The sequence below is a fragment of the Nothoprocta perdicaria genome, unplaced genomic scaffold (assembly GCF_003342845.1).
Source record: "Nothoprocta perdicaria isolate Ctin4 unplaced genomic scaffold, notPer1 scaffold_80, whole genome shotgun sequence".
Classification (NCBI taxonomy): Eukaryota; Metazoa; Chordata; class Aves; order Tinamiformes; family Tinamidae; genus Nothoprocta; species Nothoprocta perdicaria.
The window spans coordinates 2,292,125-2,425,218 of record NW_020456088.1 but is presented as its reverse complement, the minus strand read 5'-3'; the positions used below and the strand labels follow the sequence as shown (position 1 = coordinate 2,425,218).

Here is a 133,094-nt window from a genome sequence, read left to right as displayed (position 1 = left end):
CCGCGGGAGCCCCGCGCGCTGCCCCTGCCGGGCCCGGGGGGCTCGCAGCGGGGAGGCACCGGGGGGGGAGCCCCTCATCAGCGCCGAGGATCCCCATCCCGCAGCCCGGTTCGGACCGAGCCCGGACAGGACATGGGGAACCCCCCATCCCGCAGCCCGGATCGGACCGAGGGGTTCTCACAGGCGGGGGGTCCCGCAGCGCCTCCATCCCACCGCCTGCATCGGACCTGAGCGGTCCTGCTGCCCGAAGCCGAGCCAGGAGGTCCCGCAGTCCCCATGGGACCCGGGCAGCCCCCCGTGCTGCAGCCTGGAGCCAGAGGGATCCCCCATCCTGCATCCCAGACTGAGGGAGGATCCCACAGTCGGAATCAGCCCTGTGACAACTGTCCCCATCCTGGCTCCTGATGGCGATCGCTCCAACCGCCCCGTTTGTTTCTCCGTTTTTTTACGGGATGCTGAACCCACACCAAGACACTATTAAAACACAAGGATGGCAGGAGGCTGCCGGCTGCTCCCAGGCTCCGACTCGTTGCCAAGATCTGCTCAGGGCTTGGTGGAAAGCTCCTGGGAGGGTAAAGCATGGACTAAATGTGCTGTGGAGAGGAGCAGGGACAAAATTACTTGGAGATTTGGGGGCGGAAAGGAAAAAAATAGCAGGATCCTAAACACAGAGCCGCTCCCCTCCGGCTTTTACGGACTTGCTGCTGCGGGAAAGTTGGAGCTGTTGCCTGTGCAGGCAGCAGATACCCCAACCAGGGACCCCTCCGTCGAGATTCGCATCTCACATCTCCGTATATGATCGCGTGACCTATTAATAAAATCCATAGAAACCGATTCTGTGTACCAAATAACAGCAGATGGCTGCAGCCCAAACCACTCCGGGTTCCCTCACTCCATAAATGATTTTACTAGGCCAGCCGCGAGCTCGGTGTAATTGAATAGGTTTCGCTCTTCCCTCCCCCTTCCCAGAATATTTGTGCAGCTTTTGGAGAGGCATCCGGGGGGACTGAGCTGTTGCTGGAAGGAACCGCTGACTCCAGCTTGCCTCATCAGTTTGGGAAGCAGCGTAAGTCTATCCTAAGCCACCTGGCTTTGGGAAGGAGGTTGCCTTGCTCTGCACCTTCCCCTCCAGCTCTTGCAGCTTTTAATAACATTCGGGTAACTTGGCACGTTGGAAACGTGTTGGCTCCTGCCCATCGGGGATGGATGTAATGAATTCTTGTGCTGCAGATGCATAGAGGAAATAAATCACACGTGTTTACCTTGGGAACCAGGCACAGAGCCCCAGGACTTCAGGTTCAAGTTCTGAAGCCACGAAGCAGCAAGCAGCTCCTTTAAAACCTCCTGCTTTTAATGGTGATCACGTAGACAAGTACCAGTTTGCTTCGGAAAACACCTGAGCCTCTTTGCTGCTCCAGAAATACTACAAGGGAGATTTCATTCCCGGCGGGTACCCAAACAACATATGATCAACGTAACCGCGTTCCCGCTGATGTCTCACCTTGCTCATGCACATGTTGAGGGTCTGGCCCTATGTTCTGCCTGCCCAAGCAGCTCCCAAAGGCATTTGTAGAGCTTGGGAGAAGGGTGAACAGAGACGTGTGGCTCTGGGTGTAGCTTCACATTGTTGTGGTGCACACATGTTGTAGCAACCCTCGCCACGCTGCTGGGGAGAAGGGAAAAACTAGCATGGAGCCACAGTAAAACCGACGTGATGCAGACGGCGGTGGTTGTGGGTACCCATGAACCGGGGAATAAACAGCCCCGGGGTTATTCTCCACCCCTGAAAACGCCAGGCATGGCATGCCCTTCATCCTTACAGCCCAAATCCCTTTTTTTCCAGGTCAGCATGCCCAAATCATCAGTGGAAAACCTTGGTGTGTGCCATCTCACACTCCTGGGCCCATGCTTGGGATCTCCCCAGTTCATCGGTTGATGTATGGGACTATATCATGCAGAGCTTATCATCAGTGAAAAGCTTAATGACACAAGTGGGTAACAGTGATCTCTGGAAGATATCGATGGCTCATCCACAGGTTGAAAACGGCACTCATAGCCCTAGGCCACTCTGCTTATGCTTCTCTTTCTCTGATGTAAGCGTTAGTGTTTGCTGTGGGGTGAGAAAGAGGAAGGCACTTGGCTTTTACCTAGTTGCTGCTAATTTGGGCTATGTTAGGGCTCCTGCAGGAAGCGAACACAGGTCCCAGGGAGCCGACCCAATTCTTAAGTGACTAAGTTCTCTCTGTCTAACCTGCAATTCTCCCATGCCTTCTGTTTGATATAATATCCTCTCCTGCTTCCTGTCCAAGCGGCGGCATAAAGCTGCCATGTGCTCCCATGTTTCTCCCATAGAGATGTTTCTCCCACAGAGATGGTGGTTTATCAGCACCTATGCTTAGTCTGCAACCTGTGAAGCACTGATGCCATCTCAATGTCAAGAACAATTCAGGGTGGAAAAAGTAATAAGTATATTAAAAAGGGGCTTCAGCCATCGTATGTCTGTCTTAGTGATTCCATCATGCTTATTCTCCTTAAATATTTCCCCATTTCCTGCCTGCTTTGGACTGCTGCTGCAAAACTAACAGATGTGCTTGGGCAGCACCTATAGACTGCCCGTGACTGTGTCGGCATTCCCAGGGCTTCCCAGACTCGGCAAGAAGGGTGTTTGTAGCATCCACTCTGGCATAAAAGGTGGGGAAGGTGGCAGCAGTATCATCCATCCTTTCGTTGTTTGGAGTCCAGCACTTGGAAGGGAACAGCACAGGCTTTGTGCTGGAGGAGAGATGGACCATATGGGTATATGTGGTCCATCTGGGAAGGTTGGGAAGTCACTGTATGATGGAGTCAGAGTCACAGCCCTCTCCGTGGCTGGGAGCTTGAGTGCAGGATTTATCTGTGTCCATCCACCTCACTGTATCTGACTGACACAGGAGATTTCGCACATCTTAAGCAACACGCACTGAAGGCTGAGTGTGACACACAGTGGAAATCAGCTGCATGCAGCAGCCAGCAGCCTCGGTCAAATGAAAGGCTCAGATTTTAACTCGTAATCCATCCAAATTGGGCGTGACTGCAGGGAGATTAGTTGCATGGATGATTTTTTTTCCTAGTAGTTGCTGCAGTCGTTTTAATGGCTGAATGTAACTTTCCACGCTGTCTTTGTTCCATGACTCACCTTCTCAGCCCAAACAAGGGGAAAAACAACTCCAAAAGCTGCAAAGTGGAAGTGAAGAGTGCAGGTTGTTAAGCAAACATCACTGGAGAGCACTTGTCTGTGATGCATTTGCATGTATGCAAGGAGCTTAGACCTGGTGTCCTCCAAACAATATTTCCAAGGTGATGATACCTATCCCACTAGTGAGAGGTGTGGAGCTCAGATCCCTGGGGAATTATCATGTCTGTCTGCAAATGGACTCAGTTTAAGACTCTCTCAGGTAAGATCAGAACTAGCCCAGAATATTTATGGACTCACCTGCTGTCTGAAACAAGGTGGGAAATAACACAAGAAATACTGTCCTTGGGGTGTTTGCAGCTAAAACTGTAAGAAAACCAAAAATCACATGGGAATCCTGAGTTCCCATCCCAAGTTCCCCAAAAGTCCAGAGAAAACCTTGATAGTTTCCTGGACAGAACCAAGACTCTCCACCCTGCACTTGGCCCCTTCTTAGTAAAGTCTAGAGAATAAGAGGACTGAAAGAGCACGGTTCAGACTGGGGTTTAGCTGTGTGTATCCAGCCTGACCTGTTCTTTGACTCCGCTGATTTTATTAGGATTTTGCTCCCTGGGAATATGACCTAAAATTCACTAATCCCTCTCCTGATTTGAGAGGTAATCAGTCTCCTGAGGTGTTGTCAAAGGCACTCATTGCAATCACAGCTGCCATTGCAATCAGCATTTTTACTCCTTGCTGTGTTTGTGGTGAAGAAGCTCCCACCAGAAGCCTCCAGGAATAGTTGTGCTCCTACAACTGAGAGTGAATCACTGAATTTCTTTGTATTTCTTTAAACACACACATGCACATGGAGCTGGATTTTGGCTGACAGAAGTCCGGGGAAGTAGAGACTGATTTACCACAAGTGGGATCTGTCCCATTAACTTATCTGCACGCATCAAGTGGAAACCTACAGTTTTTCCTTTACATCTGTCACGAGGGGGAAGAAATCGCAGAAACAATCAAAACCCGACTGTTTACACATGTTTTGTTTTATAAATGGACTTGTATAGAAAGTTGCAGCACTGCTGCACAGACAGCTCACATAAATCTCTTATCACTAAAGCCATATGTCCTCATTTCCTCATCTGTGGTAAAATACAAGCAGCAGCACTTCAATAATTAGGAAGCTGGAGGTAAACCGCTCGGCATCCAGCGCGGGGAAGGCATATTTGGGTGAAGGTTACAACAAACAAAACAGTCGGTTTTGAGCAGTGTCACTTGTCTGGAGAACTTTCCGTTGCGCCATCGTAGCCGGTGCGTTGACAACCTGGTTCCTCCTGGAGGGCATTCTGGAGAAGCTGGGAATATCTGAGATGCACTGGGTGTTCCACCATGAGGTTGGTTTGAACTGGTGGCCTGAACATTCAGCTGTAATAAGCACTAATCCTTCCCTTGAAAATGGCTTAAAATCTGGTCTCAGTATGTGCTGTAGTGACCTGCTCCTGTTTAGCTCCCTTTGATAATCTCCTGGCATGTGGAGGTGGAGAAAGCTGGAGAAAACTTTCCTATCGGAAAAGGAGCTGCTGCTCCCTGCATAGAGCTCATAGGACCCCTTGGCCACTTGGGGCCTCTCCTTTACCCAAAACTAGGGCAGTTGTCACCTGTGGCCCTTGTTCAGCACTGGTAGGCAAAAAAGCCAGTCTCACTCACTAACTTCACTTCATCCGTGTGTTTCCATAAAGCTGCTCTGAAATGGCTAAAACTTAATGGGATTCATCCAATTAGCTCATTGTCACAGCACAGCTGCCGTTATGGCATATCTGAGTCCTTCCAATCTTTATTTTTTTTTTCCAAAAGGGAGACATTTCCTAAATTTCAGATCAGCCAGTGATCGTGAAGTGCCCTTTCGCCCAGCTTGGTGTGCTTTGTGTAAGAGGTATTTATTTAATCCATCTGAAACTACAAGAGAAAGGAGAGAAATATCCTGGCAGTGAGATAAGATGATTATCTTCCTGGCAAACAATAGGAACACGGTCAAAATTAAAAATAATTTGATTGCAAATAGGAAGCCTAGTAAAGCGGCAGGAATAGAGGAAACATGACTAATTTTTTTTAGCTTGTCTGAACTCACACAGCACAGTTTTGCAAGAGCCGTAACTTTGAAATATAGATCTATAGAAAACCCAAGGGGGCAGGATGGCAGCAATCCAACTGCAATAGTACAATAGGGGTAAGCTAATGCAGCTGGTAGATCCAACTTAAATAACTAAATAGCAACAGACATAAGTTATTTTAGGTATAATTTAGTGGGGACCGTAATAACTCTGATTTGGGGAGGAGTGACGAAAGTGAAGGCTTTCTTCTTGACTTTTTTTTTTTTTTTTTTTTTTTTTTTTTTTTTTGGTTTCCATTCATTTGTCATTCGCATTAACATGTGGCCAAATCACAATGTCAGTGGGGCCAGGCCTTGACGTCCTTGCTCAGCGCTGGTTCTTCCTGTCTCCAGCAAAGAATCCTATTTTCCGCAAGGGAAGGAGGACGTGGCTGCAAGACTACGATGACCTTGGGATCTGTCTCCAAGAAAAAATCCTATTAGGTGTGAAAATTATACAGGGGTCCTAATAAAGGCATTTCCTCCAGATAATGTTTACCTTGAAAAGTCATATAATTTCCAGAAATACTGAGCACAGAACTCTTGCTGCCTCAAAACGAAATCCAACATGCACCAACTTTTACCTAGTGGGATGAGAAGATGAAAATGTTTTATTGGTTGACTTGTCCTCAGGAACAGGCCCTATTGTCTTCTTCTGGCCTACAAAGTGCTCACTTAGCGAGCCAAAAATGCTGGTGTAGAAGCACTGGTGAGCTGGATGGACCTCATACTTCATTTGGCCTGCAATCCTTGTTGTCCTGTCATCACAACCTGTATGTCAGAAATGCTGTGGTGTCTACTGGTTAAACCCAGCTGACAGTGACGTATGGACTCATGTTTTTAAATATCTAAGATGATTTGACTGTATTTTTCTGTAAATGTTATTGCCCAAAATATTCTGCACTTCTGTTAGTGAGGGATGGGTCTCTAATACAAAGACAATCCATAATCAGAATATCCTGCGTAATAGCAGAGTGACACTACACAGCTTGTACAGCAGAAGCAATTGAGATAGAGAGTTGAAATGACCTGTCCCAAGAACATAGGAAGCACAGATCAAAATACAACAAAGACATGACATTCAAGTGCCTACTTGTGACTGCAAAACTGTGATTCTCCTTTTTTGCTTTGAAAGTCTTTTGAACTGAGCTTTCTAATCAGCTGTGAGTTGAAGCAAATCTTTGGAAAGCTCTATTGCAGCCACGTTGAATTACATCAGCCAAGCATTCAATTACACTTCCCTGATACTATGCTACTTCAGTTGCAGTTATGTTTGACTGATACTTTACCAAGTTAGATTTTTTTTTTCTAGAATGCTGAGGGCACCACATGTGTCAGATGAGTGTGTTCTGAGCCCATATGACAGCCATAAGCAGTAGCTAATATTGAATGTTAAACAATATTTAGAGCCATTTGGCAAACCTCATATAGGTCCAGTCATTGTAGGTGGATGAGAGCTTGCAGAAGGTCATTAGGTTCCCGATGGAGGAAATGCCGCTGAAAGGCAGAAGAGGAAATGACAGATTTAGTGAACTGTGGTCAAAAACCGAGCTACAAAGAGCAACCAGTCTGTACATTTTGCTGTAAGAATGATCATGGCAGAACCAGGGTCAGACAACCTCCACACAATACCTAGTGGCAAGACCTCTCCAAACCAAAAAGCAAGAGTCTCAGATCAATAAGAAGAGTGGCTGCATTTATGCAAGCAGTGATACTCCTTGAGAGGTGCTGTATGCTTCCGCTTCCACTGTGGGAAAGAATGCCAAGATTTCTCCAGTCAAAACACCAGACACCATTGCATTGCCCATGGGACTGGAGGCTGCAATATCAAGGGCAGGTTGCCACTTCAAAAACTTAGATGGATCTAGGTGGAATCTCAGATAGGTGTGAGAAGAAAGGGTATTTCTTGTAAGTGGACAGGATTCACCATGCTGCTTAGATCCAAGGAAATGAAATGGCACTTGATGTGCCCAAGGAGGCAATAAAGCACAGCAGGACTAGTAACGGGGTGATTACAATGTGGTCTTGAGTACTGCTGCTCTACCTGTTGTTTATAGAGGGTTTATACTTTCACGGGAAGAGCCAATGATGACATGATTCAAGAGTGCTATAAAGGGCTCAGAGAGACACTCAGTAAATCATCATGTCAGTCTGGTCATGGATGACAAACTAATGCAAAAGCACAACCCTTATGGAGAATTAAAAGGAGCTAGAGTTGGAGCTTGCCTCAAAAATGAGATTATTAAGGCCAATTTTGTACTTTAATCAGTTGAAAGACCATCTGAATGGAGGTAGTGCTAGATCACAGATGCTTATAAAAATGGACATTAATGGATGACATGACAAAGATGCTGATCAGGGAGGCAATAGACAGCAATGCTGGAGGCAAACTGCTCAGTGGACAAAAGCTTTCTTTTCTTGGAGGAAGAGCCTTTAACACAATCAAAAATGCACGAAGGTTTACACAGCCCATGCACAACTGCTTTCAACCTTACTGTTGCAGTGCTATTCAGTATATAAGTGGATCTTTGTCTATATCCAGTCTTACATATTGTTCATATTCATGTTCAACAGGATGCTATTACTAGTGAAGAAGACTTCTGCCTTCTCTTGCTTTGGTGCTTCACTGAAGCCTCTTTCTGGAGAGGAAAGCAAAAAGGTTGGTGTTTGAGAGTGTGCTTTGATCTTCCATCACAACAAGATAGCATCAAAAAGGCAGGGTGTGCATGAATTGATGAGGAGAGCTGAGAAGAGCAAAGAGGTTTGGCCCACCTCCAGTTCTTCCTTCCCAAGACGGGCTGTTCTTCTGAGAAATTTGTTCCGGATTGGCCATAAATGAAGAGCCTGTTGCAGGAATGATGAGGTGTAAATATATGTCTGTGTTACTCAAGATGGGTGCTCCAAGAACAAACAACTGGCTTTAATGAATGATTTTTTTTTTTTTTAAGACACCAAAGCAGTTACAGGAACAGTACAGCTTACTGGTGCTGCACTCATCTGTACATATTGTGTTGGTTCATCAACACCAACAGGTTGTTGGTTCATCTTGATACAACCTCACAGGTTCATCTTGATGCATCCTGGAACACACTTGTACTGGTCCAGGATGCTTTCCAGGCGTGTTGCAGAATTTGCCTGTGCTTGTGAGCCCATGGCAGGGTTGTTGGAAAGCCCTGGAGCTGGAAATGCCCCTTTTCTGTCCTCTCTACAAAGAGGGCAAGTCAGTGGGCCAGCTGAAGTGGAAAGTTGGATCTGGACTCTGATCCCAATCAGATTAATTAGTGTTAGACTGAATATGAGGAGATAGAGCAAGGCAGAAGCATAGGCTGATGCCACACTGATGTCTACACTATGGCTTAATGTGAGGTTGCAGTCCTTTCCATAACTTTCAAATCAGTGTAATAGAGGGCAAATTTGAAAATCAGAGAGAATTTCTCCAGTCTTGTCTCCTTGGGTAGCATGGGACGAGTCTAATTAATTCCTTCTCCATATTATTTGTTTTGTTGCTCGTCTAGAGCATGTTTCTTTGTCTGCTATGGGAAAAGAATCACTCCTACAAAGTGGTCCTTGCTGCAGAACAGGATTCATGCTGCAAGGTCATCACAATGTAACCTCATGTCACCGGCCCTGTTGGCAAAGATGGTCTCCTTTTTACAGGAAGAATGGAAAACTGGAACACCTTCTTGGAGTAGAGGCAGGTGCCAGTGGAAAAAAACACACACAAGCTTTTGTTTTCATTGACTGTGCCTGTCTGAATGGAAAATCCAGGCAAGGAGAGTCTAGAGTCCACAGGTCACAATGCCAGTTCTCCTGATTTCTAATTTTGGAACAAAGTAATCATCAACCACTGCTTTTCCTAAACACTCCCGACACACAAGTTTTCAGAGTGTGATTTCATAAGGGCTCACAAAGGCAGGGCTTGAGAACATTTGCATGCAGAATCTAAGAAAGAGAAACAATTGTTTAAGTAAGTAGGCCAAATAACAAGCCTTTATTATCCAGGTGAGCTACACAGTGGTGGCAATCAGCACTGTATTAGAAAGCACTAGTTCAAGCATGCAGAGGGATTAGTATTTTCTTGCAGAAAGTCAAAGAAAATAAAACTAACTCCAATTGATGTAACAGGAAGGTGCTGGGAGTAAAGAGGTCCAGCATTCTGGATCTATACAAACTATTTATCCTGCCACTCACATAGTAAGAATTACAGCAGTATTGTACACATTGCACCCTTTATATTTACACAGCCCAGAAAGCAGGCCTAGGCTCATTTGATTTTTTTTCCCCTGCTTTCGTTTCACCCTTGGTGTATCAAGAGTTTCAAATCTTCCCTCTTCTGTTTATTGATGGTGTTTCTGTTTGGTGGAAACCAACCTCCGTTGCCAATGGGAAATAGAGCCGCAGCCCTTTTTCAGCCAGTAGGACTTGTATGTACATTAAATAAGACTCTTTAGGTAGCAATGCAAGTGGGTGGCTGTCTGACAGCTATGAGTAAGCTACAAGAGGGTGTCGTTGCCCAGCTTAACGGTGAGCAAGATATCGCGGTGGGAGAAATTTGCTGCAAACAAAAAAAGAAACCAAATGCATGGTCTGTCCTTCTCCAAATGAGGGCAAAGGTAAACAGGGAAGGTTTGTAAACTGGATTCATAAAACCTCTTCTTTTTTTTTTTTTTTTTTGATATAATAAAAGGAGATGTTTGTTTCTATAGCACGTGCATTGTAAGCTAACAGTGTTTTCCCTGGGTGCTGGCCAAAGTTTTGGCTTTGCTTTTCTTTCACCAAACATGAGCCCTCTGAGATGAGTCACTGGCTCTTCTAGAGGGTTGCAGTCTGGTGAGCCAGGAAAAGGAGCCCTTGTAACACGGACAGGGAATCAGGAGATTATGTGTCATGTGAGTCACATGGGAAATCAGCATCATTTCCCTTAGCCAGCAAATGCAGATTGCATGCAAAAAAACCTGCTGGCCTGGAAGAGTTGGAAATAAAACCAGGACTCCCGCTTAGTGGGGCTTGTGTACTACAACCTCTGATGAGCATCTAACAGAGCGTGGCAGAGATTCCAGTAATTCAGATGCTTAAGGGAGCTGCAGCAATGCACTTTAATAAACTTCAATTCCCAAATCACCACCAGGTCTTTGGCCCCTGCTCCATCCTCAGACACACCAGGAGAGTCAGTGGAATTACACAGGGAGAGGATATGGCTAGAGACCTTCAAGAGGGCACCGAGCGGGAAATGCAGTTATTTGCATTTCCTCTTGTTATGAGAGCAGTTAAACGAAAAAAAAAAAAAAAAAAAAAAAAAAAAAAAAAAAAAAAAAAAACACATAAATATATGCCCATTAAAAAAATACATAAATACATACACATTAAAAAAAAAAACCCGTCCTCAGGGACAATTTAGTGAGTAATCCAGACTGAGTAAGGGTGATTGTGGGTGTCCTCAATTATGGAAGCTATAGGCTGAGGCGAGTCTTTTCACTTCAAACACACTGTTTTGGGGAATGGAAAGGCATCTGCCTCTCTGAATTACCAGCTCAGCTGCTCTTAGTTAAATAACTCTTGACTAAGCTCCCTGGAAGGCAGCCTCGCACACGGCTCGGCAAGGGTGCCGCTATGCTGCATACTTGGCATTTGCAGGATTAATAACGCTCGGAGCCAGGCCCGCAGGGCTCAGCACACCCTGGATGATAGAAAAAAAAAACAGAGATTATGGGGATTAAAAAGGGGAGGGGGAAAAAAAAAGCAGTAGAACGTGTTAGCGGCTTGGGCAGGGCTATGGTGAGAGAGACTGCAATGGAGGCAGCCTGGAGCCAAAAAAGGCCTGAGCTTTGGGGCACAAATGGGGGAATTGGAAGCCCCTTTGGATTCCGCAGGCTCCCCAGCTGCTGAGGGAGCTGGGAATGCGGGATCCAAGACTGGAGCATGTGTCGGGACAGGGATGTGGGGATGCAGAGCGGGATGGAGGAAGCAGGGCGGGCTGAGGGAAGCCGGGCGGGATGGAGGCGGGAAGGGGCTGGGCTGCGGGAGGGCCTGGGCAGGATGGAGGAAGCCGTGCTGGGTGAGGCGGCAGCAGCGTGACCTGAGGGCCTGCTGCAGAGGCTCCATGACGGCGCTGTGCCTGCTGCGCAGCGACCTGCGCCTGCACGACAATGAGGTAGGGCCCGTCCACCACGCCGGGCCTCCCTCGCTGCCCGCCATGCCTCACAGAAACACCCCAGGCCCGGCTTTGCCCCCCCGTAGCAAAACCGACATGGCAGCCCGGGCCTCTCCGTGCTTCCAGGTGCTGCACTGGGCGCAGGGCAACGCCGACCACGTCGTGCCCCTCTACTGCTTCGACCCGCGGCACCGCCTGGGCACCCACTGCTACGGCTTCCCCAAGACGGGCCCGCAGCGGCTGCGGTTCCTCCTGCAGAGCGTGAGAGACCTGAGGGACACGCTGCGGGCGAGGGGAAGGTAGTGGAGCCCCCCGCGCACAGCGAGTCCCGCTTTGTTTTCCTTCTGCTTTTCCAAGCACTTCTGCACTCCAGTCAATTCTGGTGGATGCTCCCGGCTCTGATGATGGGCCGTTGCAGACAGCAACAACCCTTCCCGTGTCAGTCTCTCCCTGGATCGCTCTTCAGGCTGCTGGTGACATCTGCTTGCCCTTTAGGGTTTGCTTTCTTGGACACCACAGATGGTTTCCACCTTGCATGTTTTGCCTGCAAAATTTGATCATTTGTCCCCCAAACTGGTAACAACCGCTGTAGTATCCTCCCTTATATATCCCCAGAAGGGTTTCTCTAGGAGTTCATTGAAACCCAAGGCAAGCCAGCATGGACCCAGGATTGCAAAACTAGAGTTTGGGTTGTTCAACCTGTCCCACTAAAGGCATCCTCTTTGGGCTATGCTATGGGATGAGGATCTCCAAGAATTTCAAGGATTCCCCTTTTACTATGCCCTGGAAAAACTCCAGGAGTCATAACTGGGTAGACCAAGACCTGGAACTCTCTGCTGGCAGAAACCCTTTATTACCCTCTCCAGCAGCTTCTTCAGGACAGACCTCTGTTGTATTACACTATGGTTTGTGTATGTGGCAGATGGAGGCTATACGAATAAATAAAAATAGTATCAGACTTAATTCAGACTAATCCTTTGTATTTGCAGTACGCTGGTTGTGAGGAAAGGGAAGCCGGAAGATGTGGTCAATGATCTAATTACTCAGCTGGGCTCCGTGAGTGTTGTGGTTTTCCACGAAGAGGTAAAGGAAAGATTTGATTGACATTGCTTAAGGAGAAAATTGGTGAGGTTTCTTCCACAGGCAACATGCTGATTTTGTGCATTGTGCAGAGCCTTCCTTGTGTGTGGCATTGGTAAATAGGGGAACCAGACAGTGCCCAGAATGAGGGTCATGTGGCTGACTGTCCTTGCTGGATGACAGCAGCTATTTGTCAATGATCACTTGCAAGTGCTGTGCTTCGAGGAAGGAGGAAGAGCAGTTTCTGGCAACAGGCATTTTGGATCAGGAGAGCAGAGCCCATTTCTCCTCCGTTTGCCACAAGCTGCTTTTTCCTGGCTTCTTCTCTGAAGTGGGAGACCTTTGGCTGGAGTCGAATTGTATCATGAGTAGAAAAGGCCATCATCTGTATTTAAGCAGCTGTCTACCAGGACATGGAGGAGAGAAACAGGACGCCAGTCCCTGGCTGCAGGGCTTTGGGCCTGACCTGTCTTCACTGAGCTGGGGTAGTGGTTTGCCTGATCCAGCGCCTGTTGAATCAGATCCCTGATCCAGACTCCTGGGCTTATAAGGCTATGAGCATACACACAACAGCACACACACAACCACACACATACACACAAGTGTAGTATAGAAAGAATACCCTCAATGCTATCAGAGTCTGGACCTGAGAGCAATGTGAGGCAGGAAGCACTCTGTGACCTGCACTCCAAGCATCCCTCTTGTCACAGCTAAGACCTTTATAACTGAACAACCTCTACATCCTATAGTGCCTTGTTACATGCAACATGGGATGTTGGTGTAAGAACCCCATATGGGGTCAGAAAAAAAGCCCTTCTAACTCCTTAGACTTTTTCCTGACAGTGGCCAATAACAGGTACTCAAGGAAGACTATAACAGCAAGGTAAGATTGTAAAGATACTTCCTCTGAATACTCTCCCACTTTCTAAGAATTTGGAGCTCAGAGATTGCTTGAGGAAGAGATGGTGTCTTAATAGTCAATAAGCCTCAAATTACTTCTTTTCCATATATTTGTTTGGTCACTTTCCAATTCATGTAAACTTTTAACATCTGAAGTGTCACATAGCAAGGATTTCCAAAGCTTTCACTGCACACTAGATAGTGAAACAGCTTCTGTCATAATTTTGAATATCCTTTTGGTAGCATTGATTTTTTTTTTCATTTATGTCTTTATAGAGAGTGTAGCCTCACTTATCTGCTTTACATTGGGACCAGTGGTTCGTGGAAAGCATTCCAAGACATCCAGCTCCCTTTGCATGTCTCCCTCCGATTCTAGTGTCAGGACTAGCAGTAGAGAGTTCAAGCACTAGTTGGATTTGGCAGAAAAAGAGTACCCGGAGATTGTTTTTATACGAATGTCTCTGATGGGTGAAGGTAAATGTGGAGATGAGGGAGTATAGGACCAGGGATTGTGAGTTTGGATCAGGAGTGATGTGTTTGGAAGAGGGAGCTGAGGCCATGCAGCCAGGACTCGCTGCATCTTGTTCTTCTTAGGCCACGAAGGAGGAGCTGGATGTGGAGAAGGGGCTGCTCCAGGTGTGTGGTCAGCATGGAGTGAAAATCCAGACGTTCTGGGGATCCACATTGTATCACCGGGATGACCTCCCCTTCAAGCCTATCACCAGGTGGGATGCTCCATGATACCCCTCACTCCTGCCTCATTTGTTGCTTACTGCACTAGATATAGCCGTCCAATTCGACTGGGAAAGGACTGAGTGATGTTGTGCTGTTTTTAACATCAAGTGGAAGGGACATGTTCATTCTTCTCTACCAAGAGCATTTGCTCATCAATTTTTGCTAAGTCACTTGTTTGGTCATTGACTGAGGGAATGATTTCTCTTCCTCCTTCTACCAACACTGTTTGAACACTTGGTCTGCAGTGTCCTGAGACCCTGTGGCTTTAGACTGGATTGCTCTGTTATCTCCTCTGGCTACATGTAAGTGTCTATGGGAGTAGACTCCTGCTTGAGGACTCTTCAGCCTTGGCTCCTGCAGTAGTCATTGGAGATCTAGTTGGTGGAGTTGAGTGATTCATGTTATCTTACAGAAAATCCACAAAATAGAGCGGAAGGATCAGGGTATAAAAATGCCTATTTTTCTGTATTAGCTGTAAAGAAATTGGTGCTGTGTGGAGGGCCAAAAGAGCCTTCCCCTCCGAGGTCTGATTGCCCTGTTAACTCTGCAGATTGCCTGATGTCTACACTCAGTTTCGAAAAGTCGTGGAAACCGAGGCAAAGGTTCGGCCAACACTCCACATGGCAACTCAGCTCAAGCCTCTGCCTCCAGGGGTAGAAGAAGGATGTATCCCTACCATGGAGGATTTGGGACAGAAGGGTAATAAAGCCTAATTTGGCAGTTGCCCCATGAGATTTCTACTGAGAGATGTCTCTTATCGTGCATCAGAGGCCATTCAAGACAGTGAGAGCCCTTCAAACTGTAACTCAGTGTCTGTCTGCTCCTACATTAGATCAAAATGTTGGCAGGTTGAAGGTAAAATCGCTGCGTGGAGAAGCTGAGGTGGCAAGCCCTGTAGCAGAATCCTTTTAATTAGTAATTTTGAATGTATTTGAGGTGGCCCTTTTTGTTTCCAGGCATCACTGGGCACAATCATTTGTTTCCCCAAAGCCCTAGTGAGGAACTTGTCTAGTTTTTATGCTCCCTGCCTTAGAGCTGCTTCCAAGAGCTGGTTTTTCTTGGTAACAAGCTGATATTTCTTTTCCCTGGCAGATTTTGTAACTGATCCACGAACAGCTTTTCCCTGCAGTGGAGGAGAGACTCAGGCACTAATGAGACTACAGTATTATTTTTGGGACACGGTAACTCTTACATTTCCTTGTCTGCATCCTCTCCTATGTACATATAGCTGTGCAAGTGGGTGAGCTGCAATTTCATTTCCTACGAAAATTTCCTTAGCCTCTATATAGTACTTCACAAAGAAGAGAATTAGCATTATATTAGTTTTTCAGAAAAAGAAACAAGAAGTCATCCAAGTACTGGGATTATAATTTAAGCATCTGGGAACTTAATTTATTGGCCAACAGTCTTAGGATCTTTTTTTCCCCACCCGCTTTTGAGAATTGGGGACCATCTTTGAGCTCCTTTATCTTGATTTGCCCTTTCTACTCTCCCTCCCTAGGTCAGCAGCAGTTTAGCTCTTCTTTAGAGGGCCATTAGCAGTTGTAACCTGGGCAGCCAAGGGCATCAGGAAGAGATCAGGTGTCCCCATAATGACCTTTGCCTTGGCAGTGGGGTGTCCAGAGTGTCCAGACATCCCAGTGATGCGGATTCCTGCAGCTGAGTGCCGGGCCCGTTAGGACACGGCAGGGGACACAGGCACCAGTGTCAGCCTGGCTGCAAGCAGCACCTCTAAGTCGGTTATTCACAGAATCACAGAATGGTTGAGGTTGGAAAGGACCTCTAGAGATCATGTAGTCCAACCCCCTGCTCCAGCAGGAACACTCAGAGCATGGGGCACAGGGTGGCATCCAGGTGGGTTTGGAGACCTCCAGAGAAGGAGACTCCACAACCTCTCTGGGCAGCCTTTTCCAGGGCTCTGCACCCTCACAGTGAAGTTCTTCCTCACATGCAGATGGAACTGCCTATGTTTCATCTTACATCCATTGCCCCTTGTCCTATCACTGGTCACCACTGAGAAGATCTTGGCCCCTTTCTCCCTATTGCTCCAGAGTGAGATCTGTGCAGGTAGGGAGTAGCCTGTCCAGCTTCGTGGATCCTGTAGGAACCCATGTGCCCCGTGGCTAGTGACACACATCCCCTGGCTAAAAGGAAAACTGCTGCCTGATTAATGCAGTTAACTCCAAGGACTTAACTCCAAAGAGTTAACTCCAGGACGCTGGAGTTTGGCAGCCCTGTAATCCCTGCAGGCAGCCAGGAGAGGGATCCTCGCTCTGCCGAATTGCTCTATCTTCCACAAGAGCACGAGAGAAGGCCTGTTCTCCAGGTTCTATGTTCACTAACATCTTCCCTTCTTGCTTCTCACACAGAATCTGGTTGCCTCTTACAAGGAGACACGGAATGGACTCATCGGAACGGATTATTCAACCAAATTTGCGCCATGGTAACGATCATTTGTAGTGAAAGTTTCCTCTCTCCATGCCCTTCAAATTGATGTTACCTGTTAGCTGAACACTCATGTGAGAAGGGTGATGCTCTAGGTCCCATCCCCTGGCTTTTTGTCTAGGTAGAGCAGCCTCAGAGTTACTCTTTATTGCACTCTCCGCCAGCGGTTCCTTAGGAACTTTCTTGCAAAGAGGATTTTTTAAGCGTAGCAAAACTATACCAAGTGCCCACTGTGCTGTGAGTGGGGATGTGGACAGAGCCCTGGAGAGACATGCGACTTGTCCGTGACTTTGTGCTGGTTTTTGTGTATCAAGAACAGCTCAGAGCAGGCAGGGGCTGCCTGCCCCTGAGGGGCTGAAAGCAGCAGAACTAAATTTGGTCCTGGCCTACTGACCACTTTGAGGCAAGTCAATGTGCCTCGCTGCTATTCCATTTTTCTGTGGAAACAAAAAGCCACTTCTGATTATTATTATTGCAAAAAGACCTTTTTTTGATTAATATGATGACTTCTAATTAGGGGCTTTAGTCTTCAGCGATGGAAAGAAATAATTCCAGACTGAACCTGCTGCAGCAGAACTCACTTTACCCTAGTGCTGAGAGCGTCTGCAGCGTTTCCCTCACAGAATTAAAATGTGAGTTTTTTTTTCTTTTTTCCCTGGGTCTGGTCAGGATTTCCTCTTTTTAAGCAGCCTATGTTTCGGTGGCTGCAGTGGATGGCTCCACCTCGTGGCACTTTGGGTCCCAGGAGCACCAGCACTGAGCAGGTTCTTAGTGGTGGCCTCCACTCCCATTTTTCCAGCATGGCCATTTATTTGCCCAGAGCAGAGAGCCCTGATGTCTCCATGCCAAAGTGTTCTTCCGTGAGAGGATCAAGATCAGAGCTATTCAGGTTGCAGTCATTCACATCTCATATTGACCATTTCTAAATGTCAGAGCTTGTTAGCAGTTATGGAACGGCTTTTCAGACTCCTTCCTGGTTTACAAAATCCATCAGAATCCATCACAGAAATTAAATGTTTCTGTGAGCTGTTTTGAGAAGTTACATTAAAATATATTTCTAGGAAAATCAAGGTTATTCCTTGACTCTTCCCTTTCCTGCCTTTCCTGACCCACATGAGATTTCCAGCAAGTCCTTTGCCTACTGTCAGCCGTGGTTGCTCTGATGAGATGCTCGGGTGCTGCAGCAATAGGAACTGTAGACGTGATAAAGAGACTTGCAGTATAAGGGAAGCTGTTGAACAGATAAAGCAGAAAATGGAGGGGTTGAAATCTGGGATCCATTTGTGTTTTTTCGTACAGTGACTAATATGAGAAAGTCTTTCAGGCCAAAGTTGTCACACTTCTGTAAAAGTTTGCTACTCTTGGTAGCCTGGCGACTACCGTAACATTCATCTAAAACAGGAAGGACGGACTAGGATTTTTGCTTTCGCTTGGAGTTGCACAAACATCATGTGACTTTATCGTGAGGAGTCTGTGGCAGAACTGGAGACTTTCCTGTAGCAACTCTAAGCACAAAACTGCCTCTGTGCTGCCTCCCTGCAGGTGTCCAGCTGTGAGTCCCTTATTGCATTTTAACCATCTCCCTTCTGCTTCCAGGTTGGCCTTAGGCTGCATTTCACCACGATACATCTATGAGCAGATCCGGAAGTATGAAAAGGACCGAACAGCAAATCAGAGCACGTACTGGTATGAGCCTGCACCATCACCATAGCTTGTCTCCTCTGAAAAACAAACTGGCAGCTCATGCACAGGACAGAGTGATTTATTAATTTTCTCCATAATTAATGGAGGTTTTTCTATGCCTGCTGTCTGATTTCTCTGGGCTGCATTGCACTTCTGCTTCAGTATGGGTTTATTAGCCTGCTTTTGGCATCCAGAGCTTCTGGCAATTTATAAGTCAAGATTATTAGTGTTATCATTACTATTGCTGGGAAATTGTCGTTCATAGTATTTAATATTGATCTGTTAACACCCTCCCTCTCTGAATTGCTATAAGATAGATGAGAAGCAGAGTAAATGACTTTTGAATAAAATCCAAAGGATTTGCCATCACTGTGATGTGAGCAGAATTTCACCCAATATTTAGCATCTCAGCGACTGTGCAACTTGGGCAAATCGCAATGTGTCTGAAGCACCATGGGACGACTGGACATGGTCCTGCAAGCAGCCCTGCACCTGCTCAGCTGGTCACAACTCTGCTGTGGAGGGAAAAGCAGGCTTAGAAGCAGGCTTAATACATCCAGCTTTCCCATGCTATTTCATAAAGGTGACAGAGCACTGGAATAGGCTGTCAAGGGAGGTGATGAAGTCTCCTTTTCTGGAGATCTTCAAGACCTGCTTGGATGCCACCCTGTGCCACATGCTCTAGGTGACTCTATGTGTGCAGGGAGGTTGGACTAGATGACCTCTAGAGGTGCCTTCCAAAATTAAGGATTCTATGATTCTATGCCCTTGCTTACCCCAGTGCTGCCTGTAAAAAAGAGGTCAAGATCCCAGGTACTTCAGTCACTGTAGAGGCAACGCAGTGACGTGCAGGTCTTTGGTGGCTGCTTGTAAGGGGCTGGTTCAATCTTTGCCTTGGGACTGTGCTTTTCAGTGTTTGGGATAGTTTGTTTTGTAGTCAGGACTTCCAGAGAAATCTCGTGAGCCGAAACATCAGCTGAGCGGCATATTCCCAATATCCCAGATTGCTGAAGCAGCTCTCAGAGTCTGGGGTGCCACTAATCTTTTTAATCAAAATTATATGTGCAAATCTGCCAGTTCTTTGCAGGCCTAGCAGCTGATCTCAAGGGCAAGGGCACTGTATGACCAGCTGTGAAAAATGCCTTTAAGTGCCTTGCAGAGGGCAAGTCCACGTGTTGCTCCAGGAATGTGCTGACACGCTGGCTGGGGCGGAAGTGCAAAGCTGAGTCGGGTCCCCACCCTGCTCTTCACAGAATTATATCCCAGTGGGGATGGATAGAAACAGCTTTCCTGAAATTCTGCTCTCACACTAGAGCTGAGGAAGTGATGGGCGTGAAGTTTGCTTTTCACCACCACCACTCAAAGTACAAACTAGATTAGGAGGTCTGAATAACCCACCTCTGTGTTTTAGGATCCTTTTCGAACTGCTCTGGCGGGATTACTTCCGCTTTGTGGCCCTGAAGTATGGCAGAAGGATTTTTTCACCGAGAGGTGCGTATGGATCGCTGTTTTTGCAGGGAAAAGGGGCAGTCACACAACAGGGGAAGGAAGAGAAGAGCCTGTGAGCATCGCATCGCGTTGTACCAACATTCTCCTCATTGCACTTGAGTTACTGCCTTATGATGGTTGCATTTTGGAGCAGGAGGGAAATGTGCATTGTGTTATTAAGTGTCCTGATGGTGAGTTTATATGGATAATATATATCCATATATCAGCAGAGAGCAACAAAGATGATTAAGGGAGTGGAGCATCTGTCTTATAAGGAAAGGCTGAGTTGAGCCTGTTTAGCTGGAGAAGAGAAGACTGAGAGGGGATCTGATCAATATGTACCTGAAGGGAGGGAGGATGTAGGGAGGATGTAGAGAGGATGTAGGGAGGAAGGGGCCAAACTCTTCTCAGTGGTGGCCAGTACAAGGGACAGTGGATACCTGTTGAAACATAGGAGGTTCCACCAAAACCTGCCTGGATGCTGCCCTGTGCCCCATGCTCTGGGTGTCCCTGCTGGAGCAGGGGGTTGGACTAGATGATCTCTAGAGGTCCCTTCCAACCTCAACCATTCTGTGATTCTGTGATATCCAGTCAGGGAGCCTTACAGCCTTGTTGGGTCAGATGCTCTCCATGTGATTTAGCTGCCTAAACATACAGCATTCTTCCTGACATCCAGCTGTTTCTCCTAAGAGACACAAGTGTCTCTCAGGGCCTCTCAGCCCTATGTGCCTGTCTTGGATGCCTTGGGCATCTTACAGGACACTGGATACCTACAGACAACTGAAACTCCAGTCCTGGGATCCAGAGCTGAGTCATCCCTGCACTTTCCCAGTAGCTGTAATTGCCCTTAAGCCCCTGCAAACAATAAGTCTGCCCCTGACCTGTTCCTACCCAACCACATGAGCAAGTTTCCTTTCTTTCTACCAGGGACTTCTGCCAGGTAATTCTGGGCTCAGGATCTCATACAGATAGGAATTTCATATCAGTATTGTCTTGAATAAAATAGAAGGAGGCAACCCTTTGCAGTGCTTGGAAGGAGAAACAGGTCTCTAAAGCTCTGAAGAAGGAACATGGCTTGTTTCTAATGTCACCAAGATCACTAACCCCTTCCCAAAGCATTATGCCAAGGTGCCTCTTGTTGTCACTGTTTTATTTATAACTGCTTGTGTCAGCACTTATCTTAATCGGCAGTTCATTTCTTTCTTCAACAGGGCTGCAAGGCAAAGAGGTCCCCTGGAAGAAGGACCTTCAGCTCTTTGACTGTTGGAAAGGTCAGTAGAGATCACAGTTTTGCTCAGGTTTGCGTGTTGCCTGTATGCTCCCATATACCCAAAGCTAACTGGGATTGACACAGGGGGAATTGCCAGCCTGAAGAGTTGCTGTCACTTAAACTGTTGTCACCAAACAGGAATCCACGCCCTCTGTTCAGTGTGAACATAATTCATTCAGCCAAGAGGTTTTGTTTGGGAAGTTGAACCTTCTCTCGAATAAAACTCAACTTCCATTACACCCCACAGGTCTTTCATATCCTTGCTTTTCTTCAGCTTTTCTAACTTTGTTTTCACATTAATAGCAAAGATAATATCTCAAAACGAGAGGCACTAACAGATTATTGTATCATGATCTGAATTATGCAGCTATGTATCTTTCTTCACATTAAAGTCCTATGTGCCCATTTGCACAGAGGTACAGTAAATCTTTTTCTTAACTATAGAAAAGATTCCCTGCTTCTCATGTATTAATCCTTGAGGACTTGTCCATTATTTCCTTCTTTATCACCTGGCCACCTTTCAAGACTCTTTCTCAGCCCGTTTCCCTGTGGTGTGTTTATTTTGCTCAGTTTCCATCTATAGCATTGTTTTTCCATTCTGATGATTTTTCCACGCTGTGTTTTTTCTTCCCTTGCCAAAAAATCTCCTCGTTTAATTTCCTATGTAATATCTAGTGGATCTTAGTGGCTATATCCCAGCTAAACTTCATTGAACTCTCTCCTGGAGAATGTCTTCTCTCTCCTGCTGCCTGTTGGAGCTGCCTTTCCCTCTTGGATGGCTACAAACACGGGAGCACAGGTTGGCCATGAGCCCCTGCCCAGTAGGGTCACTGCATCCCAGCACTGTGTCTTTTGTCTCCACAGAGGGCAAGACGGGGGTTCCTTTCGTGGATGCCAACATGCGGGAGCTGAGGGCGACGGGCTTCATGTCTAACCGAGGGCGGCAGAACGTCGCCAGCTTCCTCACCAAGGACCTGCGTCTCGACTGGAGACTGGGAGCAGAGTGGTTCGAATACCTGCTGGTAAGAGCAGACCCACTGCAAGTCTGGAGGTGTTTGGGTGACTGACAGGAAGGTAACTCTGCCTCATAAGGATACAGAAGGTCAGAGCTTTTCAGGATGATATAACCGCATGTACACAGTGCTTGTGTTTTGCGTGAGCTCCCAAAGCTCATGCGAAAACATCAAGGAGTTTGACTGCCCTGAAGTTGCTGTTAACCAAGATGTAGACACAGCTAGGAAACTTGCAATGATGTTTTTGTTCTTTCCTGTGTAGATTTTTAAAAACCTGTCACATTTGAGAAAGCTACAAAGCATAAATTATCTTAACAATGCTCTGATTTGTTCACCCCAGAGGACAGCCCAGAAATAGAACATGAAAATAAGTGCATTTTGGCCAGCGAAGGCAATGTTGGCACAGCATCTTTGCATTGATCTCTCTGGACAGGGAAGTCTTCTAGCCAAGAACAGGCAAGTATTGACAATGGCTGGATTAGCTTCCAGAGGCCTCCGCCCTGGCTGGAGGAACCTTCTTCACCGCGGTGAGTCAGGGGCCTCCTTGCCAACTGGAACACCAGCTCAACTAGTTTCTGTCATGTCAATCAGCAGTCACTGGAGCTGCTCCTTCGTCTCTGGCCTCCGTGGATCTGTCACCACAGAGTCTGAACAGTCCCCAGGTCACAGGCCTGGGCAGGAGTACAGCTCTGTGTGTCTTTGCTTCTCTGTCCTTTACTGTTATTAGCTGAGTTGTGAAAACTGCTGAGAAGCTGAAGTTCTTCAGCAGAATGGTAGAGATGCAATAGGACCAAATATTAGTGTCACATTGGATTTCTAATCTGTGAGGTTCAGGAGGCTGTTGATAATGAGATTTTCCAGTCACTGGTATGGTTACAAGTATGAAGCCAGTGTCTGAATTAAAAGACCCCTTTGGTTAATGTAACCGTTTGGGGCTTCCTTGGGGCAGTGCCCTGATATGGCTTTGGCTGCAGGGATTTACAGGAAGACTTGGCTGCTCTTCCCATTGCTGTGACTCACACCTGTGCCTCGAGCAGCCGCGAGCTTGCACAGCTACACAGTGTGGTCAGGGCTACTCCAGGAGCCACCAGAAAGCAGTGTAGGTAACTTCATGCTGTGGAGATAAGATGTTATCTTTTCTAGATAAGATGTAGAGCACCCAGCTCTACATCTTGTCTGGAGGGACAAGGGGAAGGATACCCCGAAGGGTATCCTTCAGAGCCGTTGCAAAGCTGGCTCCAAGTTTGATGCCCGTGAGAGCAAGTATCTTAATCAAGGCTGTCAATGATCAAGAGTTGGGCATCAGGAACTGAAGCTGTGCTCTGACCAAAGGGCAGCATTGCCTCCTCACATGGAGATCTGCTCACTTCACAGTCACACCCAGAAGGATGTAGGAGCTTCCAGGTCTTCCTCCACAAGTGAGAAAGACCTGGATGGTCTCATGCTGGGAAGATGCGCCCTGGACTGCTTGCCCTTATTCATACAGGCATCAGCAGTCTTGCTGGAAGCCTGGCTTTGATCTCACTGTCTTTGCACCTGGCTTTTCACAAAGCACCAAGCGGCAGCTCGCTGCTGCTCTGCAGGGTGTCCTGGCACTGGCTGGTCCTTGTTTCCTTCCATCCCTCCCTTTCAGCTTTTGTCACACTAGCTAAAAAGCTCTAGTTCTTTAACCCGAGTGCTCTCATGGAGAGACACCCAGAAGGCAGCCCCGCGGGCCTGACAGGGCTGGGTGTAGGAAGCACAGGCTAGCACAGGCCTGCAGCTGGCCTCCCGTGGCTCCACAAAGGGAAAAAGATGCATTTGCCATCTGTGATGCCTTCACCAAAGGCCCAGGCTGGGTTTGCATGTGCCTGGGAAGACGTTTGCCATCCACCCAAGACAGGCAGAGGGACTATGGAAGCTCTCCAAAACCTGCTAAAACTGGGGGGAAAGGCCAGATCCCTCTGCTGTCCCGAGCAGAATATCTCTCAGCTCTGGTTTCATGCACAGGGTCGGGCCCCAAAGAAAGGGAGGAAAACAAAGAGCAGAGAATGGCAGGAAGAGGCAAAGCCGAGGGGGAAATGAGCCTGGATGGCTTGGCAAAGAAAGGGGAAGGGGCCTTGGCACAGCCTGTTCCCCCATGCCCTGTGCCACGTCTCCGTGCCCAGGAGAGCCTCTGGCTTGGGAAACACCACCCCGTGCCCCGGCTCCTGCAGCGAAGGGAGCAGAGGAGAGCAGGGGACCTGCGGAGCGAGGCTTTGCAGGCTGCTGGTGCCAGGCCTCTGCAGTGAGGACACCTCTCCTGGATATCCCACACCCAGGCTGAGACCCCGGCCGCTCCCCGAGCCAGGCTTGAAGCCAGGCCCTGAGCCTGACTTTACAGTTGACTGTAAAGCTTCTGCTGTTGGATTTAAGGCTAACTGAAAAACATTGGGCTGGGCTCTTCTCTGCCTGCTACAGGAACCTTTCTCCATTTTACACAAGCATCTCTGAGAGGCTTTTGTTTATTTAGATGTCAGAATAATTTGACCATATGTGTCCAACTGAGTATGGCGCGAGAACTTTAGTGTTTCCATAGGAAAACTCTGCCAAGTTCATTAAAGTTCATGGCCTGATGAAGATCGAGTGTAGCAGGGAAGTGACTGCTGTGTTGGTGCTTTTTGCCTCTTCTTGCACTCTGTGTGATCACTCCATATAATCTGAGCAAGACTTTTCTCTTACCTGCGTACTAGGATCTGTGGAGTTGTTTTTGCCAGTCCCAGGCATCTGGGTAACAGCTCAGGAAGAATTTGTTTGCAGTATTTGAAACGCACTGGGCTACTGATTCTGGAGTAGGAGCACTCAAAAGCTAGGGGTAGTCATCAAATGTGTTTGAAGTCTGAGATTTGGTAGCAGAAAAGAAGGATTTAAAAAAAAAAAAAAGAGACAGAAATTAGTTGGACTTTACCCATCTCACTGGGTTCATGAAGTGAGATATTCTGCCCCCAGCTGTGCAAAAAGGCCGTGCAGCCTGATCCTCATCAGAGGCAGGGGCTGTGCCATGGACAGCCTGATTCCGATGCGGGCAGTTCCCCTTGGAGGGAAGGAGAGGACGGGCAGAGGGTCACCAAGGACTAGCCCAGCTCCTCACAGCCTTTCCTCTCCGCTTGCTCCAGGTGGACTACGACGTTTGCAGCAATTACGGCAACTGGCTCTACAGCGCTGGCGTCGGCAACGACCCGCGGGACAGCAGGAGGTTCAACATCATCAAGCAAGGCCTGGATTACGATGGCAGTGTAAGTCTCATCTGGCTGCCTCATAGGGAACAGCACCAAAGCACCACGTGGGTGAAACACGAGTGTTTAACCAGAGTGCCCATTGAGACGTGAGGGGTGAAGGCAGCAGTACAAAGGGAAGCGAGTACATTGCACAAAGTAGCTAAATCTCAGCTTCAGGTCCCTTTTTGCCTTGCAGTCTTGCAGGGAGCATGCAGGAGTCTTTTTCCATTCATATGTGGTAGTCCCAGAGAAGAGAGACCCGTCTGCTGTGTGGAGGGACTGAGGCCTGACTGAGTTCATGGAAGCTGTAGCTTCATCACCTAGAAATCAGCCTTTTTTTCCGTCTGTGGTGAGCGAGGCCTTTGCTGGGAAGCGTGTACAGGTCTCTGCTGAATGGATCCTGTTGCTGTGGTGCCGTTTGCAGGGGGATTACGTGCGGCTGTGGGTCCCAGAACTACAGGAGTTAAAGGGAGGAGAGATCCACGCACCTTGGGCACTGAGCAGCGCCTCTCTTTCCCGAGCGGGAATAACCCTAGGCGAGACCTACCCGCAGCCAGTTGTGACGGCCCCGGAGTGGAGCAGACACATCAGCCACAGGCCTGTGAGTAGTGGGAAGGGTTGGGGGTCCAGGGGCAGGAGTCCAAGCAACCAGTCTGTGCCTGTGAATTACGCTGTTTTTTTCAGGTATAAAGGAAAGAAATGTTTTCATCCAAAGTTATGGAAGAGGGTGGGCCTGCTCTGTACAAGGACTGTGCAATGAGGGTTGGTTTAGGGTTTATTAGAGCTGTGACCATTCTAATAAACTAAATACACCCAAGGCACAGGGCTGTGTACTGACCTGCTGTCACACAGGCTGTTAAATTGACGCTGTGTTTCCTGGCACTGCTTCACTCGGGGCTAACCAGCATCATGCCCAGGCACAGCTTGAGGGTCCCACGTGCCAAGGACTGTCACAAAAGACAGGCTCGATGAAGCCATATGGACAAAAGCTGTGCCAGACCAGTTGGCTTTACAGCTATAGAATGGGCTCATCATGCTCATTTACTATTTTGTGCATGGTTTTTATTACTCAGTTTCTTTTCCTCCTGCACTTACATAATACCAGATATATCAGCTGTGCTGAGTGATGTAAATTTTAGCTGCTTCTTTATCCCACTAGCCCTGCAGACCTACCAGGGCTTGGACAGAGAGTATATTCCCCATGGAATATTTCCCACATCCTGGCCTGCATCAGGAGGATGTTGCCAGCAGGTCAAGGGAAGGGACCCTGCCTCTCTACTCAGCTCTGGTGAGGCCGCACCTGGAGAATTGGGTGCAGTTCTGGGCTCCCCAGGACAAGAGGGATGTGGAGCTTCTAGAGAGGGTCCAGAGGAATGCAACAAAGATGATTAGGGGACTGGAGCATCTATGGTATGAGAAAAGACTAAGCGAGCTGGGCCTGTGTAGCCTGGAGAAGAAAAGACTGACAGGAGATCAGATCAATACGGATAAGTACCTGAGGGGAGAATCTAAAGAAGATGGGGCCAAACTCTTCTCTGTGGTGACTAGTGACAGGACAAGGGGCAATGGGTACTAGTTGAAACACAGACAGTTCCGTCTCCATATGAGCAAGAACATCACTGTGAAGGTGGCAGAGCCTTGGAACAGGCTGCCCAGGGAAGTTGCGGAGCCTCCTTCTCTGGAGGTCTCCAAACCTCACTGGATGTCACCCTGTGCCCCGTGCTCTGGGTGTCCCTGCTGTAGCAGGGGGTTGGACTGGATGATCTCGAGAGGTCCCTTAACCATTCTGGGATTCTGTAACTCTCTATGATCCTTCATGGAACCATTGCCTGCCATCCAGACACCACCAAGCCTGGTGGCCCCAGGACAAGCCCCAAAGGGTTGGGTATCTCTGAAGGCCTCCACTGGCCTAACCACCTCCTTGCACACACGGGCAGAAAGGAGGCCAGCCTGATGCTGTATTCCCATTCCATGTGCGTGGTGGGAAGTAAAAACAACTAACTCCCCAACTTGCATGTGTGCATCCAAACTGGAGTTATGAAGACGAGTGAATATGGGAACTGCAGGCCCCAAAACTTCATTTTTTAGGTTGTTTACAATGGGGGCAGATGGAGATGTGGATCCTATGAAGTGCCAAGCATGTGTCAGGCTTGTATCTACCAGCTGCGCTGCTTTTCTTGGTGAAGAGGGGTAAATAGGAGTGCTCTGTAGGTCTGGATAGGGAGCAGTGGTGGTAGAAGGGGAGAACTGACACTATAGTGCATTTCAAGGCATTTTCAGCATTTTGTCTTTCCCCACATATACTCGCTGTCTCCTCCCATGTGAGGAGGCTGTTGTAGAGGCTGTTGTAGAGGCTGAGATTTAGTTCCATGAAGAATGAAATGAGTTTCCACATGGGGTTTTAATTCCATGTCCCAGTTTCAAACTTCTCTGGCCAGATTCCTTTGACACAAGCAGTTTTTGCCGAAATGGGGACATCCACTTCCAGTCATGCTAGCCAAGAGCCTGGATTATCATCCTGTGTTTACGAGAGCACAGAAGAGCAGACAAACGACTTTGTGAAGTGCCACATGAACATTTTGCTTATTTAAACTGCATCTGATCTGTGATCAGATTTGCTCTTCAGCATCAGCAAATACCTCATCATCATCCATCCATCCTTCTTTTGCAGCATGGAAGAGATGCTCATCCCAAGGGCAAGAAAGGACCTGCACACCCACCGATGCAGCACAAGGACAGGGGCCTAGATTTTTACTTTTCTCACAAGAAACACCCATGAGGAAGTCCTCAGCAGAGCAAAGAATGGCAAATATCCTTGAAACCCACCCGTGCAAGAAGTAGGGCTGCAGTAAAGAGGAACCTGCCTCAGAAATGTTTCCAGGAACATCAGCTGGGCAGAGATACTGGCAAGTTCTGCATTAGCACTAGTCATGATGATCTGATACAGTTTTTTTTTCACTTTAGGGCTTAAATTGCTGCTGAGAGCTCTTAGTCAGCTAGTAGGTTATACTCCAGAAGTGGCTCCCGAGGGCCTGATTCCCATAAATAATATATCACTCTTGAGCCTGTGAAATGCTTTGGCTGAAAGGGGTTGTATAACTCTTATTAATTAACCAAAATGGTGTGGCCTGTCTGTTGTGAGGGCCTTTTCCAGGCCCCTTTTGCTTTGCAGTGCAGTTTATGGCTATTAAAGCTAAATTCCAACATCTCGTAGCAAACTGAAGAAGATGTGTTATGTGTAGAGCTTTAAGTGGAAATATCAGTAACTAATTTTCTTACACTATGTATTTTTTTCACCTTGTAAAGCTCTAAGCACGCTGGCCATTGCGCAATTAAACTCTCGCAACGGAGTATTTCATTTCCCCTATTCCCAGGGACGCCGCAGGGGTCCCGCGGGGGCAGCGCGGCACTTCAGGGGCTCTCTGTGCACGGCGTTTTGCAAGACAACAACAAAAAACAGGGAAGTTTTACTTGCGCGGAGCCGCGGGGCGGCTCCGCGGGGCCCGGCCGGGGCGGAGCGCGGCGGGAAGCGGCGGCGGCGGGCGGGGATGGGCGAGCGCGGCGCCGCCATGGCCACGCTGCCCGCGGCGCCCGAGCCGCTGCCGCTGGACAGCGTGCCCATGGTGGCCCTCAACTACGGCGTGCGGCGCCGCCTGGGGCTCTACCTCAACCCGCGCTCCGCCGCCGCCGCCGCCGACTGGACGGCGCTCGCCGAGCGCCTCGACTGCGACTACCTGGAGATCAAGCGGCTCGAGGCGCTGCCCGACCCCACGGGCGCCCTGCTCGAGGAGTGGCCGCGCCGCTGCCCGGCCGGCGCCACCGTGGGCCGCCTGCTGGGGCTGCTGCGGGAGCTGGGCCGCCACGACGCGCTGCTCGACCTGGCGCCCAGCGTGGGTGAGACCGGCCGCCCTCCTTCCTTCCTTCCCGGCCGCGCCGCCTCCATCTTGTGCCCTGTCCCGCCCGCCGCTGAGGCGGGAGCCTGCGCCCCGCTCCGAGGAGCCCATGGGTTTATTTTTATCTCATTTTTCCCCTTTTTTGAGGGGTTGGGGGTGCGATGTTGCCTACGGAAGCAGAGCGCGGGGTGGTGGCGACGCGTCCCTGCCCTCAAACGGGCAAAACGCCCCCAGCCGCGCGGTTATTTATCCCTAAATCCTCCCCAGCCGCAGGAGCTCCTGGGGGGTTCCCGATTTCTGCGTTTGTGCCGCTCTGCAGACTAACCTGCCTGCCCCCAAATCCTCGCATTAATCCTTTCAGGATGCTCTGAGCAATGTTAGCCTGGAGAAACTTCCCCAAATTCCGGATGTGTTGTGAGCTGCCGTGTTGGGATGCACGTGTGGGGCAGAAGGGGAGATGGAGGGACACGCAGGGTCTGGCTGACGGGGAGCAAAATCATTTTCTTTGCAAACAGAGGAGGTTTAGCACAGAGTCGGTGAGAAGCTGTAAATAGGAAGGTGCTGGGGCCGAGTTGCAGCCTGTGCTTCATGGGCGCCTGGCGCTGGGTTGGCTCCGTGAGGAGCAGCCGGTCGTCAGCCCTGCAGCGCGCCGGGCAGCGTCCGTGCCGGGGGTTTGCACGGGCCCGGGCGCTGCGGGCCCCGAAACGCAGCGGCCCCGCGGTGGAGAGAGAAAAACTCTCGCTTCCTGTGAGTCACTGAGGGAAGTGAAGATCTGGAAATGTCTCTGCGCGGAGCAGCCCACGGAGGGCCTTCCCGTGCGCCACATCAGGAAGACGCTTTGAAGCCTGTTCTTCTCTTGGAAGACTAAGAGTTGGGCAGTGCAATCCATGATCCACGTCTGTCTCCTTTCTCCTGAAATTCCTCAGAAGTTGCGGAAGTTTCCAGCTCTGCGGTAGAGCTGGGACCTGCACAGAGCTTCTGGAGTTCACCTAGACGTATTCCAACCCTGAGTTTAGGAGCTGACCCGTTGGACAGGCACAGGGTGGATGGTCTCTCTGAGATGCTTACGGATAACAGCAGGACGAGTGGGAGGCTGGTTGACCTCAGGGCAGTCATGAGTTTTGCGCAGCTGATAAGAGTCATGATGATAAGAGGAGCTGACGAATTCTGGGGAGATTTTCATCGGGGGCTGTTCAGTGCCAAAGTGTTGGCTCGGGAAACTTCTCAGCTGCAGATTGTTCAAAACCAGGCGGTTATTTTAGGAAAGTATTACGGTGGGTGTATTCTTATAAACTTCCCTAGGCATTTGTCCTTCTGAGGCAGAAGTCGTCCTCCCCTCAGAAGGGAGGAAACTCAGAAAAAGAAAGAAAATGCAAAATTGTGTTCACTGTTGTGCACGGTGTTTCCTGGTCCCAGAGGCAGCTTTGTGTGCCCTGCTAGGACTCCTAGAGCTGCCTTCAGCGTGGGGTTACAGCAGCAGTTTTTAGGTGTCTGCGTGTGTCACCAGTGATGCTTCCACTGTGAGAGGTGCCAGTCTGGGGCATGGTTCTGCAGCCCAGGGGCACCGTAAGGTGTCTGAGAGGCTCAAGATATCCCATATGGCTCCCAAAGGGGCCTCTACATCCAGGAGCATATCTGCCAGAGGTCTCGGATGCTCTAGGATATCTCAAATGGCAGCAGGTACCTTTCGTGCTGGCAGACAACCCAACATGCTGGGTGGGATAGGATAACTTTGTGAGACTTTCTTGCTACTTCGCTGTGTTGGCTCTGGTCCTTTCATGGGCCTTCGAGGTTGTCTTTGACTCTTGTTTGCTGGTTAGCCTGTGTACTCGGACGTAGTTTCCTGCTGAGGTCTTATTCATGTTGAGTTACTGAATGTCTTTAATGACTTTGGGTTCACTGGTTCTACTGGCAGTAGTAGATATTGTCCCAGTTTGTCCTGTAAGAAGACCTAGAGACTCTGGTATTTCATTCTGAAAACCCAACTCTGGGGCTTATCCTATAGGGATGTATAGGCTTGGGGTTTACAGCGCAGTGCCGTAGGTAACCTGGGTGTGATGGCTCAAATGGATGAACCAGGGCCGCACTTACCTGAATGACTATATGTGTCATCACGCAAACGGTGCTAATACAATTAAAATGGCTAATTCTGTGGTGAGGACTAGTAATAATATGTCTTTAAACAGCTGCCTGCTCTTGCCCACTCAGCAGGATTCTGGATTCAGCAGGAAGGATTCTGCATTGTGAGCTTGGTAACTGGAGGGAACAGCACATATTCAGGCATATTTCAGCCTGCTAGTCCTTCCTATGGAACTCCCGAATCCCTTTAGAAGCCAATTTAAAGTGTTTCTGATGATGATTTTAAAGACACTGACTTACATGCCATGAAATACTCACTCCTCATGAGGCAGCTGGCAGAGAAGAGACACGAATTTGTGCTGCACTGAGGAAGCCTTTGAAATCTGAAGCAGCTGGCCCATAAGGACCGCAGCGGATTTGTTTCTCTGCTAAATAAACCACATTGGGAAGGACGACAGGAGAGACGGGGAGTTTGTTGGCCACGGGAAGGGCTTTCATCGGACTCATTGTTTCCCAGTGCAGCAGTAGCAAAATCTGTAGCTGTAGCCTGACCCCAGAGTGATGGGCACTCAATTTATTTATATATTGAAGCTAATGCGGAAGGCAGTAAGGAGTTTCATTTCTTTGCCAACTGCCAGTTTCAAATCTACTTTTGCTTTCAGGTTCTAGTGTAGGATGGCAGAGGCTGTAGCATTTTCTCCTAGTTCTCCAAAGGCTTTACATTTAGGTTTATAATTCATTTTTAAACATGCTTCTTTTTGTAACAGACCTCTGTCCATCACTGTCTTCTCACGGGAAGTTCACAGCAGCAACCACAGCAGGTCTTCTTGCCTTAGAAGGTGTCTGTCCACTTTGGTTGATGGCTAAAAGAGGATCTCCACGTTGGCTGGACAATATAAGGGCTGTTTCAGGGGCTATAGCCCTCCTGATGGGATCAAGGCAGGCAGGACCCCACTTTTTGTCACCTCTAAAAAACACACAAAAGAGTGTGGCATCATCTAATGTGTGTGTACACTTACTGATAAGAACAGATATGAAGACCTTTAATTAAGAATCACCCCCCAAGTTGTTTGATGTTTTTTAAATACTTTAAAATGCACAGCAGTGACAATAGGAAGTAGAGGTATTAAGACCTGTTGTATATGGATTCTGGGAGCATGGACAGTAGATCCATAAACAGGTACTTGAAAGAACAGAGAAATCCCCCTCTACCATCCCTGATCCCTTATGTAGCTGTTCCCATTTTCAAAGAATTTCAGCAGTGTAAAACTGTCATCACAGGAGATTTTTGGGTTGGATCTGTGTTTCTACAGAGGCAGATTGTAAGAAATACTTGCAAAGGAGGAAGCAGGAGGCCAACCAGCCACTGCAGGTCCCGGCAGTGGACAGCAGCGTGCTGAGGACATCGGAACTGGTGGGCATCACGACCAGGGATGATCCTCATGGTGAGTGACACGGTGTTGCTTCGTGATTCCTCACCTTGGGATTGCTCTTGACTGCAGCAGATCCCTGTGAGAAAGGCTCAAACACGTTTACTACCTGTGAGTTTTTTTGGTAAAATGTTAATTTATCTGAGCAAGTTTTGCCAGTTTGGCTGTCAAAGCCCCCAGTTCCCAGTCAAGGGTTGCAGAGCTCCCTTGACTCTACAGGAGTTTTTTTTTATTTTCAGTAGAAGATGATAACTAAATTTTCTCATGTTTCAGGGAGCGGAACAGAGATGTTTGATGCCTTCATCTGTTACTGTCAGAAGGACCTTCAGTTTGTCCAGGAGATGATCAGAGAGCTGGAACAAACGGAGTTCAAACTGAAGCTTTGTGTGTTTGACCGGGATGTCTTGCCAGGAACGTGTGTGTGGTCCATCACTGGAGAACTTATAGAAAGGAGGTGGGTGAACCGAGGCTGCCCGGGACAGCTCGGGGTAATGGGACGTTGTGTCCGTTCTTGCTTCCGTGATGTCTGTAATGTGGGGCCAGCGAAGCAGGAAGAACCACGTGGTGTCTTACTGGGGTTTGTTTTATGCTCTTGGCTCAAGGAGGAGGATCCAGGCGTTCCCAAACACGTAGCTTCACAGAATTCACAAGGAGGGAGCTATTGTAGTGCGGCTGCTTACGCATGACCCCTTTTCTGCGGCCACAATATCTGCAATCACATCTTTGAAAGAGATCTGGAAACGAGTACAGCTCCAAGCTGAATTAGCTCCACCAACAATGTGGAGTTTGAACCAACAGCGCTGCTGTTGGCTCCGGCTTCAGGGATCCTTCAAATCCCTGTGGTACTCGAGCACAGATGGGAGCTTGAGTCCCACATAAGGGTGACTCCCCACATAGAGAGTTGCCTAGAGAAAGTGCTTTATGGTGTCAGGAGGGGAGGTACTGCCCTGTGGAGGTCTTTTGCTGCCCCCAAGTCCTGCTAAATTAGGATGAGTGAATAATCCGAACATGGTTTTAACATCTGCCTTTCATAAGGAGGTAGCTCGGCGTTTAACAGGCCTCGCTGTGCTGGCTTTGTACAGTGCAGCCCTCCCTAAAGAATCTAATGTGTAGTTCACAGCCAGGTGAATTCACAGTGGTATTAGTACAATAAGCCTCTGTCCAGATCACAGATCTTTTTAATATTAAAAAAGTGATGTTCAGTCAATAGGGGAGGATGTGAATGGATAATTAAAGATTTTTTTTTTTATCATGTATAGGCCAAGGATCAGCTCCAGCACAGACAAGCTGGAGTTTTTGGATAAGCTGGATATTTGTGTTAATATTGGAGCGTGCAGCTGTAATCGGGTTTCTGTGTGCAACGTAGGTGTCTGCCAGTAAACCTTTCTGTATAGTTATACCTGCTGGAAAACACAGAACAATTATGCATCTTCACTAATGAGGATGAGACACATCTCTCATTTTTTTCTCTCTTTTCTGACTGCTTTAACGTAGGTGTCGGAGGATGGTGGTCGTCATTTCAGATGATTACCTGGAAAGTGATGAGTGTGATTTCCAGACCAAATTTGCTCTTAGTCTTTCCCCAGGTAAGATCTCACAAGTACTTCATTTAAAAATTCTTACCAGTGCTGCTGTTTGTGTTACAGTAACAGCTATTGCAGTTAATGAACGTTCACCCTTTCACTCATCCTTGAGCATTGTGGATAGGCCAGTAAAATCTTGCGAGAGTTTTAAGCTTGGAAAAACCTTTTCTTTATTGTTCTGAACTGAAGAACCTTTGATTTATTTCTGCCAAGTGAGATGGCTTTGCTGTATCCAGTGGTTATCCTACACCCTTGTATATTCCTGGGGAGTAGATGCAGCTCAGCCTAACAGCGTGGAGGTTGCTCACTGTCTAGGAGTGCCTGCATGCACCGTCCTTTTTCTAGATAAGGTGCTTGACATGGTTTATAAACATGTCAGAAATGAAAACTGGAAGCCAGTGGCAGAGCTGGGGATAAACTGCATTTTCCTTGATGCTGTCATTTCATGCTGTGGCCAGTAATCCACTGACGAGTCCTAATAAATGGCATCAGCCCCTAATCGTAGGGTTTTGCAGGAAAGTCCTAGTTCTGCAGCAGTTCCTTGGTGTCACACCGTTCACCTGCAAAGAAATGTTCATCTGCGTTTAATGACTTGATCTCTACCAGTAAAACCATTGCCTAAAAGTACAAGCTGTTAGAAGTAACAGGGTGACTAAAGTGCAGAAGGGTTTGGTTCTGGGAGCCCCGTGGATTATTTAGATACCTGCTGTAGGTAGGAAATCTTGCAGTGCCGCATCTGGATTTCAGTGTTATCACTTGTGATAATCACAGCTCATTGAGATGGTAGCAAGTTCTCATATGAGAAATGATGAGGGAAGAGGCTCCTCTTCAGAATAGCTGCTCCTTCAAGCAGTAGTTCTCACAGGGAAAGCTGGGCAATCAGTATGAGCAGAGTGATAGGAGAAGGGGGAGGAACTGTAGACAACCCAGTGAAGTTGATCATCTAGAAGGTGATTTTTCTGTTCTCATGTATATCTGGAAGCATCAGAACAGTTTGTCTTCTCAAGAGTCTTTGCACTCCCACTTGGCATAGGAGTGCATCTTAGATGAAACTTGGGGTCCTGTTCTGTCCTTGGTAGTGGAGCCCTTGATTCAGGAATTTCTTTCTGGGGTTAGAGCTAGTTGCTCTGCACTGATGGGACTCAACCCCGGGCTGTGTGGTGCGTGTGCTGTGTGCAGACAGCGGGCCCAGCACTGCAGCCCTGTGTGTGTAACCAGCCCCTGCAGCCCTGTGTGTGTAACCAGCCCCTGCAGCCCTGTGTGTGTAACCAGCCCCTGCAGCCCTGTGTGTAACCTTCTCTCGGTGGCCCTTGTCTTTCAGGCGCTCGGCTCAAGCGGCTCATTCCAGTCAAGTGCAAAGCCATGAAGAACGAGTTTCCGAGTATCCTCCGGTTCATTACAATTTGTGATTACACCAATCCTTGCACCAAAAAATGGTTCTGGACAAGACTGGCAAAATCTCTTTTGCTGCCATAATGCAAAGTTAGGACAGCCTGATGTTACATTTTTTACTTTTTTTTTTAATCTGTCCTGTCTGTGCCTTTGGACCAGGGTCTTCAACCACTTCGATCCTCACAGTCTGTGTTTGGAGCCCGCAGCTGGGAGCACAGCATTTTCTTCAGCACATTTTCATAGCCTGAAAGGGGAAACGAAGCAGTTGCCTGGGAGTTCCTGGTCAGGTCAGGAAGCAGCAGCAGCTGGCACTTTGTTTAGTAAAGTCTTTCACTGAATATATACGTCAAAAGGCTGAGTCACCTACATGACAAGGCTTTGCTATAAGTGTTTAATAAGACCTGGGAATATAAAATGCTGGTCTAAGACATGAAATAAAGCCTCAAACAACAGGCTTTAAAAAAAAGTCATTTTAAATGTTAAATGTTAAATGTTTAAATGATAAAAAAAATGTTATTTGAAATGCTGTTTAATGGATATAGAAGTACCTAGGTTGGTTACAAATCAGGTTTCAATCTCAGGCTGTTTCCTCCTTGGCGAATGGCCAGTTCCACGAGAAGGACCAGGCTGGGGAGCCTTCTCAGCAGAGCTGGTGGCCTTGAGTCCCTGAGAATCTGCACTGCCAGCCCCTGGGCCCCGCTGGCTCTCGGGGCAGACACTCACCCTCAGTCTCTGTTTTCAAAAGAGCAACAAAACGTCTTCTAATTGTTGAAGCACTGAGAAAAGAATGGGTCACACTTTGTTCTTAGCAATATTTGCATGATTGTGAACTTAGAGCAATTATTCTTCTTGTTGTAACTAATGAAGCATTACTGAACTCAGTTGGTTCATGGCTGGGTATATTTTGCTACTTAGGTTATATCCCAACGTGCCTTTTCTGTGTTCATTTACGGGGCAAAACGCCTGTCACTAGCGTTGTCTGTGACAGCTCCTCAGGTTTGCCATAAGTGATTGTTTTTGCTTGCTAAAAGCAAGACTTGTGCGGAAGGATGTGTCCTTGTCCATACTCAGGTCACACTACGTGACAGTCCTACATGAGCATTTTATATTCCCAGACTTTATTAGATGTTTATAATTGAGCCTTCTTGCGTTATGACTCAGTCTAAATGTGTATTTTTGGTGAAAGTCCTTACTATCCCAAATGAGGGGTGTTGTTGCTCATGATCTGAGAAAGCAGATCTCTGCACTTAGGATCAGACCTAAGTTGTCTGATCTTCAAAAACAGCTTTAAGGATGCCTTAAATAAATAGAAATAAATAACAGATAAAAAGTGCCTTGAATTATAGATGGGGCTGCTTAGAAAATAAATGATAATGTTACTTTAAAAGCATATTTTAATTGAGTGCCACAATTAGTCATTAATGTGTTTGTGAATAGGGCTAGAAACAACAGTGATACTGCTTTACATTTTAGACATGGCCTTGAATTTGGCAGATTTCAGGGCCACTTCATGGCTCTCACCAGTTTTTGGTGCTTAGAGGGTGGAGGGTGAGGGTGCTGCCCAACGTGGTCTTTTAAAGTGCCTTGTGGGTTTATTAAACAGATTTTCAGTAAATATTTATTTTCTAAACTGGTAGGAGAGGAATTTTGCTTATGTGTCTGCACTTGCTTGAACCCTATCAGGTAGTCAGTTCCTTTAGCCACTGACTCATATTGATCCTGCAGTTTAATGATTTACAGTTTGCATTTTTAAGACTGGTTGTCAGCGTTCTGAAGATTATTTTGAAGCATTACCAGGGCTGCATTCCTCAGATAGAGACCCGGGACCTGTCCCGCACAAATGGGGACAGTTGCTTTCCTTGGGGTTTCTGCATAATCCTTAAATATTAATTAATGTTAATTATATAATAGTTTCTGGAGGCTGTTCCGTCCCCAGTAGCTCCTGGGGGCTCGGAGAATTCCCATACTACGGAGTGGCCATGAACATTAATTATGGGTCATTCCTGGCAGGACCGAAGCAGATTCCTCTCCATTTAAGAGTGGAAATGTCTTATCTAGGAGCTTATCAAAGGTGGGAACAAAAACATGAGTTTCTTTGGTGCAAACGCTAGAGGGAGGCAACGGTCCATACTTCTGAATTCCACTAGCTAAACACAGTATTCAGGGTAATTCTAAAAGATGTCAGTGCTCTGACTGGGTCATGTTATCACCAAACTTTCTGTGCCTTGGTTTTCCATCTGTTTCTCTTGGATGCAGTGCAAGCATTACTATTAATGGAATGCTGCTTTCTTAAAAGCAGTCAAAAATATGTGTTGCATGCTAAAATTATTTGGGGGAAAAGAGAATTAGTAGCCCTAAGGTTATAAAATGTTTTTAAAATATATATCCTTTTACTACAAAATCAAGTTTTTGCACTTCTGACATTGGTCATATCTGTTTTGTCATGGTGGATTTATTAAATGTGACATTTCTGAATGATATAAAATCCAGTTACTGTAAATACATCCTGGTAGGAATCATGCAGTTCTCTTTTCCCCTCTTCATGCATAGCAGAAGGTCCTAAAACTGAAAATCTTTTTAAAAAAAGGACTTACAAGTCCTGATGTTTCATTGTTTCCATGTTGTGTCTCTCCCTCCCTGAAATTGTTGTAATTGAATGTTACAACCAAATCATTTATTTTTATATCTATAGAAAAGTATATATATATATATTTATATGTCTTTCTATCCTGATACAAATATTTTGAAAATCATCCATGCTGCATGGCCATTCTGAAAATAATCAGTGTTTTTTCTTCTTCCTGCTTAAGAACCAACTATTGCTACAGTAGAATAAAGATGAAAATCCGAAAGGCTCCATCTCCTTCTTGGGCATCACAGAATGTTGAATATTAGGCTCAAAAAGGAGAGTGTTGAGTAGAAATGTTGCCTGGACGGAATTTCTGGAGGTCAAGGATGAACTTCATATCAGGAGAGGTTGTGCTTTAAGTCTCTTGCAGGGCAATATTCACCGCACAGCTTATGAAATAACATCTTTCCGACGGGGAACACAAGCTCGTGGTAGCTCTTTTCCATCTTTCTTCTCGAGAAGAAACACAGCCCGTCCTGCCCCTCTCCGCTCTTGCGATGGGGAGGCAGGGACTCCTCCGTGGGCACCGATTCCGTCCCTCCCGAAGGAAGAATCTACCCAGGGTGATTCAGAACGGGCAGAACTTGCTCTTGGCTTCAGCAGGGGGAGGTGACAGATGCAGTATGGCCCCTTGATGGACCAGGTGCTGGCTGTCATTCCCCTGACACGTGGAGCATTGCTCTGTCATGACAGGGGCACTTTTTGGTGCAGAGGGCACATTTACATGAAGGAAATTAGTACAGGCTGGAAAATGTAATTATGTATAAAAAAATTCGGGAAAATGCTTTTGATCACCTTGGAAGCATAGGAATACTAGCGGGAAACATGCTAATGGAATTGAAACTGTCAGATCTAGGGGGATTTCAATAGGTTAAAATTAAAAGAAAAAATACAACTAGGCATGCACTGTATCCAAATGTTTCCCTACAGGTGATTTTCTCTCAGTGCTACATTATAGCTATTTTTGGTTCATCCCAGCAGGATTTTGAGGTAGATTTGAACTTGACCAGTGCTATCAAGCCATGTGCAACAGCCTTGTTCATTCTCGAGCAAAATATGCAGGCAAGTGGGATGAAAACTGTGGTACAGGAATCCACACACAGGCCACTGGTACCATCAGGCTCCATGACGGAGCATCCAAATTCCCCCTGGGACAGGGAGATTTCGTTCTGCTGTCAGCCAGGGCACTGTTTGGGATGCAAAAGTAGGGATTTTCAGCAAAAGCACGTGGGCTAATGTGTGTGGGTGCTCTAAAATGGACCTTCTCAAGCTTTTTGCAGCATTTTTCTGGCTCTGGCCTTCAGATACGTTTGCCTTCTGCTTGTGTCAGCAGAACTAATTTAAGGGCAACAAGCCCTGAGCTGCTTAACTGGCTGCATGCCGGCTGCAGATCTGTACGGAAAACTGCCCAAACGAATCCCAAGATCCAGGGTCTATTCCCTGTTCTGCCAGAGCAATCGTAGACTATTTAGTGTGGTCCCATCTTTTTAGAGCATCTGTGCACTCTTGGAGGACTTTCCCAAGAAACATTTCCTGAAAGCTCTGTATATAAAGTCACTGGTCTCCACCCACCGTCTCTCTCCGGTTCTTGTTTCTCCTTGACTTCAGATACACAAAAATGACCCTATTTTTAGCAGCCAGTAGTCAATGGCATCGGAATTCCTGAGTACGGAGGAAAGGATGTGAACTATCCAAATAGATTTTTTTTTTAAACTGAGATCTCTTTACATTCCTGTCTCCATAGTAATAAGCTATGAGTCAGTTACACAGAACTATTAGACTGTTGTTGTAGTCCCGTGTCATTAGGACCTGTTAACGTGAACCACTCACCTTGCCTGGCTTTGGCTCAGTGCAAAGAGATACTGGCCAAGAATAAAAACTGTATTCCTTCACACATCTTATTTCCAGATGCCCCAAAGTAAATGAATTTGAATATGTTTATCTACTTACTTCTAACTTTTTTTTGTTTGTTTTGGCAGTTTTGGTATGTCATAATCAAATTCTTGTTCTAACCAACTATTTCTTACTTAACATCAATTTTATATCAGAATTCAAGGTGGCAGCAAAGCTCTGATTTGTTACTGCCTTTCAGTTTAGCTACTCAAGAGTATAAACTTAGAATAAAAGGGAAAGAAATAAGACCTTGTCTTGGTCATGGGCTCTGAACTTGTTTCCTAATGCTGAAAATCTGGGTGACAAGAGAATAATAATGTCCTATTTCTGCCAATGTAGAGATAGGGTTGGTAGGGGAAGAAGAGTGTTTGCCGAGCGAAAGCTGCTTTTCAGTAAACAGACCGTGAGAACCAGAACTCACCTGTTCCAACCGGGTCTTCGGCTGCTTGACTTCAAAGTGACCTCAAAGGGGAATTTAAAATCACTTAGTTCACTTAGTAGGGAAGGGCGGCCTGGAGAGACAGGGCAGAACACGGGATCATTAAAGGAAACCTGCCCGTGTGGTTTAGACCAACATGACCCCCAAACCCATTAATCAAAACTTGCTCCAATACGAGCATTTTCAACCACTGCTCCTTACCTCCCCGCGTGGTACCTGCCTTATTCCTCCAAACCAAGAATATCAGGGGAAAACCCCGGGGATAAATGGCGTGCTGGTATTTCCTTGCTGCAGAGCAAAGTACCTTGCACTGTTAAATAACCAGCTGCCGTTTGATAGGCAAAGTTCCCTCCCGAAAGTGTTTCCACCGGGGAAAATTTGCAGGGAAACAAGGTCACGCATTCCGCCTGCCAGCGTGCACTGGCGCTATTATGGGTGTAATAAGACGGACATTGTTGGGCTGCCTCTCGCTTTGCTAACCCTGCCCGTACCACGCAGCTCAATAAGCCCATTAACCGCCACGGAGGGTGAGAACCGCCACGGCGAATGCGCCGTTGCTTGCAAAGGGCAGTTTAGGGTGCTTTAAAAAAGCTCTCGACTAGCGACGCGGCAGCAAACGCCACGGTACTGATCATGGATGGACTGTGACACCAAGTGACTCTGCATAACCGTGCGGGACAGTCGCAGCAAGGAGAAAACTGCATTTAAGGCTGCTGGAGGAGTCCTGGGGACCCCTGCAAAACGGCGGTGTCAGGGCAGAGCCCTCCAACAGCAGCAGGAGCAATGGGAGCAACGGGATCCTCTGCTCTAACCACTGCAGTGATCAATTGTAATTCGGAAAGTGCCTGCAGCCCAGATCCGAGGCTTCTCTCCAGACTGCAGCTCTCCCACCACAAAGAAACATGGAGTTTTTCCTCTCCTCCATCCTCCCTAATGCCCGGTAGCGAGTGGAGGTGCATACACAGCAAACTGCTTTCCCACTTGGGATTTCTACCAGAATTCCTTGTTCTGACCACAACCCGCTTGATAGGGCAGCTCCACTTCACAGGCTGTTTTGTTAAGTAGGAGACGTTTCCTCTGCTCTGAGAAGCTCGCGACCTGCACGAGACAGACAGAGCAGATCGGGAAAAGCGGGATAAGCAGAACATTAACGATGAAAGGGAAGGTGCTGCTCCAAGATCTGGAGTGGGCGGAAGGTTAAGGCCTTCACCGAGGCCAGTCCCCTTTCTTCATGCCTCTCCGGGCTCCCGTTGGCATAATTTGCTGGGTGAATGTGACAGCAACGTCCGAGTTTTGAGGGATTGAAATACAGTGTTCATTCAAAAAATAAAAAATAAAGAAGTGTTTATAGGATCTGAATTCTACATGAAAAAAAAAATGAGTTCTTTGGGTTTAGAGTGTGGACATGGAGACGTAACCGTGAAAAGAACAAACCACATCCTTTGTTTCCGTGTGCTTGGTGGCCACGGGTGGTCCCCTCAACGCACACCTGAGACTTTCCTTTTGCTCAAAGTCCACGCTATTTCTTAAAAATATGTTTAGCATGGACATAATTCTGCCTCACTATCTAAAGCAAAAGGAGTTTCAGTATGGTTTTATACCCCAAATAAGGGTACTTTCTACCCCAAAATAAGAGAATTTAGAACAATCCAGACTTCTAAACACGCTGTGGTAAAATTACACACATGCCTCAGGGGGACTAGAGAGGTAAACGCTAGAACGCTGTTCCTGGACGCACGGGGGCGTCAAGCTATGGGAATGGCGGCGCCTGAGGGAGGGAATCTGACTCAGAAACCGCAGATTTTGCCAGATTCTCCCCCCGATCCTCGGCTGGAGCCCCGCGCGCTCCCGCCGCTCCCCGCGGCGCCTGTCGCCAGCCCGGCCCGGCCGCGCCTTCCCGCGCCCGCCGCCTCCCAGAGCAGGGCAGCGTGCGACTGACAGCCTCTCCTCCAATAGCAGCCGCGGATTCCGCCGCCGGCAGCCAATCAGCGCCGGGCGTGCGTCTTAAGCGAGCGGACCCTCCCCCCTTTCCCCTGAAGGGAGGGGAAGATTTGCGGTGTCGCCATCTTGTGAGTGGCATTCCCGCCCTTCCCTTTCTCCCTGTGGCCCGCCCTCATCCCTCCGTAGCGCTCCGTGCCGCGACGGCGGCAGAGAACCGGACCAGACGGCGTCGAGCCGCGCACGGCGGCGTCGGCTGCTGCCGTTTCGCCGGAGCAAGGGGAGTGAGAGCGGGCGGAGTGCCGCCGCGCTCAAGATGGCGCCGGGCGTCGCCCCGCTGTGGCGCGCGCGCGCGCGGTGACGTCACGGGGCCTGGGCATGGGCAGGTGGAGGCAGCGGGCGAAGCCGGGGCGGTAGCGGCGGAGGCGGCCGGGGCGGCGGAGGAGGAGGCGGCGGCCGGGGCTGCGGGCGCCGCTGCCGCCAGCGCTCGCGCGGCCTCGCCTCGCCCCTCAGCGCCATGGCCGAGGAGCCCAGCGCGCTGCCCTGGTCCATCAACAAGGATGACTACGAGCTGCAGGAGGTCATCGGTGAGCGCGGCCCCGCCGCGGGCCGGGGCTGAGCCCCGCGGCGCGAGGGGCTCGGGGGGCGCCCCTGCCCTCCTCAGGGCGGGGGGAGAGGGGCAGTAACCGCCCCCCCGAGTGGGGCAAGGGGAGGTTTTGTGCCTCCCACCAAGGCGGGTTTCCCCCTTCCAAGGGGTGTCTGTGAGGGGGGCTCCCCTTTCCAAAGGGGGGGCAGTGGAGGGGGTGTCCCCCCTAAGGCCTGGGTGTGTTTGGGGTGCGCAGCCCTCTGAGGCAGAGCGGTGGAGAAGGGGGGATCCCCCCGTTGAAGGGAGATGGGGGTGTCTGTGACCCCCTCTTCCTCGGGAGGAGCAGGCCCGCCCTGCGCTGGGGGGGTTTGGGGCTCCGTCCTGCGGGTCTTGTTGCCTCTCCGGGTGCTCGTGGGTCTGTGCCCCCCACTGAGGGTCTGCGGTGCCCCCACGTGCCGGGGAGCAGCCTGGGGCCTGCGGGCCGAGACCTCCCCGAGCGCGGCACCGGGAGCTCTGTAATTCACCCCGTCCCGCTCCGTCACCGCAGTGCCACCAAGAACCCCTTTTCCTCCCCATTTTTCCCTCTCCCTGCCTTTTCCTCCCTTCTTTATTTTATTTTTTATTGTGGTGGCCTCGCTCTTCATTCATTGTCCTCCCAGCCCGGCCCTTGCTCTGCCTGGGACCTGTGTCTTTATTTATTTAACCCTCTCCCCGCTCCGCTGTGGCCTTCAGCCGCTGGGACAGGGTTTATTGGCCGGCCGGCCCAGCGTGTGACACATCTGAGGTGGTGCCAGGGGCCACGCTCAGCTCCCGGCCTCTCTTGTCACCCTCGGGAGGCAGGAAATAAAGGGGGAGGTGGCAGGGCAGGCTCCTGGCCAAGGCCTTTTAGGAAGGAGGTTAATTTTTAGTTTTATCTTTTGCAAAGACTTTTTTTTTCTTTTTTTTTTAACTGGAAATTTTATAAATGTCATTGTGCTCAGGCTTGCATCCCAGCTGAATAGGGGGACTTGGCTTCTCTTGGCAGGGGTGGGAAGAGTTTGGGGAAAATGCTGTTTGAAAAGATTAAATTCTTGGCATTGTTTTAGAAGTAGGAAGGAACTGCGGGGGTTTTTTGTTTTGCTTTTTGAGGGGGAGATTTTTCCTTCTGGGAATCCCTGTTGCTCCCTTGGATCGGGCTTTATCCTGTGCGTTTGCCCAGTGGGAGCAGCAGTGCTTTAGAAAGGAGGCAAATGGGCGGTGAAGACGGGATCCTGAGGATCCTTGGGGATTCCTTTGGGAATGGCACCCTGGGGCAGGGGGGTCAGCATCCACAACCTCCTTATGGAGCAGTGGGACATGGGCTCCAAGTTCTTTCGGGAAAGGGAGCTGCTCTGGGCTCGCCGTAAGCACCTTCCTCGTGGGAGCCTTGGAAGGGGAGCTTCCTCCCGGTACAAAGCTGGGATTTGTGCTGGGATTCGAGCTTCCCCAGGAGGAGCAAAAGGACCAGCCGGCTCTTTGTAGCCGGGAATGGGAGTGTGGTGGGAACAAAAGGGAATGTAAATCCGCTCCAGCTCGGGAATGTGCTGCTATGGATGCATGTCCTACAGCAGGCTGTGCTGGAAGGCGTGGGGACCTTGTAACAGCAAGGCACAACCTGGGGGAAAACTCGGGAAAAGGGGATTTCAGTCCTGCCATGTCTCTCCCTGGCTCCTCTATAAACTTGGAGGTTTCTGGTTGTCATCTGCTCGTTGGAAGCCGGGCTGGCATTCCGGCACGCCGTGCAGCGTGTGCCCGAGCGTGTCTATTACAAACATATGGGTTTTTTAAAGCATTTTCCCATCCCCCTCCAGCCTTACTCATTTTAAACATTGGTGTGTCTGCCAGCACCCGGGATGTGGACGTTTCCAGCACGTTTATCATTTGAGGGGCAAAATGTCACGGTGCTAACCGAGCTGGTCTCTTTTACCTCCTGCTTGGTGTCTCTTGCACAGCTCAAGGCTTTTCCGAGCTCTGCAGCTTCTGCAGAGCGTGGAAGTTCTTTAGGATTGAACAAAGGAGGATCTGGCGCCAAAGGGGTGAACCTCACAACAGTGATTTGTGAAAGATTTAACTTGTTTTCTAACAAAATTCTTCACCTTTTGAGCCTGGCACTCAGTATTTTACTTTATTATTATTTGTTATTCCTACATCAGATTAAGATAAATCAATGTGTGACTGTATGGCCTAATTACCTATTTGTGCTCTCTTTTTCTTTCCTGAAAATACCCACGTTTGGCTTCCATAAGACTTGGATGGCTCTATACCATTTCCATGCAAGAATTGAAAGAAACTCTGGCTGCTTAAAAAGAAAGAGGGAAAAAAAATAACCTCCTGTAAAATGTAAAACCCTCCAGGGTCTGACCAATACTAAAAAAAACACTTGGTGCTAGAGGTGACTCAAGCTGTTATAAAGGTATAGATTAATGCTGGCATTTATTATGCTTAGTTTGTGGCTAACTGCTGAGTAGCCTTTTGGGGCTTAAATAACTTGTATTACACTGAATTAAGGGGTTTTGCGTTTCTGGGAGTGTATGGAGGGGTGTTTACTGTTGTGTGTGGATAACCTCTCTGGAGACACCCAAATTGTCCTTTAAAAAGACAATGTAGCCTGTCCTCGTGCTGGTGAAAGTGGCATCTCAGGTGAGAATTATGTATAAATCATTGCAATCCTCTTTTTGACGCCTGAGAAAACCTGAGACCTTCTGCTGCTCAGATACTTACGGACACAAGGTCCTCTGGATCTCACCATTCCCGCTGGAAATGCCAATAGCAGAAGTGAAGCTGATTGGAAGTGGATCCTTCTCTTTTTCTGCTCATTCGCTGCTACTTCTGTTTGAAAGACAAGAGCTGCCGTGGCCGTTTGCTTTGGGAACATCCTCTTTGCTATTAACAATCCGTGCCAGAAACAGCAGATAAATTAGCAGTGGGAATTCTCCCTTGCTCTGCTCCTGTGCTTTTTCCCTCCAACAGATTCCTTCATAGCAATGAAGAGAGCACCGGCTGGAGAGAACAGATGTGTTGGGAGTTTCTTCTCCCCTCAGAAATCAAGCTGAAATTGAAAATTGCAGCGCAGATTTACTGAATAGTTAGGGTTTTTTATGGCTGTGGCTCTCGTAGCTCTGGAGTTGGTCGTTGTCCATGGACAACACGTTCCCTTGGGCTTTGGGGCTTAGGTTTCCTGTTGTGTTTCTTTCTCCAAAAGCGAATGTGTTCACGTATATGCATTAATGGGTATGAGAATTTCTTGGAGATGTGCAGGAAATTCTTGGGAATTAACTTTTGCACTTCCCCAAATTTTATCAAAATCCCTGTGGTTGTCCATGTTGTGCTCGGGTAGATTCCTCACGTGCTGGAGATGTGCAGCCATCTAACAGAGTGGCCTATAAATACTCATCGGGTGCAACTCAAGTCTTTACTTCTAGAGACTGGGGTGGAATGGGAGGCCCTTGTGATAATTTTTCAGATTTATATTCTGAAGTGTGTGTGTGGCTTCTAGGTTTGTGGGTTTTTCCTCCTTTTCTTTTTTTCTTGTTTCAGCCCAAGAGTATACACTACCTGCAGCCAGTTTCATATGCCTATTTTAAACCCACTGAAGAAAAATGCTGCACTTCATAAAATGCAGCAACTTGAAAACTAAATTGAGTGTTCAGGCTTCAGGCCGTAGGTTTTGGTTTAGCATTTTCTCATTGAGTTTTTTTCTCTTTCCCTTCTCCCTTCCACAACTAGTTAAACTTGTTTCCTACTCCACATTCCCAGTGTTTAACCTGGTTAATTCATTTAAAGATCCTGTGCTGTGCACAAACATTTTCCACATGAATCTAAAAGAACAACTTCCTATTGATCGTGTTATAGCTTTTGTAAAACTGTCTTTAGGCAAATGTAGCTCTGTTCAAAATGTTGGCAGTTGTTCTTTGCTCCTGGTCTGTCTGGGCACTGCAACGGATGGTTCTCCTTACTGTGATTTCTCAGTTATTTGGATTTTCTGCTTATTCCTGAGTGAGACTCCACATGTGGAGTTTGTGGGTCCATAGACACTTTACTGTTGCATCCCGGCTGCCTTTTCTTTGAGTATCTGGCACATCTTAGTTCTTCAGGTCCTTTGATAGCATCACTCGGTGGAACAGAGCTTAATCTCCTGGGGATGGAAAGCAAAGGATGTTCAGCCAGGAGTGTCTGGTCTGCTTAGCCTGTCATTTGATGTGACACGAAGGAGGGTAAAATGCATAAAGAAGCAGATTGAGGATACAGAAGGGACAAGCAGTGCACAAAGAGGCTTACTTGGAAAGAATACATCATTATTGCAGAAGCAGCCGTGATTTCTGCTGGTTTGAGGGGACCACAGGGATGTTTCCTGCTGCTTTTGACTCTGCTGGGGTATTGCGGGGGGAAACACCTATGTGGTGTTTCATAGGGAAGCAATTCCCGCTTTCCTGTGCTTGGATGTCACAGCTGCTTCCAGAGCAGCTAGGATCCTGGGCTGGCTAAAACTTGAATTTCTCCAGAAGGCTCTTAAATGGTTTCAGTCAAATATCTTGGCTAGTGCTGAGGAGTTTGGATGTGTGGTGCTCCCTAGCACACCCCGGGGTGCAGGTCCCTGCTGACAAATGCATGGCCTGGAGGGCTGTTGCTTAAGCAGCTGATAAAATCTTGGAGAAAATGAAATCTCCCTGGAATATTCATCTATGTGAAGTTGGAAGCTTTCATTTTATTTCTGTGTATTAGTAGAAACAGCAGCTTGCCCATCAAGTCAATGTCTAGAGACTTGGTCTATTATGAAACTTAGAAGCTGGAGCTCTTTGAAGTGACAAGTGTTAACACTGCTGCTTCTTGCTAATTGTGTTGGCAAATTGTTAAAAGCTACATTTTGGTCAAATTTCCTTGGAGAAAATCTCATAAAATGCACAGTATTCATGGTAAACCTCTGTAGTGGCCGTGCTAGTGGAGCAACTGTAAACTTGGTCATTATTATTGAACTTTCTTAGCAATAAGAAGAGACAAACTTGAGCTCTGTGGGCGTAAAGAATAACTGTGGGATAGCAAAATTTGGCATTGCAGAGACTTTGGAATATCAGGAGTCAAACCTGGACTGACACAAGTAAGACCAGATCCAGGTCATTGGCTGGATGGCAGTAGGTGTCACAGGGACCTGACTAGGACTGTGATGCTGCCCAAGTACTTCTTGTGTTCTCCCGTATGTATGTGTGCAAATGGGACATTCACTTAAAAATGAGATATAAATTTGTATTTTTAATCTCATTTCTTTTACTGCTCCTTCCGTAACGTTGTTGCTCCCTGATGTGAGTCACTGCAGAAAGAATTTTGCTTATTGAAGACTTTTTTTCTTGTAATTAAGAGAACTTCCCAACCCCAGTAAAAAAGTATTTGGTTACATATGAACCCCTGCTGAATCAGGAATCTGTCTTGCTGGGATTTCTTAGAGAGCTTATGTGCTCTGCAGGAGATGATCTCTTAAAGGATTCAGAGATCCTATCAGTGAATGAAGCGCCGAGGAAATCCAGGGCACTTCCACTTGCCTTTTTGGCTGAAATAGAGCATGAGATGTCTTTCCGGCAAACAATTTTTAAAGGTTTATGCCACTTGAATTGCATACATGTGAAACAACTTTCCAAATTTCACAGCTTGGACAAATTAAAATTCATTTTCACTGGAATACAGAAAACCTCTTCTGAATGAGGTTTTAATTCCTTGCCAAATTTCATTTTTCTTTTTCTGCCCTGTTTTGTCTCAAGAGCTATTGAGGGTGGTGGTTGCAGGGGGAAGAGGAACAAAATAAGAAATTCTTGCTTCTGAAACTGGCAAAATGTTGTTTCACACCGAGTTGACTTTACAGCCTTCTACCAAATGAATTTTTTCATTTGGGCAGGAAATTAAACCTATACAACCTGATCCACGAAGCAGAAGATGTGAGCAGTTGTAAAAGAGTGGGGCAAGCTGAAATAATGACTTCATTGATCGCCTGTTAACATAGTAAACTCTGCACAGGCTTTGCTCGTAATTTTGCTGCTTCACAGTCATGAATGGTAATTTAAGCACAAACTTTACTCTTCTCGCTGCTGGCACCTTGCTATTAATAAAGCTGCGTGGGAGGAAGCTCCGTTTGCTTCCCTTTCATCCATCAACAGGGTTGTTAATTAAGCTGAAATTGTAGCATGAGGTTCTGACCTTGAGCTGGGTGTCGTGGTGGGATCTCGGCTCGCTCTGCGAGAGACCTTGGGCTGCCTGTTTGGCCAAGAACAGACCTGATCCATGGATTTTCCAAGTTAAAATGGTGAGTGGAAAGCAATGGCCCCTGGGGCGTGAGCGAATTAAGAATGAGGTACAGATGAGAGAACCTGGAGAATATTCTTTCCCTAAATTGAGCCCTGAACTAGCTGATGGGACTCGGAGCTGCCCCCGCCAGTGGGGTGGTTGAACCACTGGCCTTCATTTCAGGGCCTCTGCAGATTGGGGCAGGCAACATAATGTTAGGTTACCTCGATGGCTACAAGCTCTTGCTTAAATTAAACAAGATGCTGCTTGTTGCAACGTCCATTCCTTTCCTGCCAGATCTCCAGGAATGGGTCTCATTACGTCAATTTTCAGGACAGAAGTAATAGTAAAAGTGTCACTTATTTCCTTGAGACAGGGGCTAGGAAGGATTCCCTGGAATCACAGAATCTGGTTCCCTGCTATTGCAGATGCCAAATTGTATAAGCCATATAGCAAATTAATGGACTCTATGTTTGGAATGGTGCCTGTGGGAATTATGGACACGTGTTCTATTAAACAACCAAATCTCTGGGTGCAACCCTGTCATCCTCATGCAAAACATCTCCTTAATGGATCTCCTCGTGCAAAACATCTCCTGCCACAGCGGGAGGTAGCGGTGCCTCTTCTTTGCAACAGGCATCTATAGGATGGTGCATTTGCTGTGCCATTTGCTTCACATTCAGACTGGAGCTCCTGGCATCCCTTTCCTGGAAGATTTGGTGATGCTGGAAACCCCTCCAGGCTGATACAATTGCCAGAATGTTGCAAAGTGAAACGAGGAGAGCTGCAGCTTGGAATTTCTGTCATTCCCAAACCTCAAGTGCATTAACTCCAAGTATCTTCTCATCTGGTCCCTTAAGGTTCTCCAATGGAAACTGATTCCTTTGGAAGTTTGAGGTATAAATCATCACCTGTGAGAACTTTTTCTAGGCCACCTTGTGAAGCTGTCTATGACCCCAGGAGCTGGTGCAGCAGCCAAGCAGAAAACTTAGTAAGTTCCATCCATCCCCTAATGTAAAAATTGTTATGGAGAATACAGACTGTTGTCTACTAAGTATCTTGGGCTTAATAGCTAAGCAATACATTGGTATTGGCTTCCAGCAAACTGTATTTCACTGAAAAAAGGCATCTTGAGCATGAGCTTTTTATTGAAAGTCCCACCAATGCAAAGCTTCATATGAACAGCTGTGAGTCTAACAGGCCAGCAGCCTCAGCTTGCTTATTTCTCCCAATCATAAGATTTGGGATGTTCTCCTTAGGGAATGTCGTTTTTAACCAGTGGGCTGCCCTATTGTGCCACATACACTGCTAGGGGCAGAAGAGACCTGTTGGATCAGGCTGTACCCCCAGATGTGAAGTTAATAGCCTCTGAGAGAGGACATATCGGGTGCTTAACCATCTGAAAGCTTATTTACCCAAAATAACCGCTGTACTATCAAGCGTATGCACTGTATGCAGACAGACTGTTCTGTTTAGTGGAATCCCGGCCAAATAAAATATCCTGTACAGTTGGCAATTACAGTTGAGACAGAGTTCGGAGATAAAGGTTGGGAGGGAGGAAGGGCGACCGCTGGCACGGCGGCGGTGCCAGGGCCCTGTGCTGAGCCTGGCTTAATGCCTGATGACAGCTCGCGAGGCGTTTACATTGCTGCATATACCATAAAGGCAACTGACAGTGATTAAGAGGGAAGGCTCAACCTTCTGCAGTTGTATGGCTCTGTTTGGAGAGGGGGAGCCCGCGCCTGCCCTCCGTCCTGCACAATTAACACCACATAGCTTCAGTGCCCTTTAAATTAGCCCGAGATGCTGGCACGAAATCAAATAAATATAATTGGTTTCAAACCGAAAATCTAATTTCGGCCCGCTAATAACGTCTTAAGTAAATGTGGCAGGTCATGCAGGGCTTGTGGAACTGGCCCTTGGAGCTTTCTTTAGGTACAAACATGGGGAAAATGGTCTCAAAGGAGGTCTCAATGGTCTCAAAGCACTCGGGTGTGCTGGGGCAGTTGTGGGTGTCAGTGCTGGCCCCTGAGGTCCTGCTGTCTCCTGTGGCCGCTGCCGTTGTGTTGGTGTCTGTGCCTTGAGGTGGAGCAGCCCAAGTGCAGCTGCCTGAGGATGCGATGGGAACGTGCTCTGGTTTGATCCAGAGCTAATTCAGGGGTGTCAGGAAACCAGATGTGCTGCCTTGACTGTCTCCTGTGCCATCTCTGTCCCTTGTGATGCTCTTTGCTCCCAAACACTCTGATGGGCTGCAAATTGCTGCTCTTAACTCTCTTACAATGTGTGCCCCTGTCTGGGCTGGGTTATGCTGCCTGGCCACCCGTGTCCTCACCAAAACTTCAGTTCCTGGTGAAGGAAATGCCTTTAATCCAATGGGATTCCCAGCCTGCATGGTCGGCACAAGGTAAGAGAAGGAGGAGAGCAAATAACTGATGTTCTTATGTGCTCAGGGCCTCAGAGATATCCATAAAATTTTGAGAGAACAATGAGATGTGGGGTTGAAGGAGAGTTTCCCTGAGACTTTCCCTTTCTTTTTGGGGAAAACTTTGGCCTTAATGCAGTTTTCAGTAATCGGGTCTCTTGGCAGCTTATAGATGAAAGAGCAGGGTGATTTGTAAGGATTTTTTCCTCACGTTGTTGTGTAGGCCCAGGGGGAGAAGTACCAAGCCTTGGCCTTTACTTGTCAGTGGTAGCTGGCTCTGAGAATGGGACTTCTTACCCAGTGACTTGTGAGAGGTTGGTGTTTTTAACTTCCAGTCTGGGAACTGAATGAAAGAGCTGGTCAGCAAGTCCTGATTCAGCAGCATTGACCGTTTCCATACGGATGGACCCCTGTATGGGAAGCAGGTTTAAATAACTGCCGGCTACACTGTACAGTCTTTAAGTGGCTACTCATGCTACTCTTTGTGTAGAGAACATCAGGAGTCTTGAAAAAGACATTTGGATAGAAGTCTCCAAATCTGAACATGATGATTTTTCACTTATTTTTTTCCCCTATTGGTACTATCAACCGCAGAAGTTGCCATCAAGATGGTGAGCAGTTTACTCATCAGCAGGTTTCTGTGCTGTTCAAGTGTTTTGGCATTCATGTATTAGTTGCTTGTGAAATCGGCTTCTCCTTTTTCTTTGAAATTCTTTAAATGTGATGGATTATTGCTGGAATATTAGCTGTTGGTTGGACACCACAGGTGCTAACATGAAATGATTGAGAAATGATGGCAGGCGTTGTGGGAACACGTAGCTGGGCCTTAGCAACACGAATCCCTGTTTCGATACTGTTTGGAATAAGTGGCTTCCCAACCTGTGCAGAACTGCGAGTTCCTTGAGCTCTGGCTCCGCTGGAATAAATATCAGCAGTCACTACCACGTCAGTACCCTGCAGCTTATATGAAACAAATACAGAATTTTACTTTCTCAAGTGATATTTGTGCCTTGTCCCACTCCTGCCAGTTTCTGACTGTCATCAGAAGTGCTAGTGACCACAGTGACACTTGCCTGGGAAGTCTCCCCTCATCATCATCATCATGGGACAAGCTGCCCAGGGAGGTTGTGGAGTCTCCTTCTCTGGAGGTCTCCAAACCCACCTGTGGGTTTGGCACCCTGTGCCCCGTGCTCTGCGTGTCCCTGCTGGAGCAGAGGAGGTTGGACTAGATGATCTCTAGAGGTCCCTTCCAACCTCAACCATTCTGGGATTCTGTGATCATGGGTGAGCTCGATATATATATATTTTTATGCCATCCTGTCAATATTAAGAATATGTCTGTGCCCCATTAGTAAAATCAGAGTGAATTTGTAATGTAACTTAGTCTGTAACATAGTGTGGATTAGGTCATCCATTTGGGAATCTGATACAGGGATGGCTTGAAAAGCTGTAAGTGTCAAGGAGCATTAACCTCACAGTACTCTGCATTTCTTGAACAAGGACGTTGCTGCCAAGAAGACTTTTGATTTCCAGTGCACTCCTGCAAAGTCCTGTCTTGGGAGGAAGACGTATTGCCCCTCTGTATTGAGTTGGCTGCAGATCTAAGAATGGTTTTATTTGCTTATTTTTAAAAGAGGCTTTTTCTTCGAAAGAGGGTTGTTCCCCAGGCGCTTCAAATGAGGTGGAGCAAATACAACCAGGCAGAATTTTGCCTCCATAGAGAATGGACCCAACAATGCCAGAAGATGGGTCCAAGTATAATTTGGTGCTCAGTTTCTGGCAGATTTGTCTCTGCCCAGTACTCCTTAAGACCTTTAAAGAAATTCTCTTTCTATTTGTTTCTTGCTTTATTCCTGTGTTGTCCCTGGAAGGAGTAACCATGAAGCAGAGCTCCTACAGCTCTTTGGCTTGTAGCTGTGGAAGAGCTGAAGTATCTGAAGACTGAGACTGCCCATCGAGGCCTGTGCCTGCAGGTTCACAAATACTAAGTCTCGATGCTAAAGCAGGAAAGGTCCCAGGAATTAGGAGGCCCATCTGTGTGGTCTGGAGTGAAGACTTTGATTTGACTTCCCTACCACAGAGACATGAGTTTCTGCAAGGGATTCCACGTCTGGATCTTTTCACTGTTCTATATTCGTAACCCCATGGAAGGATGTGGGCTGAAGGAGACTGCATTTATCTCGCTGCTTATGCAGCTCATCATAACAGAGCATAAGCTGCATAACTTCTGTGGAAGGATCTAAGTTATGGTGGTTAAGCTTAATAGAAGAAAGAAATCAAAGGTTGGCTGCTTAGACTGTTTGGGATAGAAAGACTTTCTCAGGACCTCCTGCTTAGGTCTCAGACCTTCAAACAAAACAACAAAACCCTATGTGTGTAAGTGTGGATTCTTGTTCCCGTGACCCACGGATGCTGTTGACGATTTTCTTTGGGACTCCCAACAGAAATGAATATGGAAAAATGGAGAGAATCAAGAGAGGAAATGAGTGATCCAATACCCAGCGTGTCCCAAAGTCGTGACCATGAGGAAGCTGCTGTGGGCCATCCTTGCGATGCAGCCCCTTAGTGCTGGCTGCTGCTGAGGGAGCACCTTCAGCCTGATGGGTTTCTGGGTCTCCAAGCAGCAAGAATAGACCCTGTGTATGCAGGCAGCTCTGGAGTTGGCAGCACGGAGACTGGTCAACCATTTTCCCCAAGTTTTTTAGGATTTTGGCACAAAGATGAAGCATAAAGCTTCTCGATGGCTTGGGTGCCTGCCATGTAGGCTTCCTATCCCAGCTATGGGATAGGAAGTCTCCCTCAGTATTGGGAAGCCAACCAAATGTGTATGAGAAAAGGGATTTCTGTCATGCCAAGCATGGCTGCTGTCTGCAACTTCCATTTGACCCTGGAAGAGCCCGTTTCCCCCGTGGGGAGAGGATTTGGTAGCACATGAAGATAAAAAACTGAAGCTCCAAGGTTACCAGGAAAGATGTCCCTGTTGTTTGAAATGTCAGTGTGAGCAGCTCAGTTTCCTTGAAGGGAAGTTCCCACGTTTCCTGGGGTGCTTATAATTCCATGCAGTTTCCAGCAGCGAGTTGGATATGGAGCTCAGGCACCGCTCTGTTTTGTGTCTTATGGAACTAATTCAAAAGGTCCTGGTAGGAAGGGGCTGTGGGAAGGATCTATTCCACAGCCAGGACTTGATATTTGTCTTGTGATTGCTTGGGATGACTGTTCCCTGTCATCCCTGTTGTCCCTGCCAGAAGGAACCTTTGGCTGCAGTTGGCTTTGCAGGGAGGAGGCCTCGGTGCAGTTCAGCCCGGTCTCCTTGGGAGAGCTCCAGGCTTTCCTGGTGTTTAAGTCTCCTTTGGAAAGGTAGCGTGCATGGCCGTGCTGGCTCTGCAGCTCCAGCCCTCACACTCCTCCAAGGAGCCTTGAAATCCACACTGGTTTCCATGAAAGGTTAGCAGAGCTTCCTAGAAATTATGTGAAAACAGGCGAGTTGCAGAAGGGAAACCGTCCTGCTTCCCTTAAAGGAGGGAGATTGGACTCGATTGGACTGGATCTTGAAGGTGTTTTCCAGCCATAAGGGTGCTGTGATGCTGTGACTTCTGCAGGGAATCTCTGCCACCTTAAGCACCTTGATGGCAAACTGGGTCTTGCTCAGCACCCGGAGGCCACTGAAGAGCAGCCTGTTGTGACACGTCCCATTGTGGCTTCCCTTCATCCTGCCTCAAAGGGCTTTGGAGATTTCATTGTTTCTCTATAATTAACTGCCTAGAAGGAGCTGAAAGAAAAGGAATTGGTGGCAGGTGCTGATGGGACTGAAGAGCTGCCAGGGGAGCGGGAGCAGCAGGGAATTAAATGGGAGGAGTCTCGACTTCAGATGATTCCCTGCCTCGTGCCAGGAAGGGTTTAGTTGGGGATTTTACTGCTGTTCCAATAACACTGCCATGCGCCCGTGGACAGATCAGCTCCCTGTAGGCTGGGGCACTGGCCAAACGCTTTGTGGGAAGAAGCTTTTGCCCTGAAGTCCTAGCGAGCCGGGAGCGGGCCGCCCGGAGGAGTGGGAAGGGCTGGAACGTGCGTGTTTCTGCTTCTTATTACTTTGCATCTGTTGCTTCTGGGAGTGGTGTTTTCAATGCAATTTCAAGGAATGTCTCTGCTTGTGGTTGTGCTCCCCTTGGAAAAGGAGTGATGAGCAGGAGTGCTGCCCATTGTGGTCCTTGTCCCTGCCCTCCGTGTTTGCACCAGCTGGGCTTGACTGGCCCAGCAATCCTGGTGTGTTGGAGTGCTTAGGAACAGAGTGATGCTGAAGCTGCCAAGTGGGATTCCCGGCAGGAACATGGAAGTGCAGGTGCTGTCACATTGATGCGGAGCACATGGGTAGTGCCAGAGGAGAAGGTACATAATGCAGATCACAGAATCCCAGAATGGTTGAGGTTGGAAGCGACCTCTAGAGATCATCTAGTCCAACCCCCTGTTCCAGCAGGGACACCCAGAGCATGGGGCACAGGGTGACATCCAGGTGGGTTTGGAAGACCTCCGGAGAAGGAGACTCCATAACCTCCCTGGGCAGCCTATTCCAGGGCTCTGGCACCCTCACAGTGAAGTTCTTCCTTGCATGCAGATGGAGCTTCCTGTGTTTCCACTTATACCCACTGCCCCTTGTCCTGGATCTAACCAAGGAGGGCAAGGGCTTGTGGTTGGAGGCATCCTCAGAGATGCACAGCCCAGCACCCAGACGTGTCCGTGTGTCCTTGCTTGTGTGTTCAGCTGCTCCCTGTTATGCATCAAAACACCCAAAGGAAGAAATCCTGGTGTTGGCATTGGGAGCACGTGAGCGGCAGCGTCTCTGCCGGGCTGGAAGGAATGGAAAAGGCACCAATGTCTGGATTGATCCTGGCTCCCCAAAAGCTCTTGCTGCAGGGGGTCTGGCAGCACTAGGAAGCACAGATATAATTGACCATTCCTGCCTCTTGTCGACACTTTATCCCGGTGTGTTTAGTGAAACATCCACCTAGACTCCTCCATCGCCTCCGTGCTTTGCTCGGAGCCCTGCTCTGGTTGCTCAAACTTCATTTCCAAAGTCCCATGTTAGTGTTTGTGCCCGTGTTGCTATTCTTTGATTCCACCTCAGCTTCTCTTGGCAGCTTCATGGTGCCCTCTGCCAGGAATAGGCCCTGCATTAACGTGCAGCCCGAGAGCAGACGGCCTCTGTGTTGAACTTAACCCATCTGCTACCTGAAGCAGCATGGACTGACACCCCTGCATTTCCCACTCTGCTCCTTGCTGCTCTCAAAATGTAAACCCTTTGGTGCAGGCTGGCAAACCAAAGCCCTTGCAGTGCCTTATAAAGTGAAGGCTCCAGCCCAGTGGCTACTGGCCAAGGGAGGTGCCACCTCTCAGCTCGCACCAGGCTTTTTCCTGCGTCTTTCAGGGCTGGATCCCAAGCTCGTGGCTGTACCTGGCATTTTATTGAGGTCTGCTTGAGGCTTTGTGCAGCTCGCTGCACTGGGGCTGCTGGTGGCGAGCCTGGTTTTTAGGGTGGGTTTGGAAGCCTTTGCTTTCACTTAATCTAAAGGTGTGCTAATGGTTTCCAAAAATGGCTGGTGTGCTGGAATGGCCTGGCAGAATTTGAGGAAGCTTTTGCAGCCCCAAGATAAGGAGAATGTGGCAAAATTGGTGCTTTGTTCCAGCAAACAAAATGACCTTTTTCATGTGTCTCAGTCCAAAAGGATTCAGGAGTTATGCTCAGGATAATAAAGAAGATGTTCTTCCCACTACCCCCTTTTTAACTACTATTAGTAGTTATAAAATAACTATTATTAACCAAAAAAAAAAAAAATATATTGGCAATAGGAAGATCAGAAGCTTTTTGTACCTCTCCTATCCCTCTCCTATGATTCCTTTCCACCAAAGTGCATAAATGTGGAGAACCAAGAACAGGAGATCAAGTAAAGCAACGAGGTGTCCTGTTGATGAAAACCAAATGTTGCAGCTATTCCTGGAAGCCCCAAACCCACAAGTTTATAATCAATTAGGAGGTAGTTTTAAGTCTTGCTTTTGCACGGTCCTATATAAAGGATGTTGTTGAGCAGGTTATACCCGGAGCACACGCGTAGTTTTAACAGTTGGAACAGATGCACCTTGAAAGACAACTATTTTCTTCCCTATACTTTACAGGTTTTCCTGTGGTGGTGTTTAACCTAGACATTAAGTTGTTGTTCACCTGGAGCCCAACAGACTTGAATGAAGCTGCCTACTGTCTTTGCATGAACTCAGGGGAGTTGGGGAGGGAGCAATTAGTGTATATAAAAATACTTAAAGATCTCATTAGCAGTGGTAGCAAAGAGCGGGGCTTGTTTCAGTCTGTGTTACCTAAATGGCCTTTCCTTTAAAAGCAAACTGAAAAAAATCATTCCTCTATTAAACGTACGATGTGTTCTGGGCTTCTTGCCTGCATAGCTGCAATGATCCTTCATAGGAGCAAGTATTTGGGTATTTTGTAAGCCCAGTGCTTGTACCCGTGTTGGCCTTACGGGTTGTACAAGGACTGTTCCTATGGGATAGACCTTCCTGGGTCTTCACTTGGCTCTACTATATCTAGCATTTAATCTCCCATGGAGGCATCTGACTTGCTTTCTGCAGAAGGCCTGTAGCTGCTGTTAACTGTTTGTCCTCTTTTCCCCGCAGGGAGCGGAGCGACTGCCGTGGTGCAGGCAGCCTTTTGTGTTCCAAAGAAGGAGAAGGTGGCCATTAAACGGATCAATCTGGAGAAATGCCAGACGAGCATGGACGAACTCCTGGTACGTCATCCAACCTGCATGGGGGATGTCCTCTGGGTCCCTGGGTGCCTCTAAACTGCCTTTATGAGGTGCTGGCAGGGTGAGGGAGCCTGGTCTCAACAGACAAGTTGTGGGATGCAGTTCTTGGGAAAAGCTTGGAGTTTCAGGCTTGCTTGGAGCTGAGTGCTCTGTGTGAGCCTTTTTTGTGGCTCTGCATTCGGAGCAGGACCCACAGTGACTTGTTTCCAGGAACTTCAAGATTTAAGAGGCTGATTTTTGCTTCCTTTCCCTCTTTTGCAGCACTTCACATTTTCCCCCAGCTTGTAAATCTTTACTCGAGAAACTGGGTAAATTGGCTGCTGTTCCTCTCATGCTTCTGGTACTGAAGCCAGCCAAGGGATCCCTCTGGCATATTGCAGACTGCCATGAGGAAACTCCCACTAATCTGGAGTGCAGGACAAGAGGTAGATTCCATAGAAACAGCAGCTCTGTAATTTTCTTAAGATCCTCTCAATAGAGAACAGCTTCTGGCAGGCAGCTTTGATAGCTTAACTCTGCATTCTCTCTTCCGGATGGTGAGGCTCTGCTTTCTCCTTTCCTGTTTTTGTATGAGCCAAATTCTGTAGTGTAGCAGCTGTCGCCTTCACCTCGGATGGGGAAGGACCCTGGAGTTACACCAGGCATTTCCTGTGAGCATGAGGTGTCCCCACTAATGATGACAAACCTTCCTTGGATGGGACTTGTGATAGTAAATGTTGATTAGCAGGGATGGGGAGGAGTCAGGGAGGTGGGATCTTTTGAGATCTTTTGCCACTTTTCCTTTAAAATCATTTTTTTGATGCTTTTTTTTTTTCCCCACTTGCATCTCAGTAGCTTGTGTTGTCTTTACCCAGGTGCTCCTTTGGTGGTTCTAGCTCTAGAAGTGTATGATCTTCCACAAATCACTTCAGCCAAGGCTCCAGTTTCCATGCAGTAATTGAGCATTATGCAGTGTCTGTCATTACAGGTATCTGCAGATCTGCTCTTGTAAAGAGAGAAGAAAAGGCCCCTTTCAAGCAGTCACATCTCAGTGCCCCTGTGAGGGGGCACGTGTGGGACTCTGCAGTGACCTGTGTTCAACTGCTACAGCTTTTGTTCTTGGGGTTTTTGATCTTTCCTTTTCACAGGCATTTTTTTTTGACTTGCTATCATCCTGTGCTACTATTTGCCAGCCTTTTATGTGGGTTGTACCTCTCTGCTTCAGTAATATTCCAAACTCCTTTGTCACGATCAAGTAACTGAGATTATTAGTGTTTGAGTAATTGCCAATTCCAGCTAAAAGGGTTAGAGTCAGAAAGCTCTGCCTCAGAGACTTGGCATGTAATTTTAGATAAGTGCTTCTAATTGTGTATCTTAAATCTCTTGCTGACCCATTCCTCACAATGCATTTTCTTATTATGGGTAGGACTGCAGTGAATTGCTGTTGTCAGCCCTCATAAATTTCCAGTTTTGTGCCCAGTTTTAGTTCGGATCCTTCTGCGGGCCTGTTTATAGGTCTGTCATGAAGGCAAAAAATTTATGACTCAACACTGTGCAAAAAATAGTCTTTGTTAATGTGTGGGGTGAAGGCAGGAATTTGAGGTCTTCCTCTACCTGCTATCAGACTTTTCCTGACTTGCTCTGTAGCTTTTTATAGTCATTAAAGCAGGCAGCAAAATGGCTCCAACAGGCAAACTTGGCAATGACCAGGAAAAACAACTGCTTCGGTAGTAAGTTGTTAGACAAGGGGACGGGGGGGGGAATAAAGAGGGTGTCACTGATAAAGCGCTTTCCAACCAAAGCCAATAAATAGCACCTCAAATATCATGTTGCACAGTAAAATCTTTGGTATTCCTTAGCCTGGCAGTGGGCAAGTCCTAGAGTCCGTTTTGGTGGGAAGTCAAGACTTCCCTTTTCAGTCTCTGATGTGGTGGCCTCGGACTAATTCTCTTCATCTCTCAAGACAGGTTCTTAGCCTTAACTTTGAAATATGGCTCTCATTGTGCTCCCAAAGTCTTTATCCACTCTTGAAGTTAAATTGCTTTAAGGAACAGTAATAAACCACTAGTACCTAATGCTTCAGAGGAAAATGCAAGATTCAAACCCCAGGCATTTTGAGGATAATCTCTCCCCACAGTCATTCCTGTTTTGACCTGTAACTTTTATTTATCCAGCTTTAAGCTGATCTCTTAATTATTTGGGAAAAAAAAATAAAACACCACAGTGAATATTCTTGACTCCAAAATCACAGAGGGAGGTGGGAGGAGGATGATTCAGAGCTCTAGTAGCTTTGTGGGACACCAATGCAGAGGAGTTGGCTGAAAAGGCATTTCCTTTGGGTTGGTTGTGGATTTGCCGGGTTATTGCTTGTCATCTCCAAGTGCAAGATCCAAGAGGATGGAAGTTCTTGATCTCCCCTTGCTCTGTACTCTTCTACTTTTTCTCTCATTTCGATATTTTTCTTTTCTCAAGCTTTTCCATCTTGTATGTTGTCCTGCTTCACTGCAGTTTCCCAGATCAATTCGGTTACATTTTTTTTGGGGGGGACAACTATTTGCTGTGCAGAATTGGCTTTCAACCAAAACCCATAAATGAAGGTCCTTGCAGATTATAATGATTTTAAGCAACTAATGCAACACAAATATGATAAATGCACCCTGCTTTCCAGTCTCCCTTCCCCCAGTAGAGTTAAAAGCAGGAACTTGTGCTTTTATTAGATCCATTATCCTTCCACTGGGCTGAGGGTATCTGAGCACAATAGTCAGCTTACAGTAAACATTGTTCTGTCCTTGGCTGGTAAATCGGGGCTGTTGTGTTACAGCCCTGCCTCGTCATCAGGGGCCGGGCTGCATAGGGGAATATGGGTCTTAAGCTCTATTTTTTGCAGCGTTTCTGACCACTGGACTGTTCTAACGAAGCAGATTTCTTTGTTCCTGGACTCTGCCCAGCACAGACAGTGTCTAGTGTCACGTTGCTCAGGGGAAGGTGGGAGGAGGCTGCAAACGAGCAGCTCTGCTGAGGATGAGGATGACTGACTTCTACCACTCTTCCAGTGTCTATGTCCTTCCTATCCAACCACCCCCTTCCTTGGGATGAAGAAGAGGAGCGTTAATCTGGAGGGGCTAAGCTCTGCTTTTGGTATTAGCCAAAGATAAGTGGCCTTGAGTTTCCCTGGAGCTCCTGTTGCAGCAGGTGTCTGGAGGCAGGGAATTCCGAGAGCCTGGGAATGTGCCTTATTCGGAGGGGGATAAATGAGGGCAGTGGAACAAACCGAGCTGGTTGAAAGCCCCATCTTGATCTTTGTGTCTTGGCACCCACTTGAGCCGTGTGGGTGGTCGGGGACAGGCCACGTGCTTCACAAACACTGCGGGGTGTTTTCGGCAAATGCACTGGATTAATTTATTGTTGCTGCACCGTATGCATGTTTAGCAGGATTAATTTTATTGCGCCAAGGGTTGGTGCAAAAGCAGGAGCAAACTGAGTCAAGGGCATTCAGCTCTTTGGCAGAAGCAGTAATAGCTGTAAAGAAACTAACCCAGCAGGTAACACACACAGAAATCTGGCTCTTCCTACTGATTTCATGGGATGTTAATCTGAAATTCCTTTTTGATGCTGTTTTTTTGTTACTGAGTCTTCATAGACCTTTTCCAAAAGGCCTGTGGTTCTTTATGCTGTGCAGCAAGGAAGTCCCATGGGTCCTGTGATGATTCTTGCTCCCCACTTTGCATTGAAGGGAGATGTCAAATGCTGCTTTGTCCTTCACTGGATCCAGACAGATTTACTATTTATGTTCTACCTCTTGTCATGTTGTAACCACAAATAATCTAGGTGTTTGTGCAGCGTGTTGCACAGCCAGACCTGGCTCTGCTGTGCTTTGCTTTTACCTTTCCCTCTTTCCTATGTGGGATGCTGGTTGCTCCGCTGCTGTTGCTCCTTTGGGGATAACATCTACCTTGAGCTCTGTATAAATGTGATGTGGTTCCTTGTTTTGAAGCATTCCTGATCCAAAAGGCCTTAAATTTCCCCTCTGTCCATCAGGTTTTGCTTCATCTCCATATAGTCAAAACATGAGTCAGGCTCCTTTCATCCAGAGGAGCTTTCTTCCTCTGTGCTTTGCAAGTAGACGTTGCCATGAGCTGTTTGTTTAGCAGTTAATGAAGACGTTGAACATCAGAGAGGAAAACAGGAGGTATTTGAGATAGGGCTTTCCTGGCTGAGGGGGAGCAGCTGCCTCTTCATTTCCCAGAGTGATTAAGAGAAGTAGGACAGGTTTGGGAAGGAGGATGGGAGCTGTGGCCTCTCCTAGGAGGAGACTCCAAAGGGTAGATTAGATAGGACAAGGCCTGACAGGTCTGCACGAGGGGATAGTGAAGGGAAGGTGCCGCTGTCTGGCATTGCTGAAGCCAGATGGGAACCGAGGGAGCTGGGCACGGAGAGCTGAACAGCACAAATCCTGCCCTTTTAAACTCCATGGAATTAACCGGGGAACTTTCTGCCAATGTTATGGAGAACAAACCTTGTGTGAGATAAAATAAATCAACCTATAGTTGAGAAGGTTACATCAGATAGGATTATTTAAAAAAAAAAAAAAAAAAAAAAGGTTATGGGCTCCCCTGGTTGAAAGCATAAGCCAACTGTTAACTGCCTAGGGCTGGTCAGAAGCCCTTCCTGTGGGCAGATAATTGTGTAGCTGCCTGTTACAGGGTTTTGCACCTTCTTTTGAAGGCTTGGGCAGCGTGTTGAACTGGCTTTGGTCTAACAGAGTAGTTCCTACAAGTGGATTAAGCCTCCCACAGGGTTGATGGGGGGAAAAAGCAATGGGCTGCTGTAGGAAGGGCCAACTCCTGGAATTGCTGTTTTAGTGGCATTTCCAGCCTTTTAAGACCATCCTGCTTGCTCGAAAAGTACCCAAGTGCCAATGCCAACAGATAATATGGGGTTTGTGTGGTTATTCCATGTCCCTTGTTGGGCATTTCTTGCACAATGGTGAGTTTATAGAAGACTTAAACCAAAGCTGGCACCTTGCATGGTTGTAGGGTCCCTCCACGTAGGAGCAGGAGTGGTGCTCGGCGGTCCTAAATATTGGTGCCCTTTCTTAGAATAGTTTGGTTGGAGAACAGCATTAAGAGCATGTGAAATCCTCAAAGAAGTATCCCACTTCCTTCACTTGGAGCAGGCCAGCAGGAGCTGATGCATAGAAGTAAATCTGAGCAGCTTGCCATTATCTGCAGGTGCTAAGGACGAGTTTAAGGTTGTGCAGCACTACAACCACGGGTGTTATTCTGAGCCCCTGCAAAGGTCAGTGATATGTCAGCTGGCAAAGTGGGTGAGCCTGCCTGCACTTGCATGCTCAGGATGGCTGCTGGAAGGGCTCTGTAGTTATAAAGCAACATGACTTGTGCTTTACAGCTTTAGGGACTATAAACAGGTAAGCAGTTGCCACGAAAAATCATACATTAATTAAAAAATGGGAGCAAAAGAATAATTATTCCATAACACTCTAGCCATCTGCCTCTTTTGGTTGGTTGTCTCCAATAGTGTGGACTTTGGAAGAAGGGACAATAGTTAAATGACACTGAGGAACAAATGACACTGAAGAATGACCATGGAATGACTTGCCACAGGGGTGTGTTTTTCCCCATCATCTCAGGTTTATTTATGTCCCGATATATGAAGGCTTTTTATCCCTTTAAAAACTCTTGTGTGTGTGATCTTTCCCACTGTTGCTCCCAATGTGCTAACCTAATTCCCTTTTAATCCTGCCAGCCTGTTTGCCACAGCCATATCTCGAGGGAAGGAGTTTCACGGGATAATCCATATGCCCAAGTTCCACTGGGGTACCTAGTGTTGAGCTCTGGGCTCTCCAGCCCCATCTCCCCTCAGATACCGGCTCGAGTTGACTGTGACAGAGGAATGTCACATTTTAAAATGAAAAAAATGTAAATATAAATGTACCTAATATAAAAATTGAACAGTTAAGGTTGCCTTGGGCTCCTTTAGAACCTCAGTTTTAAGTCTTTCCTAAAAGAACGAAGGGGCCAAGTGAGTGACAAACACTCTGCCCGTGGTATCGGTGGAAGGGGGACCTCATCTGCCCGGCTCTAACTCGCCCCTCGTCCTCTGTGCTCTTGGCCACGTTGGCTCCAAGGTGGCCACCACACGAGCAGCTTTGGGGCTTCCTCTGGTGCCGCAGGTGCCCACGTGAGCAGAGCGCTCCCTACGTCGGCTGTGATCCCGGCGACACGAGGGAGGGGAAGCCAAATAAAGCGGGACTTTCATCGTAGAGCAGGCGCCTTTCAAATGTGCCTCGGGGGCAGATAAGCAAAACAAAGAGCAAACGTGAGAACGTCCTCGGAAAATACCTGCCAGAAAGTTCAGAGAGCTTAAATACAGGCTTAAATATAGTCCGGAATAGGGTCGTGCTGGCTTTGCCTTGGTGCTGCTGTTAACTCTGTGTGGAGCTGTGTGCCAGTGGCTTCCAAAAGAGGGGTCCAGAACTGTCTGCCTCGCGGAAGACTAATAGGTTTCTTGTGCTTCTAAATTGTCCTTTGCAGCAGTTTTATTAGAGTTTCAGAAGCTTTAAAGTGCAGCTTTTATTGCCCTCCGAAGTAGTGAAAACATTTGCCAGAGCCTTTAAGGGGAAGACATGAAAGCCTTTATAAAGCTGATCCCTGTCTGTTTGCTCTTGGAATTTGACAGTGCAGATATTAAAAATATGTGGCCCAGGGTGAGTGTGTTACCACCTCCAAACCATTGTGTCTAGACGTGAGTCTAGAGCAGGGAACTGTCCAAAAAACTCATCTTAATGTTGCCCTTACCCCACGCAAAGGACTGTGGCTGCTTTATGCCTTCCTCCTCCTGCTTTCTGGGTTAAATGTGCTTTTAACTGGAGCTCCCTGGTGACGCTGGACTAGGATTCCTGGCTACAGCTCCTCAGCCCCTTGCGTTTGCCCCCCTCTGATCCACCATTGTCTATACGGTGGAATTGGTGTGGTTTCAATTAGATGGGAATGCCTGTTCGCCACCAAATCCCCAGGGATTTGGGGTCATCTGTTGAAAGGATTCCGGGCGTCGCGCCTCAGGCCATGGGCACTCTTCGGGGGGCCAAGGGGAAGGTTGGTTTGATGTAGCCGGTGTGAAATCACCCAAGGAAACCACAGAAACCAGGGCTGGGATGACAGGGGGGACGCTCTGCCCGGCTGCTGCTCTTCCTCGCTGGTAGTAACATAAAAACATTGGGAATTATGGGCTGCAATGCAGTTAATTATTCAGAGCCACGTTAAGGCTGTGTGAGGAAGGCAGTGCTTCAAACCCACTGTTTGATATAGGCTTTTTCACAAGCTCAGGCTTGTGATTATTCCCCCTATTCCTCTTTGCACACTAAAGCATATAACAGGCTGAATTTTTTTCTTAAACAATGATTCTCAGCCCTGGGAGAAGCAGATGGTAATACACAAGTGAGGAACATCTTGGAAAATACAATGACAGTGACTAACAGTGCCACAGATCCCTGCAAAAGGCCCCGCTATGGCGCTGCTCAAGTGGCAAACTGATCTGGATTGCTCAGTGAACTCGGTCCAGGGCTTTTCTTGATGGCTGTCTCCTGAATTCCTGTGGACTTAAACTGATACGGATGAAATGTGTAATATTTGTGTGTGCTTTCCCAGGGAGACAGTGCAAAAGACTTTGTGAGGCCTTTAGGTGGAAAAAAGGATAAAAAACAGCTCTTTTAGGGCATTTGTGAGAATGGTGGGTTTGGGGAAGGACTGGTTAACTGGAGACTCAACATCCTGTCTGCTTCTTTCCACCTTTTTCCCTGATGTTTCTGCTTGTGTTTGTGTGTGTAGTGTGTGTGCTTAGTCCTCTTGTGAGAGTCCAACCAGTGCTTTGAGCAGGTCCAAAATGATCCCAGGTGCTTGATCCTGGAGCAAAGGAGCTTGAAAACCAGAGCTCCCAGGGCTGAGCTGTGCAGAAAGACCTGCCCTCGCTTCGTGCAGCCCAGTGCATCCTGCTGGATGTTTGCAGGGTTTTCCACCCAGCCAGGTTTTATACAAGTGGGACAAGGCCCAAAACAGGCAGAATCTGACCAGATTTCACCCAGGAGTCTCATTCTCATCCAACCTTTGGCAGAAACTCGGAGCGGGGAAGTAGAAAGAACATTTTGTTGCCATCTTTCTGTCAAGGGTTTTTGTTCCCTGCGTCATAAAGAGGCGTCACTGGAAGCCATCAACCGGCTTGGAAGGTGCGGGGAGATTTCCTTGCTGAAAAAGAGCTTGACCCGGAGCACGTGCCTGCAAGGAAGGCAGCGGGATAGCAGGGGATATTGTTTCAGGCCGTATTTACTTTGATGGAGTGGTTCTCGGGTAGTGACATGAATAACCTCCTCCCCACCTCTTCAAATCCCTTCCTATTTAGAAAGGTTTTATTAGTTGCCTGGCAGGTTGGTGCTTCTCTTTGTGCACCTTCTGTGAAGCTTCTGTGGCACTTGGCGGGGGCGGGGGGGGGTACTTAATGTCCAAACTGTTCATTTATTCCTGTATAACAAAAAATCCGTCAGTGTTTCCTGGAATTTTATTCCCTCCACTCAGTTAAGAACTCCATAACCCCTAACTAAGACTGAAAGAACACTCATTAAACTAAAACCTATAACCAAGCATGGTCAAACCCCAAGAACTCTCCTACCAGAGCACATTTATTGAACACTGTAGGTATTGGCTATTTTCTCATCTCAAACTGTTGTCCTTCTCCTGCCAACATGACAGAACACGTGGCTGTCCCCTGTGCCCACAGCCCCGCTGAGCGCTCTGCTTTCATGCTGGGAAGAAACGTTAGTGATAAGAGGCCCTTTTCTTTCCAGCAGCAAATATTTCCCCTTCTTGTCCAAACGATAACCTTCAGCTGATTAAGGACCTGTTATGTAAGGGCACATTGACTCCATCTTTCAGCGAGAACCTCCTTGGTTGCAGCCTAATGTAACTGCTTGGGAATACCCTGTGGGAGCTGGAAGCAGGTGCTTGGGTTCAGACCAATGTGTTGCCTTTGCAGTTGGGTTCCCTTACACTTTTTTCTTTTCTTGACATATAGTTAGACTACCATAGAAGAGTTTTTTAGCCTTAAGATAGATGCCATGAATATTGCCTTTTTTTTTTTTTTTAATGGTTGCCTTCTAGGTGTCATTTTTTGCCCCATATCTATTTGGACTTTATTTCTCCGGGGATTTTTATACCCATGGAATGATAATCACTGACACCACTTGCAATGTTTTGTTTTTCTCTACAGAAAGAGATTCAAGCCATGAGTCAGTGCCATCACCCCAACATTGTATCCTACTACACGTCCTTCGTGGTGAAAGATGAGCTTTGGCTGGTCATGAAGTTGCTTAGTGGAGGTGAGTGGTCCAATTTCTTTACCCTAAAAGGCAACATAAAATGTAGGCTTTGTCATACCCTTTCCTTTGTCTTCCTTCCAACTTTCCCACTTTAAGATACGGAAAGAATAATACTTGAGTTCTCCAACACATTTAGATCAGAAATAGCTTCTCTTATATATATTGGTAGTAACTCCTAACTGCATAACTGCGTGATAAGGGTTTTTTTTAACTCCTATTTTGTATATATGATAGAATTTCTTATAGCTGGCCTTGTGTTTGCTGAGTGACTCACTTGTGTATTTGAAAACTGAAAGTTGTGATTTCAGAGATCAACAAAGTAATGTTGTAGTTGAAGCCATTTTAAACTTTCAGAAGTTGAATCTTGTTTGCATCATCTTATCACGGATCTGAAATGGTGTTTCTTGGATTGTCTTGATTAAAGTTTCGTCATCTTAACCCGGAAGCCTAGCACAAGCATTTGGGCTGGAAAAGGGTGCAAGGGGCCCCTGCAAGCCCAACCGCTCCCACCAGCTTCATCATGGGAGTTGTGATGTTGGCAACTGCTTTTGCAAGGCTGATTTGCTTGACCTTTTCTCACTTGCAGCTTGGATGCCTGCATGGTGCTGATGGCTTGTTGGTAACCAGCCAGTCTATTGATTTAGCTTATTTATGTGTTGGCTACTCTTGTGAGGAACTTAAATCACCTCTATTTTAGGCAGAGCTGCTCCTATAATGCCAGTGTTTGGTCTTAAAAAGGCAGAAGAGCAAGACTGTGGATGTGGTTTGATTAAGCATAGTTATGTCCCTCATAGCTGGATCACTTTGCCCATTTGTCCTGCATGGACATTACCTACTGTGAATACTTGGGGCAATTTCCATTTGCCACCTATTCAGTGCAGAGACAGGAAGACTTTCCCTTTGGAAAAGTCTTTTTATACTCTGAAACTTTTTGGAAGTTCTGGAAACTTCTTATCAGTAATGCTTAACTGGATGGCATCATCTTTTCCAGGATACTTGTTAAAGCTGCAGTCAAGACAAGAAACCAAACTGAGTTTGGGATGATAGGAAAGAGGAGTGTTACTAAGTCGTTGGTCTGTCTGTAGGAAGACTTGACTTTTCCTGGCACTCTAGTGAAAAGGGATTTAAAGCTGAGGGGGATAAAAGGAGTATTTTTCTTGCTTAAAAAAAAAAAATCTCTTGGCTTCCCTGCTCTTGGCTGAATTAAGGACTGTAAAATGCCAGATGATGTGGAAAAATCTGGCTAAACCTGCTGGCCTCTTCCCCAAGAGCCTGACAATGACCATAAAACATGCGTCTGTGAAGAGGTTAGAGAATTTCAGCAGGCCTCTCGTGGGGGATCAAGTTTCCTACCAACATAAAAGCCTTGTTTAAAGGGTTTCTAGTACTCCATATGTTTGTGTGTGTCATTAAGAACTACCCTGTCTTCTTGGACATTCACTGGTCAGGTCATTCACGATGTGATTGCTGTTCATGTATAGGAAAGGATTTGCTGCCAGTTTATGTAAGCGTTTGTGCTGTGTATATAAAAAGGGGACCTGGCCTATGCATATAAAAAGGGATCCTGGTTTTTACAACACGAAGAACTGATGTTCTTCACACACACAGGGTGCAGGATAGACCAGAGCTCTGTTCTTGACCCCTTTTTTAGGGGTGCATGCAACCTCTTGGAAGAAAATTGTCAACTGCCTTGACTAGTGATTGCACGGTGGTTTTCGGTCAGAACCAAGCAAGTCTTGGGCTAACGCTTGAACCTTCAAATGTTGCTTCTGCTTGTTTTGCCTTTTTTTTCCCCATGCTTTATTGCATAGAGCTTAAAAAGACTTTTTTATGGAGCACTGTTTCCTAATGAGGAACTGCAAACAAAAATTGAAAAACTTCTGAGAGAGGAAGAAAAGAAAGGTGTTTCCAAACCCATTTCTCGGTTGTGTAAAAGGACCTCTTTGTCATCATGTTCTTCACTTTGAGTAGGTTTCTGCATCTCACAGACTGGTATTTGACCCCCTTGCAGTTCTAGCAGATTCTGACTGCTCTGTGGCCTCCAGCAGTTGTCACAACTACCGCTCCTGAAGGACGCTGGTGGAGAAACTCACACCACATCTGCTGAGCATAGATGGGCTCCGTGCTTCAAGGCTGCTTCAGAAGTTAAGGTTTTGCTGTTGAGCAACCACTCAGGAATGCACCAAGTGAGACCAGATCCATGAGTGGACCAATATTAACGCCCATCTGAGTCAGAAAGAGATAAGGAAAAGATCAGCCTTTCGTGATCTGGCTTCAAGTGTTACATGGGGTTATGCAGCACTATAAATATGAATCTTTTTTTGCCATCACACATGTTGAAGAGCAAGGTCCTACAGCAAGTAACAGCAATGAAGTCCCCTCAAGCCACTTCTGTGAGTCAGGGTTGCACTTCCATCTATTTTATCAACATTTCACTATGTGGGAAGGGCTCTGAGGACCCTGTCATTGCTTTTTCTTAGTGAGAAGGCTTCCTCAGCTGATGTTTTTTTTTCTTGGCTGTACTTCAGAAACATCGTTTTGGGTCCCAGAGCCAAGTTCTCCAGGACAGTCAGTCTTGAGGATGGGGAAGAAATCTGTGTAACTTCCTGACTGAAGAGTGTTTTCATTCACTTTTAATGAGCGTATTTTCAGTTGTTTTGAGGCTGAGTGATTTATTTGTGTAACGAGAGACTTTAAAAAGTGCTCCTCATTCCTTTCAGCTTACTTCTTATCAGCAATAAACTGGCTACTTTTGTGGTCATCTGTAGTCCAGAGGGAAAATTAATGACCTGAATTTCTCAACAGGAAAAAATCTTTGAGCTTTTTTCTAATGAACTGTAAAGAAGAAAAGCAACAGGGTGCAAAATTTCTTTTATTCCCTCTAACAATTCGTAGAACATGAACAAATGTAAATCAAATCGGGTTCGATGCTCGTCCATGCTGTATCTTTCAGAGTTGCTTTTTCTTTTTCCATGCTCGAGGATTTTTTTCTGAGTAAAAGTTCAGAATCTTACTGCTTCTTTTCCATCACTGTCAATCTATACTCGACGCTTAAAACTAAGTTTAATTTTAGTCTACTTATATTACTTTAAGCAGCCTACAAGAAAGACAAGCCTTGAATGAAAGCCTTGTGATTTCTTCTGTTTTTTTTTGTTGTTTTAAGTGCAACTTAATCTATTTTCTGGTTGTACTCATCTCACTGAAATCTTAACTCAAATATTTTAGAAGTGTCCCTAGGGGAGAAAATGCCAAATCTGAGGCACTCAAATCATTTGAGTGACTCAACAGCACCCTCAGAAGTGGCTTAACTGCAGTGCGGAGACTAGGTTCAGCTGAGCTGTTAGAGTGCCATTTAAGAGCTAATAAGCTGCAGGAAGGCCAAGGCAGCCCAACTGGCTGGAGTTCCTGCTGGAAGCAGTTGGAGCTGGCTGGTTTGGCACCAAAGAGCTGAAGATCCTGGTTCTTCCCCAGGGCAGAAAGGTGGCTGTGATGTTACCAGCTGGAGGTGACAAGGGCTGCTGGAGTGTCCAGTCATCCTGACTCTTCTTCCAGGCTTGTGAAGTATCTTCCTTGTGTTGCCTTCAGTAAAAATTGCAGATCTTATCTTGTAATGATAAAATTTATTTTGGGGATCCAAGTTTAGCAGTGTCAACTCAGTGCCCTGCCCTTTTGGTCCAATATTTCTCCGGCCTAAACTAAAGCGGCTATTTCTAGCCTCGTGCTGCCCTGCTCTTTGCCTTGCTGGCATTCCCATGTCCTGAATTTTAATCGTGCCTTTTTTTAAAGCTCTCCAGTGCTCAGTCCTGCTCTGGGACGACTTTAGTAGGAAGAGAAGCAGCTGTCCTTTTGTTCCTGTGCTTTTTTTTGCCCCTGGCTGTGACCTGTTTGCTCCTCCTAAATTCTCCCGAGTTTTAAGAAAAGCTCCAGTTTAGCAGGTGACCCAGAGTCCCCAGAACAGTTGCTCGTAGAGCAGCTGTCTGCTCTGTGATAGCTGCTAACCCCACAAGACAATTTTTACTGCTCTGGTCAACAGAAAATGAGACCTCTGGTATTTTTAAATTGCACATGTCTTAAATGTTGAAAAATTAGAGGTCTCGCAGCATCTGCCTTGAAAGCACCTAATGAAACCTGCCAAGGACAATATTGCATTGAAATAGTTAGAACCTGCTCCAAAAGTTTCTAAGAGCACCTGATCAACCTCTTTCTGGATATTTTATCCCAATTATGTGGTGAAATGCTTATCCAACAGTTAAGGAAAACCAAGAGGGTAAAGCCTTATATCTCCACCACGGCAATGGGGCATCCTGTCCTACTTTTCCCATGTTAATCTCTGATCTGGCCTCTCCTAAAACCTACTCAGCAGTCAGTCGTGGCCCAAAGATAGGCCATAATTTCTTAGAAATCCTCCTGTTTACTCTGGATTATTTTGTAGTTAGGACAGAGCCAGGCTATTTCAAGTGCATCTGGAGGATTTAATTTTAAGTTGTGATTCCACAAATAGACTGCAAGCAATTAAGGAGGGGATAAGTCAGAGACGGGAGGTTTTTGGGTACTGCTTGTACGTGATTGCAGAGTGTGCAGCATGTAGAGACGTTGCCATTTCTGTTTTTAAAGAGGAAAAAAAAATCTTTTTTTAGGAGAAAATTGAAGGAAAATAAACCCAGTCCTGACTGATCTTGGTTCTAGCAGGATTACATAGTGAAACGCTGCTGATGGCCAGCTCTGTTCTCCAGCCTATTGATGCCTGGTTTCTAATTGGCAAATCAGTGCTAATGTCGATATTCTGATCTAATAATTTAATGAAATGGTAGAGGGTTTAATTACATTTTGCTTGCCTTTCCCTTGAGTTACAGTATAACTTTCGCCATGTGGTTCCCACAGTGACTAGCTCTGCTTGGTGTTGCCTCTGTGGGCACCTAAAAATCCTCCAACCCCAACCAAAATGCTCTATATTTATCAGGAATCTTGTTCTGAACAAGCTGTTCTTTCCCCTCAGGTTTTCACGCCTTCTCCGCTCTCGTACCCCAGTACCAACACGTTAAGCAACTTGGTTAACGACCATCACGTGGGTACTTTGCTCCTCTCCTGAGGAGGAGCGTTAGAAGCAGGCTCCTTAAGGGCTATTTCCCGTGCTTGGCAATAAGGGAAACGGGTCACGGAAACGCGCTCCGTGTTGGGAACAGGAAGCGCTGCTGTTGGCCGGGACTCGCTGCCGAAAGTGAGTCGGGAACAAGCAGCACTGCTTGCCCCAAGGGCATCATTAGGCACCAGGTTTCCCCAGCAGCAAAGGCGGTTTCAGGAGTTCCTGGCTGCTTGTTCTCCACCCTGCCTGGAAAACGGGATTCCAGTTATTGCCGTGATCCTTGTTTACAAGTTTGGGTGCAGGAGCAAGTGGCGCTTGCAGGTTTGGAGGTGGCAAACGGTGCTGAAACTCTCATCTTGCTGCTGAAGAAGGTACTGCAGTAGCCCAAGGTGAAAGTAGACAACTTCACAGGATAGGGCTGTATTTTCCAGGTTTCAAGAGCCATCCATTTCAGGTGGGTTCACAGAATCCCAGAATGGCTGAGGTTGGAAGGAATCTCTAGAAATCACCTAGTTCAACCCCCTGCTCCAGCAGGGACACCCAGGGCACAGGGTGGCATCCAGGTGGGTTTGGAAGGTCTCCAGAGAAGGAGACTCCACAACCTCCCTGGGCAGCCTGTGCCAGGGCTCTGGCACCCTCACAGTCAAGAAGTTCTTCCTCACATGGAGATGGAAATTCGTATGTTTCAACTTGTACCCATTACCCCTTGTCCTATCACTGACCACTACTAAGAAGACTTTGGTCCCTTTCTCTCTACATTCTCCCCCCCAGGTATTTGTACACGTTGATCAGATTCCCTCTCAACCTTCTCTTTTTCCAGGGAAAACAGGCCCAACTCAGTCTTTCCTTGTATGACAGATGCTCCACTCCCACCTTAATGAGCAAGAAGTATTGACTATCCCCTCCTCCTCCAAATTGAGGCTACTGATCTGTTCATAGATGACTTTGCAGCATCTGAGCAATGAAGATGTCACGGATAGAAATTCACCCTTTGGTTCTGCAAGGTCAGGCTCTACCTTCTACAGCTCGAGGCAGTCCCTGCGGGTCATTCTGTAGCCTCACTCCAAACTGCAGAGCTTCCTTCTCATCGCTCCTGGGGGAAAACCAGAAAGAGCTGCTGGTTGCTGGTTCCCTTGCAACTGATCAGAAGTTGGTCTGACCCCTTGGTCGGCTGCAGAGTTGATCTGAGCAGTGAGTCATGGGCTGGGTTTAATCTGGGGAGGGCAGGTCTATGTTTGACTGGTTCTCTGGTGACTTCTGCTGTCAGAGGAACTACTGCTACATTAGCAGCTTTCAAAGCAGATTATGGAGCGTGTTAGTTTTAATGGAAAACCACTTAACTCTCAATTAACTGTTCGGTTTGCACGCTGAGATGCTCTACCTTGAGCAGCCCTAGTATGGTTGGCAGTTGGCATCAGCAGATAGCGAGGCACTTTAATTAAAGATGAGTGACAAGTAATGCTAAATACTTTATCACATTGCACAATCACCTTGTAGGCTTCCTGCTGGTGAGTTGCCCAATGTATATTTGATGGGCAGGAGTTTGTTTACAGCTGCATTTCTTTCCATACCAATCTCTGAAATGAAATTTCCTCTCCTCTTTCTGTTCTCTTTTTGGACTAAAATCTGTTGCTTTTCACTAGATGTTTTAAAGCACCCTTATTGGTAAAAGCTTTATTGGATTTTAAAGATAATATAGTTGACTTTTTTTTCCTTGAAAAAGTTGTTCTTCTGATTATTGCTCTTTATTAAAGAGCATGCACCTTACTTCCAGCTTGAACCTCATCTCCTGGCCACAGGGTATAGGACACATTAGTGTTGCAGGTTGTTGAATCTCATTGTCTACGTGGAGGACAAACCCACACGGATGAAAATGTTCTTGAATCTCTGCTTAGTTAAGTTCAGATCAGCTTTAATTTCACCACTTCTGGCAACTGGTTTGGAAGCCAGTTTAGAAATGGGAAGTTGCTGGGGGTGGTGCTGGTGTTTTTGTACAGGATGATCAGCTTGTAAAGCACGTGCTCTAGGCACTGCAGCAGAATGTTCCCAGTTAATTTCCAGCAGTTAATGTCCTATCCAGCTGGGATCAGGCCGCTCCGTACAAAACAACCCTCTCCCTTAGGCTAAGGAGAGCCCTTGAGCCGCTGGTGAGAGTGCAACGGTGTTGGTGAAAGAGGAAAACACATGGGCATTCTAAGGCCATGGGCTTGTGGAGTTTATCCTGCTTGACTGGGCTTCTTGGGAATGATTTTGCCTGGAATTTTTCAGGCTATTGCTGAAATGCAGTGTCTGCTTTGGGAAGACTTTTCTTCCACGGTGAAGTTTCCATGTCTGTTGGTTTCAAAGCACCTTAGAGTTGAGTGTTTCTGTTTTGGGATCCGGATGCTGCTCCATGACTCCGTATCAAGCTTGCTTAACCAGAATGCCAGATGATTTCGAGCACTGCACGGAGCAATATGTGGAAATGCTGCCTGGTTTCAATGCCCCTAGCATGCAGGGCAGTGCTTACAGCGTTGCAGTCAGGGATCTGTGCCCAACTCCTGTTATTTTTGCAGGAGGCAAAATAAATACAGCTCCACTGTGGTGGTGCCATTTGTAAAAACACGTTTTCCCTTGAGTAAACAAGTGGGCATGAGTTGAATAACGCTTTCTTCACCAAGAAGGTGGCACTGCTGTTGCTGTTCTGCTGTACGTAGCGTTTGGCTGGGAGCCTTGTTGCTCTTCTTTTATGTTGAAGGCTGGCAGATTTCTCCAGTTCTTTAAATGTCCCAACAAGAAAGTGGATTGAGGAGAAAATGGGCTTGAAAATGCGTAGGCTGGATTGAAAGCAGCTCCTCAACACTGGTGTGAACCAAGACGTTGCTTTTCTACAAAGAAGTCTTGCCGTGTGTGTGTCCTGCTGCCTTTGCTCCCTATCCTCTTCTTCCTTTTCTGGGTTAAACACAACCTCTAGCTTAGCTAAATACAGGGGTTTGGGCCAAATAAATCAAGCGCCATCTGATCTGCCTCCTCATGTTCTCTGAGCCCTTTGCAGGCAAGGGAACCGTTTCGAACAAAGTCCTCTAACAGAGGGGTGGGTGGAAAGAGGACAAAACGAGGACGTGAGGAACCACATATTTTCCCTGGACTTCTAAACAAGTGACAGTTTGTTCTCCCAACACAGGCATATTTGAGAGGAGGAGGGGGAAAAAGCTCAAGAGTGAAACTGGAGACCTGCTAGAGTTTTTTTTTAGGTGGCACAGAGGTTCTTGGCCAAAATGAGAAGCATTAGGGTTTGTGAGCATGTACTTTCTAAATGTGAATGTCACAGCCGAGTCCCAGGTGAGTCCTCAAGATGTTCAAGGAGGGGGATGATGTTGCCCTCTCTGCGGGAAGCCCAACCTTGTTTGTAACAATCTCAGACTTGGTTGGAGGGAAATATTTGGCTACTGCCTTTAAAATCCATGCCAGAGCTAGCTAAAGGCTCGAACGTGCTGCCATGCATGGACAAGGGCAAGGAAGACCAGACACAGCTAAGAATATTGTTGAATAAATAGCTGGAGGAAATAAATAAAAAATGAAGAAATCAAATGGCTTTTTTTTCCTTTTTTTTTTCTCCATTTTGTTGGTATTTGCTGCATTGAGCTTATGTTTTTCTGCAAATAGTTTGCGCGAGCGCTCGGTCTGGTGCAGAAGGCTGTTGGATCAACGCGCCCCGTGCCATTTCCCCCAGGCCAAGGGACACCGTGTGCCCGTGTGGTGGTTTCCTCTGCTGTGCAGATGGCACAAAATGAGCTTTTCCTTAGCGTGTGCAGAGGGGCCTCCTGCAGCTTCCTCGGGAGAATCCAAAAGTAAAGTAGTTGGCAGTGGAAACCTACCAGCATGATGGGTCCTTTGCCTGGAAATTCAAAAAGTTTCATTTAGAAAGCATAGCTTGTCATGCAATACATCATTTACATTTAATATTAATATAATTTAGTATTTCTAAGGAAGAATTTAGACTATTCCAGCTTTTTATACAGTGAAAAATCAGAAAAATTGCACCTTTTCTGTGCTCTTTAATACTTTGTCTCATTTTTTCCACTAGGAGAGTGTTGTCTGCTAACGCAGTAGGTTTTTCTTGCAGCTTCTCCACTTTTTAAGTGTTTTTACGAGTTTTTAAGAGCTGAAAAGTAGAATCTAATTCTACCCAGCGAGTTGCCTTCTGCGGGCGAGTCCTGGCAGCCCCCTGGCTTTTCCATTTCCCGTCCCATGTCTCTACTCTTCAATTTTAAAGCAGCTGTAACATCCGCATCCACTCAACCATTCCACGCATTCCCTGTACAGATAACTCCTCAGATCCTCGTGACCACAGGGAGTTCTCGGGTACCTTGAGGATCTGCAGCCCTGCAGGATGCATCCCAAGTCTTTTATAGGAACTACTGATTGTCCTCTCTTTGCTTCCTCCTTCCCATCCCAAATTCTTTCAGCTTTTGTAAGTTATATTTATTTGTGAATCTGTTGTTCTTGTTTAAGCTCAAATATTAACCTTTCCCCCCCTTCTCCTTTTTCCCTCCCAGGCTCCGTTTTGGATATTATAAAGCACATAGTGGCCAAAGGAGAGCACAAGAGCGGAGTCCTGGATGAAGCCTGCATAGCCACGATCCTCAAGGAGGTGCTGGAGGGGCTGGACTATCTGCATAAAAACGGGCAAATCCACAGGTACTTTTTCCTCATCTTTAGTCCCAAAATGTGCCAGTGCAACAGGGCAGCTGAGCACCCACAATCTCATCACACAGCCAGTTGTTAGAGTGTGGAACATGGCTAATAGCAACAGAGCTTTCCATTATTTCTAAGTTATTTTTCAAATTTTTGTACATCTTTATTTTTCTTAAAGCTAGCTGCAACAATCAACATCATAGATTAAATTATCCAAATTTAGTTTTCAAAAAAGATGGAAGCAAAATTAGAAGTGAAAAACCTCACTATTGTAGGCAAAACCCAGTTAGCCAATGGCTTGAGATTCGATGTTCTGTGGAACCTGTGGGTTTTGGTGCTGCTCTGGCATTTGGGAGGTATTTTTAAGTCCTATTTTCCTCTCCCCTTTGGCCGAGGGGAGGCTTAGTTTTAGGAGGAGAAGATACTAAGTCAGTATATTCTGCAATGAACAAGAATGTGATCTGCAATCCTAAATATGCTCTCAAAATAGAACCTATGGCTCCCCCGTAATGTACATCGCTCTAACCACAAGCCTGGCTCCCTGGGGATTTTTGAGGTTGCTCTTCTGCTGGTGCAAAGCCACTATAAGCAGCGCTGTTGCCATGCTGAAATAGTCCTCTGTGCTCTTAAGATAGCTGCAGGACAAGAAGGATCTTAGATTTTTGCCAAAATGTTATTTCAATTAGAAAAGAACAGCAGTGTTTAGTTCATGTTTTTGGCCTAACTGAATGGTTTTATGGATTGTTTTGGATCAAAAAAAGAAGTTGGAAAGAGTTCTAATATGTTTTTTTTTCCCCTAAGAAGAAACCTTAAATTTGAGTTTCCAGTTTCAGGTAAAATTCTGATTTAACAAAGAGTGGTTTTGAGTGAAGACCACTTTGATATCCCAGCTCTCTGATAAACCTTTATATAACAACAACTTACCTGCAATTAAAGTGCACAGCAACTTTTAACCCTTCCTGTAAGTAAGTGATAAAACCGTATTCACCTGGGACTTCTGACTTATTTAACTGATTTAGTTCATTTTCTGGTCTGTTCTTATTTAAATGAGGTCCAAATATGGAAAATCTTTTTAAAAAGGGACTGAAAAGCAGTAATTTTTTTTTCTGAAGATGTGTCCCTGCTTGAGCAGGGGGGTTGGACTAGAGGATCTTTAGAGGAATAACTGGACTCGGGGTCTCCCAGGGCAGCTTCAAGTATCTGGCTCCGAAGGAAACGGCACCAGGTGACCCCCGAGCAGCTGAATTTAGTGTCTGCCATGCGGGGCAGCTGCATGGGGAGCCTAGGTTGGGTCGGAGGGAGGTCAGAGTCAAGGGCGTTGCTCAGATGTGACACTAAACCCAAAGCAAAGAGTGGCACAAAGCGCCTGTTCGGTCGGTGACAAATGGGGAATTCGGTGTGTCAAAGCCTCGGGAAAATAATGCCTTTGGTACCAGGAAGAGATGTGATCTGGGTGAAGTGAACGTGGTCGGCATGTCCGGGGATGGACCTTGTGCTGCCAAGGTTGAGGAGCTGGTCCCGAATGGAGCGCAGTGGGAGCCGCCAGCCCGAAGCGGGGACGGGTTGGGGCTGTAAATCACAAGTGAGAGCAGACAGCGTATGTGGCGGGGGAGGTGCCTGCTGCTTTTAAATTATGCATCATCCTAAATGGGTGATTTGAGTTAACACGTGGAAAACTGGCTTAATGAAACTCTGCTGCTGCTGAATCTCACTGCGCATAAGCTTGTCTCAAACTTAGTGCCACTTCCAGTTAAGGTTCGGGTGCCACGTTCATGTGGTGGAGCCAGTGCCTGGCTTTGGACAGGGGAATTGCTTGACAGTGTTTTATACAGGGGATTAGAGAGCCAAATATCTCGCAGAGGTTTAAATTACATCTTCTTGTTCGCTTTGCTAATTCACAACTTGAGCTGAGCTCGGACCTGGACGTGTGTCGTTATTCGGAAGCCGACGCCGGGGTCTCCCCCGGCAGGGTCGTCCCCTGGCAGGGATGTGTTTTGCTTTTATTTAAGGGTCTTGCAGTCTGCTTTACGAAGAAGAGGAAAGGATAAATTGCATCTTCAGAAATGGTATTTCTAAAATAAGTATTTAGCTGTTGGGTTGCAAATATTCCTGCAAAATCAGCAAAACCATCGGAGCTGATCCAAGGTGCTGTTCCCTGCGGAGAGCGGTGATCCCGACAGCACCAGAGGCCCTGGGGATGCAGCTCCTGTTGGACACGCGGCCTCCATCCAGCACTGAGGACCAAGGACCCCGCTCGGAAGCTCGCAGGGCTCCGGCCAGGCAGGTTGTTGTGGTCACAGGCGACCGGGCGGGAGCGACACCCTGCCGGGGTCACTGCCCGGCTAATCCCGCCCGCCTGACGCGGAGGCCGCGGGCACCTCTGCCCGTTTGGACTCTGGCTCCTTCGGGGATTATCCAGGCCCTTGATGGACGTCTTGGGAATAAAAGCAGAGCCAAAAGCAAGCGGGGCTGTTCTGTTGGTTCAGGTGGCTCCTTGGAGGGGGGTTCAAAGCTCCCAGGTGGTTCCCTTTGTGGCAGCCTCACAAACGAGTCGCGACGATTAACAGCTCCAAGGCCCCGCTGCCTCTCTCCTTATTTTTATCTCCCGGCTTATCTCCTGCTCCTGATTAGCTGTTGTGTAACTGAGTATTTCAGTTAGTCCAGGTGAAGCGATACGTTGTCCAAACCCTTTTATATAGTCAGATTCTTCAATCGCTGCTTAACAACAGAAAACAGCATTTTTTTTTGTTAAGTAAAGCTTGGGAAGTGGGTTTAAGGGCAGCACCCTTGAGCCTTGCTTTGAAGAGACCCCAAAGCAACGTTCTGGTTATATTTTTATGCCCAGAATCGATGTGCCTGTTTCTGTGGAGCTTGGGGTTGCTTTGGCATAAGATCAAGACTTTGTTGCTTGGCTCTTCTGTCTATATTAAGAGAATTTCTGAAAAAAGGGTTATTTTTGTGTGTACATATACTTACGTATAGGTGCATGAACAGCACTTGTATGTGTCGTTTCACAGGAACTTGCCTCAAAGAGGTAACTTCTGAGTTAAGGTAAAACCCGGGGGAATAGGTGACTTCTGAGTTTAGGTAAAAGCCAGGGGATGCATTTTGGTAGAGCTCAAGTGTCCTACAGAACTCAAGCTTAATTTTCACATAGCTGATTAATGCACTGAGAGCTTTGCTGGCAGGAACTGCTAAATACGGATTTTGGGTTGCCACAGGTGGTTTTGAGGGCTGAAGTGCTGCAGTTTGCTCCTGCAGCAATATTGCAGCAGACCTGCACAGCCCCCTTCACCTAGTGCTGCCGTCCTGCTTTGGGGACGCCAATTCTTGGAAATGAAACGAGGGTTGAGGCGTGGACAGCAGGATCCTGAGCCTTTCACCTCCAAGGGCCAGCTGGGTTTTAAAGCAGATCCTGAGTAATTTGGAAGCTGGCTGTTCTTCAGTGTCACTCGCCACAGACCCGAGTGCTGCCTCTGGACTTTGAGGTTGCTGCGTGGGCTGCAGTTACTCGAAACATTTTGATTTAGCCCAAGGAAAACACAACTTTTTTTTGTTCCTTATACACCAGTTACAAACCACATGAAAAGCAAGAGGAACGTTTCCAGTTTTAGTTCCTCCCCACTTGGATAACAGTTTGTTCCATGGGGATTAGAAGCAAGAAAATGTCCTAAGAGTGGGAAGTGGAGACCAAGGTGATCTGCGAGAGCCTCAGCAGCAATTATGCGTTTTGGTTGGCGATCCATAACGAGGTTGCATATTAAAGTAGTGTTGTTTCTGGCAGTTGCTGGGTTGTCAGGATTGTTTGGGTTTGAAGTTTTTCCAGTGAATAATCTGCATCTGCTGCAGCATTAATTCTACCGGGTGAGAATGCAACAAACTCCCTTAGCTTTGGCCGTTTGATTCCCTCAAAATCCATCCACCTTTACTTACAGTTACCATGTTCATGATACCTGTCGTGTCACTGCTTTATCTGGTATGGATTATTGGAAATAAATTGCCCAGTGCAAGCTCTTAAAACATCTTTCCAGTAAGAGCAATTTAAATCATTGACGTTCATCCTGTTGGTATTTTCTACTATAATGTATCGAGTGAATAATCCATTTCCATAAGATGTCTTTGAATGTTGTGTTACAACAACAGACAATAGACTTTCTAGCCTTTATAGATCCTAAGAGCTACCTAAATGGAGGTGCCTTAAGCATCTCATATTCAGCTAATGCATAGGAAATAGGCTTGTTACTTCATTTTTGTGATACTTTATTTAGCACTCTTAAAAATTTTGTAAGGCTGTATCAGAATGTATTTTTGCCTACTTATGACATGAAGCCGTGCAGGCCACAGGAAGCACTCCCACCAATTCCCATTAAATAAGTGATACGAAGCCTTCAAGTAAGGCCAGGTTCCAACTGGAGCCTTTCCCACCGTTGCTGATGAGCAAAGCAGAGCTTCTCAGGGACACCTGGGTCTGCAGGGAAGGAGGCAGCCACCGTGTGCCTTGTCCTGGGGATTTGGGGCAGCAGCTGCTGAAGGAGCTTTGTGCCTGCTCTCCATTGCAAGGTGCAGGCAGCAAGACCAGGAAATGGAAGGACTGATGAATTTGTGGAAGAAATCCCCAAAATATCATGGAACAGTAACTTAAAAAAATATATATTTTTTAAATCCTATTGATGCTGGGCTTAAGGCACAGTGATGGGAGGTAAAATCCGAGACTGGAATCTGTTACTGAACCATCCTAAGCTTCACTTGACTACTGGTGGTGGCTGGGGACAAGACAAGGGACAATGGGTACAAGTTGGAACGCAGGAAGTTCCATCTGCATGTGAGGAGGAACTTCTTGACTGTGAGGGTGCCAGAGCCCTGGAACAGGCTGCCCAGGGAGGCTGTGGAGTCTCCTTCTCTGGAGGTCTTCCAAACCCACCTGGATGCCGCCCTGTGCCCCGTGCTCTGGGTGTCCCTGCTGGAGCAGGGGGTTGGACTAGGTGATCTCTAGAGGTCCCTTCCACCCTCAACCATTTTGACAGTTCTGGGATTCCACTGACAGTTAAGCCAAGTGTTTGTACCTCTGCCTGGGAAGCTGAAGCTTTAGAAATGCCCCGACTCTTGTGAGACTTGGACTGGGCAGCCAGGTGCATCCAACCCCAAAACTGGGGGCCAAGCCCCAAACCTCTGCAGTGTTGAGGGCCTTGCTTAAAACACAACTTTTTTTTTTTTGGAGTGGGACCAACTTAGGCTCGCTTACTGCACTTCTGTGGTTGTCTTGCTTGTAATCTGTTATATTACACCAAACACACTGACTTTGGGGGGAATAAAGACATTTCTTTGCATTTGTGTAGCCCAAACCTGGTTTCTATTTTGCAGCTGTCTCTACTGATAAACCTCTTATAGCCAATGGTTTATATCTTGGCTTATAACACAAAGGAAAGAGGGGACACAGGTAACATATTGCTGGAGGGGGAATGATGTTTGACAGCAGAGGGAGAATTGAGCTCATTTGGCCTGTAATGCGGCAAATTGCTTCATATCTAATTGGAAGTAGAAATATTGTCCTGGAAGCATTTTGCAAATTACTTTGATAACGTTGACTGCAGCAAAAGGTTGTATCCAGTAAAAATATTTTGAGGTACCATTACCAAAAAATAATTATTCTTGCGTCTTGCACTTTTTTTTTTTTGCATAAAACTTGGCAGGTCCAACCATTACTTCCTCATCCCAAATTATGCCCTATGGAGTTGAGTCTATGAAAATGTATTGTTCCAGCTGATGTAAATCCTGTCTAATGGGCAGATGACTCATGGCTGTGCTGACAGACAGCCCTGCATCCTAAAGGCACGAACAGCAGGCTAGAAAAGGAGGCATAACAGAATTTACCTCTATTTCCTCCTCGATTTTATCATTTGGCTCCTTCGGTGCTGGGTTGCTCTTTGCTCAGGTCGCTGAAGTGGCTGCATCTTCATTAGCCTCAAGTAATGGTTGCTCCAGATGTGGGCTGGCGTTCAGGCAGCTCCTTTGAGATTTCCACATCCTGTGAAGTTGCTGCTTTTCAACGAGCCTCTTAAAATACTGCACTCCTTTTCCTGCAGAAGCCAAATTTACTAGAAGTCAGTAATGGGGAGTTTTGTTGCGCTCGCCTGGATTGCAGAGTTGCAGCTGGTACCTTGGCGCTCTGTGAGGAGCTGCCCTGTGCTCCCAAGTCCCTTCTATCTGGGCACTTTCTCGTATTTTTGGTGGTTTGGGAGATCCAGATTGTTCATATAGGGCCTAACATTGTTTATGTAGGGTCTAACGTGGCCTGGCTGTGTGAAACAAGTGCCCTCGGTCCAGCTTTGGAGCCCCACTGTGAAGCCTTTCTGGGATAGCATGGAGCATCTCTGTGCACCAGAGGGCATCCAAGCCCTTCTTCCCAATCCAGGTGTGCAAGGTGAATAAAAACATCAATGCTGTTTTAGGGAAAGACTCTTGGAAGCTTCAAGAAGAGAGGAAAGCGCGAGCTATGGAGTAGAGATGCCCCAAAGGATGTTAGCGTGCGCTAAGCTGCTGACAAGGGAATGTTTACTCTGGTACTCTGTTACTTCGTTTACCATGCAAAATAATTACCATTGCTGTGACCTAGGGGTGCTTCCTGTTTCCAACACAGTAATTTTGCCGGAGGCCGCCAGTGATTCTGCATCCGCCGGATCTGGTTGTGTCCATGTTAGTGGGAAGCACCTTCAAAGTGTTGTACTTGGCAGCAGCTGCATCCTGCAGTAACAAACTCCTTGCTCTTCAGCTGGTGAATTTAGAGGCTTCTCCTCAACAGAATAAACAGGAAACTGCCATTCCTCTGCCCTCCTCCTCCTCTAAGTTGCTTTAAATGTAATTAATTTAGCTTAAACATGGTGCTAAATTGGGAGATGCTGCAGGAGCATCGGGGCGCTGCAGCAGGAGGCCTCTGTCCGCCCAGCGTTGACCCAGCACTGAGGATGCTACAAGTGATGCTGATACAGGTGAAAAAGGGCAGGCCTGGAAGGTGTTTCCAGGACCCAGTAATTCCGAAACGGAGCTGATGTCTCAGCATCCCGTTGCCTCTGACCCGCTTTGCTGCTCTAGGGGTGGAGTGATGGCACCGCGGCCTTGGTCAGGGGCAGGAAATGCCCTGTTAAGCCCTAATTTAATCCCTTAGTTGGGCTTGTGTAGCTGGTGGTGGCCGTCACTGCCTTGCTTGTTGTAGCCATGATTTTTCATGATCTTCTGAGCCAAAGCTCTGTGTTCACTGGTGGTTACTTCCACCAAGAATTCACGCTAATTTTAATCCAAGCTGAATTTAGAAAACTGCATTGGGAGGGCTGATGCCTAGAGCAGCAATTTGGCTGGGGTTTCTGGACCCTGCTGTGCATCATGGTTGGGAATTCGCTGTCCTGGGCCGTGCTGGAGCGTGGCTGGAAGGACAGATGGGGGCTGCATGGGCAAGAGCAGCAGTAGCTCCAGCAAGAGCTTTGGGCACCGTCCCTTCCTTTCCCGCCCAGCCTGGAAGTGCTGGGAAACACCCCTGCTGCCGTGGAATAATCATTCCCAGGAGCGTGACCGGGAGGGGAGGATTCCCAGAGGTGCCAAGCGCATCCCACCGGGAAGCACGAACGCGGCCCTGGCGCTTCCGTAGCTCCCAGGGGAACCTTCTACCTAAGCACTGTCCATGAGCCCTTCTGCAGAAAGTGCCCACCTTTTGCAACACTAATTAAAATGGTGATTTACTCTGGCTGTGCTGGGTAACGGATGCTACAGGGGAGGACGTTGCCACCTGCCTGACGTTGTATTTAATCTCTCGGGTTGTTCGGGGTGCTTGAGAGCCCCCATCCCAGCAGCGTCGGTGCCTTCTCGTCTGCAGGGACCTTTAACTATTACCTGTTTCGTGGAGCTCGTGGGCACCGTTGGGCAGGGCTGTGATTCAGCACTGGTAACAGGCAGATAATTTAATAAAAAGCCCCTCTGCCTGTTTTGCCTTCATCACCCTCATGTAAACCTGTATTTTTTGCATACCTTCATTAGGCTGCTGGGATGAGATGGACCAAGATTTGGCTTTCTCATGCACTAGTAGGCAAAAAAAAATATTTTTAGGAAATTCCTTATGCACCTGTGGCATTTATAGCATTGCTTCAACTGTGAGCGTGTTTTATGCTTATCTAGTTATTCCAGCATCGCTGTCGCAGCTTCTCGTTGCTTTAAATCCCATTCTGCTATTAAATCACCTTCTCTATTAATGTAACTTCAGCATTTCCATATATACCTAAGCTTTCTTGACCAGTAAAGCAAGTTAGTAATGAATTTTCTTGTAGTACCTCTTATACCAATGCCTCAAACAGATGTTTGGCCCTGGAATGCTCCTTGTCAGCAAGAGGCAGTCATTTGTCAGGGCTTAAAATACTCTTTCAAAGGCTGACTGAAGGCTCCTGTCAGCTTCCATTTGCTGTTCAATTTGTCTTTAGCATCCTTGTCTTGCAGGCAGCCTTCTGCTTGATTGAAAGCAAGGGAGATGTTGCAACAAAATGCATGTGGAAAAGGTTGGAAAGCGAAAGTGTTGGAAGGGAAAAAAGTGGTTTTGTTGGTTGAAAGGAGGAAATTTTACTGAGTTCCGCTTACTCTCGCTTTATTTTTCTGCAGGGATGTGAAAGCAGGAAATATTCTTCTGGGGGAAGATGGCTCAGTGCAAATTGCAGGTAACTTTTCCAATGGCTTTGAATAAACTTTGGCTGTGACTCTGCATAGATGTTATAATGGCAAAAAGTCCTTCAAAACTATAAGAATGTTATTGTCAAGAAACTTTGATATTTTAAAGTAAGTCTTTGAAATGATGACTGTTAATGTGAATAAATCCTTTGGCTATTAAGTCCACAAATCAGTGTAAGTAGATAAAGCTCCTAATCAAAATCTGACTAGATAAACTAGCCAGATTTGTAGAACAGCAACTTCATAGGGTTGAAAAACAGCGTGCTGCACAGATACCCCTGATTTATGACCTGTGTAAGGTGTGTTCAAAAGGGTGGTCAAAGGTAAGTAGCTGGTGGATACATCTGAAGGAAATTGATGTCTCTAAATGTAAAAATGAGTTGTAACTTTGCTATAGCTGCAGATGTGCTGGTCACACTGCTCAGGTGGCTGCTTGAGCTAAGCCAAGCAGCAGAGCGTGTGTTTTACTGTAGGGACTAACCCAGTCCCAAATGGGACAAACTGGAAATCTTGGAGAGAGCCTTGCAAGCAAGTGAGCTGCTGTCCCAAGGGATGTGGTAGGGAGAGCTGTTAAAGCGGTTGCTTTAGCGAGCACAAATGTGCCTGGAGGAGGAGGAGGAGGTGTCTGCTGTTTGTACTCGCTGCTTGTTATAAGCTGCAGCAGCACAAATATGTTGGAAATGCTCCTTGGTGTAGGTGGATCATATGTCTTCTGTGGAAAAAGGTTTTTTTTGCCAGCAGGCAACAGGACTTTCCCCAACAGGACTTTTTCTCATCCTTTGAGTCAATCAGGCAAAGCCTGTAGGAGCTCTGGGAGCTGCTCTGCTGCGGGTGAAGGGACAAGGGCTTTGCAGCCCTGCATCCTGCAGTGCCAGGAGGGAGTTTGCCCCTCCTTGGCAAACCCATGCCTGGATTTGCATCTCCATATGAAAGGTGTCCCGTTTTCTCCCAGAAAAATACCATAGTGCAATACAGAGCTTTTACAGGTAGCTCTTCTCTCTCTGCAGACGATAACCAGCCTTGGTGTGGGAAGACTCAACACTTAAAGCCCAGGACTCTGGTCTAAAATCCAACTTTATTTTCCCTTTGAAGTCCCCCAGGGCTCTCGCCTGCTGTTGCATTTCTAACCAAGTGCAAATAATTCATCCCATGTGGCAAGTGCTGCCAGGCAGGGTGGGGCTTCCAGGAGCAAGCTGCACATTAATAAAATCCTACGGGCTTTTTCCATCGTGGGGCCAAGACGGAGCAGTTTGGATTTGTAATTGCGGCAGATTATATTCTGGGAGAGGCTGCAAATAGCTGTTGCATTAGCACAGGGCACTGTTGTTCCAGCGCTGCTGCCAGCCGAGCAGAAAGCTGCTTGTGGCCCTCGTCTTTTTTTAGGCTCACTGGTGATTTATTGTGTCTCCCTTTAGTAGAGCTTCCCTGGGACTCATCTGTCCTGGGCTTCTCTAAGCTGCAGTGTTTAAATGATGGGAACGGCAAGATGTGCAAAGTTCCCCTTTGCGTGTGGTTTTTTTTTTGCCCCAAACCTCTTGCAAGGCCTTAATTTTGAAACCTTCCACAAGAGCAAGTGAAGCAACTGAACTCGACCGCGGTCACAAGGTTTGCAGTGGTGGCAGGAAGCCCCTGCGCTTTTAGGGGAGGCAGCTGATGGACCTGAAAAGCCACAAAAACGAATGGATGAGTGAATACTAGAGAAGAGCCTGACCTGGTCAGAACATGGGAGTTGTTTTTTGTGGGAATTTCTGACGTTTCAGCTTCCTTCTGGTCTGACCTGGACTGAAATAGCAAGATCTCTCTCAAGTATGTTCTTTCTTTTTTTCTTTTCTTTTTTTTTTTTTTTTAAGAAGTGGGGGGAAAAAGTTGGAAATAGCAAAGCAATCCCAGTAAAGTAAGACTTGCATTTTGGCAAAGTCCAACCCATTTTCCTGTGGCAATATTAATGCATTTTATGAGTAATGCAGTTTATAGCGGAGTGCTTTGGTTATCAGCCTGACAACATCCCTGCCTTCTCATGGCATGATTAGATTTATATACAGTAAGTTACACTGTGGGGAGGGGGCAAAAAAATAATCAGCTGTGGAATGAAACCTGAGGCCTTGGGTAAGTCAGGACCTCCCTTGAAGGAGATGGATTATGAGGATGATCAGGGGCCTGGAACATCTGCTCTGTGAGGAAAGACTGAGAGAGCTGGGCCTGTTCAGCCTGGAGAAGAGAAGGCTGAGGGGGGATCTGATCAGCGTGTATAAATACCTCAAGGGAGGCACTGAGGAGGATGGGACCGGCCTCTTTTCAGTGGTGAGCAGGGATAGGACTAGAGGAAACGGCCACAAGCTGAGGCACCAAAAGTTCCACAGGAACTTAAGGAAAAATTTCTTCACTGTGAGGGTGACATTGCCCTGGCACAGGCTGCGCAGAGAGGTTGTGGAGTCTCCTTCTCTGGAGATCTTCCAAACTCACCAGGATGCAGCCCTGTGCCCTGTGCTCTAGGTGACCCTGTGTGTGCAGGGGGTTGGACTAGGTGATCTCTAAAGGTCCCTTCCAATCTTAAGGATTCTGTGGTTTTGTGATATGAGCTGCCGTGGTTTACACCATCACATGATACTAGTGAACTTAATTCATGTATTTCGTGATTCACACTTGATTCCCTCTGCATATCATTCATGGTGGCAACTTTACACAGATCATTCCGACCGCTTTTACTCCCTCAAAAACAAGTCCGTGCAGTCAATGGGGACTGTCCAACTCTAAAAGCCCGAGTGTGGAAGGTACCCGGGTGAAGGTGTCTCCACCTCTCCTCATTGACAGAGGCATTTCGGATGCAGGAGCTGCTGCTGCAGCGCTACCAGCCCAGGCCGGCGGCAGATAAAACAGCGGAGGAGGAATCTGTGAATCCAACGAGGCCGTCGCTGGAAGCCAGGAATGCTAAAAATTCCCGCAACGGCCTCCACAAATGTGGAGCTTCAGACTCCTCCCTGAGCCCTAGAACTTGGTATTTTTACTCTTGGCTGTGTCTATTTTTAACTGTGTAGCTGCTTTCGCTTTCAAAATGCGTATCCACTGAAGCAGGGCCTAAAACTGCCTTTAACAGACAGAGCTGGCCAGTGAGATCCAGGCTGGGGCTGTTCTCCAATGTTTAATTTCCTTTCTTTTTCTCTCTCTCTTTTTTTTTTTTTTTTTTGCTTGGGTCCATGCCTTGACAGCAGTTATTTTTGGAGCCCTGTGTGATTTAGCACCCTTAAACACAGAAGCTTTTCCCCACACACCAGATTAATATATCTTTTTTAAGGGAGCAAGACCTCCCTTCCTAGACACCGGGCCTAGCACGGAGGTGCTTCCAATGCACAGCAAGAGGCGACGCTTTTGTTCCAGCCTCTCCGTGGCAATTATTGCAGTAAATAAAGAAAACAAAAATACCAGAACATAAAAACCTCTTTGCATTGGCCTTTATGGGCTCCCTGGCATCTAAAAGCTACACTGATATGACCCCCTTTGGTCAGCACTGATACAGCTCTAAAAAGGAGGAGATTTCCTCTCTCTTTCTGAGTGATCCAGGCTCAATGGATTAATAATTTATTTAGCTTGTAACAGGCTGCTGAGGATGCAGAACCTGCTCAGTGTGAGCCCTGCTCAAGGGAACGGGGCAGGATGAGCAGCTGCCTGGAGGGGCTGCTTTTCCTTGGAGTTTGGCATTCCTGCGGTTTCCCACCTAGGCTGCCTTGCTCCACAGTCTAAGCACATGGAGACTTTGCAGAGTTGCCTGGGATTTGGTGACTGATACTAGGCAAGTCTCCTGACCCCTCTTGCTCTATCTAGTTATAAAACGGGGATGGTTAAAGCCAGGTCAAAAAAAAAAAAAAAAATGCACCTCGTGTAACTGATTTTGTGCAACTTTCCACAAACCCATGCCAACTTGTCACTGTTTTGCTGTGTTCCTGACAGCTCTTAATTCATTGTCCCAAAACAACACTCTGTACAAGCATCTGGGTGCGATGCTGTTGCCACCATTCCCCTCACTTTGCATTAGGAAAATGTCACTTTGGGAGGTGAAAGTGCTTGAATTGGAGTTGCTCACTTGGGTTTCTGATGTGTGTTTCGAGGTCGCAGTTTCTGTGCCCCTAAAACAGCTCAATGGGAGCGATTTGCCCTTGGCGGCCCTGGAGGGGTTTGGGTTGTCGCATCGTTGGGCTACAGAAACAACTTGCAGGGCAGTGTTTGCACCAGGGTGGCCTGTGTTTAGTCTTTGTGCAATATTAAGGTGTCTTTATTAACATGTTGAGGCCAGATTTCAAAGCAGCCTTTTTATTTCCTTAGTGTAAGGCATTTATTAGCCCTGTATGTGTGCTGGCATCGCTGCAGGAAGGCTGAAGTTCCCTTGCTACGTGCAGAGAGGAAACCATGGGTCACTTCTTATGTGCTGGCTGGTTATGGCCTTTAGGCTTCTTACAGATAAGGTAGCACTGTGGCTTCAGATTGCTAAAGAGATGTGAATTTTCTTTTTTATTGCTGATTTCTAGGTTTGAGTAGAACTGATGATGCTGACAAGCTCTTGAGGAGAAGAGCGTCAGTGCCCAATGCTTCAAAACACCAGGTCTTTCCAAACGTTCCCCCTCAACTTCATTATCCCTGCAGAATGTTTTGAGGGGTGTATAGGTTGCATCATGTGATATTTCTGCTGAAATAAGTAAAATCCACCGTGTTTTCTGCAAAACCCATGTTGACAGAATTGTCGCTTTCTACTCCAGATTGGTTTAGTTGTGGTGTAAGTATCTTTTTAATCACTTTTCTGAAGCAATATAGGAAAGATTCATCTCCTGGACTGCTTCCAGTGATAGGAACCAAAGGCAGCTTGGGGGGAAGAAAAATTCCGCTGCTTCCACAGCCCCTGGAGCCAGAAAATTATTTACTGTGCCAAAAGTCTGAACTTTTGGGGCTCTTCTGAGTGTCTGACAGTAGCTGCATTCCCAGCAGTGGCGATAGCTGGCACTGCAAGCGAGATCCAAACATTCCTGATTCCTCTTGCTCTTGCAGAGTTATCACTACCAGGCAGCCTCCCAGTTATCCTGTAGTGACCCTGTATAAAATATAAGCTGCCAGTTAAGAGCAAAGGTATAAATACCTTTAGTGTAAATACCTTTAAGTTTTTGCTCGTCTCTTTCAGTGCAGGCGCAGCAGGAGTTAAAAATCAAAGTGTTTTGGTTAGAAATGTCCTGTAAAACAGAGACAGATCCTGACCGCCTCTCAGAAGCAGGGATTACACCCTCACTCGAGGTTAGCGTTGAATTTATTGCTTTGCAGGTATTTCCTGAGAACAGGCACGCTCTTATCTTGAGTCGGGACTCAGTTTAAATTAGTAAGGTGACGTTTGAGAAAACCATTTCAAAATCATGCCTAAAAGCAGACGCTGGATGTGCTGTTGTTGTTGGAGCCAGTTGGAAATGAGTACAATTGATTGGGAAAACACTGAATAAATCAACCATGTAATGCAGCACAGTTTAATTCCGTTTAGGCTCTCTCCCGACCTCAGATGACAGATGTAGGGGCCCAAATCCAAACAGTGGGAATTTATAAACGTGCCTCGTGCTGGATGGGAGACGCAGCGAACGCGGCGTGCGCTGCCCAGGGGCTTGGTGTTGGTATTGCTGGGAGGCTTTTGCTTTGCGTGGTCTTTACCCCTGGGATGACTGCATGGAAACTGGAGGTAAGATGATACGCACAGGTTTAAATACAGCTCATCACAACAGGATGCTGATGGCACTTGGGCCATTTATGTAAATTAAAGATAATGCTGGTATTTTTTTTTAAATTGCCCTTGTTTAGAAGAAGAGATCTTACGAGGCTACCTATAATAAACAGTAAAGTGCCACTAACTTGGAACATCTCTTTTGGATTCTGATTCAGTTTATAAGAGGAGCAGGGGTGATGGATGTGTCCGTGGAAGATCACAATGGAAAACTCCTGTTGTAAATGGCCAGTCTAGGGAGTTTTCCGGAAAAGGGAGCAGTGCTGCTAGGAATTGTGTGTTCCACCAGCCAATATTGAAATTGCAAGGTCAGCAGCAGCAGCAGTGCGAGATGCCTCCAAGGAAGAGGACTGTACAAATCATGTGGAAGAGCAGAACACAACAAGAGGCGTTTGTTTGCGCTTGTTTTAGCCTTGTGACTTCTATGAAACCTTCTTTATTGTGAATTTTTGGTTATAACTGCCTGGTGTTTTAGCCAATGCTAAGTTCCTGTCCTGCAATGTCTAATCAGAGTAAGCTGGAAACAGTAGTGTGTTACTCTTCTGAATGATTATTTCACTGATGTTTCTCATATTTTGAGAGCCCGGTGAGAAAGGACCCTGATGGGGGGAACCTGGAGGCTCTTCCCCAGTGGATGCTGTTGCTGGCGAATCTGGAAAAAACATCCAATTGTAGCAGATAATTCCCAGTGAGGAAAACACCCTTCAGCCATCGAGTAACCTCATTGCTCTCACAGCTAGGGTTTTTGCAGGAGCAATTACCTGTGCCAGGCAGTTATGTTTTAATGGTTTCCAACTAGATGTGGTGACTAATGCTTTATATAAGATATCCCCCGAGTTGAAGGCACTCATCCTCCAAACCTAATCTCAAAAGTCACATTAAAGATTGTGCAGACTTAGACCTGTCATTTGTGCACGCTGGAAGAAGGTGAATAGGAGTAATATTGAGTTACACGGAATGAGCAGTTACAGATCTATAATTTCGCAATGCAAAAGGCATGTACTTCAGAGCAAGATGGGAGGAAATACTTTGGCAGTTTGTGTTTACAGTTTCGCTCTCACCTGATTTTTCTTTTTTCCAAGGAAAGTCTCTGTCATCCCCTCTTGAATCATAGGGGCTCCGTTGCCAAATCTACTTTTGTAATGCTCCTCTCCAACCAAACATATTGTATCCCGTTGCCTTCCCAGCACTGCTGCTGTTTGCTGATCCCCTTTTCCATGACGTCCTGCAATGTATGAAAGTTTTGGGGATGTGCTGCCCTATTTTACCACCTTGCTGCCGCCTTTAAGGGAATAGTATCTGGTGTCCAACCTCCGAGCCCTGAACCTATTGGGGATGGAGGGATCATCAAGCAAAGCCCATTCGGGTAATGCTACATCCCCACGAATAGTCTGACCCCTCCTTGTGTCAGGATGCAGATATCAGCTAAACTCTAGGATATCTAATACACCTTATGTGCATGACTATTTTGCTCAGAAAATTTCTGTTGCTGTAAATAATCAGGGCTTTTGTAAGGCAGGAGATACAAGAAGGTGCTAGTTGGAAATAAATAGAGGTAAATAACTTTAAAAAAAGGTAAAAAAAATAATTTTAAAAGATCATTTTAAAAAAATGTGTGTATATATATATTTATATGTTCGTAGCAATCTCTCGGTCATTTGTAATTCATTAGAAGGTTCCCCATGCATAACTTAATGGTAACTTTATGGCTTAGTACTCGATAGGTGGCTGGCAATAGGTGACATGTGTTGTGGGAGGAACAGCCGGTCTATTTGCTCAGGATGTTCTTACTAAAATCTCTCTTGTTCCGTTTCCAGACTTCGGCGTTAGCGCGTTTTTGGCGACGGGCGGCGATATTACGAGAAATAAAGTGAGAAAAACGTTTGTGGGCACCCCGTGCTGGATGGCACCAGAAGTCATGGAGCAGGTGAGCTGCCTCTTGCCTCACATGCTGCTCTTGTCAGCACTGACCATATTTCCTTGAACCTAACGTGGTTATTTTGCATTTGGTGAAGCTTTAAAGCTGCAGGATTGCCCTAGGTTTATTTTTCACAGCTGGGGATGGGGTATTTGGCATTTGGTAGCTTTTTACCCTATTCCATCTCTGCAGGATTCTACCTCAGGTGAGTCTGAGACAGCTTAGCCTTGGTATAAAGAGGAATAACCTGCCTCTTTCCTCATGCCAAGGTGTGAGGTGCGATATAGATAGTTGCACACACGTGTTGAATTTGCATGTGCACAGCAAGGAGCACCTTCTTCAGCATTTGCAAATACGCCAACTCAAGACAGTTAATTGCAGCATGTCTGAGTGGGGAGTTACTCCAGCAAAGCCGTCTGCAGTTGAGGAGCTCATTCAGGCTGTGAATATTCAGGCACACTCATCCCCCCCTCCTGCTGCTCCGTGGTTTTGGCTCCCTCGGAGATGTCATCGTCCTTCCTGGTGGGTTCAGACCTGTCGCTTTGTGTCCTTTACCCCTTCTAGACTAAACTGTGGCCGTCAGCTTTGTCTGCGGGACCGTTGCTGAAGGCCACCAGCAGCCCTTGCTTAAGGGAAGATGCTGCCCATTTTGGAGCAAGATCCACCAGCAACATTATATTGCAGGCCCAACAAGGCATTTTGCAGCTAGCTCCCACTGCGTTGGTGTTCAATGCCCTAAGCATCCCCAAAATTATCCCCCAGGACCTTAAAAACATCTCGAGAGTGTACTGGGCTCCAGGTTGGCTTTTTGGCATGTGCACCAAGCAGAAATACGCTCACTGTGTGTGTCCTTCCTCTGCTTCTTGCCCCAGTGTTTCAAACGAAAATATTTTGGAACAGCATTGTTTTATTACAGTAAATCTGGCTCATTCCTCTTTTTTTTTCATAGCAGTCACTACAAAATATTTTGGAATTTGGGAGGAATTTGAATAAGGCCCCCAATTTAGTGAGGGGAAGGAGGTATTTTGGATGGGAAACACTTCAAGGGTTTCCTAAGGAGATGAGTTTTCTAGAGAATTCACTCCTTTTGAAGGCTGAGCTTTTAACTTGTTGCAAGGATTAGATGGTAGGGAATATTTGGGATGCTCCAAAGAAATCTTTCCAAGTTGGCTTATATCATCTTGGTGTCTTCCAGCAGGTGTCACTCTGAGCCATCATATCTGATGGGGAGGACAAAAGGGGTTGCTGTAGGTCGGCCCTCTTTATCTGGGTATTATTGCCTCAACTTTGTTTGTTTTACTTCAGCAGAGCTAATTTCCTCTAGCATGAAAATACATGATATTCTGCTATTCTGGTTTTGAAAAATATACTTGTTTTGATCAATTTAAGAAAAAAAAAAGTTGATGAAAATTAAAAGCTGTTGTAACTTAACTGTGGATTAGTGACTGGATAAATGTCAAAAAGAGCAACTGCTGCAGAAACTTTTGAACTTGCAGATTTTCATTTGCAAGCAGGATTATGTGGTTTAGTAAATGTTCCCGGAGAAGGGAAATTGCACAGTATATGGATTTATTGGCAGGTTATCTGAGAGAGAAAGCTAGGAAGTGTGCCAAAGTTATTCTCAAAAACTTAAACAAATAGAATGAGGAAACTTGAATTTATAAAACCTATTTCTTCCTGTACTGTGTTTTTATAAAGCCTTTAAGGTATCTGTCTTTAGTTAAAATTGTTTGAAATCCATTCAAACTATGGCATCCCTAAACTGCAGCACTTCGAGACCCTCCCAGATGCTCAGGAGCTGTGGAAATGATGCCCCCAAAGATGGGAAGTCAGTGGAAGATGCAGTGTTCTTGCTATAGCACAATAAATTTTAATTCAGTTGTAGCATCACAATAGGAAAACATTTGAAAAGTCTTAGAAGAAGGAGATGGTTTTTGCTTCTCAAAATTCAAGACCATCTCAAAAGCGTTTGGGGCTACATTTTAGGTTTTGACACAGCGCACGTCTTCTCAGATCTTGTTAATTTGGCTGAACACAGTATCCCCATTAGCTTTGCTCTGATTCCGTATTAATTTTTCCATGGTTTAGCCAGAAGCAATTCCAACAGCCAAAGCCCTCTGGTTTCTGTGGCTCTTCTTGACGTTAGGACACAACGTCCGTCCCCTGCAGCCCAGCAAGCAAGTGCCAAAATATTACCTAATGATAGCAAGGAAGTAACTGCCTTGGCCCGTGCAATATTTTTTCCTGTGCTTGAGGGGAAGTAAATACTATAAATTTCCCTGAACAAGTCTGTGCTTAATGTCAAGCGAAGAAATTACAATTAGTCACTGCAAAAAACATACAGTGGAGGGAAATATTACTCTGCAGGCAGGAATGAGGGGCTTTTTACTGAGCCAGGCTCTACTTTCCAGCCCTGAAGTCTCAGGATCGAGCATGTTTGCTGTTGCATCGGGTAAGTGGTTGACTAAAAGTGTCAGATAAAGGCAAATATTCCCGAGGGGATAACCCTGCATGTATTAACTGCAAGTTAACCCTGCAACACGCTGCTTAATGGCACTCAGTGCTGGGGAAGTTGGAGCCTGGTTGAACCCAGTGCCCTCCTGCACTGCACGTTCTGAATGGCCTGTGCTAAGGCAATCCTGGCTGCAAGAGTCTGCAGTTTTAATAGCTGGAACATTTACTGCACTTCTTGCTTGAAATTGTAAGGAAAATGTAAGGGAAAATGTAAGGCAATCGTTCCTTGCATCTGCACTTAAGGTTATGGTGTTGCTCTCTCCGAATCCCTCCTGAGAAAGGAGGAGAAAGGACAAAAGGATGTGTCCTTCGGACAAGGGCAAGGGCTAAAGAAAGGAGTTGTGCTGCAGGAGAGCAAAAGACTCACGTGCTGACACCCCCTGCTGTTTTTCAGGTCAGAGGATACGATTTCAAGGCAGACATCTGGAGCTTTGGAATCACCGCTATCGAGCTGGCTACGGGGGCGGCTCCTTACCATAAATACCCCCCCATGAAGGTGAGTGGACTTGAACGGTGCTTGTCCCTCTCAGTTTGCACCTGTGGGTCTTAAATTTGTGTGAAGACACCTTAAAAATAAAAGAAAAACAAAACACCACCGCTTAATCAGAGTTTTTTTGAGGAATGTTTGAATCTTATTTAGATCCTCAGACGTGCCAGGGTCACCATTCGTGGACACTCTGTTGCATGCCTCAGGCCTGAAGCCTCTCGAGACAACAGATCTTTCTAGGGCTGCAACTAATGATTCAAAGCATCTTACTTGTCTTCTAGTGGTAGTGGGAGAGGGAGCTATTCCTTCTGCATTGATAATCCTCCTCAGAAATGCTGTTACCAGTTATCCCAAAAGGAATTCCTTAATGCTGGTACAGTGCTGCTAATCACTGAATCCAGGCAGGGCTTTTCAATATAAAATGCCATGCAAACTAGCTTCACTAGTACTTTATTGAAGTGGAGATGTGGAAACTTTTTTAAACTTGGATGCTTCAAAAACCTTTTTTTCTTTTAAGTACCTTGAAATTTGTCTTGCATCATGGTGGTTTAGCTGATTTTCTTGAACCAGGAGCCTCTTCCAACATCTGCCCTTTCAGGGAGTCTGTATCTTAGTTAGGAGTCCACCTCATCATCTAAAGTTTGGAGCATCCTTCAAGTGAGCTTTGAGATCTCTTAGCCCCTTATGAGATCTGATGGGTCCCTGTTATGCTCAAAAAATTGAGCCCCTTTTGTATTTCCCATCCTCTTGAAGCCCATTTTGCTTCCACTCCTGGATGCAAATTCTATCAGATGGAGCATGAGGGAGTGGAAAACCCTTTCAGAAAAAATTTTGGTTAGATTATTAACCGGAGCTTTGAGGCTTAGGGGTGTAATTTTAGGCTTCTCTGGGGCAAGCTTTCTTTTTCTGTGTGCTTTAACTGCTAAAATATTGCAAGGTGGGCATCACAGCTCTAGGGCCTGGGTGCCTCCCTGCCCAACACTCAAGCTGCAGTGGATTTGGAGGAGTCCAGTGGCTCCTAAGAAAGACAGGAACATCAGTGTATGGGTTTAAGTACCAAGACATTGCACTAGTTTGCTGTTGTAGGAACAATATTATTTTTAAGGCTTGCATCAGCTTTGTGCAGAAATTTTTAAACAGTTAAGTGCTTTAGAAATGCAGGTAAAGATAGCACCGTATTGATGACTGTGGCAAATCAATAAGTTCAGGAAAATACATTGCTGATTTAGGTGCCCCTGTCTTCACTGATGCTCCCTTCTGCACTCTGATTCCCAGTAACATTTTCCAGTAGCTTTGGCTTGCCATTCTCCAGTATTTTGAATGCATGAGTTGTAGCTTTGAGCACAAGGGTCACATACTTAGTGCCATATCTTGTTAGGTGGTGGAAAGAATTATTAATCTCCCCTTCTATTAGATATGGGTTGCAGTAAGGCAACCTGCAAGAGGACTTTTGTCTTTTATCTGTTGTATGTAATTGCATTTGGCTGCATATTGAATTTTTGTTGTGCAGCAAAACATCCCATCCTTTGAGTGACCCTCTGAAGAGGGGGATTTCTTTAGAGATAGAGATCCCAGAGGAGGAGATAAGAAAAAGCAGGGCATTCTATTGTGGACTGTTTAATTTCAGCTACACTGATGGTCTGTTGCAGCCCTGAGCGATATAGCTGTTGAAAGCTATTCAAATGTGCTCTGTACTGCTTCCTTTGCTAAAAATAGGCTTTCATCTGTAAGTAAGTGACAAGTGGAAATGGAAATGAGTATTTTTTCTCCTTTCCCTCAAAATACGAGGGTTGCAAAGGAAAGAATCAGTGGGACTTGATGAGTGCTTGTGCTGGAAGGGAAGCACAAGCACCTGCAGTGCTACTTGAAAGAGAATTCCTGTATCTTCCATGCAGCCCTTCTGCTTTTACACTGATATTCATTTCTATCTTGATTTTTCTATCAAAAAATCTGCATTTTGCTGTGTTTACACCTTCATGGTACCCAACTGACCCAAAAGTGCATCCCAACCTTGCATTTGGAGGTAGGCTGTGGGCTGGGGCTTGTTGAAGAGATCAGCCTGGCCCCCCAATGAAGAAGAGGAGCAGGTGACTCACTCTCTGCGTCCTGTTGTGCAAGTCACAAAGGTATGAATGCCTTGAAAATAAGTTTCTTCAAGTTTAGAAAGCACTGCTAGCAAAGACCCTTTAATTGCCTTGAGGGAGAGGTAGTGGGTGAGCTCTCACCTGTTGAATAGAAGGTGGCAGCCCAAACTGCAGGAAAACCTTCAGACTATCCTCGAGAAGCCACCGTTGTGAAACAGTCCCTATTTATCTGCCTGCTGAGTGAAAGTGCTTGTTTAAAATACTGCTTTCTCACAATCTGCCTCTAACAAAGGCCGAGAAAATCTCATTGCCAATAGATGTAATTCTTTTAGGTTTTAATGCTGACGCTCCAAAACGATCCTCCATCTTTGGAGACTGGTGTGCAAGATAAGGAGATGCTGAAGAAGTATGGGAAGTCGTTTAGGAAGATGATTTCATCATGTCTACAAAAAGACCCCGAGAAAAGGTAAGAGTTGACTGCCAACATCAGAATAAACCTTAACCAAACCAACTCATCACGTTGTGTTTGTGAAGCCATTGTGCTCCCTGACTCCTCAGCCTTTTGGGGGGGATGCAGCAGCCCTGCTGTGTGGCAGCAGAGTTTTTTCTTGGCTGTCCTTATTTTAAGGATAAATTTCTGGCACTGTGGCTGGCCCAGACACACGTCTTCCCTTTGAGTTACTGGGCACACATCCCGCTCTGCCTCTTGCCACCTCCAGCAGGGCACTGCAGCCCTCTGCTTTTAGTCAAAACAGTTTGGTCTTTGTAGATCAGAAATTGCATGTTGGGCAACACGGACTTACTTGGGGATGTTTTTCAAATTTGCCAGTGCAAGAAGGCCTTCAATGTGGCAAATTTTGCCCCATGGGTTTTCATCCATACCAATTGCTGAAGTGACCCGATTCTGCCTTCAGTCTTGTAAGAGCAGCTCAGTTCCGGAGTGTGGTCAGGAGGAGCACTGAGGAGGGGGTGCCTACGTTGTGCTTGCTGGAATAGCACCGTGTCTTTGTGCCCGGCATCGTCTGGAGCTGCGAGAGGGTCTGGCTGCCTGGAGCCACGTTCATAGCCACAGCCTGTGACGTAGAGCTGGGGTATTTCTGTAGCCCAGCTGCATGAGAGAAACGTCCATCCTGCATTAAAAACAGTGCTCCTTGAAATGCAAAGCATTCCTACAAATTTTATCCTGTTTTTTCTCCCCTTGCTAACCAAGCTAATTCTGGAAAAAGTCCCTTCATAAAATACTCATAATGAAGACGTTTCTGAGTCTCCCCTTGTGACAGATCCTGGAACAAAGGCTTCTCACGCACAGCGAGATGGGATCTCTCTCTCCTAACAAGCTTTGCATTTGAAATACTTAACGAATCCAGTTAAGTGCTTGATAAATGCTGACAGCAAGGCTTTTCTTTTTCCCAGCTTGATACTTTCTTCTGTTTTTTTTCAAGCCTATCCTTTCCCCACGGGTTAGAGTGCGTGCTGATGAGCATTAAACATTACATATTCAATTGCTGTGTGTCCTCTCTCTCATCTCAAGCACCAGCAACATTTCCTGCATTTTTTTGGCATTCCCTTGCTGTAGGATGGATGACTTTGCTGGCATGGGCTGGATTGACATAAACCCTATGATGAGTAGCCTCAGTAAGTCCCTAATCACCTTCTCTTGCTGTTTAAGCACAGTTTGCAGCAGGAGAAATGCTATGAGTGTCTTCATATAACCCTGAGACTTTAGAAAGCTCCTTCTCAACAGGCCGAGAGACCAGTTCTACTTTTCCGTATTTAAGTCTAACTTAAAGAGGAAAATAAGCCCTGATTATTTCTGTCTACTAGGCAAAGGTGCATCGTTGCATCTATATTGGATGGAATGAATTACAAAATACAGCAAAGTACCTGAAATATTTGAGTTCTTTCCCCTTTCCCTCCCACCCCTGAATTATTCACTGCTTTTCTACCGACTGGTTGTAGGGGAAATGTGCCAGAGAAGCCCATGTCCTTCAACCACTCGTGTTATTTACAAGACTGTTGCACTGAAAAGCAATCTTATTAACTGCTTTCTCTACATCTGTTTTTATTGCCAGACCAACGGCAGCAGAACTCTTAAGACACAAGTTTTTCACAAAAGCAAAGGTAAGAAAACGCTCCCTAAATGGGTCCTTGCAGAGGTTGTGGGGAGGATTTCTCTGAAGTGTGGTAAGTATGGTGAGAGTGTTGGCATGAGTGTAGGGTGGCTGTTTCATTTAGAGCCAGCATAGCTGGATGCTTTAAATGGGCCATTGTGAACAGGCAGAAAATGAGACGTCTATTCTGTATCTCATGCTATTAGGAGGAATTATCTAGAAATTCTGGAACATTTAAATGCCTTTCAGTGGATTTGGGGTTTTATCTTCTCTTGTATGGCTGTATGGCCAACCATGAACGTCTCTGTGGCAGTAAATATAACTAATATTTTAGAAACCACTATAATCAGGGTGTGTGCAAAACAATGAATACTGTTTTACCGTATCTTGCCTCATGGAAAATGAAGATACCATGTTACAAAACAGTAGGAGCCTCCTATTTCTAGCCTCATTGGGTAGGTTGCAGTGGATTGACAACAAACAGCATTTATGGGCTTACTGCCTGGAGTTTAATGTGAGATTTTTTTTGTGGGGAGATGAACAGAAATAGTAAAGAGGAAAATTTATTTTTTTATTAGAATGAGGAATTGTGGTGGCTTATTTTTCATGCCACGTTTGTGACCTTAAAATACATGATTTTTATGGTAGAAGACGGGTTAAATTGTCAAAACAATATCTGATATTGGGGATGGTGCAGTAGCTTTACCAATTATTCAAAGTAGTTTTCAGCTCACAGATCAAGATGCTTCAAGGGACGTGTCCCTATCCAGGCATCTAGAGAGGAGCTGGGTGTCCTATTAAAGTTGACAGAGATCTAATAAATGTGACCAAGGAGCTCTCGGATGCAATCCAATTTCCCAAATGTAGGAGTTTGCTTTAGGGCAAACTTAATTGCTGTCTGGGCCGTTGATGGGATCAACTGGGTTTTCATTGACCTTAATGGGATTTTAGGCACCCGACGTGTCTGTATGTGCGTGATGGGCAAAGTGACAGGGAGGTGGCTGATGCATTGCTGACCTTTCTGCATTTGCCTGACACTAGTTTGGGCTCATGTTATACTTCACTGTGTGTAAAATCTCCTTCGTGCTCTCATTGCTGCAAAGTAACGTATTAGCATATGTGGAGATAGCAAATTAACTTTGTGGTAAATGAGGCAATGCTTAAACCAGCACCCCAAGCAGAAAGCCAAGGCGGTGAACACCAAGTGTAAAATTGCTTCCAACCTTTAGCCACTGCCAGCCTCACAGCTGTAATTTGAAGACAGGAGAGTCTAGTTTTAATATGCTTGTATGCACATATAAATACAGAGTGGATTTAATACATATATAACAGAGCATCACAGTGGGATCCCAAGATTTAATCTGTTGTGTTCACCACATTCGCCTTCTCTCTTTACATCACATGTGCTGGACATTTCTTGACCCCGACAGTAACTCAGGCTGCTCCAGTTCCTGGGCCTTGTTACCTGGTGCTGGAGTTCCCATATCCTGCCCTCACTCCCAAAAAAGTGTCTGGATTCAAGTGTTGCAGTAGCTGCAAATGGAAGAATGCCAAATGTCTCATTAAGGTATCAAATACTGTGATATCGTACATCCAGCAGTGCCCTGCAGTAAATCAGATACACTTTTATTATGCAACTTTTTATTAACTCCGTATCACTTTACAGAAGAAAAGTGCAATCGCTAACTTAAGAAGTCTTTGGAATGAAGCATCGTAAAATGTAGTTCAAAGGAGGAAAGAGCATTTCCTTTTGCAGCCCAGTTATGTGAAAAAACAAACAAAAAAACAACAACAAAAAAGGCATGCTGGACACTTACTATTGGAAATAGTTTGTCAAACAGTTTTTCATTATCAGAAGCACTTAAGGAACCAAAAAGCATTTCCAGCAATGTGAATTTTTGGCCTTTTTTCTTTTGCAGAATAAAGAATTTTTGCAAGAGAAGATGTTGCAGAGAGCACCAACAATCACTGAGAGATCCAAAAAGGTACTGAAAAATTCCATGGACTTTCTTTTGTGCTAAAGTCATGCTGGTTTCCATACTTGTATTCACATTTTCAATGAGCAGTATGGAAGAGCAACATCTAGATGTAGGCCTGAACATCCTAATCAAATCCTCAAACATACAGTCATATGGAGTGCAAACTGAAGATGCTCTTTTGCTATTTTTCCTTTAAAAGAGAAAAAAATATTGACTGTTGAAATTGCTTTATGTGGCCGTTCTGTTTTCGTGCCGTGTAGGTCCGGAGGGTCCCCGGTTCCAGTGGGCGCCTTCATAAGACTGAAGATGGTGGCTGGGAATGGAGCGATGATGAGCTCGATGAAGAAAGCGAGGAAGGCAGAGCAGCAATTTCACAGCTCAGGGTTGGTTCTCGAGCTCAATGACAGCTCTTTTGTCTCTTTATTTTCCTATTTGTCTCTTTATTTTCCTATTTTCCTTTTGTCTCTTTATTTTCTATTTCCTAAAGATCTCCTTCTTTGGAGATCTTTAAAACCCGCTTGAATGCAGCCCTGTGCCACGTGCTCTAGGTGACCCTGCGTGAGCAGGGGGGTTGGACTCGATGACCTCTGAGGTCCTTTCCAACCTTCGACATTCTATGATTCTATGATTCTATGATTCTAACTGCAGTATTTTTTTAAACAAGGGTTTTAAGTAGAGCATGCAATAGGTTTTGATGATCCCTTCCCCAAAGAGCTTGAGGCAGAATCAGAGAAAGCAGACTGAAGATTGAAGTCTTTTGAATGCTTTTGTATGGTCTCAGTCAGGAATATTGAGTGAAACTGGGAACACAATTTCAAATGACCTGCTCCCATGTTCAAAATACTGCTAATTCACTTGACCTGGGATGTTCTCTGGTTTCTTAGGGGGTTTATGATGACTGAGATGTTTTCGTCTGGAAATATCAGGAGAGGTTTTCTCCTATTGTCATCTTCATGGATGGCGCTGAAATCGAGGGGATTTGCACTTGCAGCTGAAATCTGAAGCACATAAAGATTAGTCCTGTGCTGTTGGCTACCCTGCAATCTAGGAGCCCTTGAAGAAAATGTTAAGATGCTCTTGTAGCACCTTATTAAAGGATGAATGTTGGAACAACAGGTCTCAGCTCAGTTATTTAGATGTACATTTATAATCCCATTTCAGAGGTGCCCAATGCAGATGTGACACGAATCTTTGGATATCTGTGCCTTTATAGGGGCCAGGTCACCTTAGACATAAGGCTGGACACCTTAAACATAACTGCATATCTCTATCTGGGTACTCAAATCCTTGAGTCCAAATGTCTTTTCTCTGCATTGGTTTCAACTCATTTTCTTCAGCCTGAAGACTAAAAGATAGGAATATCCATGTACCTATAGCACTTGATCCCTTATAGAGCAGTCTGAATACTGAGCTTTTTTTGCCCCCCTGCATTTTTAGTTTTGAATTTACTTTAGAGTAATTGCTGTATGTGCAAGGGAAAAAAATCTTACATTGTCCATCTCCCATTGCTAAATCTGAGCACACCGCACTCATGTCAGTGTTGTCACACTTCTCTGGCTCCTTGCATCGTCTCTAACAGGGGCAAAAGTAAATTAGAGCTTGTTTAAACACATACCCAAAGGCATCGTATTTGTGCCTTCATGAGGTATATATCTTTTAACGTTTGTCTTGCTTCCCTTGGGTCTGCTCATGTTTTTCCTTGCCTTACATCTGCTCGTCTGATTTCTGAGTTGGCTGTTGACCACGAGCCAGTGTTTCTGTGCTTACCTTGTGCTGTCTGGCACGCTGTGGTCTTTCAGACAGGCTTTTAAATGACTCCTTGAGGCGTCCAGCTACGCTTAGACAGGAGCTTTGTGCCCAGAAGAACAACACTGAGGCTGTGGTCTGCAGATGTGCAGAGCTGCTGTTTATCTCTAGGAGCAATGCCTTGCTTTCCGTCTTGCCTGCTATCCCTCAAGCAAGGACTTAATGCTTTGGGATGGATTCCTTTACCTTTCCAGCTGCATGACTTCTTTTTTTTTTTCCCATCAATATCTGTACTTAGTCACTGCGAAGGCACTGTTCCTTCTCTTCCTGTCCCAAGGGCTTTTAGCAGCTTGCTGTTATGAGACTGAGACCACTTTCTTTCTTGAGAAGCCTCAGGGTAGTACATTACAAGTTGGCCTGATCTGCGCTGCTTAAGTTATTGCATGAACTGGCAATAGAAGAGTCGTGGCTAGTCGGTGTCTTTCCCTTTTGTCCATGAAATGACACTTTTTTTCTTTTGTTTTAGTCTCCCAGAGTGAAAGAATCTGTACAGAATTCTGAGGTAAGTTATAATTGCAAATAGCTTCTCAAAATGATGGTTGATGCCATTGGATTATTATTGATGCCACAGGGTTATTATTGATTATATGTTATTTATGAGCCTTAGAAAAAAAGAGCACTGTGTGAACTGGAAGCTAATTCCTAGCTAAACTCTACTTGAAAACCTCCCTAGAAGATGTATCATTGGCTGTTTCATGCCCGAGGTCTTTCTGAGTAACTTTAGGGAATATCTTTTCAACTTTATTTGCCATGGCAAAGGTCTGTTGTAAAATAATCCATCCCAAGAACAATCTGAACAAAGCAAGAGTCATTTGATTTTCCTTAGAAAAACAAAGCATATCTTTGAAATGCTTGTTTTCTTGGTTTAAAGCAAAAAAAAAAAGCTTTCAAGTTTGAAACTAAGCTTGTGACTGTGAAGCGAGTCGGTAATAGTAGATGATAGCAAACAAAGCTTCAATTGCATTTTATAATCTGCCTTCAGCCCTGGCACTGTCCTATATAGTATGTCTTATGTTTCAGTGATAGAGGCTGCTTATCTTGCAGAGACTGAGTTGTTTCCTTTCCATTTCTGTATGGAAAAGTGAATAGAGTCATCTCATAGAAATTAGTTTTAGGTTTAGGGTGTCCTTGTCTAACTTCATCTGCTTCCAAGGGTTGATTGATCTTAAAAGGAGATCCCAAATAAGCCTGCAGTCAGTTCCGGTTCTGTAATTTTAAATAAACTGCAGTTAATTTCAGTTAAACAGCTAAAGTGCTCTGACTCTTAACGTTTGTGTGGGAACAGATAAATTATCAGCAAATACTTTTTTGATTTGCTGCGCTTTGCCCTCTGCATGGACTTTCAAATCAAAGCAGATGCTGTGGTTTGGCTGTGTGGCTACCAGGAAATATCAACAGGAGTCAGATTTTGGAAGAGGGGAAGCTGCAGGACACAGCACCCTCCCAAACTAGGCTATGGTCTGTGTGCATCCAGCCTTGCTAGCTGCAGCATGTAATTTTTTAGTCAAGATCTACAGTCATGCTGTTATAGTGGTTTCTTGTCCTTCCTTGATGAGTAAGCGGAATAGTTCAGGGCAGGAAGGGTCCTTGGGCATGGGGAAACATTGAAACCCTTAAAGACTGACTTGGGATCAGTCTTAGTGTTTTGGAGAGGCTAGGGAATACCTTGGGCAGCACACCTGAAATGATTTATTTGGCCAACAGGTCCTTTGTGGAAAGCAGATGCTTGGGCCTAAAGTCTGTTAAATTCCTTTTCCCATTAAAACATCTTTCTGCTTGCAGCTGTTCCCAGCAGCTGAACCCCAAGGTCCTTCACTCAATATTCCAGCACAGACACCTCAACTACCTCAGGCAGCAGGCCAGGTACCTGCACCACCTCAAGCTGCTGTCCCTCCACCAAGCCAGGCTCCTGCAGCAGCACCAGCAGCAGCCCAGGTCAGTATCAAAACTCTTCCTACCGGTCTTCAACCTTGCACTTCATCTCTCTGTTTAAAACTGTTGGGCTAAGATGAACTAAAACCGGGGAAGCTGCTTGTCTGGAGGTGGAGAGGGGAGGCTGGACCCTTGAGGGAAAATACAGTGAAGATAAAAGCTTGACAAGACCCTCTCCAATTATCTGTGTCCTCCCAAAGTGTAGGGTATGGATCAAATAGGCAGGCCTGCCAAATTCAGGAAAGAACTCCCGACTTGTGTTAAAGGGAGAAAAACAGACAAACCAAATAATTACTGAAATACTTGGAATATGTCTTGCGGTTGGCTACAGCACTGCAGAGTCTGCCAGGCACACGAATGATGGTACCTCTTTATAAGAGACAGTAATGTTCATACTTTGGTGGGGAGAGGCAGTTGCTGTTGGACAGGGCCAAGCTAGCATGATCCATTGGCAGGCCAAGGGCAAGGGGCTTGGCAGTGCTGCACAGAAGATTAACTCTTGAGGCTACTCCTTCCTAGAAACATTGCATATTTTTTATTTTAAATAAAGTTATATGTATCACTTCACTGCAGCCAGCTCACGTTCTTGTTAACAAAACCATTTTAAAAAACACATTAGTCCTTAAAAATAGCAGAGTTTGGGACTGACATGTTCTTGGCTACATTTAAACTAGCTCTAATGCTTAAATCAAACCCTTTCACACCATTTGAAATAGGGCCAGGGATTTAATCCCTGAATTTTATGCAACAATTGAAGCAGCAGTAGCAGTGCAGGGCAGTAAACTCAGTTCATTTCATATCAGTGTGGTGTCAATGGAAGTGTTGGAAAGGTGTTGATTTGCTTTAGTAGGGTATCCTGTCACTGGTGCCTGCAACCTTATTTGCTGGTATTTGTCCTAAGGTGAACTCCAGACCTCTGGGGTCAGTGTGATGCTCTTCACAGCTTTCCTCTAGTTCTTATAGTTTGGTGGATTACTGTCTTTGCAGATCTCTGGGTTTGTTTTCACTGACCTGGCAATGCTTTGAGCTTTAAATTAAACACGACTGTGGTCGGTAGCCCTGAGCTGAATGATTAGCACAAGAGCAGCAACAGATGAAATAAAGAGCTTAAATTTTCTCTCATTAAAAAAAAAAAAAAAAAGTGATCCAGATGATGTTTTAAAATCAGTTGTTACGCTTTTCAGGCTGAAATCATCACCCTAGTCTGCCTAATTTCTACAATTTTGAAACCTCAGAATCAGCATGTGTAGTATAAATGACTTGTACAGTGGAAAAGTGACCAAACTTTTTTTTGTGGGGGGATTGTGATTAGCAATTAGCCTGTTCCTGAAAGCATCACAAACACTCTAAAGGTGGAAACCTCTTCAACCTTTCTTACTAGAAATCTCCTGCTGAAAATGATACAAAATACTTTGACTGCAGGTGCTAGTAATTAATCAGAAGTAAATTAGATGGGAAAACAGATATCTATGAAATCACTACTAGCTCTTCTCAAAAAGAGCCTTTGGTTTCATCAAAATTATTAAGGATTTATGCTAATCTACTGGTTAATTTCTTTCTTAGATACTCTTCGCATTTTTATGAGATTTCCAAAAAACAGATCTTTAGGGAAAGGATTAAAACATGGGATGTCTTGAAACTGCAGCGTGTTCCCCAAAACCTTAGTTTGTGAGGCAAAACAAGCAGTCTCTTTATACTTAACACCTCTTCTGGTGTCCTGGTGTGGCATATCTCAAAATCAAATGCTTTTTCTCTTAAAAAATAGTTCAGAGAGGACTACCTGATTAATTACAGTTCAAGGATAAAGTTCACCAGTTTGAATATCAGTCTGTCTTCTCATAATTTCAATGATGTGTGAAACTTCTGTGATATTTTGTGTTTATAGTTAGTTGCTCAAGGTTATCTTTAGTTTTAAGACTGACTAGAGAAAGGGAATATAAACTGGCTTTAAAACAATGTAATACTATTGCAGGCCCCACCTGCCCCTGCTGCAGCCTCGGTACAAGAAGATACGAAGGTTCCCATCAGCCTTGTACTAAGGTTAAGGTAAGGAGACACAGTCCTGAGGAATATGGAGAGAAAGGATGGCAAGTCGTCTCTACCATCATTATACATGATGACCTTTCTGATTTAAGGAATCTACCTCTCATCTCCTTTGAGATGGGTTGTTGATAGGCATTGGGCTGGGTTCATCATTTCCTAGTCATTCCAAAACAGTTATGGAATGTCTGCTATGTAATGCATCTACAGAGTGAGTTGGTACTTCCTTCTTCCAAAGGATGTGCTCCAAGGATAAACTGTGACCACTGTGAGTTAAGAGGCAGTGGAATGATGTGGCCTTAAACCAGAGGTGGCCATCGTGTAAGCTTCAGCCTGCTCAGGTTGGCAGTCAAACTGTTAAGGAGAACCTTGCTTCTAGGCACAAACCCAGGTCAGAAGGTTTTTGGTTATTGAGGGGGAAGCGTGTAGAGAATACAGTTCTCACCTGCTGACTCTTCAGTGGCAGCACTTTCGTTGGGTCAATAATCAGTGAAATGGAACAGCGTCTTCTATATAAGATTTCTTTTTTTTTTTTCCCCAGGAATTCGAAAAAAGAACTCAACGATATTCGTTTTGAATTCACCCCAGGGAGAGGTGAGCTGGTGGGGGATGCCAGAGGGGGAAGGTGGCTTTGGTGAAGGCGGATTCGTTCATTTGTTGTTGTGCAAGGGTGTGCATGGAAACACTGTAAGGGGGTTTGTGCACAGGGTGTGCACTCGCTTCCTAAAGGCCTTGGCAGGAGTTTCCAGACCTTGCATTAGGTCTGGCTGTTTGTGAGTGCTTGGAGCATTAAGGGGCCTCTTTTGTAAAAATGCCATGGCTTTAGCTGAGGTACAGCCCTTGGATGAATTCCAGCTCACTTTGACACACAGTTCCAAGCTGTCTCTCTGCAGTGCTTTAAGCAAAGACATAGAGAGGAACAGAGTACATAGGGGTCTCCCCCCTTGCCCTCTTTGGCTTTTGTCCTGTCATGAAAACAAGGGTAACTCAAAGATGAACAACTGAAGGACCTCTCAATGCAGATACTGCTTTCTGTTGGGCTGCTGCCCTGTACCTGGACAGCCTGCTTCTCCATAGGATCGCTGAAGTGCCACACAGTAGCTAACACAAATGGTGTCCATCTTACATTGCTGAGAAGATGGGCAAGCTTGGATCTTACGTTAGATATCTGACCTACAACAGGTAGCCCGTGAAGTCTTTGAGAAAGCTAAAGACTCTGCCCATGCAAAGTAGAGAGTAGCCCAGGTACTTGTAGATAGTGCAATTACAGACCTGATTCCTTTCTGTCTTGTGAATATTCAATACTATTTTTTTAAGCTCAGTAGAGACATTTTTATTTTCAGTATTAGAAAAAGAAAGTTTGAAAAGAAAGATGCACCCAGTCTACTCCCTAGTATCTGTGTCATATAAACATAACATTCTTGCTGTTTGGTTGATACAGGCTTGGGTTTCTGTGCGTTACCATAATGAGTTGGGCAATTTTCTATTATGCAGTGACTGGCTCTTGTGTTTCTCCCCAACAGATACTGCTGATGGTGTATCTCAAGAGCTCATTTCGGCAGGTCTTGTGGATGGCAGAGATCTGGTAATAGGTAATTGCCTGTTTTTATTTTCTTCCCCAACCATTTTAGTCACTTTTGCATGTTTAAATGACCTGATCTGTGGGTACTAGGACAGTTCATTGTGGCCTTGATTCTCCACCTCAATGGCTCTACAAAACTGCTGTTAATTCCCGTGGCAGTTCTGTACCAGTACATTTGGGCCCCCCAGTCCACATGAATATTATCTGTTTGGAAACATTAAGAAGAAAACCTTCCTTGTAATACAAAATGAAGCCAAATCAACATGTTATGTCTTCACCCTGAGCTGAAATCCTTAACTTTTCCCATCTGAGAATATTAGTTAAATTGACCTCATCTGACATAAATACAGTGCCAAATTACTGCACAAGCCTGTAGTGCTTACAGGTTCTGCGCAAGAGAGGTCTGGGACTGGAATCAGCCAGGCTTTTTATTTTAAGTGTTTGCACACACTGGTAGGGCTGAGGAAGGAATTGTGCTGGACGTGTGATGTAGTTGGCCTAAGGCAGCAGCCCATGTTGCTGCACTGCAAGCACGTTTGAATAACTAGATGAATAGCAAGTTTGCTAACCAAATGCATCCTTTTAGGCAGCAGGTGAGACTTTTAAGCTGTCAACACTGCCTGTGTATTTTCCTTAGAGCAAACAAAACTGTTCCTTAGATACTGGCCCCAACATCTGGGGATGCTGCTGGTGCTATTTCCAGGTGCAGTTGGGCCATTTGTTAATACTAATCCCACCACTTCCAGGAAAACATGAATACCTTTGGAAAGGAACTGTAGTAACAAGTGACAGCATTTTCAGTATAAATGTTTAAATTAAGCAGACTTTAAATCTAATTGAGATCCAAACTTTTTTTTTTTCCCCTTAGCTCTGTATTTTTAAATGTTCTAAATCTGTTGAGTAGTAGAAAGAGGCCTTAATGAGTTTGGGATGTTTTTCTCTAGCCTGTCCTAATGTTTGCCCGTTTTTTGTGTGTGTGTGATTTCAGTTGCAGCTAATTTGCAGAAAATTGTGGAAGAGCCCCAAGCAAACAGATCCGTCACTTTCAAACTGGTATTTATTCCTGTTCCCTAATTGAGCAAGTTGTCACTTGTGCAAATAAAACACTGCATATAGATGCCTATAAGGTCGACTGTAGGCATCTAATGTATGCACTATGAATCCTCCCTTCTTTCCCGAAGGTCCCCACTGGTCTTCTCACATTAGGCAATGCAGACTCCTTGCTTGTGTCCTCTGAGCTGCACCTGGGTTAAATAACTATGTGAGATGCTGTGTTAACCCAAATGCTCCCTTATCCTAGCTAATAAAGATATTAAAGTGTTGCAGAAGCATTTTCTGTGCTTGGAGGGCTTGCTTGCCCCCAAAGAGTAGCATTGCTTCAGGGCAGGTAAGTGGAGAGGGAAATTCCACTGAACGCTTTGTTGGAGGAAGAGATGGGGAGGGTCTGGATACCTTGTCTTTGAGAGGAGGTGGAAGGAAAGCAGGATGCTGAGTGACAGCAGCAGATGAATCCTTCAGATGCAGTGAAACCGAGTGCCAATTGCAGTGGCAAAGCAAAGGTTTAACTGGTTTGTTGGCAGGTAAAAAATGTGTGCCAGTTCTGACCATTTCTGTGGGTAAGGAGAGTTTTTGCTTCACCCAGGATAGTGCACGTAGCCCTAGTTGGAGCAGACATTGGCAAAACTTCAGTCCCAGCCCTTCCTAGCTAAAAAATAATAATAAAACCACGATTTTAACTTTGGATACTGCCACCTGCTGAGTACAAAGCACAGTACAAAGCTGTCCTGTAACTGCTCCCTCTCCTGTGCATAAAATCGTGCGTGTCAGAGGATGCATCATGGATGTTGCTATTTGATCTCTATTTATTGTGTTACAGGCATCTGGTGTGGAAGGCTCGGATATTCCTGATGATGGCAAACTTATAGGATTTGCACAGCTCAGCATCAGCTAAACAATGGTCCCAGGAGACGTTTCCCAACTGAGAACCCACATGTGCATATTCGTAATGCTTCTGTTAGCCTAAAAAAAACCACTACTGCCAAAGAATTGAACTACAGCCCCCTTCCTAGAAGCTTTAACATTGTTTCCTTAATAGGATCACAAAACCTTCCTGAAATTACCGATGGCGTTTACACCTTTTGTAAACAACTCTCATGTTTTTGTATCTGTCATCTCAGACATGCAGATCCAACGCATCATCGCCTGCATGTTCATTTTATTATTGCCTTACTTTAAAGAAAAATACTACTGAGTACGAAGCAGGGGGTTCCACTGCTCTGATGATCTTGCCTAAATGTTTGCTTACATGTGGTTTCATTTTTTTTTTCTCACTTGCTATTTTTGCACAAGTTTTAATACTGAACAGATCTTTTTTTTGTTCTTCACCCACTTCCCTTCCATTTGAAACACCAATGTGTACATGTTATTTGGGTCACCTGGAGTACTGAGATATCTGCTTCTCTTCAGTTGTATTTAAAAAACAAAAAACAAAAAACTCTACTGGTTTGAATGCTTGCTCCTGAGAAAGCAAGTCAAGTCTTAACCCACAGAAGGGAGAGCATACTTCCCTTGTGTTTGTGTTTTTGAGAAGTTCCTAGACTTTGAGGTGTTAGAAGTCAGCTTTCCTTTGTAAACTGCCTTAATTTTATTTTATTTTTTTTATCACTTTGGTTCTCTCCACATGAGTGCCAGGGGATGGCATGAGGGCTGAACCTTTTAATTTACATTAAGCAGTCCTTCCTCAAAACATGTCTTTCATTCTGCATCCTTAGATGTAGTCTGTTGTTAGAGCAGAAGAACGAGGCGTTGCTGTCTGGAAACGGATCTTCCAGATGATCCATAAGCTACCGATGGTCGGAGGGAGAGGAATTCTGTGTCACTCAGCGTTTGGAAAACATGCCCTACCAAACGTTCTTGAAGCCCAGCCTGTGAGGCCTGGCTGYGCGAATCCTCCCTGATGTATTTGCAAGTCTTCTGCAAAGTGGTACCCGTGGAACCCTCCCTGTTGTGTTTTACAGCAATAAAGAGCTGCCGGTAGAGCGCTACCCTAGGCAAGCGAGCTCCCGACTGTCCCTCCTGCACTACTTGCTTGGGTTGGCCACCTCTCCACGATCCAAGCCTCAACGTTTTGATCAGGATGTCACTGCAACCATGTCACTCATGTCTAGGTGTTGTTTCTATGTGGTGTTTCATTTGAATTTCTACATGAATAATATAAATTATACTTTGCGTTTGATAAGAGACACTTGTAATGCAATATGTGAATAATAAATGGTGTTGATTATTATTTTTTTTCCTACTGTTTCACAGTTGGCCTTTGTAATTGCTCTTGGCTCTGAGATGTTTTCTACATGGAAATTGTTAAGCCTGTAATTTAACACACAGATGGAAACGGGTTTGGTTTCCATCAGCCACAAACAATGCAGAAACGGAGTGTTAAAACGGGATGACTGGTTCAATTAGGACTTTTTTTATTTCAAAGTCTTCTTATGAACAGTCTATATTTATATTTTTTTCTCTATGGGCAGCTGTGGAAGCTTCCTGGATATTGTGCATGTTCTTTTTTCTACCATCCTTGTTTCTTTAGCTTCTAGTTGACTATTGGGGAGGTCCCAGTGGGCACTGCCAACCGGTCACGACCCCGTCGCTAGGAGCGCGAAGGGAAGGAGAGGAAGAGGAGGGTCTGGGAGGAAGAGCAGCCCCGAGTGCTGAGCAGCAGCTCTCAAGGGTGAGGAAGGGAGAGGTGTCAGTTGTCAGGAGCTGGCGCTGGCCACGTTTGGCCATGTGTGTGTGTGACAGCTCTGGCACTTCTGCTTGGCTTAGGAAGAGCAGGCTAGAGTCTACCTTTTCATGTTGCCCAAGGATGAACAGGGAGGTGTTGGAGACTCTTAGGATGCAGAGACCAGTTAGTCTTGTTGCAGTATTATTCCTCCTCCTACCTGCTTGCGCCGAGGACCCCACGGGTCTTCTGTGCGCTGGTACAAGGAGATGTAGGACTCAAATGGCTCAGATGAGACAACAGAGTGCCTATTTGTTATTTCCCTCTTCGCCAAGCCAGGACCTGGAGAGCCCGAGTTCACACTAACCCAATGCTGTTTAGCTCTTTAAATGAAGAAAATAAGTAAGGGAGAAGATGATGTTATTTACTCTATAGATCTCCAGGTGCTTTGGGTAGTGATCCGAATTTTCTGCTTGGGGTATTACAGTGCTAGACAACTTTTTTCTGGTGGTGTTCCAGTAAGTGCCAATGCTGTTCGTGATTCTTTTCCGGCGTTGTTAAGAATTTGGGGGTGGTGACATGCAAGGTTCTGGTCTGTACCTGGAAGCAGATGGTATTTTTTAAGTTCGTTCCTGCTTTAAGGACAATGCTCTGTTCATGAGAAAGGATCCTCTTCACGGCTTCGGTGTATTGTAGATTATAACGAAAGATGTAAAATATTCAGGCTTTTTTTTTCTCCTTTTTGGACTTTGTATTTTACTGCATGTCTCTAATTTTTAATCAATAAAGAACAAATTGTCCGTTGTCTTGTGTTGTTTTAGTGATGCTGAATTTGGTGGTGTCTCTTGGGCAGGGGGCCTAGGCCCTAGTCCAAATGACATCTGCACCACCCAGCTTACTTGTGCTCCAAACAGCCCCCATGGAAGAGGGGGATTTGTAGAGCTGTGGATGAGTGGGGTATTTTGGACCATCCTCAAGGGTTTGTCTCTTGATAGAAAAAAATCTTCCATTCTGTAGAAGCTACCAAGCAATTCCCTTTTCTGGGAACATCACAGGCTGCCATGCAAGTGAGATGGTTTGTGCTGGGAGAACATGTGGAGGAGCATCAAATGCTCCCTTACTCCCTCTTATTTCTCCAATACTAATCCTTTTTATGCCTTAGATCTTATCTGGGGGCCCTGCAAGGTTTCACTTTATTTTATTCCACAAGTACGTTGAAGATAAGAGGCAGAGCCAAAGCGTATCCATGTAGCACGTTATCTTGGTGGCTTTTCACTGTAGCTGGGCCACCTATCTTGGTAAACAGCAGTAGTGTCTGTGTGATATTTGTGCCAGCAGTCAGATGTTGGGCTGTGGGAACCACAAGATCTTGTTTGAGCGTGTGGGTGACAGGGCTCTTGGCAGACTGTCAATAAACTTATCACAAGCCCCAAAACTCTTCCATGACCTTGTGTTGAGCTGTTACCTTGTCAGAGCTGTCATGGAATATGATGCAATTTGTCAGTTAAGTAAAGTAAGCATCTGCACACCTTTTCCCAAGTTTTGGTCAGCCTTTAACAGCAACCTTGGCTGGCAGATGTTGGCTTGACTGCAAAATTTGGTGTGTAGGATCATGCAGAAGAAAGAGGAAGGCTGACTTCTGCTGTGCCTCTTTGCAAGCAGCAGTGATGGTTTGGCTGCCTCTTGCAAAGCCTCCTTTCTGAAGAGCAGATTTGGAGGAAACCCAAAGTCTTCCATTCTCCTTCACAACCCTTGGTGTTTCTTGCCTTCCAAGAAGTAACGAAACTTGAGAAAATGAAGGGAGATGTTACCTGAGAATTAAAACTAACCTGTTGGTTACTTTCCTGCTCAAGGCCTTTCTGGGCCTTTCTGGGTTTGATTTTTCCTGATGTTTGTCTTCTGTTACCCAATTTATTGAAGTCTTGTTTGTTCAAGCTGTCAAGTTCGTGTGAATATGATTTAGCCAGGATTCAGGAGGGATTTCAGAGAGGTTATGACCAAGCCACGTTTAGGAAGCCCGAGAGAATTAAACCACATTCCCATTTCCAATCATTTGCACGTTGTTTCTTTGTTGCGGCCTTTCACAAGTGCCTTATAGTCCTCCTGTGATCCCAGAGAGGTGCCAGGCTGTTCCGAGCTCTGGGATGGGCTCTGCTCCTCCATTACATCACCCTATTTATTCCCCTAGATGTTCTCCAGCTCTGCATCGCGCTCCATGGGCTTGTAGCATCCCCCTTTGAACCTTTCTTGCCCAAAGAGTGGAGCTGACAGGGACAGGCAGTTGTTTCAGCACTTCAGCAGCTCCAGCAAATTCTTTGAAAGTGGTTATTTTTCCCAAATTAGTATCACCTAGTGGCAGAAGTCTCTTTCCACCCTATCCAATAGCAGACTCTCTGTAGGTGGTTTGGAGATGATTAATATATCACACATTGTACTTATGATGGGTAAAACATTAGGCATTAAGTCTATCCTAACAAAAAATCACGTATTTGCTGAGGCTGCCTACGTCTGCAAAGCTTATCTTGGGTTTAAATATTAATTCCAGCCCCCAGAAAAGTCTCTCCCAGCGCTGTGGTGCTCCAGCCGAGGTGACCATGTCAGGCACTGGGGAGCTTTTGAAAGCGGCTGGTGGTTTCGGACCGTTTCAGAAATGGCTGATGGTGCTCAGCTCCCTTCCATGCTTCAGCCTGTCTTTCCACCAGTTTTGCCAGCTCTTTATGGTCCCGGATGTGCCCCATCACTGCGACACCAGCTGGATCCGGGCGGTCGGTCCCAACCTGACCGAGGACGAGCTGCTGAACCTCACGGTGCCGCGGGGTGCGAGCGGGGCGTACGAGCAGTGCTCCATGTACTCCCCTGTGGACCGCGACCTCGACTCCATCGTGGCCTACGGCCTCAACGCCACGCAGAAGTGCAGCAACGGCTGGGTGTACCCTGCACACCATGAGGAGACGCTGGTCACTCAGGTTTGTAGCATCCTTGGCTTTCCAATGGGTTTGTGCTGTGGGAAATGGTGTTCTGCAGGCTGGGGTGTCCCAAGGTCCTGCCAGGCCTGCCTGGAGATGAGGATTTTCCTGTGGGATTATCATGTCCTCAAGAGGACCTCTCTGGCTTCTTGCTGATGTGAGTTTGTCCTGATTTACCATTGCTGCTTCTTCCTCTCCTGTTGGAAACCTCCAGCAAGGCATGGACATTCCTTCCCTTGCTCCTTTCGTCCCTGCCCCAGGTGTTCTTCCCATTCCTGGAAATGTGGAAACGCCAACTCTATGTCCCACCTTTCATCTTGGTATTAAAAGTGCCAACCAGAACAGCACGTGCAGGACACTGCTTCATCTCTACTAGGGTTGGGATGTCCAAGAAAGCTACCCATGTGGGCAGACATCAAGAAGTGTTTTGGCTTAAAGGATCATCTCTCTCCCTTGGCTGGAATTCACTTCCTTCCACTCTTTCAGATGACTCAAATGAGTCTCCTTTTGGAGCAAGTCACTGGACTTTAGCACTGGCTGTGATGGATAAGAGTCAGGAGAGCATCATTGTGCTGCTTCTCATCTCTTAGCTGTCGTCCAACAGGTCCCTTTCTATGAGCTTTGCTCCGATTGCTGGCCCAGGGCCTTCCCGATGCGAGGTTGGGAAGAAGGAGAGGGCAACGGCCTCTTGTCAAGGGGCAGGGCCTGGGCTCCCGATACCTGCAGGCCCATGGCCAGGAGTTGGGGCTGCCGTGCAGGCAGCCACGGTCACTGACATCAGGGCTGTGCTATTTATTTGCCCCCTCTGGAGCCCCTCTTGCAGCAAGTGCTGCTTCACCTCTCCTTGCCTCGTGCCTTCTTGCCTTAGGGAGCAAGACCAGCCCTGGCTTTGCCATCCCTCCATTCCTCAGATGTCCCCAGCTCTGTCTTTGGCTCTCCTTGGTTAGTTTCTTGGGCAGTAGGGATGTCCCGGAACGTGAATCCATGTCTCTTCCAAGGTGCTAATAGAGACCTGAGTGTGGATATCATCACAAAAAGAGATGCTGCATTTTGCTTCGGAAAATGACACCAGTACCATGTCCTGATGGGCGCTGGGCTGTTACAGCCGGGCAGCTGCTACAGGACCAGCCTCTTTCAGCTATGGGCAAGACCTCCCTGTAGATGCATGTAGATCTGCAGGGCACAGCTCTCCCCTCTGCGTGATAAGAGGAGGCTGAAGAAGAGCTGACAGCAGCCCCTGTGTCACACGTCCAGGAAGCTCCATGAAGAGGAAGCAGCTAGATCCCCATGGTGCATCCACAACTGTGAGCCTGCCTTTAAGTGCCAGTGTCCATCACAGAGTCCCTGCTCTCCTGATGACCGCTAGCCCCCTAAGCGTGCAGCGTGCCCTCCTGCACAGGCCTGGGGAAGTGCGTGAACTGCGAGGTGGTGGCTTTGGGTTGGCCCAACAGCAATGGCATGCAGAGCATGAGGTGCCTTGTGGTGAATTTCCCTTTGGCTTGTGCTGTCCCAGTCACTCGTATGGACTCCTGATCTCCTGGGGAAGTGCTTTGGTGCAGATCTCAAGGGTGTGGATGCATATGGAATAAAAAACCCAGGGAGTAGCTGGTGGGTTTTGATGGAGCAGAGAGTAAGAGTTGACCCATGAGCAGCACAAAGAGCAGAAGGTCTGCTGAGATGACAGTACATCCTGCACCCTGTCTCTACCACTTCAGTCCCTGGTGCTCAGCCTCTAATGATCCATCTTGACCCTGAGGTGGGATCAGCCCCACAGTCCAGATGTTTGGATTTGGGTTTGAGATGATGAGCAGCAGACAAGAGTGGAATCTGCTCCATGTGAGGCCATCACCCGGGAGGAGCCTAAAGGCAGATTTTGGGCTGCAAGCAACAGCTCTGAGCACCATGGGGACCTGATGGGGACCAAAGCAGGAGGCTGCAGAAAAGCAGGGACCTAGCTCCAGGCTCCTGAACCACTTCCCTCAGCACAGTCACCTGCTCACTCCTCTGGTGCCTGGGTGCAACCCCACAGCCTGGGTCCAGGTCATCCCTCGGTTGTTCAGAGCCTCCCGTCTCTGACGAAGGCATCAAGTGTTGCAGCTTGGCTGCCTTGGGGAGGCTGGAGGAGATTGGCCAGGCTGAGACAAGACGCAGTGTCCTCATGATGCCCCTGCGAGCTGCAGTGCTCTGGCACCTTTGCTCTTGCCCTGGGAATGGGAAGGGAGTTACAAGAGGCAAAGTGCATCCCAGAGGATGCCAGCAGGTTGTTGATTGGGCTGATGGAAGATACGCTGATAGAAGTGCACTTTTTATCACATCTGATTAGAGGTTTAGTTTAAACATTCACACAGCTTAAACATTAATTTTGCATTTGGAACATTTCTGTTCATTTAAGCAACGCGTTCCAGTACAGCCTGACCATGGGAGTTGTCACCATGTTTGCCTTTGGAGATATTTTAAATGCTCTGGGGGAGTTTGGGCGATTTCAGAAATGGCTGGTAGTGCTGCTCTCCCTCCCAGTCCCTTTGACTGCTTTCCACATGCTTGGCCAAGTCTTCATGTTGGTGGATGTGCCCCATTACTGCAACACCAGCTGGATCCGGGCGGTCGGTCCCAACCTGACCGAGGACGAGCTGCTGAACCTCACGGTGCCGCGGGGTGCGAGCGGGGCGTACGAGCAGTGCTCCATGTACTCCCCTGTGGACCGCGACCTCGACTCCATCGTGGCGTATGGCCTCAACGCCACGCAGAAGTGCAGCAACGGCTGGGTGTACCCGTCCACACAAACACCATCCCTGCTGACTGAGGTCTGTAATTGCCTTCTGATGATCTGGGGAGGTGGACGCCATAGGCTACCCAAAGAGCCACGCTGTCCTGTAGCGTAGTCCATACCACTGGCATTTGTGGTGTGAGCAGGTGGAGATCTATGTCAAAAATGTTTTGGGGATCTTAGCTCTACCAGAGCCAAGGTCCACCTGGACATCCATCAGGGTCCAGGGGTGGTCCTCAGGAGACTATGTGTGGGCAGGCCGTGACATATGTGCCCAGCAGCTCCACAGTAGCTCGACAGCTCCTAACTGTTGAGTTCAGTGTGTGGTCTGCACGCTGGACCCTTTGGTGCCCCTGCTCCAGCTGCCACTCAGCAGCTTGGAGGTATCGTCCCAGCTTGTCTGTCCCTGTGCAACACTTGGTGCTTCAGACACCCGAGGGCAGGGGGGCAGTGCTTGGTTTGTGCTCCTGTGCAGTGTTGGGCGCTGTCAAGGTGTGCAGCTGTGCCATGACCACCTCAGTATCTTCATCACTTCATGTAGTGACTTAAGCTCAGGGCTGGCTCAAACAGCCTGGCTTCCTCATTGCTCCTCACTTTGTGTGGAGCTACCACATTTGACAAAGAACTGCTTCTAGAGGCTCCCTGATGCAACACTGCAGGACCTCTGCTCTGCTCTCTCCCTTCCTCCTTCCTCCCTTCTCTTTCCCCACTGCCAACTCCAGCCCTTTCTCATGGATACCTTCCTCTGACCTAGAACTTCACAAGAAACTCCAACATTCATCATTTCCAGGTGCTTCTGTGGTCTCTGGAAACCATTTTACCTCCAAGTCAGGAGCTTCTCTAGGAGGATGAACAGTAGCCATCTGTTTCTAGGTGAATTTCCAAATCTAAAGATGCTGTTGCACCTAAAGAAGCTGCAAGTTTGTGTGACTGCAGCACAGACAGATACCAGTGAGTTCCTGGAGGCCACACTGTTATCACAGGCTGGCATCAGAGCTTGGACTGGTAGGACTCAGCTGCACATGCAGCAGCTTATCGTTTGGAACAGGACAACGGCATCTCCTGCTGTGGGAGCAGCTTGCTGCAAACATCCCCAAACTGGCTGCCAAGTCATGCTGGTCTTAGAAGAGATGGGAAAACCAGGAGGCCTGACTGCGCCCTCCAGCAATTTGGGCATGTTTCATACCCTGCACTGACTTTGCTGCTGCTGGAAGGAAAACATGAGGTCAAAGTCAGCTAAAGTCTGCCCAGGTGGGGCTCCACGTACCACAGGTACAGCCTGTGTCTCTGCTGAAATGCTCTGTAGAGTCCCACTGTGTGTTGCCATTTACTGTTGCTTATGGACCCATGAGTCTGACTCGAAAAAGCAGAGTCACAAAATGAGTCTACAGTAAGGAACTGCATTTTTAAACTGTGCCCCTGGCTTTTAAGGGCAATAAAATAACCCCGTCCTTTCCCTCTTCCCTTTGCATTTCTCTTTGCAGTGAAAGGGAGAAAGGAGGAAATGTCAGGGAGCAAACAGTGTTGGTATTTCTAAAGAAGGTATGGGGAAAGAAATAATCACTGCCTTTTTTGAGGCAATAAGCTTTCTGACATGTCAGGAGACGCACATTTAAAGATCCTTTCTTGATGCCCTGAGCATTGCTTGCAAAAACCCTCCGTAGAGCAATGCTGGGTGGAGTGGCTGGAAGGGTGACCACAGCCACAAACTTGGGAAACCTTCCGAAAAAAGGACACTCCTCTCCTGACCTCCTCCTCTCACCCCTGCCCACCACTCTCAACATCTGGACTTAGGGACAGAGGGAAGGTGCTGAGAATCTTCTCCTGAGATATCACTTAGAACAAAACTTCTCAGTCATAAGTCTCTGTCAGAGGAACCTGCTCTGGAGAGGACTCCTGCAGGTCTTTGCACTGAGAAGAAGGGCTCTATGGTGAGGAGATGGACAAAAGTACCCTTAGTCTGGGTCCTACCGCCGACATGTGCTGTTCATGCTCTTGATGGAGGCGGGTCCTTTGGGGGTCAGATCTTTGCAACCCAGTTTTGGAGAAAGGGGCTCAGAGCAAAAGTAGTTGTGTTTCCTTCCTCCAGTTTGACCTTGTGTGTGACAAGAAGGACCTGAATGACATCTCCCAAGCCATTTACATGCTGGGGCTTCTCCTGGGAGCCATGATCTTTGGACCCTTAAGTGACAGGTGAGTAGATACAACAGCCTGGAGTTATTGCCCAGCACCCAGAGGTGAACCAGACAAGAGCTCCAAATGTGTTCATGCTATGGGCATGAAACCTGCTCCATGGGACACTTCAGTGTGTATCCCACTGGTCTCTTTACCACACATACGGGATCTCTGAAGATGCCATCTGTCTTTTCTCTTCCTCCACAGAATCGGTCGTCGGCCTGTTATTCTAATCTCCATGCTCATCCAGGGCTTATTTGGTGTTGGAATTGCCTTTGTGCCCCATTTCTACGTGTACATGGCCTTCAGGTGTGTCGTGGGGGCTTCCATGTCGGGGATCACCATGACAATATTGGCTTTAGGTGAGTAAGATGTCCTTGCTCTGAAGCAGAGAGATGTGGCCTCTTAAAAGGCAGTAGAAAAAGGGGCATAAAATCTTGTTTTGCATGTATTGCGAAGCTCTCTCCCAACTCAACAGCTCTGTAGTGGGCCTGTTTCTCCTCATGCAAGAAAGGCAAATTAGGGAAGACAACACTGTAAAAGTGACGGGAAGCTGGATGTAGGGGGACCTCATCTCAGTGAGAAAAAGGCCCTAGGTTTCAAACAGGAGAGCTAAGTAGGTGCTCTCAAGGGCTGCTCTCAGCCCTTGACTGGGATATGTACAGATGGTTTCTGGGTGCAGGGCTCATTGTCAACTGATTCCGTATTTTGTGAAGACATTTCAAATGGTGTTCAAACTGCAATCTTGCTACTTGCAGTTCACTGCTGTTTTGTCATTCTGTTTCTTGTCACTGAAAAGTCTGAAGGACTCTTTCAGCTGAAATATGCAGCAATGAGAAAGTTTTATTGACATTTTTCAATGTACTTTGTATGTACTTTGTGGCACTGAAGTATCCCGTGAAACAGGACTTGGAGAATTATGGGAAACCTTGAGTCACCTCTGAGAGGCCTGACCTCAAGCTGGTGAGGTACCTCCAAAACCCCTCACTGAGCATGCAATGACTGAGATTTCCCAAGGGACATGAGCAGGACAGTCACCACGATACACCTCAGTAGCTCCTGGGGTGGATTTACTCAGGAGGTGATGATGCATAAGGTGAGGACAGGGCTTTCTTTGAACTGCCCTTTGGTGCTTCTGCTTCTTCAGAGCGCAGAGTGAGACAGAGAGTTTTTCTCCCATTGCAATGCCCAGGTGGAGGCAATGTGAGCACCTTTTAATGCTTTAGCTCAGGTTATCATTGCAGGGAGAAACCCCAATGGCTCTTGGAGAGAGTTCTTTCCAAGGGAAGCACATTGTTTGGATCAGGAGAAAACATTCGCACTGATGGCCCTAAATCTTTGTTCTTTTCAGCTATGGAATGGGTTGGTGTCTCCTACCGGCCCCACGCAGTGCTTGTTTCTCACTGTTGTTTTGCCATCGGACAGATGATTTTGGCTGGCTTGAGTTACGGTATCCGCAACTGGAGACTGTTACAGATTGCAGGATCTGTACCTATATTTGCCCTTTTCTTCTACTTCTGGTAAGTGGGAGAATGGCAGAGAGCTCCTTGCAGACTTGGTAACAGTGGGTGTGAAACATGGCAGGCAGGAGGCAGCAGATTAAGACCATCTTTGGTCTGCCCTAATATAGTGTAGATGCTGGAGGAGCTTCTGCTGAGACCAGCTCACCTTCTTGGGGCACTGACCACTGAGACCAGAAGCTGCTTTGGCTCATGTACTCAGATGTGGACTTTATGGCCTCAAGTTAGGCCTGGCAAGCCTGGCCTGAAGAGGTGTATGGATTCCTCAGTCACAAGTGATTCCTCAGTCACTTGCTGGAAGTGGTCACAGGGAACTGGGCTGTGAGGCCAGCCAACTCAGCTGAGCTAGCTCCACAGGCTGTAGTGGCATCTCCTGATTTCACCTCCTTGGCAGGGTCCTACCAGAATCAGCTCGGTGGCTGATGACAAAAGGTAGAGTAGAAGAAGCTAAGAAGATCCTTCAGAAGGCAGCATCCATGAACAAGCGCACCATCCCACCAGGGCTCCTTGAGCAGGTATCACCAGTGGCAGGGGGCACTGCTTGTTTTACTGAGAAACTTTCACACACACTTGGTTTCCCAAATGCAGCATGCTTAAGCTGTGTCAGTAAAGGTCCAGGAAAGTAAAGGTCCAGGTTTCATGATCCCAGCGAATCTTGGGGAGAATATTTCTTTGATGTCAGCAAAAAAAAAAAAAAAAAAAAAAAAGAGTTTATTTTCTCTGTTCTGACTGTGTCTTTCTGCATTTTGAAGTTGAAGCCTGAGGTACAGACCAAGCCTGGAAGTACTATGGATCTCTTCCGGAAGAAGCACCTCTGCAAGGTGACATTAATCATGTTATGCGCCTGGTAAGACGTCCCCTAGACCTCCCTTTCCTGACTGTTAGGTGAAGTGAGGATGGGATTGGGGACTGATGAGAACTGTAAACTCATTTGGTGCTTCTGGGTTCATGTGCATGTATATTTCTACTTCTACCACCTTTCTGCCACTCAGGCTGGACTAGATCCACCATCTGTGGGCCTGGGGAGACTTTGATTCTTCAGGGTGCTGTGGGGTTTGTGAGAAAGGTTGGTGTATTTCCAGCTTTTGATATCCCTTGGTCTTGAGGTGATTTTTTGCCCCATGCAAATTCTGAGCATGGTCAATATGTCATCAGTGGAGATCAATACTGTGTTCGCTCATGGACAATATATGTGTTAGTGTCACTCTGCTCATTCCTCAGGTTTGCCAATAGCCTTGCCTACTATGGGATCAGTCTGAATGTGACAAACTTTGGATTGGACATCTACCTGACACAGCTTGCATTTGGAGCAGTGGAAATCCCAGCTCGAGCGTCTTGTATCTTGCTGCTACAGTGGTTTGGGAGGAAGAAATGCCAGGGTTTTCTCCTGCTGCTGAGTGGTCTGGTGTGTCTGATCATCACTGGCATCCCTGAAGGTGAACAAACTCTTCCTGTTCCAGGAGCACAGCCTCTGGGGAAGGGAGCTGCAGAGCCCTGGCTCTTCCTGATCCAGTTCCATTCTCCCAGTCTGGCTGGCTGCTGTCCCACACTCTCTCTCAGGGTTTGGGATGCTTCTATAGCCGAAGTCACAAGGAGATGCATTCCCAATGTGCTGTCTTCTTTTCAGCATGACTTTCTTCTCATTCAGAGCTGTGCTTGGCCTGTCAACAGCTACCTGCCTTTGGCCACAGGGCCCATTGCACACTGTCTTCTCCACGTAGAAGACAAGGCATTAAAAGGCTAGTAAGGTTCCCTTCTTTAGGAGAGCAGGAAAAAGAGATGATCCCGTCCTCTGTTTCTTTGCCTGCCCTGCATATCCATGATGCTTTGAGGAGTCACTGCCACCATATTTCCAGCTGAACCCCTCCCAAAGAACTGGGGTTGATGAGTGACTCACTCGAGTTTCAGGCTTTCCAAAATCCTTGCTGCAGAATCAGTATTGGAAGTGGTTGTTATTAAACTGCCCACCTCAACATAGGTGCTCTAGGAAATCTGGGTTCTCCTTGCTAGTTGCCTAGAAGGTATTTTCTCAGAAAGGATGCACAGGGAATCATTTCCAATAGCTTAAGTGGCAGATTTGCTTGGAAAATCAATTGGAAGTGGCTCTCTGGCTCTTGTATGCCTAGAAATCTCTCTAAAAAGGCTGGTGACCTTGCCAGAACCTGCTCCGGCTCCAAAGATGTCAGATCTGTGGTCGTGTCTTCACATCAGTGTGATTCCTCCTGTTCTGCCTGCCTGCTGGAAAGGGGAGCGTGTAGCTCATCTCATACTGCTCCTGTGCAAGCAGCTGGAATTCCTCATCCCATTGAAGCACTCTTCTACTGCTTGTCGGAGATCACTGTGGAAGCCTTAGGGATGGAACTTCTGCTCCACTGGGGAAGTCTGTCAAGGTGTTGCCCTGTGATGGAAGGCAGCCCTTCCCTCTCTGTGTGATTCCCAGAGGTATTTCCTGACTTTGGTTCTAAATAGGCTTGTTTGCTGCTAGTCCTCTGGATTGCTTCCTTTCTGATAGTGCTGTATGGACAGTGATGGCCCATGCCAGTTTCACCTGTCAAGGGGACCTTCCTGGACCGGCCAGCTCTCCCCTTGCCAGCTGTATGGAGACAGGAGAGGACATTCGTCCACCCATTGGGAAAGGGTTTCCCTTTGGGCAGACTGATGTCTAGAGTGGTGAAATGAATGCAAAGTGCCGTGAAGGTGATTCTCAGACTGGAGATGTCCTTTGGTCCAGGTTCAGGCTCTGGTTAGAGGCGATGGCTCCCTGTGTGGTGTGCAGTTGTGGCCCATTGCAGCCCTCACTCGCGTTTTGAGTGGTGCTAGGTCCCCAAGCCACAGTAGCCACCTCTTCTCCTCTCAGATCTGCCCGTGGTGATCACTGTTCTGGCCATCATCGGGAAGTTTGCCACCTCGGCCTCCTTCTCCACCTCCTACGTGTACACAGCAGAGCTGTTCCCCACCGTGGTCAGGTGAGATTTCTCCCCGCTGCCCTCCCTGCGGCGGGATGACCCTGGCCTCAGCAGTGGGAGCATGAATGTGGTATCCTTGAAGCAGATCCCTGTCATGACTCTGCCTCAGTGCACTAACGGGGCCCTTCATGCCCCAGTAGTTGGAGCTTTATCAGGGCGAGGTGAAGGAGGCCACAGGGCAGTTTCACAGATGGGCCTGGCAGGCCGAGGCCTGGCTTGTGCTCCCTATCACCTCTCCCTGCAGGCAGACCGGCGTGGGGCTGTGCTCCATGTCAGCGCGGGTAGCGGGGATCATCGCCCCGCTGATCCGCCTGCTCGCGCGCTACCATCACTCCGTGCCCATGGCCATCTTTGGCAGCGTCCCTGTCCTGGCGGGGCTGCTATGCTTCCTGCTGCACGAGACCCGCGGCATGGACCTCGTAGATGACACCTCGGCGGCTGCTCCCCAGCACAGGTGCGTTGTTGGGGTGCACCAAGGTACCAAGTAAATGCGGGTTTTGCTTCAACAAGCATGCTGATGTGAAGCTCTCCTGCAATCATTGCTCTGGTCATTTGCCTCTGTAATCAAACCCAAAGGGACTGTCTCAGACCCACAGTGGTCATTGCTTCCTTCTAGCCCACGAATGGGTCTACTCCAGCAAGGCCCCACACTCTCATTGTTCCATTGTCTCCTCAGGACTTACGTTGTCACCCTCCTGTGCCAATATTGTAGCCGTGCCCTCCAGCTTTATACATCACCTATCCCCTAGGTTCCTGATCCCCACAAAATGCGGCTGCATTGCACCTTACTCCTTTTGGAGGCTGTCTGTTGTGATGAATGGGAAGAAAGTTGCTTGAATACCACATGTCCTTCCCCAGGCTTGCTGGACAAGGCTTGTGTCAAGTCAGAATGGCTCTCTGTCTGCTTTTTAACTCTTTTTCTTTTCACTAGGTCCTGTGAAAATGCCAACAGGAGCTCTGAAAATGGACACGTGAAAGCAAAAGGTGGTGACCTAGACAAAGAGCACGCAGAGTCCACATACTTCTAGCTGGTCCTGCATGCAGCCATAATCAGAGGCAACTGAGCACTGTGTTGGCACTGAGGATGGTCAGGGTCTCCATTTGCAGTACACCAGCGCTCTCAGCCAAGCAGTCACTGCCAATTCTTTTCCCCTTTAATTTCTTTTTTGCCTCATTCTATCTCCCTCTATGGTTTTATTTTGGACATTGCATACAGTGTCTGGTGTTTGCTGCTGCTCTCCTTGGGGAAAAACTGAAGCTCTTAATTTAAGGGGAAAGAAGGTCAGAAATATGGATGCAAGATTATCTCCTTCCATCTTCTATCTCCAGCAACATGAGCCTGGAAACTTTGTCCAAGTAAATCACCCGTTGAAGCAAAGAATAACTCATAAAGGAGTACTATACTCACAGAACAGAAAGCTGGAGCAAACACAGCACAGAAAATAATCTCATATTTACAAAAGGAGTTATTTCTCTCATTTGTCTGGCATGGCTTTCTCACCTTGCCATAAAAACACTGTTAAAAAAAAAAAAAAAAAGAGAATTTTGAAACGCTTGGTTAAGAAATATAATGAAGTGCTAGGAGGAGCAGCAACAGGGATGTGTACAGACAGTAGGATTTTTCCTGTCTGCTGATTTCCCTCTGGTGTTAGGTGTTTTGAATGAGGTCCTGTGGTGATGCTTGATGCATGGAAGATTGTGCTGACGGGTTATGGTGAAAGACAAATGTCTGTTCCAGGAAATCAAGAGATGCTGTGTCATTTGGTCTCTTGGAGTAAAAGGCAAATCTTTCTGTGAATGGAAAAGTGGATATGTTGTGTTGTGTTCTGTTCTATTTATTCTTGTTTGTTTGTTTTCTGCTATATCCATTAATGTGTCTGAATGACTTATGAGAACTTTTGTCTTTGAAGAACAAGTAAGCTCATTTTCCTGTACTTCTTTCCCCATATCTTCTGTCCTGCAGTATGATTTTCTTTACCATCAACTTAGTATGGTGAAGGGCATAAGTTTTTATAATGGCAGTGTTCATGCTTTGACTGCATAGAAGTCTAAGACTTTTTGCAGGTAATCCTGAGAAGCTTTTCAAGGAGAAGAAGAGTTTGTTTCTCTCTGCTGTCATGACTACATGTTTTCTGTGGGTCAAAGAATCTATGGATGTGCTGTTTGGTGAAGACAGCGTTGTGGATCAAATCAGTTACATGTGGAAATGTCCTATGAGAAGGGATTGCCCATGCTTCCATTTTCTTTGAGTCTCTACTTTTGAAGGAACATGTTAAACATTAGCTATGGTGCTCCTAGCAGATGAGTCTGAGTGTTGAGGTGCTTGGTGGATGTTGCTGTCCATTGGCTGGTGGGGTTAGGCTGTTGTTGGTGTCAGTCAGCTGGTGGCAATCTTATCTGGGTCTTAATGGAAGAGAAGGTATTGAGGGGAAAGTCTAGGCTGAGGGAAGAACTTGGAGCAAAAAATGCAATTACTGAGTGGGCTGCTGCTTCTCTTTTTTGGAAATCTGGTGTGAGATTCTGTTTCAGCTTACTTCATAAATAAATAAAGGTGTTCAGATACATCAAAAGTACTTGTGTTCCCATCTCACTCATGTTTCTAGTAGACTGCCAATCCACTTCATGTGTTCTCTACATCACTCCACCTGGTTAGTTTGACAACAACAGAGTGGTGCATTTTGGGCTGAAGAGCATCTAGATACTCTGACTCACATTTTGCCCAGCCCAGCAAGATAATTTGCTGTGCATAAGTAATTCATTGTAGGGAGGAATTTAATACTGTCTGGTCTATACATGGTCTTGCACTTTAATAAACAAACCTCATAGTGGAGAGCAGAGTGATGTGGTGGAATAGCAGGTGTGAGTTCAAATACACGTGTGCAGGTGTGTAACAGGATGTTAAGGCATCTCAGTGAGAAAAGAGTATGGAGAAAGTGGAGAAAGTGCCCCCAGTGGCTTAATGACATAAGTATGGGAAAGAAGATGCCCACATATCCAGGGAGACAGAGGATGGTGTCAACAAGGCTAAATGGATAGTGAGGATCAAATGGAGTTAGCAAGGATTAGCCTGAAGAGCAGATGCAAGGGTGCTTATCAAAGCATCAAGGCAGAGGCAGCTGTGGGAGAGAGTTGAGGGTAGTAGTGGTGAGCAAACACTAGGGGCATCATGCGAGAATGAACCGTTTGTGGAAGCACTCTGATTAATGGCCGAACATTCACCAAGCCTTTCCTCAACAGGCATGGACTAGGCAATTACTATGGAAACCTAACTCATTTCCATCTGCGTGTTAAATTACAGGCTTACAATTTCCATGTAGAAAACATCTCAGAGCCAAGGGCAATTACAAAGGCCAACTGTGAAACAGTAGGAAAAAAATAATAATCAACACCATTTATTATTCACATATTGCATTACAAGTGTCTCTTATCAAATGCAAAGTATAATTTATATTATTCATGTAGAAATTCAAATGAAACACCACATAGAAACAACACCTAGACATGAGTGACATGGTTGCAGTGACATCCTGATCAAAATGTTGAGGCTTGGATCGTGGAGAGGTGGCCAACCCAAGCAAGTAGTGCAGGAGGGACAGTCGGGAGCTCGCTTGCCTAGGGTAGCGCTCTACCGGCAGCTCTTTATTGCTGTAAAACACAACAGGGAGGGTTCCACGGGTACCACTTTGCAGAAGACTTGCAAATACATCAGGGAGGATTCGCRCAGCCAGGCCTCACAGGCTGGGCTTCAAGAACGTTTGGTAGGGCATGTTTTCCAAACGCTGAGTGACACAGAATTCCTCTTCTGAACTTGCTGGATTGGCTGTTTGAACTGCAGAGATGACTGAGCTATTCTTCACCGGAGATATGTTTGCTGGTTTTCTCTCTCTCCACATGGATGCCCCCTTTCAGATCTGGGATGCCACTGCTTCCAGTGCCAAGGCAGACAGCAGGGTCAAAAATATCCCCTTTCATTTCAAATCACTTTATATTTCATTGAAGAAAGGAAATAAGTTTTGTGGGTAATCTGCAGAGTATGAGCAAATCATTTTCTTGTTACAAATCTGTGCTTGTTGAGAATGTTATGAAATGGGGAGAAGCAAGCTGAGTAAATTTTCTGATCTTATTAATGGCTTATGAGATGCCTAGACCAGCCTAGTAACTGTGGGAAAGAAGAGCAACAAAGCACTTCTCCCTTGGACTATGCTGTAGGTCTGGTAGGCAAATGGGCTTATTCTAGACAGTTAATCTGACTTCTTGAGACTTTTGTCCTAACATCACCAGACGTTCTCTTCTGAAACCCTGAGAAAGCCTCAGCTACTTGATGAAACTCTGTCACTTCAAGATGTCTTTTGTGATTGGCAGAGATAGTTCTTATGACTGTTTTCAATGCATTATGATATCTAGGTCCTCGTGGGTCAATCCTAACATAGGCTGGGATCTCCAGAGAATAAAGACTAGTTTAGCTCTGCAAATCTCTTGTTGAAGTTTACTAGGCTTTTGCTTATTCTGTTTACTAACTACCTGGCAATTTTGCCCAGGTATGTTGCTGATGTTTGCAGAGCCTCTCGAAAATGGAAATCCCATTGAAGTTTTTGGATCCCAAATAAGATAACAGTTGTATATCCCAAGAGCAAATATCAAGGGCCAGAGGAAGGGATATACAGCATCTTAGAGCATTAGTACTTCAGAGAGAGAAAACATTGCCTAGGGAGGAAGGCTGGTCCAGATAGTAGGGCATCAATACTACAACTTGTCTTATTCGGGGATTTGTTTTTTAATCCATACATAACAATGGATATAAGAAGAGACTTTGGTTAGAAGCTCCTTTTGGTTCCCATTATACTGGATGAAAGGGGTACCAAAGTTTAACTTAGGGATAGTGCCCCTCCAATGGGATTTGCCCACTGTGGGCCCAGAGGATAAGAAGTATGAAGATGATGATGATAAGAAGTATGAAGATGATGACCTGAATGTCCTGTTGGGAATGGGGTTGCATCCCACTAAAATGCATGACAATATTGCCTCTCAACTCTTCTCTATGTGCCCAGTCCAGGCAGGTAAAAACAGAATAATAACAAGTCAAAAACAGCATGAATGTATTTTAGTGTAGCTGTGCTCATGCTTCTAAGAGCGCAGGGAGGAATTGTGACCAGAATGGATCCATATCAGACAGCTTTTGCGCTTCTCCATTTTTCCCCTGCTTGGTCTTCACTAGTGACGACTTGGTCTCAGAGTGTGCTTGGCACAGGTAAATAAGCATCCCTTCCCACCAGTTTCAATAAAAGGTGTTTAATCCCTTCAGTCCTTCCAGTGTCAGTTCCCCACAGAATCATAGAATTGCTAGAGTGGGAAGGGACCTTTAGACATCATCTAGTCCAACTCCCCTGCACACTCAGGATCACCTAAAGCATATTACACAGAATTGCAGCCAAATGGGTTTTGAACATCTCCAGAGTAGGAGATTCCACCACCTCACTTGGCAACCTGTTCCAGTGCTCTATCGCCCTCACCATCAAGAATTTTTTCCTTAAGTGACCATGGAACTTTTGGTGCTTCAATTTTTCTCCACTGCATGGCCAGGCAGCCTGTATCAAGCAGGACTGTTATTTGAAAGCATTTCTGTCCCCAGTCTATTGCCCTGCTGTGGGTTAGAGACTGACTTCAGTGTCTAATGAGTTATGTAGTTTTCAAGGACATTTCTCTCCACTCTTTTCTATTGATTTAGCAGGCTCTCTGTAAAGAGCCCTGACATACTGCTTTGCAGCAGATATAGTCATTAAGCAACCTTATTCCTCCAGCAGATCTGACAGAGACAGTGTATACTGCAGTACTGCAACGGCAAGGAGATTTTGTTTTATTTTTACTTTAATTGCTTCAATATCATTACAGATTTTTAACAGGCAACTCTTCAAAACAAGTCAAATGATATGCTCCATGACTCTTTTCATAACCTCTCTATTCTTGCATTTGACTCTCTGAGCTTTCTGTTGACCTCATTTATCATTGATTAGTATAATTATTAACCCTTCCAGCATTTATATTACTACAGCAAGGTCAGAGAGGTCAGGATGTCACTTCATACTGCATGGAACAAATGCCCAAATGCCCTAGGGCTTTGAGAGACCTAAGTTCCCTTTCTTCCTCTGCCTTTCCTACCAGGTGATTAAGGAATCATCCTACCAGGATGATTAAGGGAATGGAACATCTCTCGTATGAAGAGAGGCTGAGTGAGCTGGGCCTGTTTTCTCTGGAGAAGAGAAGGCTC

At 46.5% G+C, this 133,094-nt stretch overlaps 4 protein-coding genes across 7 annotated transcripts; all 4 read left to right on the top strand.

Moving 5' to 3' along the window:
* Window positions 1–11,406: 11,406 nt before the first annotated feature.
* Window positions 11,407–28,553, top strand: LOC112958107 (cryptochrome DASH-like). Its single transcript, XM_026051916.1, has 14 exons — window positions 11,407–11,457; window positions 11,584–11,756; window positions 12,447–12,540; window positions 14,032–14,162; window positions 14,723–14,871; window positions 15,265–15,353; window positions 16,542–16,615; window positions 18,214–18,303; window positions 19,712–19,791; window positions 21,000–21,059; window positions 21,923–22,080; window positions 25,206–25,325; window positions 25,732–25,908; window positions 27,979–28,553. Exons 1-14 carry the CDS (start codon window positions 11,407–11,409, stop codon window positions 28,084–28,086), a joined length of 1,554 nt encoding a protein of 517 aa, XP_025907701.1. The 3' UTR covers window positions 28,087–28,553.
* Window positions 28,554–28,876: 323 nt separating this feature from the next.
* On the top strand, window positions 28,877–38,363 carry MYD88 (MYD88, innate immune signal transduction adaptor). Its single transcript, XM_026051915.1, has 5 exons — window positions 28,877–29,201; window positions 32,593–32,724; window positions 32,983–33,163; window positions 34,204–34,295; window positions 35,614–38,363. The coding sequence occupies exons 1-5, from the start codon at window positions 28,877–28,879 to the stop codon at window positions 35,766–35,768; spliced, it is 885 nt and encodes a 294-aa protein (XP_025907700.1). The 3' UTR covers window positions 35,769–38,363.
* A 4,734-nt stretch (window positions 38,364–43,097) lies between these two features.
* Window positions 43,098–114,992, top strand: OXSR1 (oxidative stress responsive 1). 2 transcript variants are annotated; one of them, XM_026051901.1, is made up of 18 exons: window positions 43,098–43,170; window positions 58,558–58,670; window positions 67,947–68,055; window positions 77,677–77,818; window positions 86,453–86,508; window positions 94,082–94,191; window positions 97,091–97,192; window positions 99,600–99,733; window positions 101,340–101,388; window positions 103,298–103,363; window positions 103,618–103,740; window positions 105,630–105,665; window positions 106,946–107,098; window positions 109,068–109,141; window positions 109,677–109,729; window positions 110,659–110,727; window positions 111,706–111,770; window positions 112,594–114,992. In XM_026051901.1, the coding sequence occupies exons 1-18, from the start codon at window positions 43,101–43,103 to the stop codon at window positions 112,666–112,668; spliced, it is 1,599 nt and encodes a 532-aa protein (XP_025907686.1). In that variant the 5' UTR covers window positions 43,098–43,100; the 3' UTR covers window positions 112,669–114,992. The 2 variants fall into 2 exon arrangements, with proteins under 2 accessions (XP_025907686.1, XP_025907685.1); XM_026051900.1 differs by lacking the exon at window positions 111,706–111,770 and having other exon boundaries at window positions 43,101–43,170.
* Window positions 114,993–117,029: 2,037 nt separating this feature from the next.
* LOC112958130 (solute carrier family 22 member 13-like) lies at window positions 117,030–127,997 on the top strand. Of its 3 annotated transcripts, none has more exons than XM_026051939.1 (10): window positions 117,030–117,401; window positions 122,258–122,361; window positions 122,551–122,705; window positions 123,695–123,863; window positions 124,258–124,378; window positions 124,616–124,710; window positions 125,085–125,299; window positions 126,721–126,829; window positions 127,074–127,283; window positions 127,761–127,997. In XM_026051939.1, exons 1-10 carry the CDS (start codon window positions 117,030–117,032, stop codon window positions 127,855–127,857), a joined length of 1,647 nt encoding a protein of 548 aa, XP_025907724.1. In that variant the 3' UTR covers window positions 127,858–127,997. The 3 variants fall into 3 exon arrangements, with proteins under 3 accessions (XP_025907724.1, XP_025907725.1, XP_025907723.1); XM_026051938.1 differs by lacking the exon at window positions 117,030–117,401 and adding an exon at window positions 119,834–120,205; XM_026051940.1 differs by lacking the exons at window positions 122,258–122,361; window positions 124,258–124,378.
* Window positions 127,998–133,094: the final 5,097 nt, after the last annotated feature.

What these genes read in the sequence shown, in the direction of transcription:
- LOC112958107 (XM_026051916.1), top strand. Translation starts at nt 11,407, where the DNA reads ATGACGGCGCTGTGCCTGCTGCGCAGCGACCTGCGCCTGCACGACAAT. An exon ending in TGCGCCTGCACGACAATGAG is followed by an intron (nt 11,458 to 11,583) that starts GTAGGGCCCGTC and finishes CCGTGCTTCCAG; the next exon opens with GTGCTGCACTGGGCGCAGGG. An exon ending in CCCTTCAAGCCTATCACCAG is followed by an intron (nt 14,163 to 14,722) that starts GTGGGATGCTCC and finishes TTAACTCTGCAG; the next exon opens with ATTGCCTGATGTCTACACTC.
- MYD88 (XM_026051915.1), top strand. Translation starts at nt 28,877, where the DNA reads ATGGCCACGCTGCCCGCGGCGCCCGAGCCGCTGCCGCTGGACAGCGTG. An exon ending in GACCAGGGATGATCCTCATG is followed by an intron (nt 32,725 to 32,982) that starts GTGAGTGACACG and finishes CTCATGTTTCAG; the next exon opens with GGAGCGGAACAGAGATGTTT. An exon ending in TGCTCTTAGTCTTTCCCCAG is followed by an intron (nt 34,296 to 35,613) that starts GTAAGATCTCAC and finishes CTTGTCTTTCAG; the next exon opens with GCGCTCGGCTCAAGCGGCTC.
- OXSR1 (XM_026051901.1), top strand. Translation starts at nt 43,101, where the DNA reads ATGGCCGAGGAGCCCAGCGCGCTGCCCTGGTCCATCAACAAGGATGAC. An exon ending in AGCCTTGTACTAAGGTTAAG is followed by an intron (nt 109,142 to 109,676) that starts GTAAGGAGACAC and finishes TTTTTTCCCCAG; the next exon opens with GAATTCGAAAAAAGAACTCA. An exon ending in GATCCGTCACTTTCAAACTG is followed by an intron (nt 111,771 to 112,593) that starts GTATTTATTCCT and finishes ATTGTGTTACAG; the next exon opens with GCATCTGGTGTGGAAGGCTC.
- LOC112958130 (XM_026051939.1), top strand. Translation starts at nt 117,030, where the DNA reads ATGTCAGGCACTGGGGAGCTTTTGAAAGCGGCTGGTGGTTTCGGACCG. An exon ending in CACCAGGGCTCCTTGAGCAG is followed by an intron (nt 124,379 to 124,615) that starts GTATCACCAGTG and finishes TGCATTTTGAAG; the next exon opens with TTGAAGCCTGAGGTACAGAC. An exon ending in CTGTTCCCCACCGTGGTCAG is followed by an intron (nt 126,830 to 127,073) that starts GTGAGATTTCTC and finishes CTCTCCCTGCAG; the next exon opens with GCAGACCGGCGTGGGGCTGT.